This window comes from Schistocerca cancellata, chromosome 6 (assembly GCF_023864275.1).
Source record: "Schistocerca cancellata isolate TAMUIC-IGC-003103 chromosome 6, iqSchCanc2.1, whole genome shotgun sequence".
Lineage (NCBI taxonomy): Eukaryota > Metazoa > Arthropoda > Insecta > Orthoptera > Acrididae > Schistocerca > Schistocerca cancellata.
In genome coordinates, this window is record NC_064631.1 from 152,124,539 (window position 1) to 152,268,717 (window position 144,179).

At 40.2% G+C, this 144,179-nt stretch overlaps 1 protein-coding gene across 1 annotated transcript; it reads left to right on the forward strand.

Moving 5' to 3' along the window:
• The first annotated feature begins 26,330 nt into the window (after positions 1-26,330).
• Positions 26,331-112,951, forward strand: LOC126190941 (cysteine protease ATG4B). The gene is made up of 10 exons (XM_049931583.1): positions 26,331-26,444; positions 27,321-27,491; positions 51,139-51,303; positions 56,527-56,704; positions 56,782-56,861; positions 79,047-79,219; positions 86,258-86,336; positions 97,970-98,124; positions 105,319-105,490; positions 111,994-112,951. The coding sequence occupies exons 2-10, from the start codon at positions 27,374-27,376 to the stop codon at positions 112,053-112,055; spliced, it is 1,182 nt and encodes a 393-aa protein (XP_049787540.1). The 5' UTR covers positions 26,331-26,444; positions 27,321-27,373; the 3' UTR covers positions 112,056-112,951.
• Positions 112,952-144,179: the final 31,228 nt, after the last annotated feature.

Here is a 144,179-nt window from a genome sequence, read left to right on the forward strand (position 1 = left end):
TTGCAGTTGTTAAGGAAACATATTCCTTGGCAATGGACAGAAACTTGTAGTAAAGCTTTTGACGACAATCGCAATGCTCTCATTAATGCTCCATTGTTGCATCATCCACAAATGGATAAAGACTTTTACATAGCTACAGATTCAGCGGAGACAGGAGTAGGTGGTACCCTATTCCAAATGGAAGATGAGAATAATGTAGAAACTATAAAAATTATGACTTTTGCTAGCCGAACCTTATCAGGTTGCGAGCGACTGTACAGCACAACTGAGCTGGAAGTGCTAGCAATTATCTGGACACTTAAAAAGTTCCAATATTTTGTATAAGGAAAATAAATCATAATCTATTGTGACCATAAAGCAGTGACATTTTTGATGACAAGTAGAATGCTACATGGACGACTAACACATTGGGCCTTATTGCTACAAGAATATGACATAACTGTTAAGCATGTAAAAGGAAGGGATAATGTTGTCACTGATGCATTGTCAAGGTTAGCATCTACAAAAGTAGATGAGGTGGAAGAAGAACGGGTAACAGATTTCAAAGTGATGATGTTCGGAAAACTTCCGTATAGGAAAGAAGTTAACAAAATGTGTTCAAAAGTAGGACAAATGCAGAAATCAGATGAAAAATGGAAAGAAATTAGAAGTGACTTAAGAGAAGGAACTCATAGTAAAGTTAATGATCATTACCAATTATTTTATTAGGGAACTGAGAAGGATGAATGGAAAATAAGTATCCCCTCACAGTGTATTGAGACCTTATTATGGTTCACATGTATAAGATGGGGACATTTCAGAGCTCACAAATGTGTAATGAAATTGCGACAGCTATGTTTCTATCCAGGTTTATTGAAAAAATCTCAGGAGATACTCAAGAGATGCAGAATTTGTCAAAGAGCGACGCCAGTCAATTATTGTGTCAAAGGTGTATTACATCCCATAATACCAAGGAAACCACTGGGTATCGTGTCATGTGATACGTGTGGGCCATTTCCCATAGCTAAAGGAAATTTTAAATATATATTTGCCATGTATGATGTATTCACGAAATATGTGAAGCTATACACCTTGCGAACAACTAATGTAAAACCCATGGTGAGAAAGATTACAGATGATTATTTAGTGAAAGTAGGGAAACCTGAAATACTCATTTCAGATAATGCACCATATTTCCAAAGTAAAGTGTGGAAGGATACAATGAATACATGTTGGATTCCTCATGTATTCATTGCCTGCTTTAATCCGTCAGGAAACCCAATAGAAAGAGTCTTTAGAGAAATGAATAGATTTATAAGAACTTATGTACCTAATCAACACCATAGATGGGGTCGAATTAGTTGAAGATTTTGAAGAGAGGTACAATGAATTACCTCATATACCAACTGGGTATTCACTGAATGAGATCTTATTCAATAAGAAAATAATAATTGGCTTAGTAATTTACCACGTCTGCATAATGAACTAAAAGATCGCAATGAAGTTATAGAAAACGTATATTTAAAATTACAACATAAAGCAAATCTTAGAAATCGCCACTTTGCCAAAAAGCTAGGTTGAGAAGTAAAGTATAAAGTTGGTGATAGTGTTTTTCAAAAAAATCACCCCAAATCTTCGAAGATAAGGAAATTAAATCGAAAATGGTGTAATTTGTATAAAGGACCATACAGAATTATTAAGATACCACGTGAAGGAGTTTACCTGCTGAAGATAAAGGGGGTGTACCCTCATTCAGAGTTAAAGAAATATTTTAGTTGATTGAAAGTTTAGATTTAAGTATGCAAGCTAGGATAAGTCATAAAACAGGAAGACATTACAACGATGTTTATGAATTTTTCTATATAGAATTAGTAGACAATGAATTAGAGATAAATAGTTCTTGCAACAATTAAGTTTGATTTAGTTAAGTCTTCAAGAAAGATTATGAGCTACAAGTTCGTAATCATCATTCTGTTCATCGAAAGTTTATTAAGTAGTATAAATATGTGCATATTATTATGTTAATAATTGATGTTGATATTCATATGCTAACATGCCTCTACATGTTGTGTGATCAATGAGGCATCAATTTATAGAGTAAGCGAGCACAATGAAACATCTTACCGCGATCATTCGGGAGTAAGGAAATTTCTTTAAACAACATCACTTATTTTGAGGAGGGAAAAAATGAGAAATGATTACAGGTGAAAAGAATTGAATACATGAACCAATAAGACTTGAGAAAAAGGAAAAAATTAACTGGTAAAGAAAAACTCATAGAATGATGCCGATGTGTAGAATGTTGTACTTGTGCATAGACTGATAGTATACATGTGAAGTGATGATAGACTAGTCATACTTACCACAAATATTATTAACTAAATGCAGAGACAATGTGCAGAATGAGCATGATGAACTGTGATAGTAATGTGTAATCTCATGTTATGTACCGAGGAGAGAAGTGATTTAGTTGTTGCATCATATACAACAATGGTGATGCGGACATTCTTAAGACAGACTGTGCTGAGGTTTTAGTGCAGTCTACCGGGAAGGCAGCCACTGGACCAGATGAGCAAGAGTAATCGGATCGTACGCGCTGTCATATACGATCTGAGTCTGTGGCAGCTTCGCCATGGTTGATGGAGGAGAAGAAACTGGCTTCAAACCAGGCCATGTTTGCAGCTTGCATGGTCTGGTGCAGGTGCAGCATCAGTGTGGTGATGTGCTGAAAATAAAATGAAAAATGAATTATTCATAAGACATGAATCTTAAAACGAAGGTTAAAACCCAGATAGTAAATTGGCCAAAGATAAATTTACCATTGTAGCCACATCAAAAAGGAAGTTCAATGTGACTACAATGTAGCTCGGAAATGGAAAAGTTAGCTTCAGTTGCTATCTAGTCGATCTCTAGTACTATTGCGATCCTAGCATGCAAGTAAGCACTACTAGATTGTTTTAAGCTAATCAGAAGTTTGAAAGTTTTGCGATATAGACTGAAGCATTATTCAGAAGTCATACTAAAGCAAAGTCATCTTTACCGTTAGCAAGATAACGGGATACGGAGATTTGCGACAAAGTTAAATTGTGTGAGATTTGTGATGGGACTCAGCCTTTGTGATACTGAACAAGCATGAACATTCAAGGACACTGAAAAAGAAAGATTGCCAACAGAAAACCAATTATTAGTCTCGAGTAGATACCACACAAATGCCAACAGGAATAACGTAAAATTGTGCCAAGTTGTCAGAAGTTGTCATCAACAACAGGATTACTGATGCAAATGGAAGCAATTACCTGAGTGAGAAACCAATGTGCGCACTCACTGTTGGGACAATTAATTACAAGGAACAATAAAATTGAATTCAAACTTAATTCTTCATGTCACCTACATAATTGAATAGACATTATCAGGTGTATTAGTGAAAATTAATTGACTATTAGAATATTATGAAGTGAAAAGTGAATTCATGATTATTTAACAGTGAACAGTCATCGATTTGTCCCAAGATTACAACACATTCTGAACATTGCTTAAATATATGTTATTTCTGGAATTACATCATGTAGTTATTGAACATGCGATGTAGTGATGTCTTGACAACGGAATAACAATTTATGAAGTTATCCTTGGTATTCCATAATGTGGCCGTGCCTTGGGTGATGGATTGAAGATTCTAGACTTTATATTATTAATATTCAACATCCATTATCTAACAAGTCATAATAAAAAGAAGAACTACAGTTAGCCAGTTCGCGCAAGCCAAAATGTCTGTCGCATTCTCACAACAAAAGAAAACTGGTGGTCACAATTTCGGGTCAAGTGAGTTGTCGCGTCATCGAGGGGTTCAATTTCCGCATTTATTAGTGAAGAAGCAAAAACAGCTACACATTCTGACACGCTGCTCTATCGAAATATTGACATTAATCACGAAAGATGGTATCTGAAATATGACCAAACCATGCGAGGAGTTTGTGTTTTTCTGCTAGTTACAGGGTGGCATTGTCGTGATTGGTGGACGCCGTTCCACGTCATACCGACTGGGACAACCATCACCTCTGAGTCATGTCAACTCAAGGAGACCCCGACGCCACATCATTTGGCACCTACAATGCAGGGTTTGACAACGCCAAACGACACAACATGCGAAGACCGATACCACCATGACTCCAAAGTGAGGGTCGATGGTTCATGACTATGAGACATCTGCAGACGGAGTGACACAACGCGTCGGAGAACAGGAATAGAGCAGAACGTCGGTTGAGACAGCTTCAACAGTGGCTGGCAGTGATGTGAGCGAGACTGCAACAACATGCAAGCAGACTACAAACAGTAATCACTACTCAGAATAAGTTTTAATTCACCTACGGTAGATTTCGTTACTTTACCAAATTGGTAATTGTGAGAATTTCATTGTGCTGGTATCAAGTAGGTAGTAAATTTAGTATTGTGTGACAGTTGTGGTTATAGTTAGCATCGGTACTAGTAAAAAGTAGTTAACAAAATTTACATCATGTCAAGAAGAGGTACAAAGTGGCGTAGCAAATTCGAAAAAACTGTTCCGGAATTCTGTGATGAATTGAGTGAAGTATCAGATGATGCAGATCAATAGAACGATTGTCAATGTGGGAATAGAATCTTTTGCTGAGTCAGACAAAATTAACATCCCTAGTGTATCTGGCTCTGGGTTAGAAATAAGGAAATGGAATCTGAGGGAAATAATTCTGATCCTAAGGAGCAAGCAGTCAATGAATCCATGACGAATATTACACCAACAAGTCAGGAAATACAGATGTCCTTAATGCCATATTGGCAAAATTAAATATGTTGGATGATTTAAATACTAAGTTCTCTCATATGGATAGTAAGTTCGCTGAACAGCAAGTGACTTTAAAAACTAAGTTTGCTGAACAGCAAGAGACTTTAAATGTTAAGTTCGTGGAACAGCGGGCGATGTTAGAGAACAAGTTATCTGACATCAATGCTAGGTTAATGGAGCAGCAAGCATCTATTGATGCTAAATTTAGTGATCAACAACAGGCTATAGAAGCTAAATTTGTGGAAAAACAGGCTAATATAATTGTCATTTGAGAGGCCAAATTTGTCAAACAACAGGTTAAAGTTGATAATAAGATAAATCTAGAGTCAAGGTTAGCCAACCGAGAGAAGGATGAGATAAGAATTATTGATCATGTAGATAAAATCAATGAAAGTGTCACTACTTTTTCAGAACAGTTCGGGGCTGTGTCTGAAAAGGTTGATGACTTAGCTGAGAATAACAGTTGTATCACAGAAAGAATAGAGGGATTAACTGGTCGTTTGAATGATTTAGAGAAAAATTCATTAAGTCAAGTGGATACACATATGCTAGATAAAACTAGGAAAATAGAAGAAGATCTATCTGAATGGACAGAAAACAAAACAGTAGAAGTTGATGCAAAGGTGCGTTCAGCTATTGAGAGCGCCCAAAAAAAGTACAGGGACAGGTGACGTCCGATAATTCTCTGATAGAGACATTTGTAACAGAATTTTGGCAAATTAAAGACAAAATTATTGAGGAACGTGCTAAAGGCTGTAAATCAGCAGTTTGTATCACTTTTTCTTCTATCAACCATCAATAAGCAATTCCAAGGAGGAAAATGAACAAATATGTGATGATATGAAATCTGACTGAGAGTGAAAACGCCCGCGAGTGCAACATAGCACGCATGTAGGTGAACGGTGGGAAATGAACAGCCAATCAGATGAGGAGGATGATCCTTGCATTCAGAAAGGATGCATTTTGTCACTGAAAGTAGAACAATAACTATTATTGTTCTAGGAATATCACTAGTAATAGCAACTGGAACAGTGGCAATCAAATTAACAGTCATCTTCCAGAGTTCAACCAAAATAACAGTTATTCTAAGACCAGTAATGATCATTTAGATCACGGACAAAAGAAAAATCATAATTGGAACATGAATCACCAATATTCAAAAGGGAATTTTGTAGGAAATAATAACCAAGTGCCTGGAGCGGGAGGTTTTCAATGAGTTAACGTTGTAACTACCAACAGGAAAAGGAAGTATGGGGGGTGGCAATCATCAAATAATCAATGTTGTGATGATGGCAGTAGGAATAATTGCATTCCTATGGAGCCACAGAATAAATCAAATTGGGGAAATCGTCCAATGCACAATGTAAGTTGGGGAAACTCTAATAATGCAGGTACATCTTCTGGGTCCAACAGACCCATACCATTATCAGACGGAAGAGGTGTAGTTGTGGACAATCCATATCCACAAACAGGAAACAAAATTCATATAGTTGAGGTGCATGAACAGCCAAGGGACCTAAAAGATTGATGGTCAAACTAATGCCAGTCATTTTAGGCCTTCCTCGGGTGGCTGGTATTGAGGAGGGAGGCAAATGTCACAAGTTAATAAATATTCTGGAATATAGTAAGGAAACTGATATTCAGGAAGATCTCATGTTGGAACCAAAACAGGAAATGAATGAGAGTGGGTATACGTTGCAAGCAATTGTCGAAGTAAAAATTAATGACATACCGATTAATGTACTTATAGATACAGGTGCGACGGTTAGTGTGATGATGATGAGTTACTTGAATATGGTTAGTCGGCAATGAAAAATACTCACCTTACCAGTAACAGGATGCACAGTGTCAGAGGCATTTAGCACAAAAGCGCAACACATCATTAAACAGGTACAGGTGATGGTAGAACTACAAGGAGTAGCCATTGAATGCACTTTCTTCATAGTGTCTCGAATGTCAATGCCGTGTATTTGGGGGATGAATTTTTTATGCGACTATGGTGCAGTAATTGATATTAAGGAGGGTGTATGTACTTTTATAGTTACAGGCAAACCATTAAGGGTAACTTTATTAAAGAAAAAGATTATTTTGGGAAAGTATTGCCAAAATATAACAGTTAATTGTCTACCTGTGAATGCTTTGCATTTGAAGGGTACTGATTGTATTAGACAAACTGATGCTGAGATAGATGTATCAAGCATTGTAGAAAAATTACGCGAATCAGAATGTCTATCAACGGAACAGCAGGATGAATTGGGAGAAATATTGCATCACTATTTGCCTGTATTTAATAAGAAACTGGGTGTAATTAATGATTTTGAATATTGTATTCAAACATACCCCCACTTGATGTTTTATAAAACTACTTATTCAGTCTCCTGGTCCAAAAGAGAAGCTGTGACCAAAGAAATAAAATGATGATAGATTGGGGAATAATTGAGACTTCAAATTCCGAATACTCAAGTCCAAACAGCGATATTCAACTAGTTCTTGATGCTCGCAACATTAATAAGATTATCAAACCTGTAAGAACTCGCCCTGAGAACTTAGAAGAACTATTGCAGAAATTTCATGGGGTGAAAATCTTTACCTCCCTTGACCTCCGTGATTCCTACTGGCAAATTAAAATAGCAAAGGAATTAATTTTTCTGGGACGGAGTTACCAATGCCATTTGGTCTTAATATTAGCGGTGGTGTTTTCATAACTGCGTTAGATACCGTGCTTGGACCTGATTTACTAGAATGTGTCACTGTATATGTAGATGACTTACTTATCACCACAGAGATCTTGGACGAACATGTTGAATTAATGAGCCGTGTATTTAATAAATTCCTTGAGTATGAGGTCATGATTATTTTATCAAAACCCAAATTTGGTAAAAATCAAATAAAAGTCTTATGCCATATTGTGATACCAGAAGGGATTATACCGAACCCTAAAAACTTGGATGCAATAAAAAAATTATCCATATCTGCAAACTAAAAAACAATTAAAGTCATGTTTGGGTCTTGCATCTTTCTTTAGGAAGTTTGTGTTGCAACAATTATTAAATAAAGATTGTCTGTTGCAGTTGTTAAGGAAACATATTCCTTGGCAATGGACAGAAACTTGTAGTAAAGCTTTTGACGACAATCGCAATGCTCTCATTAATGCTCCATTGTTGCATCATCCACAAATGGATAAAGACTTTTACATAGCTACAGATTCAGCGGAGACAGGAGTAGGTGGTACCCTATTCCAAATGGAAGATGAGAATAATGTAGAAACTATAAAAATTATGACTTTTGCTAGCCGAACCTTATCAGGTTGCGAGCGACTGTACAGCACAACTGAGCTGGAAGTGCTAGCAATTATCTGGACACTTAAAAAGTTCCAATATTTTGTATAAGGAAAATAAATCATAATCTATTGTGACCATAAAGCAGTGACATTTTTGATGACAAGTAGAATGCTACATGGACGACTAACACATTGGGCCTTATTGCTACAAGAATATGACATAACTGTTAAGCATGTAAAAGGAAGGGATAATGTTGTCACTGATGCATTGTCAAGGTTAGCATCTACAAAAGTAGATGAGGTGGAAGAAGAACGGGTAACAGATTTCAAAGTGATGATGTTCGGAAAACTTCCGTATAGGAAAGAAGTTAACAAAATGTGTTCAAAAGTAGGACAAATGCAGAAATCAGATGAAAAATGGAAAGAAATTAGAAGTGACTTAAGAGAAGGAACTCATAGTAAAGTTAATGATCATTACCAATTATTTTATTAGGGAACTGAGAAGGATGAATGGAAAATAAGTATCCCCTCACAGTGTATTGAGACCTTATTATGGTTCACATGTGTAAGATGGGGACATTTCAGAGCTCACAAATGTGTAATGAAATTGCGACAGCTATGTTTCTATCCAGGTTTATTGAAAAAATCTCAGGAGATACTCAAGAGATGCAGAATTTGTCAAAGAGCGACACCAGTCAATTATTGTGTCAAAGGTGTATTACATCCCATAATACCAAGGAAACCACTGGGTATCGTGTCATGTGATACGTGTGGGCCATTTCCCATAGCTAAAGGAAATTTTAAATATATATTTGCCATGTATGATGTATTCACGAAATATGTGAAGCTATACACCTTGCGAACAACTAATGTAAAACCCATGGTGAGAAAGATTACAGATGATTATTTAGTGAAAGTAGGGAAACCTGAAATACTCATTTCAGATAATGCACCATATTTCCAAAGTAAAGTGTGGAAGGATACAATGAATACATGTTGGATTCCTCATGTATTCATTGCCTGCTTTAATCCGTCAGGAAACCCAATAGAAAGAGTCTTTAGAGAAATGAATAGATTTATAAGAACTTATGTACCTAATCAACACCATAGATGGGGTCGAATTAGTTGAAGATTTTGAAGAGAGGTACAATGAATTACCTCATATACCAACTGGGTATTCACTGAATGAGATCTTATTCAATAAGAAAATAATAATTGGCTTAGTAATTTACCACGTCTGCATAATGAACTAAAAGATCGCAATGAAGTTATAGAAAACGTATATTTAAAATTACAACATAAAGCAAATCTTAGAAATCGCCAATTTGCCAAAAAGCTAGGTTGAGGAGTAAAGTATAAAGTTGGTGATAGTGTTTTATCAAAAAAATCACCCCAAATCTTCAAAGATAAGGAAATTAAATCGAAAATGGTGTAATTTGTATAAAGGACCATACAGAATTATTAAGTTACCACATGAAGGAGGTTACCTGCTGAAGATAAAGGGGGTGTACCCTCATTTAGAGTTAAAGAAATATTTTAGTTGATTGAAAGTTTAGATTTAAGTATGCAAGCTAGGATAAGTCATAAAACAGGAAGACATTACAACGATGTTTATGAATTTTTCTGTATAGAATTAGTAGACAATGAATTAGAGAAAAATAATTCTTGCAACAATTAAGTTTGATTTAGTTAAGTCTTCAAGAAAGATTATGAGCTACAAGTTCGTAATCATCATTCTGTTCATCGAAAGTTTATTAAGTAGTATAAATATGTGCATATTATTATGTTAATAATTGATGTTGATATTCATATGCTAACATGCCTCTACATGTTGTGTGATCAATGAGGCATCAATTTAATAGAGTAAGCGAGCACAATGAAACATCTTACCGCGATCATTCGGGAGTAAGGAAATTTCTTTAAACAACATCACTTATTTTGAGGAGGGAAAAAATGAGAAATGATTACAGGTGAAAAGAATTGAATAAATGAACCAATAAGACTTGAGAAAAAGGAAAAAATTAACTGGTAAAGAAAAACTCATAGAATGATGCCGATGTGTAGAATGTTGTACTTGTGCATAGACTGATAGTATACATGTGAAGTGATGATAGACTAGTCATACTTACCACAAATATTATTAACTAAATGCAGAGACAATGTGCAGAATGAGCATGATGAACTGTGATAGTAATGTGTAATCTCATGTTATGTACCGAGGAGAGAAATGATTTAGTTGTTGCAGCATATACAACAATGGTGATGCGGACATTCTTAAGACAGACTGTGCTGAGGTTTTAGTGCAGTCTACTGGGAAGGCAGCCACTGGACCAGACGAGCAAGAGTAATCGGATCGTACTCGCTGTCATATACGATCTGAGTCTGTGGCAGCTTCGCCATGGTTGATGGAGGAGGAGAAACTGGCTTCAAACCAGGCCATGTTTGCAGCTTGCATGGTCTGGTGCAGGTGCAGCATCAGTGTGGTGATGTGCTGAAAATAAAATGAAAAATGAATTATTCATAAGACATGAATCTTAAAACGAAGGTTAAAACCCAGATAGTAAATTGGCCAAAGATAAATTTACCATTGTAGCCACATCAAAAAGGAAGTTCAATGTGACTACAATGTAGCTCGGAAATGGAAAAGTTAGCTTCAGTTGCTATCTAGTCGATCTCTAGTACTATTGCGATCATAGCATGCAAGTAAGCACTACTAGATTGTTTTAAGCTAGTCAGAAGATCGAAAGTTTTGCGATATAGACTGAAGCATTATTCAGAAGTCATACTAAAGCAAAGTCATCTTTACCGTTAGCAAGATAACGGGATACGGAGATTTGCGACAAAGTTAAATTGTGTGAGATTTGTGATGGGACTCAGCCTTTGTGATACTGAACAAGCATGAACATTCAAGGACACTGAAAAAGAAAGATTGCCAACAGAAAACCAATTATTAGTCTCGAGTAGATACCATACAAATGGCAACAGGAATAACGTAAAATTGTGTCAAGTTGTCAGAAGTTGTCATCAACGACAGGATTACTGATGCAAATGGAAGCAATTACCTGAGTGAGAAATCAATGTTGCTTAATTATATGTTACCTCTGGAATTACATTGTTTAGTTATTGAACATGCGATGTAGCGACGTCTTGACGACGGAATAACAATTCATCATCTTAACATCCTTGTAATTCCATAATGTGGCCGTGCCTTGGGTGGTGGATTGAAGATTCAAGGCTTTATATTATTTATATTCAACATCCATTATCTAACCGGGCATAATAAGAGAAGAACTAAAGTTAGCCAGATCATGCAAATCAAAAAGTCTGTCGCGTTCTAACAACAAAAGACAACTGTTGGGCACAATTTCGGGTCAAGTGAGTTGTTGCATCATCAAGGGGTGCAATGCCATTTTTATTAGTGAAGAAGCAAGAGCGGCTACACATTCTGATGCGCTCCTCTACCGAAATATTGACATTAATCACGAAAGATGGAATCTGAAATATAACCAAACCACGTGAGGAATTTGTGTTTTTCTACTAGTTACAGGGTGGCGTTATCATGATTAATGGATGCCATTCCACGTCATACCGACTGGGACAACCATCACCTCCGAGTCGTGTCAACGCTAAGTAGACCCCGACGCCACAGTGGCAGCTGTAGAAACTGGAGGTATTGCTGGTAGTTAGTATCTTTCCAGTCTCCCACCACCACCCAAAGCCCCACTGTCTGGCCACAGAGGAGCATTCCCCTCTAACTCAGTACCACCCAAGACTGAAGCAACTGAATTACATTCTCTGCCATGGTTTCGATTACTTCTCATTGTGCCCTTAAATGAGAAAAGTCCTGCCCACTATCCTTCCCAGCCCTCCCACAGTGGTATTCTGCCATCCACCAAACTACACAAAGTACTCATCCATCCTTACGCAATCCCTGCTCCCAATCCCCAAAGGCAGAGCTACCTGTGAAACCAGTCATGTGACCTAGGAGCTAAGCTGCAACTGCTGTGCTGCAGTCTATGTAGGCATGACAAGCAACAAGCTGTCTGTCCGCATGAATGGTCACCGACAAACTGTGGCCAAGAAACAAGTGGACCATCCTGTTGCTGAACATGCTGCCAAACGATATCCTTCATTTCAATGACTGCTTCACAGCCTGTGCCATATGGATCGTTCAACCATCATTCCACCACCACACCCAGTCTTTTTTTATTTTATTTTATTATTTTTTGTTTATTTTTCTCTATTTCTCTCCTTTTCTGCTACTTCCTCCCCCCCTTTCCACCACTTCGCTGCCCACCGCCCAACCTGCAGCACTTCACTGTCTGCCCCCTCCCCACCCCAGCCTCCTCCTTTCCCCCACCCAGTCGCCACTCCCATCATGCACTGGTGCTGCTGCTCGTAAAGTGGGTCCAGTTACCTGAGACTGCAGTCATGCGTGTAAATTGCATTTGCATGAGTGTGTGTATGTATGTGTGTCTATTGTTGACAAAGGCCATTGGCCGAAAGCTTTATGTATGAAATTCTTTTGGTTGTGCCTATCTGCATCTCAACATCTCTGCTATATGGTGAGTAGCAACTTTCCTTCTCATGATATTGTTACATTCCATCCAGGATTTTCCATTGTTTGACTAAACTAGAAAAGGAGCACTTGATGGTTCTGATCATAGTCGTGCAGGCACATGGGATGGTTATAGAAAAGGAGGGGCAGTTCCTAGAAAGTGAGGCTAGGTGGCAACCCCAACTCAAATCCAAGTTGAGGATATTTTATTCTGTATAGGAATTCCTCACGAAAGTTGAGAACTTTTCTCTGTAGTGTGTTATTTATTCACATACTTCCCTTAATTTTGTTTGTGTTTTATTAATTCTATTGCTCATACATTTTTATCAGTATTTTGTAATTTATGTACCAGTTCACTCCATGAACAAGTAATTGTGGCTCACATGGTCCTAGGGAAGCAGATAGATAGATAAACATACAACCCTGGTACATTTCCATGGGAATGACAGGTACCTCGGTGCCTGGCTAAAATGCAAACAACTTTGTGAGGGGGGGGGGGGGGAGTGGTAAATTACAAGGTGTATTGCAAGGTGCAAACCACAAACCATCATGTCCAAGTGTACCAGACAAAGTTCTCTAAATAAGAGGTTAGCTCGGCCCATGTACATAACTCTTATTAGGCCTCTAATTGTACATGCAGCTCCAGCACACTCAAGCTTAAGAACAAAACAATACAAGGATGATGATGGTGAGTCCCTACCTCTCAGCAATATAGTCTGGCTCTGCCAGCAACAGATATAAAAACCAGAATCGGACTATCACAAGAAAACTGACAGCATGTAAATCACCAACAAACTTTAAATGATAATTTAAACCAAGGGGCTGATTTTACATCTACATCTACATCCATACTCCGCAAGCCACCTGACGGTGTGTGGCGGAGGGTACCTTGAGTACCTCTATCGGTTCCTCCTTCTATTCCAGTCTCGTATTGTTCGTGGAAAGAAGGATTGTCGTTATGCCTCTATGTGGGCTCTAATCTCTCTGATTTTATCCTCATGGTCTCTTCGCGAGATATACGTAGGAGGGAGCAATATACTGCTTGACTCTTCGGTGAAGGTATGTTCTCGAAACTTTAACAAAAGCCCGTACCGAGCTACTGAGCATCTCTCCTGCAGAGTCTTCCAGTGGAGTTTATCTATCATCTCCGTAACGCTTTTGTGATTACTAAATGATCCTGTAACGAAGCGCGCTGCTCTCCGTTGGATCTTCTCTATATCTTCTATCAACCCTATCTGGTATGGATCCCACACTGCTGAGCAGTATTCAAGCAGTGGGCGAACAAGCGTACTGTAACCTACTTCCTTTGTTTTCGGATTGCATTTCCTTAGGATTCTTCCAATGAATCTCAGTCTGGCATCTGCTTTACCGACGATCAACATTATATAATCATTCCATTTTAAATCACTCCTAATGCGTACTCCCAGATAATTTATGGTATTAACTGCTTCCAGTTGCTGACCTGCTATTTTGTAGCTAAATGATAAAGGATCTATCTTTCTGTGTATTCGCAGCACATTACACTTGTCTACATTGAGATTCAATTGCCATTCCCTGCACCATGCGTCAATTCGCTGTAGATCCTCCTGCATTTCAGTACAGTTTTCCATTGTTACAACCTCTTGATACACCACAGCATCATCTGCAAAAAGCCTCAGTGAACTTCCAATGTCATCCACCAGGTCATTTATGTATATTGTGAATAGCAACGGTCCTATGACACTCCCCTGCAGCACACCTGAAATCACTCTTACTTCGGAAGACTTCTCTCCATTGAGAATGACATGTTGCGTCCTGTTATCTACGAACTCCTCAATCCAATCACACAATTGGTCTGATAGTCCATATGCTCTTACTTTGTTCATTAAACAACTGTGGGGAACTGTATCGAACACCTTGCGGAAGTCAAGAAACACGGCATCTACCTGTGAACCCGTGTCTATGGTCCTCTGAGTCTCATGGACGAATAGCGCGAGCTGGGTTTCACATGACCGTCTTTTTCGAAACCCATGCTGATTCCTAAAGAGTAGATTTCTAGTCTCCAGAAAAGTCATTATACTCGAACACAATACGTGTTCCAAAATTCTACAACTGATTGACGTTAGAGATAGAGGTCTATAGTTCTGCACATCTGTTCGACGTCCCTTCTTGAAAACGGGGATGACCTATGCCCTTTTCCAATCCTTTGGAACGCTACGCTCTTCTAGAGACCTACGGTACACCGCTGCAAGAAGGGGGGCAAGTTCCTTTGCGTACTCTGTGTAAAATCGAACTGGTATCCCACCAGGTCCAGAGGCCTTTCCTCTTTTGAGCGATTTTAAATGTTTCTCTATCCCTCTGTCATCTATTTCAATATCTACCATTTTGTCATCTGTGCGACAATCTAGAGAAGGAACTACAGTGCAGTCTTCCTCTGTGAAACAACTTTGGAAAAAGATATTTAGTATTTCGGCCTTTAGTCTGTCATCCTCTGTTTCAGTACCATTTTGGTCGCAGAGTGTCTGGACATTTTTTTTGATCCACCTACCGCTTTGACATAAGACCAAATTTCTTAGGATTTTCTGCCAAGTCAGTACATAGAACATTACTTTCGAATTCACTGAACGCCTCTCGCATAGCCCTCCTCACACTACATTTCGCTTCGCGTAATTTTTGTTTGTCTGCAAGGCTTTGGCTATGTTTATGTTTGCTGTGAAGTTCCCTTTGCTTCCGCAGCAGTTTTCTAACTCGGTTGTTGTACCACGGTGGCTCTTTTCCATCTCTTATGATCTTGCTTGGCACATACTCATCTAACGCATAATGTACGATGGTTTTGAACTTTGTCCACTGATCCTCAACACTATCTGTACTTGAGACAAAACTTTTGTGTTTAGCCAACAGGTACTCTGAAATCCGCTTTTTGTCACTTTTTCTAAACAGAAAAATCTTCCTACCTTTTTGAATATTTCTATTTACGGCTGAAATCATCGATGCTGTAACCGCTTTATGATCGCTGATTCCCTGTTCTGCATTAACTGTTTCAAATAGTTCGGGTCCGTTTGTCACCAGAAGATCTAATACGTTATCGCCGCCAGTCGGTTCTCTGTTTAACTGCTCAAGGTAGTTTTCAGATAAAGCACTTAAAAAAAATTCACTGGATTCTTTGTCCCTGCCACCCGTTATGAACGTTTTAGTCTCCCAGTCTATATCCGGCAAATTAAAATCTCCACCCAGAACTATAACATGGTGGGGAAATCTACTCGAAATATTTTCCAAATTATCCTTCAGGTGCTCAGCACAACAGCTGCTGAGCCAGGGAGCCTATAGAGACATCCAATTACCATGTCTGAGCCTGCTTTAACCGTGACCTTCACCCAAATCATTTCACATTTCGGATCTCCGTCAATTTCCTTCGATACTATTGCACTTTTTATTGCTATAAACATGCCTCCCCCTTCACTGTCCAGCCTGTCTCTGCGGTATACATTCCAATCTGAGTTTAGGATTTCATTACTGTTTACGTCTGGTTTCAGCCAACTTTCTGTCCCTAGTACTATATGGGCGTTGTGATCGTTTATTAATGAGAGCAGTTCTGGGACCTTTCTATAGATGCTCCTGCAGTTTACTATTAGCACATTAATATTGTTATTCCCTGTTGCATTTTGTCTACTCCTACCTTGCCGCGTCTCAGGAGGCGTCTTGTCGGGCCTAGGGAGGGAATTCTCTAACCTTAAAAACCCCCATGTGCACTCCACATGTACTCCGCTACCCTTGTAGCTGCTTCCGGTGTGTAGTGCACGCCTGACCTATTCAGGGGGACCCTACATTTCTCCACCCGATAGCAGAGGTCAAGAAATTTGCACCCCAGATCTCCACATAATCGTCTGAGCCTTCCACTCGGCTCCAAACCAGAGGACCGCGATCGGTTCTGGGAACGATACTACAAATAGTTAGCTCTGATTCCACCTCCTCCACATCTTGGATGAGAACCTCCGGCAAGCAGACAGAGTGAACACTGGCCTTCTTCCCCGACCTTCCCGCTATTTCCCTAAGGGGCTCCATCACCCGCCTAACATTGGAGCTCCCAATAACTAATAAACCCCTCCCCCCATGCGCCTGCTCAGACCTTGCTGAAGGAGCAGCCACATGTCCACTCACAGGCAGAGTGGGCGATGCCACACGGCCAGCCTTTACATTGACCCTCTGCCTCGTGCGCCGCGAACGCCGCTGAGCCCGCCACTCCCCTTGCGGAGAGGGTGGCCCAACCGCGCCCGGTACCCGCGAAGATGTCTCGACAGCAGGGACAGTGGGTGAAGCATGTAACACCTGGGGTGTACCTTGCGACGCACCAGACTCCCCACTGCCGCTACACTCTGAGGCAGCAGCCTCAAGACGGCTGACCGCGGCCATCAACACACTCAGCTGTTCGCGAACAGTGGCCAGCTCCTCCTGCGTCCGTACACAGCAGTCACACATCCTATCCATCCTAAGGAATCAATTTACTGAAGAGAGTTAATCAACCTTTAACTAGACTGCTAATCCACTAAAGGCAGCTGTTTATTCACTAAACTGTGGTTGCTAGCCACTTCTTGTAGAAAACAATGAAAATAGCACTACCTGTCTCTGGACTGTATTGAAAACAAACACTAGCACTACTGGCACTATGGTTGACTAAAGGGACTCTCTCTGACTGTATTCAAAACAAACACGAAATCTATGGAACACTATTAATAGCACCCGACAATTAAAGCTTCCTAAAAGCAAATACACATGGAAGAAGAAGTGACAAGTAAGAAAAATACAGTTAATACTTAAATTAAGGTAGCTCGCTGCACATCAGACATGAAGCAGACGGCAGTTACGACGACACTGACACTACTGGCACTATGGCTGACTAGAGGGACTCTCTCTGACTGTATTCAAAACAAACACGAAATCTATGGAACACTATTAATAGCACCCGACAATTAAAGCTTCCTAAAAGCAAATACACACGGAAGAAGAAGTGACAAGTAAGAAAAATACAGTTAATACTTAAATTAAGGTAGCTCGCTGCACAGCAGACGTGAAGCAGACGGCAGTTACGACGACACTGACCCTCAAGTTGTCTCCTTTATGATGACATTGTATGTTATAGGACCAAGACTGCTGTGATTGGCCCGTAAGACCCAACTGGTGCTCAGCAACAATGGCAACTTCTCCACTACTAACAATCATTGCATCCTAACATGAACTGTCACTGCTGGCAGAACAATCTGCTGAGGTCCTACCACCCATCTAGACTGTCACAGAGGTTTTTTCCCCCACAGCTTGACCTGGAACTTCTTTCCCTCCACACTATACCACTAGCCTTTAAACAGTTCTGCTTACTATACCCCAGATGCAACCATATTAACATGTGGTCATAGCCAGATGAATAGACAATATTGAAGACCTGCATCCTGTGAATTCACGTAAGCCAACTAACCCTTTTGCAGATATGACAGCAGAATTTTTTGTGAGTCTCCTTGCAAGAATAGGCAGGAAGGCTTATTCTTCTCTATCACTATTTGAACTCCTTTAGTAGAATCATCACCAACAGGGCATTATGAAATGAAAACCCAAAAGTAGCTTTTCTCTTGTTACCAGTAGTTCACCAACTCTGAACGACCATATATGCCCCCCTCACTATTTTTGCCATATGAGCCTATGACCACAGCTAAGAACTTCTTGTTTGTGCCAATAAGTGCAAGAAGAGCTATTGAAAATGTCTGATTGTAATTGTAGAATTACTGATTGGTGGTTGGGGAGTGGTGGTGGAGGGGGCACAATTTTGCATGTGTATTTCGCTTAAGCATCCAGACAGTTGGGGAAATTCCACAGGTCCCAGAACTCTTGTGTCATGTATATAGACAGTCTGTTTCGAGTGAAGTTAGCATCACTTTGTGTAACTCAGTGTCAGTTATAGCATAGTAGACTACTTTCATTATGAAATGAACAGTTGAATGACCAAGCTGGAAACTTAAGGCTATCACCTGGAACAAATCACCATCTATTGCCAAGTAGCTGGAAACATCGGTTTATCAAGAATATGTGCTATATAGAAAAATGTACTTAGTATAAACTAAAATACATGAAAGTGTTACAAAATCAAAAATGTTTTGCTAAATATTGAAGAGCATGGTAGGCAAAAATATTCATGTTTCTTTAATTAATTAACATTTTTAAAAGTCTTTGCAAGTCTTGTACTTTGAATTTGGTGTCAGAATCCTTGGTCTACACTGTAGCGTATGACAGTGTACTGTATAGCAGATACAGTTCTTCTTAAGTTACACATATACTCCTCCACACTGGGAAAATGAATACAGAAGTTTGTGGTCAGTTGAACATAATGATAGCAGATGTCAGATCGTACACATATGGTAATGACACTGTCATGTGCCATGTCTTACACGTGCAAAAATAGGCAAAATAAAACAATGAAAATATTTAATTTTTGTAATGTAGATGGTGGTAACAAGACTCACATGCAGTGCAGCCACATTGTGAGTTGCCAAATGCAACAAATGTGAATATTAACTCTTAATTGACGTACTGATATGCAGCATAGCCTGAGGTCTAGGTTAGATTGAAAGGTTTCAGCATGGCTGCAAGCTGGAAAAGCCAATGAATATGATGTCATATGAATAGTTGTAATTATTGTTATGGCATGTGTTTTATGCAGACTGTACTTTAACAAATTGTTGATTAATGGTATTGGTAGATTCAGTATTCTCAAAAGTTGCTGCAGCTATGGATACTGGTAACCAATAATTGGTCACATGCTTAAAGAGCAGTAAGAAATACCTGTGTGTTTATAGTCATTACCTCCTTACACATTCACATACACTAATAGTGTACTGGGCAAACAACTGTTACATTAAGTACACAGTCTGATCTAATGTGAAAGTATTCTTTATTGACTGCTATTGTGAAAAGGCCTTAATATGTACTGGAGAACAAGTTAACACACTTTATTTTAGTTTATTAACAGTTAACACTGAAGGAATACACTAATACAAAAAACAAAACATATGTTGTTGGATGTGCTTTATTCATGATTTTTCAAATGTAATAGCACAAAGAAAAACCCAGACTAAAGCCAAGGCAGCCTACAGAAATTTAAAATAAGATTCATAATATAAATTTCCAAAAAACAGCAGGCAGCAGAAGACTCAGCAAACACACATCAAGTACCGCACATAAAAATGTCCCAATTGAACATACCTTAACCCTTGAAATACTAATGCCTTTTTCATTATGTATATTGCCAGTGAGGAAGTACTTTATTTGCCTCACAAAAAATTAGAAAAAATGCAAATTTTGTTAATTGTTTTCACTTTTTTTCACAATTTACTTTTTAGAGATTTACTGTTGTGCAAGAAAGGTCCAGAGCACGAAAATATTTTTTAATAATTTCTTAGCAACACCAACACATTTCCAATAATGTGTACTATGAACAGGGGGAGGAGGGAGAGGGATACTCTATGACCATCACTAAAGAATAATTAAAAAATGCAAATTTTGTTAATTGTTGTTGACTTTTATTAACCACAAACACACTTCAAGTAGGGTCCAGAAAATGAAAATATTGAATATGACATTCATTCTGAAAACTTGTGTCTGTTAGGTATAAATTAAGCTTTAATTTTTGGATTAAGTTTAACTGAAAATTAAAACAATTAAGCAATCTAATATAAGATGATTACAACAATATGTACTTTCAAATGAAACTAAATCGTTCCAGAGAGCTTTTCAAGTCTCAGACTTCTATGAAGTGCATGTGCAAACTAAAGTGATAAACAAAAATTTGTACCAAGGCTGGAATTTGAGCTCATGTCTCCTGCTCACTAGGCAGAAGCACTAATCGCTATGCCAGCCTGGCACAGGTGCTTTGCACACCTGCATGGCTGGCCTATGTAGAAATTTTTGTTTGTCACTTCAGTCTGCATATACACACCATAGATATTTTCTTCAAAATTTTAAAATATAAATTAGGGCTTCATGACTAGATTGTCCACCTTCATAGCTGAGTAGTCAATGCAACAAACACTAATGTAGGGGACCAGGGTTTGATTCCCGGTACTGCCAGGGATTTTTCCTTGGTGGGAGGGCTGGACTGAAATGCACTTGGTCTTGTGATGACTATTGAGGAGCTACCTGTTTAAGAGGTAACGGATCCATGGTTGAAACATTGACAATGGCTGGGAGTGCCGCGTGCTGACCTCCTGCCCCTCCATACTGCATCTGACGATGAATGCTGAGGGTGACACAGAGGTTGGTCAACTGTTGCACGGTCTTCAGGGCCTGATTGCAGGGTTTCCTTTATGGCTGGATTACAATATTTACAAAAGGTTCTCCCTTCCCTCCACCCCATCCATTGGTATTGTGAGGGTTAAGCATATCATCAGCTTCCATCATGGTTATAATGGATGCCTAAATTTTTAAATTATTTTCATTTTTCTTGTTTTAACTCATTCAACTGATAAAAAACTGCTGATTAAACATTCTAAAACATTCAAACTCTGCACTTTTGGGTTTCATATTCTGCTCCCACGGCATGTACCTTGTTACATTTAGAAGCTTTACACTAACAGTGGTCAATCTGATTACCACTGGGAAACCAACTGAATTGTTAAGGTATCACCTCGATTCTTAAATAACAGTCAGCTTATGTTTTCTGATATCACAGCTGAGGGGACATTCATCCTAGAATGACCGAACAACATTGGTACAAGCATTGTGGAAGCTCTTTGGGACAGTGCAATGTGACTTCAATGCAAGCTGGACAGTGCAATTGACTAGATGCGCTGCACTAGTGCCCAGTTTGAGTATTCTCATGATACAAGTGTGTCAGCTTTATTGGTGGCTCACTAATGCTGTATTATCCCACTTACCACATTGGTGACCCTGCATTAACTGAAAATATGCACAAATTTGTCCTTCGACTCGATCGAACTTACTGCGTAGTGACAACACTCACCAGTGCTCAATGCTACACATGACAACAGCATCGCGCAATCCGCACCTTCTCCACGTCATGCTCCTTTCTGGCATTATGCACAATCCGGTGTCACTGTACACAATATTGGGACCCTTGTGGGTCCCCTGACTTTATGAATGGTTCGCAATAGGTGCTCCAGCCCACGACACTTCACCAAGTCACCTCCAACCTACCAGAACATCTAACACACAAACTCTCCCACCTCAGCTGTTGCTCATGGATGTCCGTTCATCCTACACAAAGCATGAAACCAATATCACTAACTGACATTAGTTGGGTTCTGAGTTTCTCCGCTCTGACTTTCAAGCCTACGACCACCCTCACACGCCAGGCCACCAACACATTCAACATTAGTGGCTCTGAGCACTATGGGACTCAACTTCTGAGGTCATCAGTCCCCTAGAACTTAGAACTACTTAAACCTATCTAACCTAAGGACAACACACACATCCATGCCCAAGGCAGGATTCGAACCTGTGACCTTAGCGGTCTCGCGGTTCCAGACTGTAGAGCCTAGAACCGCACGGTCACTCTGGCCGGCCATTCAACATTAGTGTATACGGTATAATCCATGCCCCATGCACATGCCTGACAAACTCCAGTATCCATGGACCTTCCTGGTTACCAACATGGTAGAACCAGTCAACGGAATGGACTTCCAGTCCATGCTTATTCACCACTCTGCAATGACTGCAATCTATCGCCACCTCTTCCATGCCTCCACAGCCGGCGTCCATTCCACTCCCCCCCCCCCCACCCCCACCCACCCACCCGCCCCTCCCATTCGCAACATTCTCCACAAATGCATCAAACTTTCAGATTGTGTTCTCCATACACATCAGTGATACACTGCTTGCAAACACACAGACACAACCACTCCAGACAGAAAATGACAATCTTTGGTGTCATATCACTGCCTTCGCCACAGCCCTAGCAGCTGTACACAAGCAGCACCACATGGCAGATAACAAGCAGCTGGACATGGCGCCACCTCTCGTGTGTGGGCACACCCACCTCCAGCACACACCATACCAACACAGAAAATCACTAGCTCCTGAAAGCCACCGAAGGTCAGTAAACCGCAGTGTGCAGCAACTGTTAACAGTGCTCATGGCCTCTCCATCTCACACATAGGCACATGCACTTGTGCTGTTCATGACAGTACCATGCAACACACAATAACCACAAACAGGCCCCACTAAGACATAGACAATGACAGTTAACCCCAGCGGATCTACATCTTGCCAAAGCTGCAGTTAACAGATCCCTTCAAGCAGCAACTCTTCACCCTTCAGATAGTTTCTGGACCTCCAGAATCAAGATCGTTCCCAAGAAAGATGGCTCTATCAGATTGTGTGATGATTGCAGGGTCCTCAATTCCTGAACAGCGTATGACATCTACCCCATTTGAAACTTACAGGTCCTTACACATGCCCTTGCAGGTGCTACAGTTTTTAGTGTGATGAATACCGATGACATCCAAAAGACTGCTATTATTATTGGTGTGTTTGAGTATCACTTTATGCCACACAGGCTTAAAAATGCACACAGACTTGGCCTCAGTTCACTGACAGTCTACTATTCTGCTTCCCCTTCTGCTACACATACCCATCTTCTTGTGTTCCACTGATGAGCACTCACAGCATCTAGTTCTAGTCACACTGAAGGAGGGCTTGAGTGGTGATTAAGGATGTACTTCACTGTTGCAAGACCTTCCTCACCTGGAAACGAACCACAACCTTCAGAAATTCCTCAGAATTCTCAACTTTTACTGCTAACACCTCTGACAGGCAGCTGAATTGCAGATCCTGCTAACAAATGCTTTTGAAATGCAATGAGAAACACAGGAAAATGAAATTACCTTTGACCCCAGAAATGATGGAAGTGTTTTGCCACACTAAAAATTGCCTTGTTCAAGCTGTTACATTGGCACAACCACAAATGGATGTACAAATTGACACTTACAATGGACGAGAGTGACACAGCATTTGAAGCAGTTCTACAACAGACTGTTAATGGAGTGCCACAACCACTTTGATTTTCCCCAAGTAACTCTTGGCCTCACAGTTAAAATGATCAACATTTGACTATTCCGCTGTTCATTACTGAAATGAAGACATTGAAGGTTATCACATAACAATACATACAGTTCATAAGCCATTGGTCAATGCCATTTGCAATCAACCCATAGATGCCAGCCCCCAACATTTCTGTCACTTGGATCTTAGTGACCAATACATAACTGACATCCAATATGTGCACAGAGCCTATAATATCATTACCAATTATTTCTCATGTCTTCCTACAAATGCATGGCAAAAGAACAAACAAATGATCCCATTATCACTCAGTTATTAACTGATGGAAATGCAAGCCTCCAGACTGGACAACACATTTTGCCTTCAACAACCACCACATTACTCATGTGCCATGGGGGCTCATGGACCAAGTCCATGGGTCCTACTAGACTTATGGAGTGCATATAAAGAGGACCTTTTCACTTTGCTCGCTAAACCAATATATGGAAAGCCCCTTGGTCCCCGCATATTACACACTGCCCACATTCAACAACAGTGAGTTGATGTCCCACAGTTGGTACAACACATCAAAAATTGAATACACCACACACACAGATCCCTCTGCCATCACCACATGCATCGCTTAAGTTATTTGTTCTTAGAGATCTTGACCACTGTGACCATGTGATGTTGTGTGATGACACGATATGTCCCACATTGCAACCTCCTTATTGAGGACCCTACAAAGTGCTCAAACAGGGAAACCATACCTTTGACTAATCAGAAACCCACCACTGTTTCCCTTAACCACCTCGAACTGGCATGGATACTGCTGGATGATGACAACAATGCCCGCCTTGACAACCAAACTATAACACATGCATCACAACACTTCAGCTGCCACAAGAGCTATGCAATGCTTCCGTATCTCTGCATAAGCCAACCAACCCACCCACACCTCCAACAACATGGTATAGTCATGACAGAAGACCACCGCAATACCATGCCCATTACCAAGTGTACAGCATCTGCCACAGTACTTTCTCCACTGCAAGAAATGGTCTGAGGACACCTCATGCAAATGGTGGTCATGTACACTCCCACATGCTCCACAAGAAACAATCCGGTTAGGCTCTCTACAGATGTCACACGTGACCCAGCAGTCACTCCTACCTGCATCACCGCAAACAGCAGTGCTGCCTGGAGCTCCTGCACCTGTCGACACAGACAGGTTGCCATGCCCCACAGTGCTCCACACTCTAGGCAGGGAGTTCTGTGGAGACATTTGTCCTAGAGTGACAGAATATCTTTGGCATGAGTGGTGTGGAAGCTCTGTAGTACAGCACAACGTGACTTCAGTGCGAACTGGACAATGTGACTGACTGTAGTTGGAGTCACAAATGTTGGTCGTCGACTTTAGGCTTGTTCTGTGCTCCTATGTCACGCATTCTCCAATAGCCAATGAGCATTCATTGTCCTCTGAGCGCTCTCTGTGAATGCCGTACCCAATGCAACTGATTGTAGAGAGTTATTTAGTGAATTGTTATTATATTTTTTGCGAGTTGTCATGGCTGACGGTAATGGTAAGCGACAAATTCTACACACGCAAGTTAGACATAATCTGCAAGATTCACCCTTTCATCAAACGCAAGTGTCGCTTGGAACTGGCAACAATGCAGTATCCATCCGTTTCTCCACCTGCATCAACCGCCATCGTTCATGGATCGGATTATAGATGCTCTGCACGAGTGCTCTGTTTAATAAAGAGTATTCTCCTGATCTATGTGTGACATCTCTATTGATGGCTTATTACCACCGTAATATCCCACTTCGCACACAGCAATACTTACGATTTACAAGTGTATTCACAAATCAAATCTTTTTTTATATTCATACGAAGGTGTTTCGTTACACGCATGAGATCCACTTCTAGACAGTTGGGATTTCCAAAAGGATGTCTGGTGAAGCATGTGAGGAGGGAATCCTATCCATTTTTTCAACATGTATCCATCTCTGCCAGATCCTCGACAGATGTTATTATTCAGATTTGTTTTAGCGCCAGTCCACTATTGTTAGTGTTGTAACAATATTGTAGTGATGTAGCGCTACAAACTCCATTGTCTAAGAAGAGCTACACGTCCTGGCCAGCGGCTCTATAAATCAGTCGAAGGAGTGTTACATAAATTATATTAGAACCCTGTCGTATGATGTTTCATTGCAATGCTACTAGGGCAGTGACACGGTAGGTAAGTCGAGACGTGGGAGGGCTTACGTACGCGTTGCGGTAGCCGCTTACGGTATCCTGCAACTACAATACAAAACCGGCTTTCCTCGTTCCTGGGATTGGTTTCACTTATACTTTGGATCACTAAAACTTCTTGCGATGATCACTCCTATCTCTCATGGTAAATCACAGGTCGGTTTTTGCCACTGTTATGAGTTATTAACCGTACCAAGTACGGCTTCGTGTTCATTTATTACGTTTGTGGGTTCTCAGTGTCTTCTGTTGCACTACATGCCTTCTGTCTTCTATTATTCAGATTCATGTAATTTCATGCCTTTTTCCCATTAAGATTATAATCCTGATAAAAGTGATAGCTAACACTTCTCTTTAATTTATATGTTTCGGTTACTCCCGAAATCGCGAATGTCGGGTCGATATCAATACTCAGGATCGACAATCGTCTGACGGAGGCAGTAAGCACCTTTGCTGGGATAGGATGTGCCGTGTAATGCAAAGACATAAATATATTATTGCTTTTATACTGATCGGCGAAATTGTTTACAAGGTAATACAAACCAGTGAACAAAAGAAAATAAATGTCTATGATTTCTGTTGTAACCAGTGCGATGTCGTTTCCACACGAGAACTTCAATTTAAATGGAACTCTGAAATTTGAAATTGACAGTTCGAAGACGTAAACATAAATCCGCCTCATATGACATATAGTTACATAAATGTTTCGAAAACGGGTCCGCGACATCTATTGTTAAACGTAACAAGAGACACTCTAGCGGAATCGGTTACATTGTATTAAAGGCTAGGAGGCACCAGGATTCATTGTTCAGACACAGCCTTTAGTAATAGCCTAGTTTCATGATAGCGTTGAAAGACGCTGAAAGACAGTGTTGTCCATTATTTGAATGCTTGAGGAGACGGTTTGCGTTCCATGAAATAGCAGTTTTCCGCATAAAGGTAGTTTCAGGAATCTGCAGCGTATTAAGATTTTTACGTAATTGTTAATGAAACGCAACAGGTCTAATTTCCTTTCGTGCGCGTTTTCTTTGTACATTAAATGCCAGTAGTGAACAGGGCTTACTAACATTTCACGGCAGTTCAGTACAACAATCAGCATTTACAACCGTAAAGATATTTTCAGTTGCAAATGTCAATGGTTTTTGTTTTGTGTGGTTTAACTTTAAAAGGGGCGTGACAGCTTGACCAAAGCATTTTTCATGAGATTAATTTCTCTGTTAAAGGTCCAAATACGGCTATTATTTCTTATACTGCATAGTTTTAAGATGTTTTGCCATACTTTTATACATGGAGCTATTTTCTCTGCTGCCATTTGATTACTGGAAATTTTTGACAGGCTGTACTTTAATAGAAAGAGACTTAACATTTCTTTCACTTACTGGTACCATATTTTATTTTCATGTCATAGGCTGATGATCTGGAGTGAAATAGTGACATTGTCTTACCAAAAACATACCAATCATGGATATGATGTTAGAAGCATACCTCACTCATGATGCGTCACATTTGGATCCAGATGACATACCACAGACAAAAGAAAGTGTGTGGATTCTAGGAAAAGAGTACAAACCACCTCATGGTAAAGACATAACACATAAGTACATATATTGGTAGATAAATAATTACTCTGAAGGGAAAGTGTGACTGAGAGTCAGTTTTAATAATATTTTCCAGTTATGCTAAACTGATGTAGTACTTGATTTGAGAATGAAAAAAGATCATTTGATCACAGTAGAAAACACTCTTCCTTTCAGTTTTCATTTTTGTATTAGAAAAAAGAAATTTAATGATATGCATACTATAGTTATGTGTATTTCAAAAATAGGCCTATAAGTTTGAAATTATGCCAAATAGCAGATAATGACAATAACTATTTATTCCACCTGAGGTATTTCCAGCATAAGAATTTTGAGTCCCCATCTTACCATCATGCTGATACTGGTCTGAACTTATTTCATTTATTTGTCAGTGAGTGTGTACTTTGTGGTTCTCCTCTTCCCCTTCATATCCTTTTGTTGACACAAGTGTCAGAGCGCTCTTCTGATATGTCCCCGTCCAGCTTTATTTCCTCTCACCCTCACATCATCATCCTCAGTGATTTGCCATTTCTTTTTTATGTTTCCCAACCTTTCCCTCACACCTTCCTGAGGAAGGAAGGGGAGGAAGAGATTAGTGTTTAATGTTCCGTTGACAGCTATGTGATTAGAGACTGTGCTGAAGCTGGTATTAACGAAGGATGTGGAAGGAAATCAGCCATGCCCTTTCAAAGAAACCATCCCAGCATTTGCCTGAGGATATTTAGGGACATCATGGAATACCTAAATCTGGATAGCGAGGTGGGAATTTGAGCCGCTGTCCTCCCAAAAGTGAGTCCAATGTGATAACCATTTGTTCCATCTCGCTTAGTCTGAGGAAGGATCATGTAGTTTAGAAAGCAAGGATATTGTCATGTAGTTATATATGTGTCTATTAGCCTTACTAAATATTTTGTGCCCTGGAGGTAATTACTGGCCAGCAGATGGGTCTCATAATTATAAAATTTTCTGTGTGAATTTCTCTTTTGACATAGGCCTAATATTTTCAGTCTTTCTCTTCATTGACATTTAATGAAATGAGTTGACATGTAAATCAAACTGTCGAAACCATTAACCAAAACTTGGTCCAACATTAGTGGCGAATATGACCTATCCAGTTTTGTGAAATATAGATAGGATTCGATTGCAGCTGTTACAAGATGCAAATTGTTGTGGCAGTAAACCATCAAATATTACATGTGCATTCTATAAATTACTTCCGCTCAATGACTGACACATTCCTTCAGTGAGCTAATTATTGCATACTTTCTTGCTTCTTGTTAGATCATAAATTCTCCACTTCTTCAGATATCATTGTTGTATTTTTAATTAAGAAAGAAGATGGTGAAAGAGCAAAAAGTGTGAATAATTTTTTGCATAATATTTTTCCAAACTATGAAAACTTTTTAGTTGAGAAGTTGGAGGCAAAGATTGTTGTTAACTTTCACTTAAGTGACAAAATAATGATCAGTGTGGTATGGACCAAAATTTAGTGGTTTAACTTTTCTTTTATTTCAGAAGATGCTGAGTGTTTTATTGACTTAGCCGTCTCACTGGAAAAAATATTGTGGAAAAACCTTGTACATAAAAGTGGGAGGACTGCCTCCATAGCTGAATAGTTAGCGATGCTGCCTTCAGTCTGAATGGGTTTGGGTTTGATTTCCATTGCCTCCTCGGGTTTTTTGTGGTAGGAAGATATTAAACAGAGTTAATCCGCCGTTGTGATGCCAAGTGAGAAGCTGCTTGAAGAAAGAAGTAGCACCATCACCAGGATTCGTCTGCTGGGGAGGAATTGGTGACATGCTAATCATTTCCCTCTGTCATAACATGCTCCTTGTACTGACTTGTAGGAGGCATTCAGGACAGGCCTAAAGCCTAATTCATAAGTGGTGTTTACATTGTAGAAGTTAGTGTGTTATAGTACCCTCCCTTAAAACATTGGTTGTGCTCACAGACTGATCTGTGATATAACTAGAATTCTACATAAGGCGGGAAGGTGAGATTTCCGGTGAGAGTTGTTGAGGTCAACGAATGTGAAATCAAAGTAAAGTTTATTGTAACAGATGTGCAGTGTAGCCCGTTGTGTATATTTAATGCACTTTTCACGATTACTGGAGACTGGGATACCTCCTGTCTGCTTTGACAACATGTGCACAAATACACAAACTAAGCCCACTGAAATTAGTGAGACAACTGTGGTAAAAAGGGGATTTCGGGCAGGAATAAACTAAAAATTAAATAATAAAAACGATGACACCTTTCAAGACAACACACCGTAGAAAATAATACTCAATAATGCACTTTTCACGATTACTGGAGACTGGGATACCTCCTGTCTGCTTTGACAACATGTGCACAAATACACAAACTAAGCCCACTGAAATTAGTGAGACAACTGTGGTAAAAAGGGGATTTCGGGCAGGAATAAACTAAAAATTAAATAATAAAAACGATGACACCTTTCGAGACAACACACCGTAGAAAATAATACTCAAAACTGCCAAAAATTAAAACCTGACAAAACCATACATGTTGTTGTTGTTGTGGTCTTCAGTCCTGAGACTGGTTTGATGCAGGTCTCCATGCTACCCTATCCTGTGCAAGCTTCTTCATCTCCCAGTATCTACTGCAACCTACATCCTTCTGAATCTGCTTAGTGTATTCATCTCTTGGTCTCCCTCTACGATTTTTACCCTCCACACTGCCCTCCAATGCTAAATTTGTGATCCCTTGATGCCTCAAAACATGTCCTACCAACCGATCCCTTCTTCTAGTCAAGTTGTGCCACAAACTTCTCTTCTCCCCAATCCTATTCAATACCTCCTCATTAGTTACGTGATCTACCCACCTTATCTTCAGCATTCTTCTGTAGCACCACATTTCGAAAGCTTCTATTCTCTTCTTGTCCAAACTAGTTATTGTCCATGTTTCACTTCCATACATGGCTACACTCCATACAAATACTTTCAGAAACGACTTCCTGACACTTAAATCTATACTCGATGTTAACAAATTCCTCTTCTTGAGAAACGCTTTCCTTGCCATTGCCAGTCTACATTTTATATCCTCTCTACTTCGACCATCATCGGTTATTTTACTCCCTAAATAGCAAAACTCCTTTACTACTTTAAGTGTCTCATTTCCTAATCTAATTCCCTCAGCATCACCCGACTTAATTTGACTACATTCCATTATCCTCGTTTTGCTTTTGTTGATGTTCATCTTATATCCTCCTTTCAAGACACTGTCCATTCCATTCAACTGCTCTTCCAAGTCCTTTGCTGTCTCTGACAGAATTACAATGTCATCGGCGAACCTCAAAGTTTTTACTTCTTCTCCATGAATTTTAATACCTACTCCGAATTTTTCTTTTGTTTCCTTTACTGCTTGCTCAATATACAGATTGAATAACATCGGGGAGAGGCTACAACCCTGTCTTACTCCTTTCCCTACCACTGCTTCCCTTGTATGCCCCTCGACTCTTATAACTGCCATCTGGTCTCTGTACAAACTGTAAATAGCCTTTCGCTCCCTGTATTTTACCCCTGCCACCTTCAGAATTTGAAAGAGAGTATTCCAGTTAACATTGTCAAAAGCTTTCTCTAAGTCTACAAATGCTAGAAACGTACATAACACATCTAAAATCACAGTATTCCAATCTCCAGTTAAACTATATAGCTCAGGCCTAGACAAGTATACCAATAATCCCCCCCCCACACACACACACAACCACAGAACCGGTATCCCAATCTCCAGTTCACCTATGTAGATCACCCTAAAGAGTGAAAGTGCACTTATGGTGTCTGCTGCTTTTCTGTTGCATGTTGTAGTTTGTATTTTTATGCGCAGTGAATGATGGGAAGTGAACATGATGAATGATTTTTATGTGCAGTGAATGATGGGAAATGAACACGATGAATGATGAGTCATATAGGACAATACGGTCAAACTCATAAGAAAATAGTTTTTAATAACAGTTGTAAGTAGATCAATGTTTTTTAAGTAAATCACAGAAAAAGATAAGTGAATCAATGCCTTTTTTTTTTTTTTTTTTTTTTTAGTGAAATCATGGGAGAAGGTAAATGGATCAGTATTTTAATTTAATCATGGGAGAAAGTAGGTGCATTAGTATTTATTAGTAATAGTTACATGTTCAGTATATTAATAAACATTTATCCACTTCTCTCTCTTATGATTGAAATAAAAACATTGATCCATTTACTCAGTAGTTACTTATCCACATGACAGTACAATTTAAATTTTATGATATACTCAGTTTTATATGACAGCATTATTTGCATTATATTCCTTTGTGCCATCATGACTATAGCACACTAAATGACACAATAAAATATCTCACAGATACACTGCCACCACATAATTAAACCACTAGAGCATGCCACCTCTTCACACACCGCGCCCTCTACAACAACATTTCACTTCCAGTCCAAAAGACACACACACACTTCGGCGCAATGACATCACACAACACTTCGCAGCACAGCAAACCTATGTCACTGGTCAAAGCAGACAAATGTTGTCCTACAACCAAGTATCCCACTTTTCTGTACAAAGTATTATAACTACAAGATCAAATCAGGAAAGTTGTATTAATTAGATAAAACTCCAATGATTTTACCAGGTAACTAAATTAAATGCATCTGTGTTCATAGTCAATGTAAATTTTAAAATGAAAAGGTGATTTATTATTGTTATTAGTTGAAGAATTGGAGGCCAGTTTGTTGTTTGTAAGCAATGCATGGTAGAACGGAAAGGCTAGGTTCAAATACAAAATTGTCGGTTTGGTTTACCTTCTGTTATAAAATGTGCCATAGAAAACTTCATCTTCCAGACAAAAAGTTGCTTCTGTTAGTCATTCATAATGGGAAGGATCTTACATGGTATACAGTCTCAGTAAAGGAACTTCTAAAGAAGCAGCAACTACTGCACAATAGGTGTAAAACAAAAGACAGTACTATAGATATGTTAAATGAAATATGTTTGGCAATTCAGAGGGCAATACATGAAGCCTTCAATGAGTAACATAGCAGAGTCTTATTGAAAAACCTCTCAGAAACACTGAAGAAATTATTGTCATATGTAAAGATTGTTAGTGACACCGGAGTTAGTATTGACACATCCATAAATGACACTGGAACTGAAATTGAGAGTAGCAAAGCAGAAGTGCTGAACACACTTTTCAGATATTCATATAGAGAGAGACAAAAGTATTGCCACAGTTTAGTACCGCACCACTACAAAGGCAAGTGACATAGATATTAGTGTTAGTGGAGATGAGAAAGAGCTTAAATTGCTAAAACTGAGAAAGTGTCAAAGGTCCAGTAGAGTTCCTCTTTGTTCTCTCTATATAAATTGTGACCAGGCTAACCCGTCTTTTAATCACAATATAGCATAGGTTCCTTAAACAAATTAGTTGGAAGAAAGCACTGGTCACACCTATCAACTACCAGGTTGGCAGATGAAATCCACAAAACTGCCACCCAGTATCATTGATATCCTTCTGTTATAGAATCCTAGAACATATTCTGAGCTCAAAAATAAAGAGGTATCTCAAACAGACTGACCTGCACAATGCCAACCAGCAAGGTTTAAAAAAACAACGGACATGTGAATTCCAGTAATTTTATTTTTTTTTATTTATTTTTTTTTTTTTTCATGACATACTGAAATTCATGGTTCCAGATAATCAGTTAGATGCAGTATTTATTGACTGCCTAAAATTAATTGAGTCAGCTCCACACCACCAGCTATTAACAAAACTTTGATTATTTGGGATATCAATAGAAATTAGGGATTTTAGTCCGATTAAAATTACTTGATAGTTGACATCTGTCATTTCCCACTACAGTATTGCAACATTGGCTGCTGGCTACCATTCCGTTATATGTGGCATGGAAACAGGGCAGGTCACTTCACATATGCCGTTAACGTGTAATGTGGAGCAATGTTGGCATTGCGAGATGCTCTGTCAACAGCTGATTTTAAGTGACCAGTGACAGAACTGCAGCAGACGACACTTTTTGTAGTCCTGAATTTAAATTTGTTTTAACCTAACCAAAACTTTGTGATGTGCAATTTATCTGAGAAAACGATGGCCAACAGTGTGCAGTGACTGAAGCTCAACTCTGCGAGCAAACTCAAGACAGAAAAAATTCTGTTTCAGCACTGAAAAGCAAACTGTAATTTCTCATTGTCAATGGTTACTTGAAACTATACTCACGCTGTTTACCTGAGCTCCCACACTACGAACCAATTAGCAGTCTTCGTTGGCAGTTGGTTGTAGACTATATGTATTATAGACAGATTCCAAATGAAAAAATATTGATAGAAAGACAAAAACGAGCAAATAAAAAAGTCAGTGTGATGATGAGAATACATGGCAAAGAATTACAAAAAAACACATTTAAACCAATTAACTGAATAAAAATAATAATCAAATTATTTTAATTAGATTCAGCAATAATAAAGTTTTGCTACATTTGACAAGAATCATACCTATGCTATTTTACACGTGAGGTATATGCACTAATCATTTCACTATGCCACAACACTGGTTTAAGTAGTTAGATTTTTGACTGTTCTGACCCAGTTGCAACAATCAATTGCAGCCTTCAAAAATTCAGCTTCACACAATATTGTGTGAAGCTTACCTAATGTAAGCTGATCCCTGTTACTATGGTAACAGTATACGAGGTCTGTTCAAAAAATCCACAAAATTTTTCTTCGCTTACCTTTTACTTATTGTGCATGGTCTACTTCGAAATACTCTGCTACACAATTTATCATTGCAAACCTTCGTCCTTTCAATGAGGTTTTCAATTTTGGAAATTAAAAAAAAAAAGCTGCATGTTTGGAGAGTACGGAGAATGAAGCAGCACAGTGATTCTATTTTTTGTGTAACAGTTGTGCAGCAACAGGGATGAATTTGTGGGTGCCTAATTGTGATGCAAGAGCCATGGGATGAACTTGGCGACAACACAATACATTCCAAGATGCTGTGTTGGGATTGCATGACCTGATCCAATTGAAATGTTACATTCTTCTGCAATCTCTTGGACAGTCTCAATCTTCAATTGGCATGCACAACTCGCTGGTGTTCCTGACATGAGCGTTGTCCGTAGGTGTTAAAGGGCGTTTTGAACGAGGGTCATCTTTAACTTCCGTTCGGCCACTTTTAAACCATGTGAACCATTCATAACACCAAATACAGCTTAAGCACTCATCACCATAGGCTTCTCGTATCATTTGATGTGACTCTGTAAAGATTTTCTTGAGTTTCATGTAAAATTTAATGCAGACATGTTACTCCTCTAACTCTGCCATCTCGAATTTCACAAAGTGTGTGCAAAACATTCTACTCAGTACAGTACAGAACAATAACTAACAGACATACAACAATGAAACTTCCAGCAGTTAAACATTAAATATAGGTACCTGCAGGGATGCCAACTGCATTTCACTCCAACACTCCATCGATGTTACAAATGTTCCATAATTTTTTCAACAGACTGCTTATGTAATGCTGAATCACATCTTGCATGAAAGAATCCAGTCATGTGTGATGAAATATGGAATAAAAGTGCTAGAGGCATGATTCGTCATCCAAACACATCAAGAAAGAATCCTGGATAAGGAACTTGAAGTGAATTGACCAACTGTTGTGGCAGTTTGGCAACAGTGAACAGTTTGGGTGTGATGTTGAGCATTCTGATTGGAAGAAACCAGCTACAACGTATAAAGTGTCAACTATCAAGTAATTTTAATTGAACTTCAGATTGAGAATTTTTGCAGATATGCAGTTATATATAGTGTTGCTCATTAAAATTGCAACACTGGAGTGGATTAGGAAAAAAAGAAAATATGGATTGTGCTGTACAGTATAGTATAGAAAGAATACATGATGAAATTTGTAGACGTTTTTGGTAATACAGGCAATGTGACCGTCTTGCCGTTGAGAGGGTACATCATGGATGCCTCGAAGATAGGGGGCAACCACTTTTAACAAATCAGAAATTACCAGCTATATGAACCACAGGTGGTCATATTGTTACACAGTAGCGCCCCTTACTACCATGGCAGATGCCGGGCCCATATGATGACAAATGCAGCCTGGCAAAGTATTTTTTTTTTTTTTCTGCAGGGTGTCCTATGTAGATATGCCCATCATGATGCTGTACACAGAACTGTGACGTGTCTGAAAAGATGACATGATGCCACTACAATGTCCACTTTTGCCGCAGAGTGCACATGGTCAGTGTGCCTCTGCTGTCGCACCACCCGAAAGTGCAAACACAGATTACATACTGCAATCTGTTGTGATCCAGTCATCATTCTGCTACCTGTGTCAATAATTCTTTTGCTTCAAACAAACTCATTTCCTGACTCAAAGTATGTGACATGTCTTTATGGTCCTGCCTGACCAAGCAGACCTGATCTCATTGTTATCTGGCATTAGTCGTGCGCCACTGTTGAGATCCTGGATAACAATGAGTATGGTCCTTCCGAACTGATGAATTCTGTATTCTTGTGACAGTAGGAGAAACCAGATGAGTGCGAGCAAAAGTATCATGGAATGATAAATCTTGTCTGATAGGCCACGACCCTGCAAATCTCACAAACAATCGACATTCAGATGTGATAGTGCATAAACTTTCCTTGCATCTAGAATGCAAATGGAGTTACTCATATGTACTTTTTTGCTGTTCTGCTGATACACAACCAATCATTTGTGTATCCAAGCATTACAGTACTTCAAGACAGTAGTTATAACCAACCGTGTATAATGAGATATTATAAAAATAGCTACAGTACTATTCAGTCAGATCTTGATAAGATTTCAAGGCAGTCCAAAGATTTGTGACTAGCTTAAATGTTCAGGTATGTTAATTTTTGTGATTCATGAAACACAGAAATATAGTATCCTACAACCACAAAATTAGTAAGTCGTGATTGGAATCAGTCAGCTGGTACAAATACTGGGATGTAATAATTTGTGGGGATATGATATGCAATGACCATACAGCATACAGATTCAGGCATAAGTAAAGCAGGTGGCAGAGTTTGTTTCATTGGTAGGATACTGAGAAAATGTAGTCAATCTACAAAGAAGAGTACTTGCAAAACACTTGTCTGACTCAATGTGGAGTATTGGTAGAGGGTCAGTTCATGTGAAATCACAAATTTTCGTGATTTTTATGTACAGTGCTAGTACAGGATGACAATTATTGAACTAATGAAAAAATGTAAATTAGTTACAAACTACGATGTGCACACATGTTATTCAATGTGTAAACATCACTACATATATTCAGATTTAGATTATGACATGTTCGATTTGCCTGCCATCATTGGCAATGACGTGCCGCAGATGAATAGCGAAATTCTATATGACCCGCTGAAGTGTCAGAACGGCAATGCTGTTGATGCCTTGCTGAATGGCTGTTTTCAGCAATTGTTTTAGGATTATTGCTGTACACCTTGTCTTTAATATTGCCCCATAAAAAGGAGTCGCATGTCTTCAGATCCAGAGAATATGACAGCCAATCGAGACCCACACCAGTGATCTCTGAGTGTTCCAAAGCCATAATGCTGTCCCCAAAGTGCTCCTACAGGACATTAAACACTCTCCTGCTTTGATGGGGTTAAACTCCGTCTTGCACGAACCACATTTTGTCGAAATCAGGGTCACTTTGGATAATGGGGATAAAATCATCTTCCACAACCTTCACGTACCGTTCAGTAGTCACTGTGCCATCAAGGAATATTGCACCAATTATTCTGACTGGACATTGCACACCACACAGTCACCCGTTGAGAGTGAAGAGACTTCTGGATTGTGAAATGAGGATTCTCAGTCCTCAAAATGTGCCAATTTTGCTAGTTGACAAACCCTTCCAAGTGAAAGTGGGCTTCATTGCTAAACCAAATTATACTAATTCCCATCATGCCCCGCAATAAACCGTGCAATTTGAATGTCCTAACACAAACTGTTCAGAAGTTATGACAGTTTTATTTCATATAGTTCAATAATTGTCAACCTGTAGCAGTTGTGTGCATGAAAAACCACAAAATGAAAATTTTTTTTGATCTTTTATTTTTGAGTTATTCATTTTTAGTTTCCAAATGATACAATTTTTGTCACTTTTGAAACCTGAAAATGGCCATATCTCAAAAACTAGTTGCTTTAGAGGCCTAAAATTTGTACCATTTTATTCAGTTTCTTACAAGTTTAAAAATACACTCTATTCATGAAAGTGCTAACATTTTCTCAAACAGCTACAATACAAGTTTTTCACTTTAAGTCAGCAAACTTGAGAATCCAATTTGGATCTATGGATAGTTTGATTTGAAAAGTGTGAACATCCTTTGGATTTCCTAAAATTAATTGTTTTTAAATGTACGCAGGATTGCCAGCACCATCTTTCTGAACTGGCCTGCATACAAAGAGTACTTGATACAGTCGACAAATCAAATTGCAGTGAAACAAAATTTATTTCAACCTCTTCTCATTGGAACACCTAATGAAATTTGGCACCAAGAATTGTGTAACTTGCGTGCATATTTTTTTAACACAAAAAATCCAATTTTGAAATTTTTAAGAATTTAAAAAAGTTTGCTTTGGAAAAGGTTGCTTTGAGAAAAAATTGCCATATTTTTAATTGTAAGAAACTGAATAAATTGGTCCAAATTTGTGTCCTGTAAGTCTAATAGTTTTTGATATATGGCCATTTTGTTTTCAAAATGTGATGGAAATTTCACAATTCCAGAAACTTTAAAAATTAATAATTCAAAAATGAAACACACAAAACCATAATTAATTTTGGATTTTTCCATGTTTTGACATGTGGAATAAAATTACAAAATTCGAAATCATTAAAGTACAATTTTTTAAAATATTGATATGACCTTCAAGTGTGTGGAATCCATACCAGATAGATATTTCAGGTATGTTTGGACGTATACAAATAAAGGCAGCAAGAATAGTTTGTCTGACTCATGAGTTACATGATAGAACCTTATTATTTAATAGGAAGTATCCTGCTGTGGCAATTCATTAAGACATACTGGGTGGTTATAATTAAACCTTCTCTATTTAATACATTGTAACATGTAAACTAATCACTGTATGAGCCCCAAACTTGATAGCATTAATGTCAAGTACGTGGGGGAGAGAAATAATGCAGAATCAATTCAGTTGAAACACTTTTAATGTACTGTTATGGTTTATCATGCCGTTACATACTGGTACCATTACTGCTACAAAAGGAACTCAATATGGCACCCACCAGTGCCAGAAGAGTCTGAAAGCACAGGATTGCATTCTGCACAGCAGTACAAAGCATGTCCTTAGGTACGCCGGCTACCTCTCTTGATATGCTGAGCTTCAGATCAGCACATGTGTGAATGCTTCTCTGGTAAACCCTGTCCTTCAGATAGCCCCACAACCAGAAATCACAGGGTGTGAGATCAGGTGATCGTGCCGGCCAAGCATTTGGTTAACGATCGGCTGATAATTTGATTGTTTCCAAATGTGTTTTGGAGAAGCAGGTTAACTTCACGAGCGATAAGCGGTGAGGCCCCCTCCTGCATGAAAACTGTCGTGTTCAATGCGTCTCTCTCCTGTAAAGTGGGTATGACATGCTGGCAAAGCATATCGCAGTAACGCTGGCCAGCCACACTGCATGACTTTGATCCTTGAGTGCTAATCTGTTCAAAAAAGAGTAGGCTAATGATGAATGTACCTGTGAACCCGCACCATACGGTGACATGTTTAGCATACAGAGGTACATCATGCACAGTGACTGGAGATTAAGATCCCCACACTCGGTAATTCTGTGTATTCACCTCACCCATCAGAGAAAAATGAGCTTTGTCTGTCTATAGGATGGTCCAGGGATGGCCCTTGTCAACTTCATTCCTTGTGAGAAACTGGAGAGTGAAGTCAACACACCGTTGTGCATCCTGTGTGCAAGCTGCTGTATGACACGGATCTTATACGGATACCATTTGAGAATTGTTCGAAGCACCTTCCATATAGTGGACCACGGGATGTTCAAGTGTCGTGATACTACACATGCACTGCCTGATCATCGGGAATTGTACACAGCATTGTCTGCCATAGCAACAGCGATTTCATCAACCACCTGTGGTGCAACCTGTCATAACCATCTTCCCGGAGTGATGGCCAGTTCTCCAGTTGGTTTGAATGACTTCTCATCATGCTCTGCACAGCAGGTGGAGAAAGCTGACCCTTCTGTAACCCTTTCAGCTGGTGATATTCTTGAAGTTCAGCTGCCATATTACTGTTGTTTTGATAACAGAGCTTCCTTTTGTCCAAGCGCATGTTGACACGCCACCAAGTGCACTGCAACTGGTCAGATGTGTGACTGTGAATCATGATGGCTGATCACAGTACCTGGTGGCCATTGTTGGAACTGGATGGTGGTTCTGTGACACATGAAAATCGTGCACTCTATACTTTGGACATTAATGCTACCAAGTCTGGTACTCGTATGGTAATTAGTTTCTGTGTTATAATGTATTAAATAGGGAAATTTTATTATAGCCACCCGGTATTATTCAGTATAACCATAGTCATTCATGGTAAACAGAATGAATGTAATACATAGCAGATGTTACATAGTGTTGATGATTAGGATGTAGGATCACGTGAAGGCTGCGAAACTTCTTGGTATCATGATTGATAACTAATTAACCTGAAAAGAATGCAAAACTTGCACATGTTGTATATCACTTAAAAATATTAAAAATGCAGTACCAACAGGTTTTCTTAATGGTGTACCATGCAAATCAGTTACAGGTTACAGTTTTGCGGCCACTCAGAAATCTGTGTTTCCTGGTACTCCGATAGAAGACAGTTACAATTCAACACCAAATAAGAACCAGGACCACTGCAAACCTTCCTTTATCCATCTAGGAGTAGTGACTATCCTCAGTCATTATGCCTTCAACTGCCTCAGTTATGACAGGAAAGCAAGAAAACAAACTTAAGTATGCAGCTTGAAATCCACAGTTACAATGATAGTAAAGAGAGAAATTTTAGAGACATCACAGGTTACTAATTGTCAAAATCCATGGCAGCTTCAAGTATTGGCACTGAAAATGTTTATTGTGTTGCTTCCTGAAGTACCACAGTTGCTGCAGGAAAAGTTTAAATTGAAAATTCAGACTACTCTGAGACAGCAGCCTTTGTATTGAATTCATGTTTTTTGTTTACATTTTCTATTAATGTATTTATATTTTATTTTACTTATATTCCCAGTTGTATTATTCCTAAAATACAAGATAGATGCAATCTCTAGGGTCATGAGTGGTGATTTTGAAAGTTTGGTAATAAACATGGAATTTTGTTTCAGTCACTGATTGAGGTGGTACAGTGTTTAGTACACAGGACTCGTATTTGGCAGGAACTAGCTTCCCAGTCCCTCTGACCATACAAATGTAGGTGTTTTGTAGTAACCCTAAATCAATTAAAACATATACCAGAAAGATTCCTTGGTCATATTTAATTGTCTTCCTTCTCTGTCTTCCATCCCCTTTGTCCAAGCCGAGCTTGTATTCTGTCTTGATTACCGCAATGTCAAGGTGTTGAGCTGCAATATATTGGTTTGATGCATAAGTTCATAGCGTTTTTCTGTAAGTTTAATAAACACTACAGATACACATAACAGAGACATTAGTCATCAGTAATATATTCTCCTTCACTATTTACGACAGTCTGCCAATGTTGGGGTAACTTTTCAATTCCACAACTGTAGAAATCACTTCATTTTAAGACAAAGATCTCCTCGAGCCATATTCGGGGTGCATTTTCATCCAGAAAGCATGCTGTACACAATGGTGGAATGAGCACATTTCATCACATTTGCTAGTCCTTGATACACTGACATTGATCATTGTGGGGTTAATGCATTTATATGATCGTCACCAAACCCCGAAGGTCGTCTTGAACGTGGAGGGTCACTAATGTCAAAATGATCCTCCTTAAAACCAGAAAACCACTTTCTTGCTCTGCTGTGTCCGGTGACATTATGTCTGCACAAGACGCAAATGTTTCTGGCTGCCTCTACTGCTCTCGCCCCTCTTTGAACAGAAGAATTTGTCAGAAATGCTCCGATTTTTCAAATTGGCACTCCATTTACTAGCATCTACAGCTCCACTCACTATCTCCAAATCACAATACATAAACTCAAATAGCAACAGTGAACTACAAATAAAAAATGACAGTTGATAAATAAACCCATGCAACTGGAATACCAATATGCAAAACAAAAATGCTTTGACCCTATGCACCTATCTAATATTGTGGCATAGGTTGTCAGCATATGTGAGAATTCCCATCAGATGTAAAAGTTCTTTGAACACAAATTTCAGCCTTAAGATACGTTTACACTGGGATACATGTATCGCGACATGTATGAGCGACTTGTCAATTTGACATGTCGCGATTCATCACCTCATACAAAAATTCATGGAACTTTTATGTGGGCCCTCGAGCTCATACATGTCGCGTATACATTTCGTATATCACTTTTTGGCCGTATACGCGACATGTATGAGCGACATTTGAAGAACTCGCACATGCGCAGTACTATCATTTCCTGTCGTCTTGTCACCTGCCGCTTATTTTGACGATTAGCGCATGCGTAGTACCAGGCTCTTTGGCGGCTGTTTGAGTTTTGGAGGTGCCGATTGTCGTTTGTTGTGTAGGTATTTGTGTATTGTGTCGTGTGTTGTACCCGCGTGTAATACTTTAAAATTTGCCATGACTTCTTGGTCAAAACAAAATACACTGCATTTTATAGAGGCAGTACGCAGGTATCCTTGTATATGGGATGTGAAACTAGGAGACTATAAGAACACTCAGAAAAGGTACAACGAGTGGGAGGAAATTGCTAAGGCATTTAACGTGTCAAGGAAGGAATGTGAGGACAAGTGGCATAATTTAAAAAACCAATATAGTCGCGAGTTAGCGAAAAGGAAGAGCAGCAAAGGAACTGGAAGTGCTAAAAGCAATGTGCACCACTCTACATGGTATGCTTTTGAAAGTATGCAGTTCATAAGAGACAATTACAAACCACTCTCTCATAGGGGCACACATGAAGTAGTACCAGTAAGTAAATTTGTTATATTATTTTATTAATCATATATTTGGCAACATTTTTTCGTGCTAATGCTTTACATAATGTGAATATTTACAATTTCACTGAAAAACATGATTCTCCATACTGCTATGGTTTGAAGTCCTGAATACTGCAGAAGAATAGAGCATATTATTCCTTTATGTCATCATTTAATAATGATGTGGAACTTATTTTCCATACTGCCATGGGATGGAGCCCTGAATGCTGCAGAAGTATTCAGCATATTCTCTTCTGTTGTCATTCAGCAATGAAGTTCTTCGGCCAGTTCTGGGCAGTGGCTCCAGCACAGTAGGGGTGTCCCTCCAGGACCCAGGTATTACGTTGCCATCATCTCCCTCTCTGTTGTATGTTCCTGCTGGACAATACCTTTGAGATTTTCTGTTTTGAAGAAAATTATGTAAATAAACACAGGCTGGTGCCACCACTGTAGCCTTTTCCGGACTGAGAAGCATTTGCTTCCTCAGCACTCTGTAAACAGCACTTATAATCCCAAATACATTTTCTATTACTCTTCTTGCTCTGCATGCTCTATAGTTAAAAATACGTTGCCAACTATTTTTTTCATGCAGACCTGGAAATGGGTTCAAAATATTTTCCTCTAGGCCAAAGGCTTCATCAGCGACGAAAACATATGGAACAGGCTTTCTCCTACCAGGAAGAGGAGATGATGGTGGTATATTTAGAGTTTTGGTATGTAACATTTTGTAAAATGTGGTGTCTAAGGACACCACCATCTGAAATCCTCCCCTGTGTGCCAACATCTGCATAAATTATTCTATAATTAGCATCAGCAATTGCTAGCAAAACAATGCTGAAGTGCTCTTTATAATTAAAATAAACTGTTCCACTGTTGGGTGGTACCACATTATCAATGTGCCCCCCATCTATAGCTCACAAACACCTGGGGAAATTCCATTTTTCTTCATATTCTTTGGCAATTTTCAGCCGTTCCCCTTTAGTAGCAAGAAGCTGGAAAGAAAATTGTTACTTTTTTAATTTAATTTACGGATGGACACTCAAAAAATTCTCAGTACATTAAGATACTTTGATTATAATGTATGTATAACATACAGCTCACTTTGCCTTAGAAATGTGTTATGTATTTTAAAGGTCATGGAAGCCACAGATGGAGATGGTGAAGGAGAAGGAGAAGGAAGCATTAGTTTCCCTTTTGATGTAACAGAAATGGAGGAGGTGACATTTGCCATGCCCCCACAAGACATTGTGGAAGTGGAAACCACTCCAGTCATCTCTGTGCCTCCACATGAAAGTGGATCTGCAACCGTGTCACCCTGTACCACTCCAAGTCCGAGTGGAAGTGGTAGATCAAGTGCACTGAAGAGAGCCAGGAGAGACCTGGATGAAGAGAGAGAAGGTCTTTTACAGACCTTAAGAAAAGTTGGCGACAATTTATCAGGCAGAAAAAGGGACCAGTTTACCCACTTGGGTGACTTTGTCGCCAATAAGCTCAGATTTCTGTAGGAAAATGGCCATACTAGAATTATGGCAAGACTTGAGAATGGAATATACAGATGTTTGCAGGAGGCAAACGATGAACTAATAGATGCAAATGCAACATAATTTATGGATTCTTTAAAAACATGTATAAATGTTGAAATATACATGTCATGTGCTGTCAAGTACTACTTAATAAAACTAAATACAAATTAATGTTGTTGGATATCTTTACTGTGCAGATAGTGTCCTCAGAAACTGTGATGTTGTATTACTGAGTGAAGCATGTCAGTCGTTCCAAAGAACTAAAAGCTAACCCATTTCAGCAAAATTTGAGGAATTTATGGTGCAAAATGTATGTGCCACTTGTATGTACCCTTGTCCGCTCGTTAAAAGTAATTGTCCTCGTAAAACTATGATTTCATGACAAAACATTTGCATTGTTGCGCGATTGCTAATGCCAACATCTCTCACACGATTGTCGGCTTTAGCATCCGTTGTCAACATTATCACGCGAGGCTGCTGGAATAATAGCAAAAAATTGATATATATGCCAGATGCATGAAAAAATGATAATGTATTACATACTCTGATATATATAAAACTTTTACCTTCACTTCTTGGGATAAAACTTGCACAATGGCCTCACAAACATGAAGAATAATGTTGCATATGGCCCTTTTTGATATTCTATGCAGATACATTAACGTTGGAAAGGAATCCCAAGTGGCCAAAAAACAGAGTGTTACTGCCAGCTGATCCTCTGGTGGAATTGCTTCCCGAAAGTTTGTGTTGGTTTTGGACACAAGAGGAGCCACAAGAGATAACAAACCGTGGAAATCCTCCATACTCATCCTAACATAATTTCTAAAATATGCGCCATCCTCTAGTGTTAATTCCTGAACGAGCATTGTGTAAGCTCCGTGAGTAGTGCATTTGCGAAGAAACTCTCTCTGCCACCATCTATGCTTCCTCCGCCTTTTCTTCCTATCATCTTCCAAAAGAGCAAGTATACCAGCACATAAAAATGTGAAATCTTCCAAATTGTCGTCGGAAGCCATCGCACAGTGATACAAATTAACCAGTGTAAACACACGCTCATACATGTATGAGGTAGATACTTGTCAACTCATACAAGTCGCGATACATGTCGCAAAGTCGCATATACATGTATCTCATACATGTTACGATACAAATCGCAGTGTAAACGCACCTTTATATAGTAGAGTATTTCCCTGTGAACATTCTTGTGTGACTTGACCAACTGTTCACTTGTAATGGCACTGATGTAGTGTATACCATTATAAATGTGCAGGACACTCCAAATTCCGTTAGATATCACCATAATTTGTTGAAAGCCCCAGCATCAACATACTTAGACTAGTTGTGTTGATGAGTCCCATATCCCTTTTTAACCATCATACATGGACAGTTCCCATTTGAACCCATTCTAGTGAGTACTGTGACCATTCAGTACCCATTGTTTACTGAAAGTTTTATACTGCAGGATTTCTCTTACTTTTGCCATGTAGCTCAACAAGTATGAAGCTCAGTCAGATTTTTCTAATATCTCTTCACTTTAGCGATATGTAGACAGACTCGGAGAGTTTTGGTGATATTATCTGTGTGGCAGATTGTTCCACTTTGGCTGCTGTGACTCCAAGGGTTGCAGCAAATGTGTCACATGGGAATAAATAGTAGTTCCAGTACAGGAAATAAATATGTGGTGTGGTAGTGGGATTGACTGTTCATACCTTGTTATTAAAATTTCTGTATGCTGATCTTCAAATACAACTATTACTTCTTTTTCGGAACCTGCAATTAGATTTGCGACTGTAATTGTGTGTGGTGTTGCTTAAGATGATTTTGGCTTTATTCATTGGTATTGATTTCAACTCACATTATTTGTGTCATAATGTTTTCTCTTTACAGTGTTTGTAACCATTCACTTAATATCAATTTTGGCTTCCACATGCTGACTGGTTTGTAGCAGTGACGTGCTTAGTGTGTGCCAAGCTGTGACCAAAATTTTTCATAACATCAGATCTTTTCTGCAAAATTCACACCAATCAATGAATGATAAATCCATTAAGAGCCCACATTACATATAGGCTGTCTTTTATTCCACCTCATTGGAGAGAATCGGCACCTATTGTATTCATACCATTTGTTACTGACATGCTGCACATTTCAAGTGTCCAGTCTGTAACTGATATTTGACAAGGCTAAGATAGTTAAGCAAGTTGACCAGCAAGGGATTAATTTGAAATAGTGTGACCAATAAAATGTCTTATATGTACAGAGCAACACCATTTCAGTCTACAGCAGAACCAGATAAAAAACTCTTAACTGTATGGTAGCCACCACAGCATCTAGCTTAATAATTTGTATCCCTATACATCCAGACATACAAGACACCTTTATGGAGCCACGTACAAAAAAAAAAAAAAAGCAAGTTGCAGGTTGCACATTCACTGCTGCTTGTCCACCTCATTTTACATGTAGCAAAGCAATGCAGATTGCAACATAACTATTTCTCCATTAGCAGATAGTATTTGGCCAACTTCCTCACAATTGCTTGACACTTGATCCTAAGTTTTTATGCGCAGTACCAGACCACAAGCATTATATCGTGTCATTGCTTGTGCTTTAGAACTACTGTATTATACTGTGTGCACATAGCCTAGAAATCTATGTACTTAAAGAAATTAAGGTTAAGACTGTCAATGAAATCATCTTTAGATATTTCACTACCTAGACCAGTTTAGATCCTCACACTGTCCCCCGTTGTGTCTGTGGCTTCACTTCTACGAAGACAAACTTCACAGAGGCCTTCCTACATACAGGGGATGGACAAAAACATGGAAACACCATAAGAAATGTGTGTGTGAACACAAATGCAGATGCTAGCCAAGCCTGCATGTTGCACTGTTGTATTTATCCATGAACAGCATTGCAAGTGTCATTCATGGGCAGAACAGTGTTCTGTGTAGTTGAGAGTATATTATGTTAAGAGCTCAGGGTATTTGAACATTGGCAAATTGTTGGTGATCGTATGGTGGATGCTTTCGTTACCAATGTAGCTGAAATTTTTGCTATTTCAAGAGGCAACATATCGGAAGGTTTATACCGCACACAAAACATCAACTGCTAAGTCACATTGTAGCCAAAAGTGTGTGCTCAGCCAAAAGTGTTTGCTGAATGATCATGGCAGATGGTCATTGAAGAAGATTATGACAAAAAAATAAGAGCATGACAGCTGGAGTAGTTACAGCAGGACTTAATATCACACTCACAAACCTTTCAGTGCCGAAACAACACAAAGGGAGCTCCACAAGCAGGGAATTGCAGAGCAAGCTGGAATTACAAAACCACTCATCAGTGATGCAAATGTGCTGAAGCCAGAAACCCGGACTATGGAGCAATTGAAGATTATTTTTTGGTCAGATGAGTCTTCTTTCACACTGTTTCCAGCTTCTGACTGAGTTTACATCCCAAGAGTGAAACATGATGGGGGTTCAGAGATGGTTTGGGTAGTCATATAATGGTATTTTATTGACCCCATGGTCACTGTGCAAGGTCGTATACTGCCAAGGATTATGTAACTATTTTGACCAGTCAGGTCCATCCCATGTTACAGTGTTTGTTCCTTAACCCAGATAACCCTGACGTCCTTCAAGAAGGACGGCGTTACTCACTGTTGAAATTATTTATTTTTGCGAATAAAGCATTGTTACAATGGACTGGTACGCATTGTTATATGAAGTAGGCAGAGTCAGTTGCGCGCTGCGACAGTCAGTTTGACGGTGTCGTTCATAGTGAGTGAGAAACTGTGTCTTGAAGATAGGGCCGATTTTACCATGGACGAACTGACTGACCTTGTCATCGATGGGTATGTATATTTTCTTTCATATTGCGTCAATAATTCTGAAACGTGTCATATAATGTCTTAAAGAATTAACCTATATTATTTATGGGTTTATATTACGATTGAAAGTTTTCGTCAGTTGTAATTCAATAATGTTTTCAAACGTCCTTCCAGAAGGACGTCAGGGTAATGTGTTGTCATTTTGTATTCACAGCAAACGATGTACACTGATGGAACTTTTGGACATGTTAGAATCAAAAGATGAGGAAATACCTAATGCTGGTGTGAATGTAACATTACACCCTCCTCTAAATTCAACTGATGACATAACAGATGAAGATTCTGGTGCTGAAGAAAATCCAAGTGTAGATAAATTACCAGCAAGTCAGCTCAATGCTACTGCGCTTTGTGATTTGGCCATTTTTACCAATGGTAATGCTGTGAATGCAACAAGGAAACAATCCTTCACCTCTGATGTTGTTCCAGGACCCTCCATCAGTACAAAAACAGCAACAATAACAACAACAACCACAAACAAACCAGCAAGGCTATCGAAGAATAAAGTTCTAAACCTCAAGAAATATAACTGGAAAAGTGGTGAAATTGTTAATCCAACACCTGTGTGGCCTCTAATGTTCACAGTTGGAATGAAGAAAGGGCGAACACCGCTTGAGTATTTCCAACAGTTTTTTGATAACGAACTGCTTCTAATGATGGTCACATACACAAATCAGTACGCAGCCAAGAGAAATAGACTAGGTGATTGTTCAGAAGATGAGATGTTGGTGTTTATTGCAATACTTCTGCTTAGTGGATATGTAACAGTGTCACGCAGAAAGATGTACTGGCAATCAGATAAAGACAGTCACAACGACCTCGTAACAAATGCCATGTCCAGAGATTGATTTGACTTCATCTTTTCCAATTTGCATGTATGCAACAATGACAATTTAGATAAATCAGACCTGATTTGACTTCATCTTTTCCAATTTGCATGTATGCAACAATGACAATTTAGATAAATCAGACCGTTTTGGGAAAATCCGCCCATTACTGTGTATGCTGAATGATAGATTCAAACAATTTGCGCCTCACGTGCGGCATCATTCTGTCGATGAGTCGATGGTCCCATACTTCGGAAGTCACGGGTGCAAACAATTCATAAAAGGGAAACCAATCCGATACGGATTCAAATTTTGGTGTGGAGGCACAAGTGGTGGCTATATTATTTGGCTCGAACCCTACCAAGGAGCTGGCACGTGTAGTAAGGATTATGAAACGAAAGGTATGGGGTACGGTGTGGTAATGACTTATGTTGACCAGTTACTTCCACATGTTCCATATCGAATATACTTCGATAACCTCTTCACCAGCGTTGAACTACTACATGACCTAAAAGAGAGGGGCGTGGAAGCAACAGGAACAATAAGAGGAAACAGAGTTAAGAATTGTACTCTATCACCTGTAGAAAAAATGATAAAAGAAAATAGAGGATCATATGAAGTTTGTTCTGACTCAGCATCCGGGATTTCCATTGTGCGTTGGAATGATAACAATGTTGTTACTGTAGCCACCAACTTTGACAGAGTGCAACCACTACGCTCTGTAGCAAGATTTTCCAGGGAACAAAAGAAAAGGATTAGCGTGCCTCAACCTAACTTATTACACTCCTACAATACTCATATGGGAGGCATAGATAGAGCTGACCAAAATGTATCCCTATATAGATGCTCTATAAGAGGGAAAAAGTGGTATTTCCCGATCATTGCACATTTTATAGACATTGCAGAGCAAAATGCCTGGGATCTTTACAAGCACAATGAAGAACCCATAGATCATCTGACATTTCGTCGTCAAATTGTCACTGCAATTCTTGAAAGTCACAAAAGAGTCACTACCAGCAGAGGACGTCCTAGTAAGAGGGCAAAACTAGATTCTAGATTTGATGGAAGAGAACATTATGTTGCTGAATTACCAACAGATGAGGTAACAAAAAAGAAGAAGCAGCTGAAATGTCGAAGTTGCCACAAAAAAACTACTACTATGTGCACAAAATGTGATGAACCACTTCATGTTTGTTGCTAGTGCATAAAATATGTGTATAGGTTATTTTCGTTGTTTTTTGTATTTATTAGCTGTTTTAGCCTATAATTCAAATTTATTTATGTTTATTTGGAAGTATAAAAACCGAAACAAGTAAATTGCGCGATGTCATATACTTTAAAAACATGTTCCCTTATTGTCCTGACGTCCTTCTGGAAGGACACCCATTTTTGGAAATACTAAATAAAAATAAATACTCAAAATTGTTTTTAATTTCTTCCTTACAACCCCGTGAATGAATTTAGATAAGACATAAATCAATTTTGAAAAAAAAAAAAAAAAAAAATTCAGGACTATCTGGGTTAATGGTAACGCTGTCATCTTGGAACAATTCCAAGATGACAGGGCCTCTGTTTTAAAATGCTCCTGAGAACCATATAGGACCTGTGTTTATCCATTCTGAGATGACCGGAAGCCAACAGCTTTCCTACACCACATTAGGTATGGTTATGTGTTCTTTTTATGGTGTTTTCATATTTTTGTCCACCCACTGTACCTTGCTGTACTTGCAGTTTGCATACAAATGGCACAGCCATAGCCTAGAAGTTGTTCAGGGATAAACCTACCTCTTACAGTGGACTGTCAGCTTTGTGTAACATCCCAACAGATTAAAACTACATAAATATTATGTGAAGATAGGATAGTAGAAGAGAGATACTGTGGGAATTGAAGCTGTGAAGGCATTTCCCGAGCTGTGCCTTGTTAGCTCAGTTGAGAAGAATATTGTGTACTGAAACAAGGATCTGGGTGCAAGTCTTAGTCCAGTGTACTTTATTATCTGTCACAGAGTCTCCTTTTAATAAATATCATACATTTCAAATAGGGGTTCCGATAATTCCATGAAACTTCATGTTCCATCTTTTAGACCATTTTCACCATGTCCCCTTTTGGTATGTATTCTGTGTGTGTTATTAGTATATATGTTTATTCATTAAATGATGCACATATTTTGTAAAATGCTGCATATCTGTAAGTAATAGATATGATTGTACTTTCATTTTTCATGCTGTCACATTGATGGAAATCTAAATTTTGTTTCAGACCTAAGAGTCATAAGAAAGGATATACAAACAAGACTGTGGTTCACATATAGGAGAAGTTTCATTCCAATTGGAGACACTGGACTGACAACAGATAAAGGATGGGGCTGCATGTTGCGATGTGGCCAGATGGTTCTAGCTCAGGCATTAGTTATGTTACACTTAGGTAAGATATTAGTATTGGATCCAGAACAGGACAATACAGCAGAAAAATACGTCTATTACATTTGTTCTTTTAAGATTTTGAGAAAAGTTTAATGAAGGCTGTTATAATCCTGCGCCATAGGGTATGGGTGCCCGAGGCCACCCATCAGTTTTCCCGCTTGCAGGTGCAAGTTGGGGTTGGCTTCCAGCAGGTAGTCATGTATTGTACTGGGTTTGTACCTTGTTCTGCACGTGTGGGGGCCATTTGCTTGCTCCTGATTGCTTTTGCTCAGCTGAGGCATACATCTACATCTATATTCTGCAAACCACTGTGAAGTGAATGGCATACGGTATGTCCCATTTTACCAATTATTAAGGTTTCTTCCTGTTCTGTTCATGTATGGAGTACAGAAAGAATGAGTGTTTAAATGCCACTAGATGCTTGCTAGAATTTAATCTTTCCCTCACGATCCCTATGTGAGCGAGACAGTTCATTGCAGTATATTCCTAGTCAGCATCTAAAACTGGTTCTGAAGCTTTGTAAGTTGGCTTTCTCAGGACAGTTTACATCTATCTTCAAGGATCTACCCGTTCAGCTTCCGCAGCACCTCTGTGACACTCTTGCATGGGTCACACCAACCTGTGACTATTTGTACTGCCCTTCTCTGTATATGTTCAGTATGCCCTGTTAATCCTGTTTGGTACACTTGATCAGTATTGTAGAAAGGGCCACACAGGTTATTTGTAAGCAATCTCCTTTCTGTACTAATTGCATTTCCCCAGTATCCTACTAATAAACTGAAGTTCACCAGCTGCTTTACCTGTGACTGAGCCTATTCGATCATTCCATTTCTTATCCCTAAAAAGTGTTACACCCAGATATTTGCATGAGTTGACCGATTCCTACTGTGATACATTGATATTATAGTCATAGTATACTATGTCAGTTGTTTTGTGAAGTGCACAGTTTTACCTTTCTCAACATTTAAAGCAAGTCATCAATCTTTGCACCACTTTGAGGTCTTATCAATATCTGACTGTATATTTAAGTGCCTTTTATCACACAGTACTACATTATAGATAGCTACAGAATCAGCAACAAGTCTGAGGTTAATATTAATATTGTCCTCAGGTCACTAATATACAACATGAACAGCAAGGGTCCCAACACAGTTCTTTGGAGCACACCCAAAATTATTTCGATATCTGATGATGACTCTCCAACCAAGATAACATGCTGCATCCTCCCTGCCAAAAAATCCTCAATCCAGTCACAAATTCCACTTGATACCCCATATGATCGTACTTTTGACAATAAGCGTAGATGTAGTACTGAGTCAAATGATTTTCGAAAATCAAGAAATATTGCATCTGCCTGACTACCTTGATCCAAATTTTTCAGTATATCATGTGGGAAAAGTGTGAGTAGGGTTTTGCATGATCAATGATTTCAGAATATGGTCACATAGATTACAGTCAGGCTACTTCACTGCCTGTGTATGAGCTGTTTGTCTCCTAACATTTTGTATCCTGAAGTGTGAAATGTCTCAAGAGATTTCAGTGTAGTTGGTTAGAATCTGATGTTTGTAGTTGTTGTTGTTGTTGTTGTTGTTGTTGCTCTTAATGCTGCTCTGTCCTGTGCAAACCTCTTCATCTCCAGTTAACAACTGCAACATACATCTTTCTGAATCTGCTTACTGTATTCATCTCTTGATCTCCCTCTACAATTTTTACACCACACACTTCCCTGCAGTAGTAAGTTGGTGACCCTTTGATGTCTCAGAATGCATCCTATCAACCGATCCCTTTTTTTGTTCAAGCTGCGCCACGAATTTCTTGTCTGCCCAATTCTATTCTGTACTTTCTCATTAGTTACATTATTGACCCATCTAATCTTTGGCAGTCTTCTGTAGCACCATATTTCAAAAGTTTTCATTCTCTTTTTATCCAAACTGTTTGTCATCCATGTTTCACTTCCATACATGGCTACACTGCAAACAAATGCCTCCATAAAAACTTCCTATCACTTAAATCTATATTAAATGTTAATAAATGTCTCTTCTTCAGAAATGCTTTTCTTGCCATTATCAGTCTACATTTTATATCCTCTCCACTTTGGCCACCATCAGTTATTTTGCTACCAAAATAGCAAAACTCATCTACTACTTTAAGTATCTTGTTCCCTAATCTGATTTCAATTTAATTTGACTGCATTCCATTATCCTTGTTTCACTTTTGTTCATTTTCATCTTAATCCTCCTGTAAAGGTACTGTCCATTCTGTTCAGCAGCTCTTCCAAGTCCTTTGCTGTCTCTGACAATGTCATCGGCAAACCTCAGCATTTTTATTTTGTTTCTCTGAAATTTTTGCCAAATTTTTCTTTGGTTTCCTTTAACGCTTGTTCATTGTAAGTGTTGAATAACATCGGGGATAGGCTACAACCCTGCCTTACTGCCTTTTCAACCACTGCCTCCCTTTCATGCCCCTCGACTCTGATGACTGCTGTCTGGTTTCTGTACAAGTTGTAAATACCCCTTCGCTCCCTGTATTTTATCCCTGCTACTTTCAGAATTTCAGTGAGAGTATTCCAGTCACCGTTGCCAAAATCTTTCTCTAAGTCTACAAATGCTATAAATGTAGATTGTCCTTTCCTTAACGTATCTTCTAAGATAAGTCATAGGGTCAGTATTGCATCATGTGTTCTTACATTTCTCCAAACTGATCTTCCCCGAAGTTGACTTCTATCAGTTTTTCCATTCTTCTGCAAAGAATTGTGTTAGTATTTTGCACCCATCACTTATTAAACTGGTAGTTCAGTAATTTTCACGCCTGTCAGCAATTGCCTTCTTTGGAATTGGAATTACTACATTCTTCTTGAAGTCTGAGGATATTTCACCTATCTCATACATTTTGCACACCAGATGGAAGAGTTTTGTCATGGCTGGCTCTCCCAAGTCTTATCAGTAGTTCTGACGGAATATCGTCTGCCCCTTGGGCCTTGTCTCAACTTAGATCTTTCAGAGCTTTGTCAAATTCTTACCACAGTATCGTATCTCCCATCTCATCTTCATCTATGTCCATTTCCCTTTCTATAATGTAGCTTTCAAGTTCATCTCCCTTGTATAGACTCTCTAAATATTCCTTCCACCTTTCAGTTTTTCCTTCTTTGCTTAGGACTGGTTTACCATCCGAGCTGTTGATGTTCGTACAGCTGCTTCTCCTTTCCCCAAGGGCCTCTTTAATTTTCCTATAGGCAATATCATTCTTTGCCCTAGTGAAATATGCTTCTAAATCCTTACATTTGTCCACTAGCCAATCCTACTTAGCAATTTTGCACTTCCTGTCTATATAATTTTTTAAACATTTGTATTCCCTTCCACTTGCTTCACTTTGCTGCATTTTCAAATTACCTACTATTTTTCATCAGTTAAATTCAGTATCTCCTGAGTTGTCTAAGGACTTCCAGTAGGTCTTGACTTTTTACGTATTCGATCCTCTGCTGCCTTCATTATTTTATCTCTTAAAGCTACTCATTCATCTTCTACGGTATTTCTTTCTTCTGTTCTAGCCAACCATTGCTTAATGCTCCCTCTGAAACTCTCAAAAACTTTGGTTATTGCAATTTATCCGGGTCCCATCTCTTTAATTTTCTACCTTTTTTCAATTTCTTCAGTTTTAATGTGCAGTTCATAACCAATAAATTGTGGTCAGATTCCACATTTGCCTCTAGAAATATCTTACAGTTTACAGCCTGGTTCTGAAATCTCTGTCTAACCATTATATAATCAGTCTGAAACCTTCCAGTGTCTCTAGGTCTCTTCCACGTACACAATCTTCTTTTATGTCTATTAAACCAAGTGTCAGCAATGATTAACGTATGCTCTGTGCAAATGTCTACGAGGCAGCTTCCTCTTTCATTCCTGTCTCACAGTTCACATGCACCTATTATTTTCATTCTCTTCCCTTTCCTACTATGGAATTCCATTCCCCCATCTCAATTAAATTTTCATTTCCTTCAACTATTTGAATAATTTCTTTTACCTCATCATACATTTCTCCAATCTCTTCATCATTTGCGGTGCTAGTTGGCATGTAAATTTTTATTACTGTGGTAGGCATGGGCATCATGTGTTATAGGACTATGGAACTTATTTTAAGTGCATGCATTATAAGTCTCTTGGTGAAAGAATATCCCATCTTCATAAATTAATATGGATTCCTTGGAAAGAGATCTCGTGAAACTCAGCTCAGACTCTGTTCATCCATGAGATCCAGAATACAATAGACAGTGGCTCCCAGGTGGATGCCATGTTCCTAGACCTTCACATGTCGTTCAGTACTGTTTCATACTGTCATTTCAAGGACAAAATGTAAGCTTACTGAATACTGGTCCAGATTTGTGACTGGTTTTAAGACTTCATTGCAGATAGAACTCGACATGTTGTTATCAGGCAACATGTTAGTTCCTCCCACATATATCTTGTGAAATGTCAAGATAAGAGAATCAGAGAAGTTAGAGCTCATGGGAAGCTTATCAACAGTCATTCTTAACAGTATTCAGAAATGGAACAGAGAATGGCAGAAATGATAGTATACCAGAAGCACCCCATGCTAAGGTGGCTCGTGGAGTGTAGATGCAGAAACTCTCCTGCATATGTTGAGGACTAGCACTCAAGGAAGTAAGGATGTTGGGGAAAAATGGATTAGCCACAGCCTAGGGGATTGTTACCATAATGAATTTTGCACTATGTATTGCAGTGTTTTCTGCTTTGAAACTTCCTGACAGATTAAAAGTGTAGGAAAGAAGTAGATCGGCACTGATGGAAGAGACACTGGGAGGGTAGGTCATGACTCGTGGACAGCTCAGTTGGTAAGTGCATTGTCAGTGAATGGTGAAGTTCTAGATCTGAGTCCTGGTATGGCACACAGTTTTAATCTGTCAGACAGTTTCAAAACAGCATACTCTCCACTGCAGAGTGAAAGATTCAGTCTGGACAGATCCATTTCTTTTTGATTAATGAGGTTATTGTTGCGTATCTGAGAAATACCGGCTGTGGCCATTGGTACAAAGTTTATTTTGAAAAAAACAGTTTTTGAAAAACAATTATGAACCTGTTATCATAGCATCAATTCAGTTGAAAATAGATTTATTTTAATATTTCATAAGGAAGATGATGGCAACTGTTCAAGCACATAAAGATCACTGTATTCGTTTCTTTAAAAGTCTTGTCATCACTTTTTTCAGGAAGAGACTGGCGCTGGTCAGTAGACACAAAAAACAGCACATACCTAAAAATTCTTCACATGTTTGAAGATCGTCGTGCAGCTCCCTTCTCCATACATCAGATTGCATTAATGGGTGCGTCAGAAGGGAAAGAAGTCGGACAGTGGTTTGGTCCTAACACTGTTGCACAAGTTTTAAAGTAAGATTAATGTAACTAAGGCTTTATAAATAGTGCAGCATAACTTTTGTATTGCTAACATATGTTTACCTTTCCAGGAAACTTGCTGTGTATGATGAATGGAGCTCACTTGTTATCCACATTGCCCTGGACAACACTGTAGTCATTAATGATATCAGTAAGTCAAACATGATTATTGCACATTCATATATTGGCTAATGGGTGATATCCTGTAGATACTGCTTAAAATGCTATTTAAAATCTTATATTTAGAGTTTCAAATATATATAATGTTAAACATTTATATTTTTGGAAATTTTTACATCTTTAGTGATTGACTACAACATTTTACAGTGTTTTGCAGAAACCTCTATTTCGAAAATCCTGTATATCATGTATAAAAATTGCATTACATGAATGATTTCTATCTACCTGGATTTGAGACTATTGGCTTGACTAAATGGATATATATATATATATACAGGGTTTGTATGAAAAATATTAGGAAAAGTTTCAGTGAAATAGATTTATTCGAGATATTGCTACAATGCCTAAAGTTATTCATACAGCCCAAGTGCCGACACACTTTTGTCAGCAGCTGTTCCTCGACTCAAAGGCTCCCTGGTAGGCGGATTCTGGAAGGTCATTAAGGATGCACATGCAAGTTTCTTTGATGGCACTTGGGTTCCATGGTGGTGTCCTCTGAGGGAGAATTTCACTTTTGTGAATAGGAAATAGTAGGCTGGTGCCAAGTTTGAACTGTAAGGGGCTTGGGGAATCATCGCGATGCCACCTGTTGTCAGGTAGTCGGCCACCATGGAGCAGTTTATATGCCCCAGGACAACTGGGAAATCTAGGAAAACCCTGGGAGTTTTCTAATCCACGAGAATCTGGGAAAAACATGGGAACTTTTTGCTGTTTTAATTTTCAGTTAAATTTTTGTAATTTTGGTTGGTAAAGAAATGATTCTCTAACAAAGAATTTTCCTTTATCCTACTACTCCATAATAATACTGCAGCAGTAAAACATAAATGAGAGAATAACACCAAAAGAAACTTCAGTTACAAAGGAAATGTGCCATTCACAACAGCAAAACACACTGCACAACAATCCTCTGCCAACAGCAAAATGTGTCAAAGACTATGCAATACTTCTTTAACAACAAACTATATTCAGTGAGTGCAACATCACAACTGTTTACATTTGTAACAGGTTGCGGGAAAGTATTGTGAATGTTGGTTTGAGAAGCATTACTTAGAAAGCAAATTTCTGTTTATGCAAGATGAATTACGTTACACATGAGAATGTGTGTGATGAATTTGTTAAATCATGGAGCATTTGATTCTCATTCAAAACGTAACAATTCAAGGACCAACCACTTAGAAAACGTTTGAGTCCAGAAGACCAGCCATTTGTGCCATTAAATAAAATAAAACTTCACTGGCGCATTTGCGATTAATATATCTTAAAGGGTAAAACATGCTAAAAAAGACCAAGTTTCAAAGTTAGCCTTCCATATTTATTTTAGTGCCTTCATAGATTACAAATTATGCAGTAACAATGGCAAAAAGTACAATTATCCTTCAAAAAACAGTGCAATTTGAGTTCTTGGGCAGTTTCACCTGTGATTGGTTTTTCTATGGAAAAGTCCAAGTGCTCGACAGAACATATATTCAGTCAGGTAACCCACGAAATTTTTGGTTCACTGTAATGAAGTTTATAATTGTGCATGTCGGAAATATTCAGCTGCTGCGGTTCATGCTGCCTGATCACACACTCGGGGGAAGGGGGCGGGGGGACAGAAAAAAAATTGAGTGTTGCCACACATTAAAGATCTTTCCAAAATGCAATTCTTTTTTTGTTTTTGCTGCATTATGAATCCTAAGGTGTGGGAAGTTCTACAGCAGTGCATAAAGCCTTCACCATTCAAAGACTGACAAGTTTTATATCTCCAGTGGAAAGTATATTATCACTTAATTTGGAAAAAAAGTACTTTCACAACAGGATATAGTGTATTTTCATCCAGGAAAAAGAGTATTTTTGCCTGGGAAAAGATGTATTTGTATTCAGGATATCTGGGAAAAATCCAGGATCCCCCCCTCCTCTATCTGTATATACACTCTGAATTTCCAATTCCCAGTTATGACTGGCCTACGTTGGTTGACCCTTCTCTTCACTCTTCTTACCGCTTCTAGGTAAGAAGCACTGTTCCTCCAGTACAAATTCATAGAGAACTACCCCTCTCCCATCGAAGAAAACAATGACCATGGGTTTCATTCTGGATTTGCTCATTTGAGCATTGGATGAGGTGGTGTAGCAGTGTGCCATTCGGAACTTTGCTAGTTTGTTTCTGGGTCATATTTGAATATCCAAGTTTCATCTCCTGTGATTACATTGTCCAAAAAGCTGGGATCTGCTTCAATGCACTGCAAAAGGTCTTTGTTAGCAGACACTTACCTCTGCTCTTGGTTGCCCATCAAGACCTCCAGGGCACATTTAGTGTAGATATTTTGCATTACCAAATCTTTAGTGATAATGGTTTGCACTGCCATCTTATCAATTCCAGTTGCATCTCTGACTATGTACACACATAACTAATGGTCAGAATCCAGCGCTTCATGCACATGTTGCACACTGTTGTTGGTTCTTGATGTTAAAGGCCTTCCAATGTGGGGCTTGTCTTCCACACTCTCTCGGCCATCTTTGAAGAACTTATGTCGCTTGAAAATATTAGTTGGTGACATGCTCTCATGCTTGACAACTTGACGAATCATGGCCAATGTCTCCATGTCTGATTTCCCCAGTCCAACACAAAATTCGATGGTGTGCAGCTGTTCAGTCGTTTGCTCCATTTTGCATTTGCACCAAGTCACTGAACTGCGTTCCACTAGAAACACAATCTCACCTGAATGAATGCTCCAAGTGAGTGGTGCTTGGCTCTATGTACATTTAGTTTGTTTGTACAGAAAAGTAACTTTGCATAAGAAATGAGATGATGAACTTTGCCTTCTGCAGGCCATTAATTATTTAAAATGATGTTAAATAGTAATTAATAACAGTAACAGAAACAAACGCAATCATAAATATTCATGAACATGATAAAAATTACAGAGTATCACATACTTCACTAGAAGCATGTATCACCTACTCCTTTATGTATCTGATATTTTGTATTTCATTAACCAGCTGTATAATAAACCAGTTATCTCAAGTTCCTATATTTTTTTGGAGATTTGATGACTGTCATCCTGTGCATTAGTGATAAAGAAACTTGCTACATATTCCTTATGAAAATATTTCTTGTAAACATAAAATTCTTGCTAGATAACAGGCTTCTTTCTGCAAAAAAATAATTTCGCAGTGGTATCACCAGAATGAAAGGTTGGGAAACTGAGATCTTGTTTCCTTTTTCAGACAAAATTGATAATGGCAGATTTTCAACATAACTTGAGTCTCTAGTGTCTTAGGAAAATAAATCAGTATCTTGCATGTAATCTCATTCTGTGTTGAAAATGTTTTGTTTTGATGTAGATGGGTAAAGTGATCTCATGATCAATTGAATTGAAGTCATCTACGTCGTACCTTGATGATGGCAGGAACACGTCATGACCAACTTCACAAGTCACTAAAAGGCCAGGGGAGCTATCCTGATCTATGACTACTCAACCATTGACCACAACTCATGGAGACTGATCGACGGTGGGTTCAGAGTTTCACTTTTTGCTCAGTCATGTTCCACATCTATTCAGTAGAAATGTGGTTAATGAAAGGGGGAGTGGCTACAAGTGTCCCAGTGTCTGTGGAGTTTTATCGAACGGTTCTGACACATTTCAGAAGCAATGTGATGGTGCACTGTCTGCATAAAAGTACAAGTCACTTGTGGAGTGTTGTATGCAAATAAATGAATGTATATGGTTGGACAATTTCCTGTAACATACACCCTTGAGAGATGATGCCAGACATATGGGGGAACACCATTTTATCTTGCATGCAAAAATATCTCCATCATATGCTTGAACAGTACCTCTTGGCAGGCAGGATGCATTGCCTCATGTTGTCTACCGACATACTCGTGCTCTACCTTCAGCATATACAAACCTGTATGATGACTCATCAGTTCAGGCAACCAATTTCCATCTTTTAAGAATCCAGTGGCAGTTTTCCTGCATCCATACTAATATCTTTGTCATATTATGTGTGGTGAGTAGAGGTACATATATAGGGCTGTGGCTTCTATATCTCATAGTATAGTGGTGGTTCAAAATGGTGTTGCTGTTCATCAGTTATTGTCATCCATAATAGGGGAGGATTTACTGTTTTTGGGTATGCCTATCGGCTGTGATATTTGAATGTATTGCAGTCAATGTGTTGTTGCCCATAGCATTTGACTCTGATAGTGGTTGTTCTTCCTGATTTGAAGTAACCAAAGTAAAGCATTTTAAAAGTATTTGTGGCTCATCATGATATTCACCAACAATCCTTGACATGGTTCACGTGAAAAGCAAATTGTATGCATGACTTTGAAGGTCGTGTGTCCCATGTGTTGGGTACCCACTACATGAAAAGCACACTATCTGTATGACTTTGAAGGTGGTGTGTTCCATGCCCACTATCTGGCCATGGGAAAACCACTGATCGTTTGTTTTGTACAACTTGTGCTTGATTTTCATGCTGATTGTGCAAAAGGATCTGACAATATCCCAGTCATACAACATGCCATCCAATATATTTGCTGTGGTAAAAGTAGTGTTCTCTCCAGTACTCTCTGTCTCTAAGTGCTAATCTCAGCAGCCCTGTTCGAGGTTTTTATAGATATTTGTGCATGAGTTAATTTTCAATTTTGTGTGAATCTTTTGTTAAATTAGTAAGCTTTTGTTTGCTTTAAATTTTAGTGTATCTATCTTTCCAGATCGTTTTGTTTCAATGAAATAATGTATCAAACAATCCTCAAACTTTAACAACACAAAGTGTGGTGTTTAACAAATTCTATGTGGACACAGTGTGCAGAGATAAACAACATCTATAAGATCCATTCTTTTTCCTTCAGTTATTGCTATGTATTACAGCATCAATCTGAATTATGTATATTTGTTACATATATATTTGCAACATATTGTGACTTTAACTTTTAAACTCATCTCCCAGTCATTTGCTGGTAATTCTCTATTTTTAGCCGCCTGAATATATCTCAGGGTCTAAATCAACACTTCTTCAAGTTCCTGTGTTACAGATTAAATTACATGAAGTAGTCCTCATAATCATGAGAGCTTTCACATATTTTACTACATTTTTGGTAATAGTACAGGCTAATTATAATTAAAATTAAACTTTCAAACAGCTGTAGAAATAACGCCACTGGTCAGAATGACGTCAAATTGCAACGTAATATTATTGGAGAATGGGGAAAATGTATGGCAGAAGAAAAATAAATAGTTACAAAATGTAGCAATAGATGGCAGTGTAACTATCATAATTTAATAGTGGTCGGCTACAAATGACAAATAATCACACAACAATGCCTAAGGTGTATGTTTGATGCTAAGCAAACTGTACTACTCAGTGTGCATGGGTGTACATGTGTGATACTGTTAGTTACGTAAGCCCATCCACGACGAGGTCATATCACTTCGGATGGGAAAAATCGGTTTTTTTATTGTCCTGAGGCCAAAAACCACATAAAAAGCATAAATCAAAATTAAATCGGATTATTAATTTCTGAGTGACTGGTGCAAAACATGTCCAATATGCTGTCCACAGTTTTCTGCAGCAAGTTGACATCGAGAAACAGCATGTTTCACAACTGATCAAAGTGTTTCCAGCATCACATTCAGAATGTGTTGCGCAATGCGTGCCTTCATTGCAGCTAAGTTTGCAATCGGAACACTGAACTCATCATCTTTCAGATTGCCCCACAACCAGAAGTCACATGGATTAAGATCAGGTCATTGAGACAGCCAGGCTGTAGGGAAATGGCAGCTGATAATTCTAGCAGTTCTGAAATGGCGCTTCAGCAGCTGCTTAACTGGATATGAAATGTGCAGAGGTGCGTCATCTTGCATAAAAATGATCCCATCCACACATGCACGCTGTTGGAGAGTTGACGTGGTTGTGCAAAAGACACTCATCGAGCTTACCAGTGATGGTACAGGGAACAGGACCGGAAGCATCTGTCTGTTTGAAAAAATATGACCCTATGGTAAATGATGCTGTAAACCCGCACCACACAGTGACCTTTTCAGGATGAAGTGTTACTGGTTGATTGGCCCACATTCAACAATTCTGTGAATTGACATATCCTGTCAGATGGAAGTGGGCTTCGTCTCTCCACATAATCTTCCAGGGCCAATCATTGTCCACTTTCATGCAAGCAAGAAATTCTAAAGCAAAGGTCTCTCTTGCTGGCAGGTCAACAGGAAGCAACTCGTGCAGATGGGTAATTTTGAATGGATAGCAAAGAAGGATGTTTCGCATGATTTTACGCGCCACGCTCATGGGTATGTCCATTGTTTGGGCAATTCTCTGTGCACTACATGTTTGCACACCACCACTCGTCTCCTCCTGCATTGCTGTGGCCACTGCTTCCACTGATGTCGAATCAGTTCGTTTCCTCCCTCTACCAGGTTGGCACACCAAAAGACCCCGTCATTTCGAATTTCCAAATCATTTTCTCCAGACCCCACAGCAGTCATCGGACCAATGCCGTTTTTCAAACCATTCAGTGTCTGGAACTGCAGAGCGACATGTGCACAATCATCATTCTTGTAATTCAGCTTTACAAGCAGAGCATGATTCTGCATTGAGGCAGTCATGGTGAACGTTGCAAACATGAAAGGAGGAAAAGCAGTGTATCCCCTGTGTTTATACCAACTTCAATGGGTCGTGCATATGACAGGTGTTTTCATTTACGTATTCTGACACATACAGTGCCATCTATTGATCAATTTTCACACTATTTTTTCGCTTCTCCTATATATTTTCCCCCTTCTCCAATAATATTCCGCTGCAATTTGACATCATTGTGACCAGTGGTGTTATTTCTACAGTGTTTTGAAAGCTTAATTTCGATTACAATCGCCCTGTACATCTCATAGAATTCTGTATGACAATGTGTATACTGAGAATTCAATAAAATCATGTGGCAGACATAATGCAATGTATGCTCAATGAAAAATCCGCAGAGCATCTTTCTACAGTGTCCCTTTCGAATGACACTGTTCCATGTTGAATTAATGATCTTAAAGACTATAGCAAACAATAACTAGTTGGTCACTTTCAACACAGCAAATTTGTCTTGCAAATGGTTGAGTTGACTGATGTTGCTGGACTACTGGACAGCCACATAGATATTCACTCAAAGAAGACTTGCTTATTGTGCATCACAGCCAATCAACGCTATTGGAAAAGAAATTTTTATCATTATTAGCAATTTTTTTTTTAAATATACCATTGTGACTTGAATGATTATATCAACATTTGTACAAATAGGACCAAGGCAGTGAGTGGTGAAACAACAGGAGCAGTATCACTAATAAAAAGTAAAGTGCCTAACTGCAATTGCAGCCATTGTATCCTGCATAGACGAGCACTCATGATAAAGTTGATGGTGCAAAATCTAAAATTAGTTCTTGATGAAGCAGTAAAAATAATCAATTATGTTAAATCGCACCGTCTGCAGTGCTGACTATTTTCAATGTTATGTGTAGATTACAGGAGCAGCCATGACACTCTACTGCTCCAAACAGATGTTAAATGGTTATCGTGGGGTAAGACGTTATTTGAACTAAGAGCTGAATTATTATAAGCTTTTATGACTGACTCTTCTTTTAAATTAAAAGATCATGTGAGTGAAGTAACTTGGTTGTTCAGGTTAGCTTTTTGAGGAGATACATTTGGGAAAAATTAATGAATTAAATCTATCTTTACAAGGAAAACAGAACATTTTTCAGTACTAATAAGAAAAAAACCACCTTAAAAACAAATAGAATTTTTTATTATTTGTGTTGCCAAGAGAAAACTAGAAAGCTTTTTAATACTGAATGTGTTTGTTCGTGAGGAAGCAGGATTACCAAATGAAATACAATGATGGAAAAAAAATCACTGCACCAAAAAAATAATTAATGGAGAGAAATGAAATTACAGGAACATATTTGTCTAGGTAACCTATTTAAGATCACAGCTTAATGTAAGTGTGAGATAAACCACCGCAAATGTGAAATGCTGGTACATTAATAACTGGTGTAATAGCCAGAATGTTGAATGCAAGCATGGAAACATGAGTGCATTGTGTTGTTCAGGTGCCGATTGTCAGTTTGTGTGACGGAGTTCCATGCCTGTTGCATTTGATCGGTCAATACGGGGATGGTTAATGCTGTTTGTGGATGACGTAGGTGTTGTCTGATGGTGTCCCATATGTGCTCGATTGGAGACAGGATCTGGTGATTGAGCAGGCTGTGGCAACATGTCGACACTCTGTAGAGCAGTTGGGTTACAACAGTGGTATGTGGGTGAGCATTATTGTTTTGGAAACACTACCTGGAATGCTGTTCATGAATGCCAGCACAACATATCGAACCACCAGATTGATGTACAATTTTGCAATCAGGGTGTGTGGGGTAACCATGAGAGTGATCATGTGTTTAGTAACCATGAGTGTGTTCCTATTGCCAAGACAAAATCGCACCCCAGACCATAAAGCCAGGTAAAGGTCTAATGTGTCTAGCTTGCCGATAGGTTGGTTGCAGGCCCTCAACTGGCCTCCTCCTAACCAACACATGGCCATCACTGGCACCGAGGCAAAACCAGTTACCATTAGAAAACACAACAGACCTCCACCCAGCCCTCCAATGAGCTCTCGCTTGACACCACTGAAGTTGAAAATGGTGGTTGTTTGGGGTCAGTAGAATTGCATACTACCGAGCGTCTGGCTCAGAGCTGTATTTGAAGGCACTATTTGTGACAGTTTGTTGTGTCATTGTGGCGCTAATTGTTGCTCAAATTGCTGCTACAGGTGCAGTATGATGCACCAGAGCCATATACTGAAGGCTCTGGTCTTCCCTCTCAGTAGCGCCATGTGGCCGTCTGGAGCCCAGTCATTCGTAGCTGCACGTTCTCATGACTACCGGTGCCAGCAGTTGTGTGCAGTGGCTGATTCCAGCCAAGTCTTTCTGCAATATCACAGAAGGACCACCGTGCATCCCATAGCCCTATACACGACCTCATTCAACATCAGTGAGGTTTTGATAATGGCATCTTTATTTAACCCAGATAGTCCTGAATTATTTGTTTTTCAAAAATTGATATATATCTTATCTACATTTATTCACAAGGTTGTAAGGAAGAAAGTAAAAACATTTTTGAGTATTTATTTTTATTTAGTATTTCCAAAAATGGGCGTCCTTCCAGAAGGACGTCAGGACAATAAGGGAACATGTTTTTAAAGTATATGACATTGCACAATTAACTTGTTTTGGTTTTTATACTTTCAAATAAACATAAATAAATTTCAATTATGGGCTAAAACAGCTAATAAATACAAAAAACAAAGAAAATAACCTATACACATATTTTATGCAATAGTAGGATAAGACAAAAAGCAACAAACATGAAGTGGTTCGTCACATTTTACGCACATAGTAGTAGTTTTTTGTGGCAACTTCGACATTTCAGCTGCTTCTTCTTTTTTGTTATCTCGTCCGTTGGTAATTCAGCAACATAATGTTCTCTTCCATCAAATCTAGAATCTAGTTTTGCCATATTACTAGGACATCCTCTGCTGGTAGTGACTCTTTTGATACTTTCAAGAATTGCAGTGGCAATTCGACGACGAAATGTCAGATGATCTATTATTTGTTGTGCTTGTAAAGATCCCAGGAATTTTGCTCTGCAATATATATAAAATGTGCAATGATCGGGAAATACTACTTTTTCCCTCTTATAGAGCATCTATATTGGGATTCATTTTGGTCAGTTCGATCTATGTCTCCCATATGAGTATTGTAGGAGTGTAGTAAGTTAGGTTGAAGTACGCTAATCCTTTTCTTTTGTTCCCTGGAAAATATTGGTACAGAGCATAGTGGTTGCACTCTGTCAAAGTTGGTGGCTACAGTAACAACATTGTTGTTATTCCAGCGTACAATGGAAATCCCGGATGCAGAGTCAGAACAAATTTAATATGATCCTCTATTTTCTTTTATCATTTTATCTACGAATGATAGAGTACAATTTTTAACTCTGTTTCCTCTTATTGTTCCTGTTGCTTCCACGCCCCTCTCTTTTAGGTCACGTAGCACAGTAGCATTGAGCTGACTTGCTGGTAATTTATCTACACTTGGATTTTCTTCAGCACCCTAATCTTCATCTGTTACGTCATCGGTTGTATTTATAGGAGGGTGTAATGTTACATTCACACCAGTATTAGGTATTTCCTCATCTTTTGATTCTAACATGTCCAAAAGTTCCATAAGTGTACATCGTTTTCTGTGAATGCAAAATGACAACATATTATCCTGACGTCCTTCTGGAAGGATGGTTGAAAACATTATTGAATTACAACTGACGAAAACTTTCAATCGTAATATGAGCCCATAAATAATATAGGTTAATTCTTTAAGATATTATATGACAAGTTCCAGAATTATTGACGCAATATGAAAGAAAATATACATACCCATCGATGACAAAGTCAGTCAGTTCGTCCATGGTAAAATCGGCCCTATTTTCAAGACACAGTTCCTCACTCACTATGAACGACAGCGTCAAACTGACTGTCGCAGCGCGCAACTGACTCTGCCTACTTCATATAACAATGCGTCACAGTCCGTTGCAACAATGCGTTATTCGCAAAAATAAATAATTTCAACAGTGAGTTATGTCGTCCTTCCAGAAGGACGTCAGGGTTATCTGGGTTAAAGGTATTCTTGACTAACATCAACTCAATATGTCCAATCTCAAAGGTAACTAATGCTCACAACCATTACAATGTGTATTCAAAGCAAACCTGATTTGCATCCTCATAGTGGTACTACTAGTACCACTCTTATGCAATTGGTGTGCAATTTGAATAGACATCATCTTTCAGATGCAGTAACATGCATACCAACTTTTGTTTATGTCACGCAATGCCTTCTTGGTGTTGCGATGTTTTTTCTGTCAATGTATTTGAAGAATTAGTCAATGTCTCCATAATATGTATGCATATTTTGAGATGTATTTTCCTGAAGAGCAGCATACAAAACTGAAAATGAATTTATGGCTTCAGAATCCTTTTGTGCCAAATTTGCAGAAGCCAGACAATACTTCAAACAGAACCAGTGAATACTTTTTAGAAATGACATCAGATTCAAGCATGAATCATTGTTCAAAACAATGTCACTTGATGAGTTTTAGTGCAGTGTTCATGATGAATTTCCACAATTTTCCTCTCAGGCTCGTTTATTGTATTATTGTGTGTTGTTTTGTACATTGTTGTAGAAGTCAGTAGTGTATAATGCGCTTAATTTTGGATGGTTTTCATTAAATGATTATAGTTAAAGAAAGAACATAAAACCAGGTTTTGCTTATTTCAGGGTTCCATAAAGTATTTCGAAAGGGTTCTGTGCCAAAAAAGTTTGAGACCCACTGCTGTACAGAACAACAGTTTGGCAAACACAGATGAGTGTCAGGGCTATTCTGGACTCAGATTTATGTGCTGCTTCGAGATAGAGGCTTAATCCATGTGACACGATTTTTCAAAACAGCATGCTCCAAATAGGGTGTAAAAGCAGTCTGGCCTAGTGGCTCTGTGTTATTTCGGTTAGGTTCTTGCACTTCACTGTTGTGCTGCAGTAGGTACTAAAGAATCAAGTTAGGGTGAATTTTTTTAATATTTTGCCAGTTGTTTTGGGTGTTTACTGTTTGAATGCCTAGCCCATTTATTATGTTGCACCATTAGATTTTAGTCGGGAATTCTGGGTCATTAATCTTGTTACTATGGTCTGATGGAGGCTTTCAATGACTAGAATCTTATATCATGTGTTGAGAGTTTTTTCATTGAAAACTAGCACACAAATAAAACCAGACATCACAACCACCTCATTCTCTCAATGGAGAGAAGTCTTCCAAAGTAAAAGTGATTTCAGGTGTGCCGCAGGGGAGTGTCGTAGGACTGTTGCTCTTCACAATATATACACTACTGCCCATTAAAATTGCTACACCAAGAAGAAATGTAGATGATAAACGGGTATTCATTGGACAAATATATTATACTAGAACTGACATGTGATTACATTTTCACGCAGTTAGGGTGCATAGATCCTGCGAAATCAGTACCCAGAACAACCACCTCTGGCCATAATAACGGCCGTGATACACCTGGGCATTGAGTCAAACAGAGCTTGGATGGTGTGTACAGGTACAGCTGCCCATGCAGCTTCAACACAATACCACAGTTCATCACGAGTAGTGACTGGCGTATTGTGACGAGCCAGTTGCTCGGCCACCATTGACCAGACGTTTTCAATTGGTGAGAGATCTGGAGAATGTGCTGACCAGGGCAGCAGTCGAACATTTTCTGTATGCAGAAAGGCCCGTACAGGACCTGCAACATGGGGTCGTGCATTATCCTGCTGAAATGTAGGGTTTTGCAGGGATCGAATGAAGGGTAGATCCACGGGTCGTAACACATCTGAAATGTAATGTCTGCTGTTCAAAGTGCCGTCAATGCGAACAAGAGGTGACCGAGACGTGTAACCAGTGGCACCCCATAACATCATGCCGGGTGATATGCCAGTATGGCGATGACGAATACACGCTTCCAATGTGCGTTCACCGTGATGTCGCCAAACACGGATGCGACCATCGTGATGCTGTAAACAGAACCTGGATTCATCCGAAAAAATTACGTTTTGCCATTCGTGCACCCAGGTTCATCGTTGAGTACGCCATTGCAGGCGCTCCTGTCTGTGATGCAGCGTCAAGGGTAACCGCAGCCATGGTCTCCGAGCTGATAGTCCATGCTGCTGCAAACGTCATCGAACTGTTCATGCAGATGGTTATTGTCTAGTCCATGCTGCTGCAAACATCATCGAACTGTTCATGCAGATGGTTATTGTCTTGCAAACGTCCCCATCTGTTGACTCAGGGATTGAGACGTGGCTGCACAATCCGTTACAGCCATGTGGATAAGATGCCCGTCATCTCGACTGCTAGTGATATGAGGCCATTGGGATCCAGCACGGCGTTCTGTATTACCCTCCTGAACCCACCGATTCCATATTCTGCTAACAGTCGTTGGACCTCGACCAACGCGAGTAGCAATGTCATGATACGATAAACCGTAATCGCGATAGGCTACAATCCGACCTTTATCAAAGTCGGAAACATGATGGTACGCATTTCTCCTCCTTACACAAGGCATCACAACAACTTTGCACGAGGCAACACCGGTCAACTGCTGTTTATGTATGAGATATCGGTTGGAAACTTTCCTCATGTCAGCACGTTGCATGTGTCGCCACCAGTGCCAACCTTGTGTGAATGCTCGGAAAAGCTAATCATTTGCATATCACAGCATCTTCTTCCTGTCGGTTAAATTTCGCATCTGTAGCACGTCATCTTTGTGGTGTAGCAATTTTAATGGCAAATAGTGTATAAATGACCTCGTGGGTAACATCGGAAGTTCACTGATTCTTTTTGCGGATGATGCCTTGGTATATCGAGAGGTTGTAACAATAGAAAATTGTACTGAAATGCAGGAGGGTCTGCAGCGAGTTGACGCATGGTGCAGGGAATGACAATTGAATCTCAATGTAGACAATTGTAATGTGCTGCGAATACATAGAAAGAAAGATCCCTTATCATTTAGCTACAATATAGCAGGTCAGCAACTGGAAGCACTTAATTCCATAAATTACCTGGGTGTAGGCATTAGGAGTGATTTAAAATGGAATGACTATATAAAATTAATCGCCAGTAAAGCAGATGCCAGACTGAGATTCATTGGAAGAATCCTAAGGAAATGCAGTCCGAAAACAAAGGAAGTAGGTTACAGTACACTTGTTCGCCCACTGCTTGAATACTGCCCACCGGTGTGGGATCCGCACCAGATAGGGTTGTTAGAATAAATAGAGAAGTTCCAACGGAAGGCAGCGCGCTTCGTTACAGGATCATTTAGTAGTCCCGAAAGCATTAAGGAGATGATAGATAAACTCCAGTGGAAGACTCTGCAAGAGAGACGGAGGTAGCTCGGTACGGGCTTTTGTGGAAGTTTAGAGAACATACTTTTATATCTTCAAATTTAACATATATTTCGGACAACAACACATATAAGTCACTGAGTAAGTTGACCTGTGTACAAGTCGGCATTCGATTAAACACTGAGTGTCAGTCTAGCGGCCGCTGCTCGGCTGGCCGCTTAGGTGGCGCAGCTGCTGCGTGGCTGGCAGACAGCGCTGCACGTAGAGGATGTGCGTAATTGCGCGGCGGCACTTTGAATAATCAGCGAGTCACAACACTTTTCCCCCCTTTGAAATTGTTGCACTGGTCTTGATGGAGGTGTCCTGGAGATGGCTAACGTCCATAGGCGTTGTTCGACTCGCCGTAAAGTCTCGAGGAGGAGGCTTCCCGTACGGACGGAAGTGTCCCCGATGATAACGGGTTGAGATGACAGGAGACGTAGGGGTTGAATCTGCTGGGGCCCCCTGCACCAATCTGCCCGTTGCGGCAAGTCCAGTTGATATGACAGGAGACATGGGCGATGTGTCGGCGTCCGTTGGAGGAGGAGGCGAGTAGATGTACTCTGACAGAGGATGGTCCTCCGGTTCCTGCATGGGCACGTCTCCTGGTGGCGTCCGTTCTGGTGCTGGCATCGCGATGACGGTGAGAGGGCTGCGTTGTGAGTATTGAGAGATGCCAAGATCCCGAGCATCAGGTAGAGCCAAAGGTGGTGTGGCGGCATTCGGAACAGGCGTTGCTGGCACCCGAGGCCGAAGCTGGTCCGAATGACGCACTGCAACGCCCGTGTCCATCTGGATGTCATACAGGCGTCTGCCATGGTGTCGTAAGATGCGGCCCGGGCTCCATTTTGGCCGCCTGCCATATCCCCGCACCCAGACGAGGTCGTCGGCGGTGAACCGGCCAAGTGAAGGCACCCGCGGCCGTGAGGTGGGAGGCCGCAGAAGATGAAGTAGCGTGCGGGGCTGTCGGCCATGTAAGAGCTCAGCCGGGCTGTGATCGCCCATGGGGGTGAAACGGTAAGACGCCAGGAACTGGAGAAGCGCGTCATCAGCAGCAGAAGAAGTCAGAAGTTTCCGCATCTGAGCCTTAAATGTGCGGACCAGTTGTTCAGCCTCACCGTTGGATTGTGGATGGAACGGCGGGGCCGTGACATGCATAACGCCGTGACGAGCACAAAAATCCGCAAAGTCGGAAGAGGCAAATTGCGGACCATTATCAGTAACAAGAGTAGAGGGGAGGCCTTCCAAAGAAAAAATGTGGGCCAGAGCACTGGTGGTTGCCGCGGTGGTAGGCGACGTGCAACGGACAATGAAAGGAAAGTTAGAATAGGCGTCAATTACGAGGAGCCAATAAGTACCTAAAAAGGGTCCCGCAAAGTCAGCATGAATGCGCTCCCAGGGCTTCTCAGGCGAAGGCCACGGTGACAAAGATGACTTCGGGGCAGCGGCCTGTGACGCACAAGGGCCGCAGGCAGCGACCATGTGTGCGATGTCAGAGTCGATGCCAGGCCAGTACACATGACGGCGTGCCAGAAATTTTGTGCGAGACACACCCCAGTGCCCCTGGTGAAGGAGGCGCAAGACCGAAGCACGCAAAGACGCAGGTACCACAACACGCGGCGAAGCATTGTCAGTGGAGAGGAGGATAACACCATCCCTAGCCGTGAGGCGGTAGCGCAAAGTGTAGTAGTTCCGCAACGGATCAGAAGTCTTAGCGGACGGGCGATCTGGCCAACCCTTCTGAATACAGCGTAAAACTCGGGAGAGGGTAGGGTCAGAACCCGTAGCAGCCGCCAGCCTGTCCCCAGTGATGGGGAACCCGTCCACAACCCGCTGCTCGGCAACATCCAGGTGGAAACACAAAAGTTCGTCCCTATCGAATGCCTGATCAGGACCCATGGGAAGGCGAGACAAAGCATCAGCATTCGCATGTTGAGCCGTTGGCCGGAAGTGAATCTCATAATTGAAACGGGACAAGTAAAGAGCCCAACGCTGGAGGCGGTGTGCAGCCTTGTCGGGAAGTGATGTTGATGGATGAAACAAGGAAACAAGCGGTTTGTGATCCGTAACAAGATGAAATTTTGAGCCATAGAGAAAAACACCAAACTTATGAAGAGCATAAATGATGGCCAAAGCTTCTTTCTCAATTTGAGAATACTTTTGTTGGGCATCCGTGAGCGTTTTGGAGGCATAAGCGATGGGTTGTTCCGAACCGTCAGAAAAATGGTGCGCAAGGACTGCACCGACCCCGTATTGAGAGGCGTCTGTGGCAAGAACAAGATGTTGGCCAGGTCGATAAGTAGCCAGGCACGGGGCCTGTTTCAGCATAGCCTTTAATTTCCGGAAAGCCGTGTCACATGACGCAGACCAGTGAAAAGGCACGTTTTTATGCAACAGGCGATGCAACGGCTGAGCCACCGACGCCGCAGACGGTAAAAACTTGTGATAGTATGCTATTTTCCCCAAGAAAGCCTGCAGTTCCTTAACAGATGTAGGGCGAGGAAGGGCATCGATCGCAGCAACAGTGTGTTGAAGCGGACAAATACCATCCCGAGAGAGTTGAAACCCCAAGTACGTGATAGATGCCTGAAAAAATTGTGATTTCTGAAGATTACACTTAAGACCGGCAGTCTGTAAGACATTAAAAAGTGCGCGGGGATTTTGAAGATGTTCTTCAGTGGTGGAGCCAGTGACAACAATGTCGTCCATGTAATTGATACACCCCGGGACAGGGAGCAATAATTGTTCCAAGAATCGCTGAAAGAGAGCAGGGGCGCTAGCAACCCCGAATGGCAAGCGTTGGTATTGATAGAGGCCGAAAGGCGTGTTAAGGACCAGAAACTGCCGGGAAGCAGCGTCGAGAGGAAGTTGATGATAAGCTTCCGACAGGTCAATTTTAGAAAAATACTGTCCTCCAGCGAGTTTAGTGAACAGTTCTTCAGGACGGGGCATAGGGTAAGTGTCGATGAGGCATTGAGCATTTACAGTGGCTTTGAAATCGCCACAGAGACGAATATCACCATTGGGCTTAGCAACTACAACGACAGGAGAGGACCACTCACTGGAAGTGACAGGAAGCAAGACCCCTGAAGCAGTGAGACGATCCAACTCCCGTTTTACCCGATCATGAAGGGCCACAGGAATGGGCCGGGCCCGAAAAAACTTAGGCCGAGCAGTGGGTTTGAGCGTGATATGAGCTTCAAAGTCGTTTGCACGGCCTAACCCAGGAGAAAAAAGGGACGAAAATGTCGTCGACAAGGAATCCAGTTGAGCATAAGGAATAGCGTCAGAGACAATATTGACAGAGTCATCTATGGAGAACCCAAAAACGCGAAAGGCATCGAAACCAAAAAGATTTTCTGCGGTGCTCTGGTCGACCACAAATATGGGAACAGTGCGAACGACGGATTTGTAAGATACCTCAGCATTAAACTGTCCCAAGAGAGAAATCTTCTGTTTATTGTACGTCCGTAATTGCCGAGTGACAGGGGACAGGAGTGGAGAACCCAGCTGAAGATACGTCTGAGAATTAATTATAGTGGCAGCAGAACTGGTATCCACTTGCATGCGAACATCTCGACCAAGGATTTGGACAGTGAGGAATAACTTCCCTGAAAGGGAAGAAGTGCAATTGACAGACAACACAGAATCAGAATCAGCGTCATGTTCATGAACATCATGTATGCGGTCGGATTTACAAACGGAAGACACGTGACCTTTCTTTTTGCAAGTGTGACACACAGCCCAACGTTGGGGACAATCCTCGCGTGAATGTTTCGTAAAACACCGCGGACATGAAGGAAGTTGCCGGGGATTTTGCTGCAGTTTCTTAGTGGGTTGTTTACGGCTAGGCCGAGGCTGCGCGTGGGAGCGCACTGCGGCCACGTCGGCCGGTGGGGACGCGCCGCACGCGTCGTCAACAGCGCACAGAGGTTGTATTTCCCCGACGTCACCCCACGCTTCTATTTGCGCCCCAGCGGCGCGAGAAATTTCAAAAGACTGCGCAATGGAGAGAACTTCATCTAGAGTCGGATTCGCCAACTGAAGGACACGTTGCCAAACTTCTTTGTCGGGCGCCGACCGGATAATAGCATCCCGTACCATGGAATCGGCATAGGATTCTTTGTGAACGTCAGTAACAAATTGACACTTTCGACTGAGGCTGTGAAGTTCAGCAGCCCAAGCGCGATAGGACTGATTTGGTTGTTTTTGACAACGATAAAAGGCAACACGAGAGGCTACCACATGCGTTTGCTTCTGAAAATAGACAGACAGAAGGGAGCACATTTCAGCAAAGGACAAAGATGCAGGATCCTTCAAAGGAGCCAATTGCGACAACAACCGCTACATTTGAGGTGAAATCCAGGAAAGGAACAGAGACTTACATGGTTGTTCGTCCGTGACATGAAATGCCAAGAAGTGCTGTCGAAGACGTTTTTCATAATCAGACCAGTCTTCCGCCGTCTCGTCGTAAGGTGGAAAAGGAGGTACAGCCAACGACGAGAAACGCCCCGCATTTGATGCTGCGACGAAATCGCGAATCGCCGCTGTTAGAAGCGTTTGCTGATTGCGAATCGCCGTCGTTAGAAGCATTTTCTGTTCAAGGAGATTTTGCAAGAGCTGCTCGACAGTAGCCATGGAACCCTGTGAGTCAACGGTGAAAAGGAAAAATCCCATCCTCGTCGCCAATTTTTATATCTTCAAATTTAACACATATTTCGGACAACAACACATATAAGTCACTGAGTAAGTTGACCTGTGTACAAGTCGGCATTCGATTAAACACTGAGTCTCAGTCTAGCGGCCGCTGCTCGGCTGGCCGCTTAGGTGGCGCAGCTGCTGCGTGGCTGGCAGACAGCGCCGCACGTAGAGGACATGCGTAATTGTGCGGCGGCACTTTGAATAATCGGCGAGTCACAACACATACCTTCACCGAGAAGTCAAGCAGTATATTGCTCCCTCCTACGTATATCTCGCGAAGAGACCGTGAGGATAAAATCTAAGAGAGATTAGAGCCCACACAGAGGGATACCGACAATCTTTCTTTCCACGAACAGTAAGAGACTGGAATTGAAGGGAGAACCGATAGAGGTACTCAACGTACCCTCCACCACACACCATTTAGGTGGCTTGCAGAGTATGGATGTAGATGTAGATGTAGATCACATGGGTCCAAGGAAGCGAGCAGTGATAATATTGGTTCCACTCCATTTTTACTGTCTGATGCAGCAACTGGTTATGAATATTTTTCAGTGTAAACAGTCTCAGTTGCAAAACTGTTTTTATTAATAGTAATTTATTATTATTAATAATAATTAATTATTATTAATAATAATTAATTATTATTAATAATAATTATGTTTTTGCCCTTGCAAGGCACCATCAAATTATGTAACCATATAATAATACAAGCTTCATCTATCAATTGCCGCTGAAGAGCATTAACTGAATATGAAACTTATGGATATAATATACGGTCATCAAATATGGTCGTAGAGTAATGCAAGCTCAGCATGGTGGTGCTGAGACTGCTCAGCATCACCTTGGTGCTTACCATATGCAAGGTCCTTTACATATCTAATAAGACATTTTACAGCTGTATATTATGTCCAGACACTTCTTATTCTCAGTTAATGCTCTTCAGTGCCAATTGATGACTGAAGCTTATCTTATTACACGTTTACATAATTTGATGATGTCTTACATGGGCAAAATGCATAATTGTAATTAATAAAAAGGTTTTGCAACTTAGACTGTTTTCATTCACAAAAGTGACCAGTAATGTTTAGGTACATTCATGTCCAAGGGTGCACAGGCTTAGGCCATGGAGACAATTTAACTCATTGAGGTAACAGTTGTTCTGGGTCTATGTGAAAGAAAAGTATGAGCTTGTCAGTGTCTTATACCTTGCCTGGCTGATGTACATGTTGCCAGACAAGGCTCTTCCTGCGGTTTTTGTGCAGCAAAATGAGGGTATATGACTGCAGGGCTTGGGAATGATCATCATTAAGGCTGAGAATCAATACCTTGTGCACTAGAGTGAGCTTGCACCTTTACACCTAGAATGTCTGCACCAAAGTTTTGCTTTATGTCTTGTGGTGCTCTTTTTGACCAACCTCTTTTTACAATTTATATATGTAGACTGAAGTGAGTAATGAAAATTTGTACCAAGGTCAGGATTTGAACCTGGATCTCCTGCTAAGTAGGCAGATGTGATAGTCACTATGCCACTCTGGCACAGTGACTTGCATAACTGCATGGACTACACTAGGACATCTCCCTCCTCAATTCCATGTTCCCAGTCGTGTCTCAACCCACGTGGTATTTCCCCTAAAGTCAAACGGTTTCGCAGAGGTTCTCCAACTGTATTGGAATAGTATCTCAGCATCAAATGAAATGGGGGAGTGTACCTGAAACCCAGGCCCAGGTGCTTGAATCAAATGCAACTGTGTGGCTCCAGAGATCTTTTCAAGTCTCAGGCAGCTATTATGTATATATGCAGAATGAAGCAATGAAAGAAAATTTGTACCAAGCAGGAGACCCGGGTTTAAATCCCAGCCATTGTGCAATATTTGTTATCCAGCATGTCCAGAGCAATTAAATAGGCAGTATTTTGAATGAGGAAACCAAAATGAGATAAAGTGTCTAGCCCAAAAATATTAGAAACTGATCGCTGTGTAGCATTAAGGATGTTTGATGACAAAATTGAAATATCGACCTTAGTTGCATTCAGGCACTGAAGTGAATTCAGTGGTGACAAGTGAAAATTTTTGCCAGGTTGGGACTCAAATCCAGAGCCCCATTTTACCCGAGTGGTTGCCATAACCTCTTCGCCTATTCGAGTACGCTTCACGTCCAACCCAATTGCCCAGCTTGTCTCATACTACATATGTTGTGTTCCCTGTCCATTACACTCATTGCGCACAGCCTCATGCTGAATCCCACAAGAGGTCAAACGAAGATTACAAAAATGGCTCTGAGCACTATGGGACTTAACTTCTGAGGTCATCAGTCCCCTAGAACTTAGAACTACTTAAACCTAACTAACCTAAGGACATCACACACATCCATGCCCAAGGTAGGATTCGAACCTGCAACCGTAGCGGTCGCGCAGTTCCAGACTGTAGCGCCTAGAACCGCTCGGCCACCCCGGCCGACCGAAGATTACATCTGCATTGAACGATCATTAATTGCACCGATGAGATGAATATATTTATATGTGTGGTGTCTGTTCTTTTGGACTTGGTCTTTCTTGTACAGTTGATCTTGGACATGTCCAAAAGAACAGGCAGCACACGTATAAGGATGTTAATTATTTTTTAAAGACTGATTTGTACATGACTATTTTCATAAACATATTTTTAGTGCCTATGCTCCAGACTGAACGCTGAAAGGCATAATCAGTCTTAAATGATGATGATGATGATGGTGGTGGTGATATTTTTAATCACAATAGTCTGTTTGCTATAAGAAGCCAGTGTTGCACACAAGATGACAGAAGATCCTAATTGATATCTTTCTGGGTGGATCAGCATAAAGACTACTCTTGTATCCACTTGGAAGGATATTGGATGATGGTTTATCATGAGAGTTATGAAAATTTTGCTGAGTTTACCTGCCACAATAAAACAATGTTGCTAATGATTTTATATTTTTCAAGATTGTAGAAATTTACAGGCCTGATTTAAGTTGCTGCTACAGCGTGCAGTAGTGATGTGGCCTATGCATGTGCCACTAATAACAAGAAGTAAAATGAAATGAATATTCATGTTGCTTGGTCAAATAAATACTTTGAACAAGAGGAAGTATTTGGAGGATCCATGGGAAGAATATTGTTGACTGGCCATTTTTTGTTCTTTCTGACAACAATGTTCTGGATGATGCTAGTGGAGGGATATTGTGTGCTCTGCAAGACCAATGCTGGCAGGATTATGAGTATGAGGTTAGACTAATTACAGTGTGCGTAGAAGCATTCAAGCAACCATTCTTCCTGTGCTGTATTTTTGTAGGGAGCAGGGAATACTTGTAAGAACAACTTTTTTTCATAATGTAGCATAAATTTGTCAGCAGCTCACATAGCATCTTAATTATGTGTGGACCTTCCTTTTGCTGTCAGTTCCTGATTTAATTTTTGTTTCATTTGTTTACCACAGGACGATTATGCTGCAATAAAGATCCAAGTGAAGAATTCATCAATGTACGACCCCGCAGTGGTAAAGGTGCTGGTTCATGCAGGTCATCATATGTGTGGAAACCTCTGCTGCTTGTTATCCCACTTAGACTGGGCTTAAGTGAAATAAACCCAGTATATGTTGAAAGCCTTAAAGTGAGTAATAGTTCCACTGGCAAATATGTTGTTGTAATGTTTTTCAAAAGAGAGCTCACTTTTAGTGTCTTTTTATTTCATTGAATGAATACTGTTTTCTGATAAATAATGAGGGAGAATCTATCTACATTAAATTCAATTTTTGGAATGACAGTTTACCACTCAATTGCATATGTAAGTTGTGAGGTACAACAGTGTGGAGGATAATGTGGATCAGGTAAAGAACTGTTACTTTCACAGAAGTTTCTGCTATGGATTAAAATTATTGGAAAAAGAAGCTAATTATAGTCTCACATAATTTAGATTGCTTTTACATTGTTAGAGATAATCTCTGTCAGAGTGAGAAACAGATGATAAAAATTATTTTTTACTCCACTTTTAACTGAATTGACTGATGTTTCATAACTTAAATCTACTGCCAGTTGGCTGATAATCTTGGCAGTAGACCACAGTTTTCTGCTCATACCTTTGAACTTTCTTGTTACATCTCTTTTACAACTGATTATCAGTCTCAAAAATTCATATACACATACATAAATCAGAAGAGCACAGTAGTTACCTGAAATAGATGTGGTACACTGTTCTTCATGCAGAGACATTGTCAAAAGGAAAAATGGCTTCCACGTACCTCAAGAAAGTGTGTTAAAATTTTTACTGCTCATAATGTAAAAAATGACATGGAGGGCAACAATTTTAGCTCTCTCTGACAGTCTGCTGATGATTCCATTACAAGTAGAGAGCACATTCTGTTAGAAATTGTTGCCAAGGGCAGAAAGAGTTGAAGTTCGTTAGTATCAGCACATAGCCAAAAACTGTTAAGTGACCCTGTACTCATGAAATGTAATGTGCATGCAGAGGTGAAAAGACCCTGGCTGGAATCAGTCACAGTTATCAAGTATGTAGGAGTATCTTTCTGGAACAATTTATGAGTGAATGATGAGTTAAATCTAGCTGTGAGAAATACAGACAACTTGCTGAGTTTTATTGGAAAAATCCCAAGTACATGTGATCCACCCTCAAATGGCTTTTACAAAATTCTTGTTCTTTCAGGTCTTGAGTATTGTTCATTTGTTTGGAATATTTGCCAAAGCTGGGTTAATGATAGAGAGCATGGGGGGGGGGGGGGGGGCAGGACTTTCACCTTACCACAGGCAATGTTTACTTACCATGTGAATGTTATGGAAATGTTCAACTAGCTCTGACAGGGTATGCAACAAAAAAGGTGCTCTGCATCCCACAGAGCCTCATTCTCAAAATTTCAAGAGACCATATTATAATATGAATCAAAAAATGTATAACTTCCTCCAACTTATATATCATGTAACAATCACTAGGATACAATTACAAGAATTTATGTCTATACAGAGAAGTACAGACAATTGTCCTTCCTGGATGCCATCTGGAAATTAAATTGGAAAAGGAGAAAATGATTCTGGTATACTATTTACCCAATATCCCACATCATATAATGACTTGAAGAAGAAAAATGCATATATAGAAACATAACCAAAGTAACCAAAAGAGTATGTGTGTGTCACCTGAAAACAGAGAATGTGTTCTAATTTTATAATGATAATACTGGGAGAAAAGAGTAACTAAGCAGGATTTGATCATTCAAAATTTCTAATACTTTTTTTGTAAATAAAACTGCCTTTTCCTGCTGCCACTTAATTTATTTATCCTAGACGCGTTCCACCTTTTTCTGGTTCTAAGGCATCATCAGTGGGATCTATAACTATATAGTACTGTTAATTTTAGATTATTAAACAGTTCATGTCACAATTTTTTATGTAAAAAGTAATTACTTATGATTTGCTGATCTTCGTTTCCAATCATCTGATCTGGAGGTCGCAGTACCACTTTATTACTGACATATAAGCACAACTTTGTGTTCTGACCTTCCTCACACTGTCCACCATGTTTCTCCTTTTTTTGGTGTACTATAGTTCTTTTGCCACTCAATATAACTATTTTGTTGGACACTGTTTTCCACAACATAAATATTGCAACTCTATTACGTGTTTCCTCTGCTTTGGAATATTTACCTACTTGATGCCAAACTAACAAAGTATATGTTCAAGACTATGATATTTATACTTTGTGTGTGTATGAGAGAGAGGGGGGGGGGGGGTGTTTTTTTTTTGGGGGGGGGGGGGTTGGTGGATTGAATTGTATGATGTTGTACTAGCTGTTAGCGAGTGGTTGAAAGCTTTGCTGAGAGATGATTTGACTTTTTGTTTCAGTATTCTGTGGAGGTGTTCATGGATAAATGAATGTAAAGATGTTGGGGGGTATTATTATTATATTGATCCTCTTTGGGAGTGTTATTCTATTATTTTATCTGTTAGTGTAAATAATTAATTGCTTGGCATGTGTACTTAATCATTCAACAGGGTTTTCCTTTCTGCTTTGGTTTTCTATATATGGTAATTATCTTACAGGGTTAGGAGGTGTTTTTTATTGTTGATTCTAATTACTTTCATATCACCTCCACTAGTGGTTGGTTTGAGGTCATGTTCTCACACAAATTCTACCCAAGATTAGTGAACCTTACTGACACACAGTCAAACAGTAAAGGAAGACAGCTGTTGGAGAAAGGATTAAAATACAATATAAATTCAGGAATAGATGAAGATTTCTTAGAAAATCTAGTTATAGAAGCAGAAAGTGTTTTGACAAGGAAGATAGGAATGAAAATAGCAGTGTCAACATTGGACTAAATAGAGAACTAGTAAAAAAAGAAATCGAGAATATAATAAGCAGTATAAAAACACAACAACAAAAGTACAGAATCTAGAACACTCAGAAAACTTAGGAGAAAATTTCAAAATGAAAATGTAATCATTACAAAAACAGGCAAGGGGAACACAGTAGTACTGATAGACAAAGAACAATACATTGAAAAAATACAAGAATTCTTTTCACAAAACCCAGCAAACAGATTCCAGACAAAAGTAAAAAACACTCTTAAAAATACTGACATCATACTGGATAACACAGAGAAAAGAAACTTGTTACAGATCAGTCCCACTGCAACTGTCCTCAAAGCCAACCAAAAATCCACAACCCGAATGTTCCTGTGAGGCCATACTGGATTTCAGAAAATCCTCCACTTACAAGCTTGCGGGATACATGTTAAAATTAATGTCTGAAATTTCAAAGTACAAGAAGACAGAACCATTAAAAACACTACACAGCTAATACAACAAATAAAAGAGATAAAAATACCAGACACAGCAACACTCCTCTCATTTGATATAAAAAGCATGTATTCCAACATACCAGCACCAGAAACAATAGAAATCATAGATAAGAACCTGAAACCTTATAGTCAACTCCCCGATGAACAGATTAAGGAAATATGCACATTAATGAAGCTCATAATAGAACAAAAGTACTTCCAATTCAATAATTAATTTTATTTACAAGAAGATGGATTACCAATGGGGTCCCCAGTTTCAGGAGCCTTTGCAAATACTTTTGTAAACCATATTGAACAGATCATTTTCACAAAAATAGTAGCAAAGGAATACAACATATTACATTGGTTCAGTTATACAGATGACATCCTTTGGTTAATAGATGAACCACAAACAAAAATTGAAAAACTGCATAATGACATCAACAAGATACATAAAAATATAAAATTCACAATTCAGAGAGAACAGAACAACCAAATTAACTTTCTGGATATAACAATCAAAAAACAAAACAATAAGCATATGTTTGAAAGTTACCGTAAACCCACAGCAACGGACATTATCATTCCCCAATCCTCAAACCACCCACACACAAAAGCAAGCAGCACTTCGACATATATTCCATAGACTTAACACAGTGCCACTCACCAAAGAAAGCTACCAAAAAGTACTGGGCATAATAATGCAGACAGCACAAAATAATGGTTATGATAATAATATAGTCACAAAGCTAAACGACAAAATTAAAAGTAAAATAAAAGCACAAAGCACCAAACCATAGACAACACCGCAAAAGAACCAAACACGGACACGCAGTCCCATAACAACAACACAAGATTATCAGAAAAAGATGAAAGAAAAACACAAGATGGTACACAGTGACATACAAACACAAACTCACCTATAAAATCACCAACATTTTTGAAAGATAGAGAATAAACATAGCATACACAACAGACAATTCTATACAAAAATACACCCCAAAATTGACAAAAAACAGAGACATATACCAGAAGGCAGGTATATATCAACTACAGTGTAACACTTGTGAAGACAGACACATAAGACAAACAGGTAGAACATTTGATGTCATATATAAAGAACACACGAGAGCCTGGAAATATGGGACAAACCACTCTTTATTTGCAGAGCACCTAAGAGAACATGACCACAAACCAACCACTAAGATGACAGGAAAATAATTAGAATCAACAATAAAAAAACACCTCGTAACCCTGCAAGAAAATTACCACATACAGAAAACCAAAACAAAGGAAAACCCTGTTGAATGATCAAGTACACATGCCAAGCAATTCATTATTTACACTAATAGATAAAATAATAGAATAACACTCCCAAAGAGGATCAATATAATAATACTATCCAATATAATAATAATAATAATAATACCACCCAACATCTTTACACTCATTTATCCATGAACCCCTCCACAGAATACTGGAACAAAAAGTCAAATCAGCTGTCACCAAGGCTTTCATCCACTCGCTAACAGCTAGTACAACATCCAAACAACTCTTCATCTCTCTCTCTCTCTCTCTCTCTCTCTCTCTCTCTTTTGGGTATAAATATCACGAATAGAAGTTAGTCTTGAACGTATACTTCATTAGGTTGGCAACAATTAGTCAAACATGCCAAGGCGGAGGAAACACGTAATGGAGTTGCAATATTTATGTTCTGAAAAGTAGTGAACAACAAAATAGTTATACTGAGTGGCAAAAGAACAATAGTACGCCAGAAAAAGAAGGAGAAACGTGGTGAACAGTGCGAAGCAGGTCAGTTCACAAAGTTGTGCTTATATGTCAGTAATAAAGTGGTAGTGCGATCACCAGACCAGATAAGAGGAAACGGAGATCAGCAAATCGTAAGTACAGGGTTATTACAAATGATTGAAGCGATTTCACAGCTCTACAATAACTTTATTATTTGAGATATTTTCACAATGCTTTGCACACACATACAAAAACTCAAAAAGTTTTTTTAGGCATTCACAAATGTTCGATATGTGCCCCTTTAGTGATTCGGCAGACATCAAGAAGATAATAAAGTTCCTCCCACACTCGGCGCAGCATGTCCCCATCAATGAGTTCGAATGCATCGTTGATGCGAGCTCACAGTTCTGGCACGTTTCTTGGTAGAGGAGGTTTAAACACTGAATCTTTCACATAACCCCACAGAAAGAAATCGCATGGGGTTAAGTCGGGAGAGCGTGGAGGCCATGACATTAATTGCTGATCTTGATCTCCACCACGACCGATCCATCGGTTTTCCAATCTCCTGTTTAAGAAATGCCGAACATCATGATGGAAGTGCGGTGGAGCACCATCCTGTTGAAAGATGAAGTCGGCGCTGTCGGTCTCCAGTTGTGGCATGAGCCAGATACACGTGCCCTGTAACGTTTTTTTCACAGAAGAAAAAGGGGGCGTAAACTTTAAACCATGAGATTGCACAAAACACGTTAACTTTTGGTGAATTGCGAATTTGCTGCACGAATGCGTGAGGATTCTCTACCGCCCAGATTCGCACATTGTGTCTGTTCACTTCACCATTAAGAAAAAATGTTGCTTCGTCACTGAAAACAAGTTTCGCACTGAACGCATCCTCTTCCATGAGCTGTTGCAACCGCGCCGAAAATTCAAAGCGTTTTACTTTGTCGTCGGGTGTTAGGGCTTGTAGCAATTGTAAACGGTAAGGCTTCTGCTTTAGCCTTTTCCGTAAGATTTTCCAAACCGTCGGCTGTGGTACGTTTAGCTCCCTGCTTGCTTCATTGGTCGACTTCCGCGGGATACTCGTGAAACTTGCCCGCACGCGTTCAACCGTTTCTTCGCTCACTGCAGACCGACCCGTTGATTTCCCCTTACAGAGGCGTCCAGAAGCTTTAAACTGCGCATACTATCGCCGAATGCAGTTAGCAGTTGGTGGATCTTTGTTGAACTTCGTCCTGAAGTGTCATTGCACTGTTATGACTGACTGATGTGAGTGCATTTCAAGCACGACATACGCTTTCTCGGCTCCTGTCGCCATTTTGTCTCACTGCGCTCTCGAGCGCTCTGGCGGCAGAAACCTGAAGTGCGGCTTCAGCCGAACAAAACTTTATGAGTTTTTCTACGTATCTGTAGTGTGTTGTGACCATATGTCAATGAATGGAGCTACAGTGAATTTATGAAATCGCTTCAATCATTTGTAATAGCCCTGTAATTACTTTTTCACATAAAAAATTGTGACATGAACTGTTTAATAATCTAAAACTAACAATACTGTATCATTAACAGATCCCACTGATGATGCCTTAGAACAAGAAAAAGGCGAAACGCGTCTGGGATAAATAAATTAATCAGCAGCAGGAAAAGGCAGTTTTATTTACAAAACAAATATTTCTATTCTTGCTGCAGAGGATGGCCCTGCAAACAAACTTGTACAAAATTTCTGTTTGACAGACTGAATCATTTGTTCATAGTGAGCCACAGAAACATTATAGTTGTAGCAGTGTTATTGTTTGTTATGTTTGAAGCCATGGTCAATGTTTCTCAAGTAAAATTTTCTATAGAAATTGAGATCATCTTGGCAAATTTCTTCTAGATTTATTTTTAATCACCAAAATTTGTGTTTGCAGTTATTTATAAAAATGCACCTTTGAAGATGGTGAACTCTCTCTTCTTTAGTTTAATACTTTCTTTAGTTGAGAACTCACATGTAAACAGTTAACGGCACTTTTTAAAAAATTGCAAATATTATGTTTTGAAATAATCAGTTGTAGTGAGAGATAGTTTCGTATCTCTGGAGACATTAATTTGAGTTGCAATTTATTTTCATTTCATAGCTCTGTTTTACCTTCAGCCAGACGTTGGGTGTCATTGGTGGGAAACCAAATCATGCATTGTACTTCATAGGCTTTGTTGGTAAGTTTGCTAAGTGTTTCTATTACTTATAAGGTACAGCTCTTTAAATACACCTTAAGTGTTCATAGTTCATTAATTTAATCCACACATTTCCCCATTCATTATATAGTTAATAAAATACCATTGTAATAAATGTACAGTGGAATGTCGCATAGCGAGAGTAATTCATTCCAGACTCTTATTCATAGTGCAGAACACTCGTTGAGCAAAACCATTTGCCCCATATAAATGAATGTAAAATACGCTAATGCATTCCATGCAGAAAAAGTACTAAACGTTTTATCTTATTCATTCCATTTATTCAAAGAAAATTATACATGCAGTATTATGTATAGTGTTATTCACAATATATAACTAATTGTTTCAATATCATTGTTATCCACTTGTAGTTCAGTGCTCTTGGCCAAAGACACAATCTAGTTGACTACAGGCTCCACATGTACTGCCTCAAATGCCTCTGTGTCATTCAACAATGCACTCCAGCCAAAATTTCTTCCAAGCAGAAGTGAGAGTTTTCTTCATAACCCCTTACCACACATTTTTGATCATCTTGACGAAGGCTATGATGTTGAAGCGATATTTTCAAAACTCCCCGATAGTGACATTGGTAGCTTCAGTCAACTCTAAGCAATGCTCAAGAGTGCTTTAGTGTAGAAATAATCTGCTGGTCCACAGGATAGAGTATGGAGTGGTGTTGGGAGGCAGAAATTGGATCTTGATGAGTTGAAATTCCTCAAGGAGATGGTCTTGTAGGTTTGAAGAATGAGCGTTTTCCGTACCAAGCAAGATATGGAGTGGCAGATTCATCTCAAGCAAATATCTTTACACCGAAGGACCAAGCACTTCATTGATGCAATCACAAAAAAGATCATGTGTCACCCAAGCCTTGTTGTTGGACCTCCACATCACATTTAATCTGCTCTTCTGGACTTTACACTTCTTGAAGGCTCATGAAGTTCCTGAATGGTAAACAAGCAGCAGTTTGATTTTCAAATCACCGCATGCATTGGCACAGAATAGCAGTGTGATATGGTCTTTCATTGGCTTGTGACTGGACAATGCATTCTCCTCTGCTGTTATAGAGGTACACTTTGGCATCTTTTTCTGGAATAGTCCTGTCTCATCACAATTAAAACCCTGTTGCAGTAGGCAACCCTCAGAATCTATGAGCCTCTTGAAGTTGCAGATGAAGTTCTTTGCTGCCTTTTTGTTGGAGCTGGCTGCTTTGCCATGCCTTGTAACACTATGGATGCCAGTTCTTTTCTTAAACTTCTCAAGCCACCCGTGGCTTCCCTGAAACACTTCTTCAGCTGCTGATGATCATGGCATTGTCTTAACAGGGGTGGTGGAAATCATTCTCGTCTTCTCACAAATGATGTTCTCATTAATAGTCTTCCCGTACAATTGCTTTTCATTTATCCATATAAGGAGCAACCTTTCGACATCGTACAGGATATGAAACCGTTGTTTAGACACTTGTGTCACTCCCTTTTAGCATCTATCTCCTTCATCTTGTCCTTGTTCCGGAGGATAGTGCAAATAGTTGATGATGTAGGCAGATTGAATGTGTGTGCTAAATCAGCAACGCTCACACCACATTTACATTTTTCAGTGATTTTACATTTAATTTCTAAGTTTGTTTTCTTTCTCTTGTGGTTGTCTTCTTGTGGCTTTATCTTCGGGGACATTTCTACGAAGGTTATTCAAATTTGCCCACAAAAAACACTGTGTGAACACAAGTTTAGAAGAATGTGTGATCACAAGGCGCACTAAGATGGTATCAGAAAGAGTGCTAAACCCAGACTTCAGTATGTACTAGAGACATTCGTCATATGCTGTTACTGACAATGAAAGATGTTGTTTCCCCCTGCCATGCGCGAACAGCTGGTGACATCACAATATTCGCCATCACTTGTTATGTGAAACATTGCTTGTTAAGCGAGTTTTTTTTTTTTTTTTTTTTTTTTTTTTTCTCATTATGCGAATTGTGCTTTGCGGGAGGTGCTTGTTAAGCAAGGTTCCTCTGTATTTGTAAATGCTCTTGGTTTAATTTCATAGGAGTCACTGCTGTAGGTGATTTATTCATATCACCTCATGTTTTCCACAACATGCTTTTACTAATGAACACAAATGTAACAAATACTGTTCAGTTTTGTTTACTTTTTAGAAATTGAAACTGAACTAAGGATATTTTAAAGCAAAATTCTTCAAAAGCTGTAAAAATTGCATTGCCCAGTAATTTCTGAGCACAACAATGAAGTGCTTTGAACAGATATACTAGGATTTGGAATTTTCTAGCACAACACAAAAATCTTGCATTGGAAAAATCGGAACTTCTTAAAACTGCTATACATGGCAAAAAGAAAGAAAGAAAGAGATAAATTATGCTTAATGGTGTAGCAGTGACTGGATAGCATTTTGTATCTCCTCTACTACCCAGTTCAGTGCAAGCCAGGGTTTTCTAGAAGAAACTGTTGATGGCATCTTGTTTACCTGCTGCTGCATATGCAAGTACCTTACACAAAATGTTGGGTAAATGTGAAAGTTAAAGATAGAGCATTCTCATGTTTGCATAAGATTCTTAGATAGTCAGACAAGATTGTGCTGGACACTGCCCTGCTTGAACAATACTCTGACAGCACTTCAGGAAGAGTACTGCCTCTGTCGGTACAAGGTATTTAAAATTGATAGGCTGTACTATCTATATGTACCATGTGTATTCATAAATAGTATACAGTCTGCGTCAGATCATGACATTAATGTTGTTTAATATTAATGAATTTTTCTAGACATCCTGCACCATTAAGTAATTGAACCCATATTTCACCATCTCGTCAGTCATTACAAGTGACAACCAGTTGTAATCAGCTTGCAGTTATGAATCTTTGTAGTGATGCTACTGATGGAGGTGCCAAGATCGAGGATAAATAATTATTATGAAAGAAAACAACAAATGGTTCTTGATGAAGTCACTGAGCAACATGATGGCGTCTCCTGTATACTTGATAGACTTAAATAGTTGAATATAGATAGCTTGAATAGTACAAAGGTTGCTACCATGAAACTATATGAACAGAACGATGTCTCACTGAGAAAAATCTGCATCTGACATCTGATCTCCAAATTTCTGTGTCTGACATCTAATCTACAATTTTTTGTATATGGCATTTAATCTCGTAATTTCATATCCACAATCTTGCTTCTCCATTGTTTAGCAGTTTGCACTCCATGCCTCTAATCATAGATATTTTGGATGCTAAATCTAATACAGGCAATGAATAATGCACTATTTTCTTCTTCAACATAAATCACAGATAATTAGTTTATCCTCGAAGGCTTAGCTGAATTGCTTTCACCAAACGAAATGTACAAGCATTAGAGAAAGGTCATTAATTTAAATCACGGTCCTGTGATCCTGATTTAGATTGAATGTTACTTATTTTCTGTATTTCCAGCATTTGCTCAAATGGCTGGTTGAACAAGGGAATGGGCATTGCCTTACTGCTCCACATTGTCATCTTCAGTGACGTTGTTAGTGTAACTGTATTAAACTTGAAACAAACCAAAGAAACTGAAAACTGTTTGCCAAATGAACAATGTGTATTCTTTTTTACTTAGGTCACTCATTATTCTAGTATAAATAACATTTAGTTTATTCAGTAATTCTTGATTGAAGTGCTATAGAGTACTTTTTTGTAATGTAATTAGTTTTATAGGAAATAATTATCAGCAAGATTTCATTAGAAATCCAGGAAATCCGCAGTAAATGTCTTCCTTGTTGATTCTCCTTGTCAGCTGAGAGGTGACATTGATAAATTTTACTAACACTTAGATTTCTGCATAAAATCTCGATATCCCTTAGTAAATAGTTCAGCATTTATTTTGCTTACAGGTCTCATACTGACTAATTGTTCATGTGCTTGGAGGGTAATGCTTGTAGAGCCTGTAGCAGTAGCATTTTGCAAAGGTATGCATGCTGCCTGTGTTATTCTAAACACTGAGACCATATGGAATACTGCCAGTCCTTGTTGGAAATGAGTTGGTAAGCTGAATCCCAAGATGAGAGTTGGTCACTGCCACCATTTCTCTATAACCATAAATTCTGAACATGCTTGTGTAACTCCCATTGAACATGATGGTGAACTGTTGTATGGCTCAGGGAGGGCGAATGGTTGAGGCTTTTTCCTTGCAATGTCCCAGATCCTTCACTACTGCTACACCTCAAGGCAGCAGTCTGAAGATAGCTGGACAGGGCCAAAAGTGTCTTCAGTTGTTTGCGAACTGTGGTCAGCTCCTCCTTCATCCATACTCAGCATGCACTCATCATATCCAGCCTAGTACTACTAACTTAAGAGTTAACTGTAAAAGCATAAATAGAAAGCTAAATATGTAACTTTCTAACTTGCTACCCTCCCGATGTGTTACCAACAGAGGCTGGCACCTTACAGAGCTGTGTAGCTGGTCATTCAAAAGAAATGACCACTGTGCTATAGACTGTGCAAATCTACCCGTTACTGTTGGTGAAACACCTCTTAAATATAAGAAACAAGCATGGAATTTCAGAATTATACTATGGAGGGAAAAAACACACAGAAACAGCTAAATACTTAATTTGTTGCTCTGTTTTCATGTCACATGTGCAGCTGGAAACAACTAGGATGTGGCCATCCTGATTTAGGTTTTCCGTGATTTCCCTAAATCGCTCCAGGCGAATGCCAGGATGGTTCCTTCCAAGGGCATGGCCACTTCCTTCCCCATCCTTCCCTGATCCGATGAGACCGATGACCTCACTGTCTGGTCTCCTTCCCCAAACAACCCAACCCAACAACTAGGATGAAACGAAAAGTAGCTGGCTGTTCAAAACAAAAAAATGGCAACTATGCTACAGATTGCACAAATATATACTTCACAGTTACTAAAATAGAGATTACACCTCTTAAATACAAAAAACATGCAAAGAATTTAAGAATTGAACTGTAAAAAGAAACATAAAACGCTAAATACATAATTTGGTGTTCTGCCGGCATGTCACAGGCAGCAGTTGAGGTATGTAGCCAGGGTCAACACTTCCTCAGATGGTGTTGTTGAAAGGCCATATGGTGTTGCTAAAATAAATTTTCCTCACCTGTGACTGGAATATCCTGACTAACTGCTCTGCCTTTGAACTTGATGCCAGTTCAAAGAGGGCAGCAGTTCCATTCCTTCTACAATTACTATATAAAGCAAATGAGGAGAACTATGGGACATTACCTAACAGCAGGGTCTGTGGCACACCTTATGTGGCAAATATGGTCACTAAGGTTTGGATCATAATGGCTATTGATTGTATCTGGGTCACACATGGGAAATTTAAGAGTGCGAAAGTGCGTACGCTACTAAAAGCCATGTGGTACCCTTGGACAGTCCAGCAAAGTCCGTTTACATGTTCTCTCTCTCTCTCTCTCTCTCTCTCTCTCTCTCTCTCTCTCTTTATGGCTTGCATTTTCCCACATGCCTGACACTTATGTTCTATCTCAGTGAGTCTGATGCAGCATGTGGAGGGTCTTGACTGGAGTACAGTGGCAGTGATGATCTGGCATTCCAACTCGAAGTTGGCCAGCAGCAAGACACCGTCTGAAGCATTGAGGTGATATTGGAGTGAAAAATACATCTTGAAAGCTGGGTCTGTGTCCTTGAATAAGCACTCTGGCCACCCATGCTGAACCAACAACCAAACCCTCCAGAGTAGCTGATACTAAGCTGCAGCATGTGCTACTTCACGGGCAGTAATAGGGAATGACCACAGTGTTTGGCACATATTGTCAGAGTCCTTATCCAGGCCCACAGGCATGCGAGACTGAGTATGAGCATTTGAGTGCAGTGTAGTTTTGCCCTAATGCCCACCATTGCAGCTGCTGTGCCATTTTCTCCAGCACATTCGATCACAGGCTAAACAATATCAGTGTCTCATGGTCAGATATCAGGTGGAATTTTGTACTGTGCAGGAAAATAAGAACCTTTTTAACACTGCCGTTTATTGTAAGGGTATTGTTTTCCGAACTGTGACTAATTTAACTGTGCTGCTGCTAGCATTTTGGAAACAAGAGCAAATGCTTGCTCACTGCCCTCAGCATTTGTATGTCTGGCACCTATCTCGGGCTCAAAAGTAGCATGAGAGGTAGTGGATTTCAGGCAATTTGTTAACTGAAGAAATGTTTTCTGGGACACTTCTGACCATAGAAACTTGGCCCCTTTTTTTGCAAAGCGGGTTTAATAGGTGCACTATTTGGGTTGCCTTCAGAATGAACTTGGCATTAGAGTTAATTTTATCCATGAAAGACTGAAGCTCCTTGGGGCAGAAACGTTAAGTATTGCATTGGCATGCTAGCTTGTGGGTTTCAGTTGTATTTAAAATGTGGCCATAGGTACTTAATGCTAGGTTGGAAGAAACTGCATTTTCCAGCCAACAGTGTAGGCTACATGATTTCAGTCTTTCGAATAGGGTTTGTAGATTTACTAGGTATTGTTCCCATGTTGCTTTTGTTATAATAATGCCCTCCAGGCAGTTTGCACACTGAGAAATGCCTAGGATGAGCTGCTCTAAATATCAGTGAAATATACTGAGGGTACCAGCCACACCAAATGGAATCCTATTGTACTGATATAACCTAAAAGGGATGTTAAACATCAGTGCCTCCCTTGTGTCTGTTCCCACTGACAACTGTAAATAGGTGTCCGCAAAGTCAGTTTTAGAGAAGAATTTGATTTCCCACTTATGTCAGAAGAGTTCTTCTAGATGGGCTACAAATCAGTATTGTATTTGATGTTTTTAGTTCCCTTAAAATCACCATAAGTATGTAGAGAACAATTTGGTTTATTAATGACAACTATTGGGGTTGTCCATCAACTAGCAGAAATGGGTGAGATGAGCTCAGGGTCTTCCAAACATCATGCTCCTTTTTAACTACACGACGTATTGCAAACAGTATTGGGTGGGCATGACAAAAACAGTGTTTTTCCACTCTCGCTTAAAAGGATATGTATGCTAAAAAATCCTTACTGCAGCCAAGTGGTACCACAAACTTCCTTTGACCATTCCTCCTTGGACATCCTGTATTTTGCTGCTGATGACAGCTGGCCTGTTAGTGGAATATTTTGATAGCTATAATTTACTACTCACCTCGGTGGCATGTGTAGTGGTCTTGAGCACAGGTTTCGATATGTCTCCAAGTTGAATAGGAATATGGCAACACGTGCATTGACCTAAAGCTCTGTCTCGGTGTTGTTGATGACTAAGGTGATCATCACTATGGCTGTCATGGATACTGGTGTGTTAGCACTGATATGGGCATTGGCCAACTGTGGGTGAGCTGCTTGATAGTCCATACAGATGCTTAGCTACATCCCTTTTTTTTCTGGCAGGCATGACACAATGTGTCATGCATGATACAGGCATTGAGCTTAGTGTGCCTGCAATGGCACTCAAGGCATTGAACTTACTGTGCCTCCAACAGCACTCTGGACATGATTTCTGGGGCAATAAGCCATTGGATTTGTTGACAGCAACAATGTGTAGGGGCAGTTTCTCCAATGCCATACAGGCTGGGTGAGATTGATGTGTCAACCTCACTGTCTTGCGTGTCTGTTAGCAATGGGTGCACTCTTTTGTAACTACTGATCTAATTGCTTTATTGCCTGTTATTGCTGTTCTGGCAAGTGGTGGTGAAAAGTTGTTAGGTGCATGCCAATTACAGTATTGATTTAACTGTCATTTGTGCTACTTCTAGCTCATCTTCAAATGCTTTCTGTGCCACATATGCTATTCCCAATGCCTGACAATTTTTTATGAATATGGTTACAGCTTGAGTCTGATGATCCCAATGCCTTAATTCTAATCTCCGTGTCAGGAGCCAGTCTGATGAGTAAGTCTCTGATCAGTGAGTCGGCAGATGATGCTGTACAAGATTTGCATGAAAATCTCACTTTTTTCACAACACACAGTTCTTTAAGTGGAAGACTACTGGGTTCAACCAGCAGTTGCAGCTTGTGTACTACATGATATAACCTACTGCTTGTGGACAATAATAAGGCACTTTGACATTCAGAATCTGAAATATTACTTGCCATACAACGGAGAAGGGAACAATGCAGATAGATTTCGCAGGTTACATTTGTGTCCTCAAAGCATACAAGCACTGTGAGTGGAGATGCTGAGAGCGGTGTTGTCTTCTGTTTGATAAGCAGTTGTAGCAATTCACTGTGCTGCTGGTGGTGTTGGTGTTACTGTCATTGTAGTTGTTGCTTTTTATGTTACTGTTGCAATTGCTGCTGGTTTCAAAAGTCTGTAAATTGTTGATCCAACATTTTGATGTACCCATTATATTGTGAGTAAGGACCTCATTATTTTTAATAGAACACAAGAACAGACACTTAAAAATTCGGGTTTCTGAGCATGATCAGCAGAGCTTCAAACACTGAGTGTGTGAACATCGGACTCACAGGCCAACTGTGTCTCTGAGTTACCAGTACACTGTATGGAGAACCAGTAAGCAAAGCCAGAATTGTTGTATGCCAGGCACAGAGCTCGAAGAGTAAACAACAAGAAAAACTAAGTGAATAGCCAAGTACATGAAACTGTGCTGATATGACACATAACGATTAGCTTAACACCGAGCATACTGACTTTAGTGCAGTGTGCAACCTACTTTATACCGTGGTCTCTGGCAGAGAGCATCATAAAAGCAGCCACTTCGTGGTCTTCCTTGCTGTACAGGCATCAACCCTAGATCACTGCAGCTCACAGACATTATCAGCATCGACTGTGTTGCACCATGGCATTGCAAACCAATGTTCACATAATTTTACTGAAGCTAATATTAAAACTTCCCAAAATTACATATGGTTCCTGAAGAGAAGTAGCAGTCTGTATGACTGACTGATCAGGCCTTTTAACATGGCCATGCTATGTTAGTATAGTCACACAATTGAAAGCAAGGGGAAACTACAACTGTTGTATTCTTCAAGAGCAAATACTTCTACTGCATGGTTTAATGATAATGACATCCTCTTAGATAAAATATTCCAGAGGTAAAATAGTCATATCTTGAGCCAGGAACTCCTTAGGGGTGTATCATCATGAGGGTAAAATGTATCTGGTGTTCTGCGAGTTAGTGGATGGAACATTAGATTCCTTATTTTTCTTGATAGGTTCAAAAATTTTAATAATCTCATGACCCTGTACTTCACATGGAATGATGAGTTTTGTGAACAGATGGCTTGCACGGCTATGAGGACCCTGTTAAGCCCAGTGATAGCAAATTTCTTTGTGGGAAAACAAAGAACAAGCATTAGTACCTAACAACAAAAAACTGACTATATGGTTTCATTATGTGGATGATATGCTTATGCTGTGGAGACATGGCAGAGAGGAATTGGGTCATTTTTATAAACATCTCAATGAGATTAATCCATAGATTTAGTTCACTACAGATGGTAGATGACATTTCCTTGGTATGCTAATCTTCAAGAAAGAAGATATTAAAGTTCCTGGCAGATTAAAAGTGTATTCCACATCAAGACTTGAACTCAGGACCTTTTGCAGACAAGTTCTCTACTGACTGAGCTACCCAAGCATGACTCATGAACCGTCCTCACAGCTTTACTTCTGCCAGTACCTTGTTTCCTACTTTCCAAACTTCACACATGCTCTCCTGTGAAACTTGCAAGACTAGCACTCCTGGAAGAAAGTTTTGTTGGAGAGCTTCTGCGAAGTTTCGAAGGTAGGAGACAAGGTACTGGCAGAAGTATAGCTGTGAGGATGGGTTGTAAGTCGTGCTTGGGTAGCTCAGTTGGTAGAGCACTGGCTCGCAAAAGGCACAGGTGGTGAGTTGGAGTGTCAGTCTGGCACACAGTTTTAATCTGCTAGGAGGTTTTATATCGGTGCACACCCTGTTGCCGAGTGAAAATTTTATTCAAGATGTTAGCTTGGACCACACGGTATACTAAAATCCCATACACATTGGCAGCGACCTACAATAGAGTTCAAATCACTAAGTAAGGTGTTATAAATACATAAGTAGATAGAGCAAGGAACATTTGTGAACTGGAACAGCTCAATATGGAGTGGAATATCTCACTATTGCATTGCTGAAGAATGGATTATCATCCACTGAGGTAAAAGAGCATTAAGATAGCCACAAAAAGATCATAATGATGTACAGGAATCTACAGAATCCAAGTGTTTCCTGCTGTTCATAAGAAACGTTCCTGACTGTGTAGGAAAGAAGGTGATGAAATGCTATATCGCTGTATTGTTCAGACCCATCTGGAAGATGCAGGATCACCCATGTAGTTGTGGAGACACATACTGGGGGACTGGGGGTACTACTTAAAAAGATGGGGGGGGGGGGGGGGGGTTCAAAAAGTGGCACAAAGGCAACTATAGAAGGGGAGCAATTGACAGATCAACTGATGCAGAACTAGAATTTGCTCTGCAATCAGGAGCCCAGTGGATTTGATTTGATATGACCTGGGTACTGACACAGTTGGATACTATGTAGGCTGTACAGTGAGGCTATAGAATTACTAATCATCTTAGTAATTTTAATCAGAAGGAGGAGAGTCTGAAACTAAATGGTATCTGAATTGTGATGCTGAAGAAGATTTGTTCTCATCTTCCAACATAGGGTGTAGCTGTAGCACACAACAGCAACCAACGACAATCAACTGCACTCAAGTTTTCAAAGCAAATGACATCATGCCTCTGCACGGGAGCATGCGGAAACGGAATTTTACTTCAGTCAATAGTGAGCTAGTATGTGTGTCAAAACTTCTAAAAAGCTGCAGTCCCCCTTGAAGATGTCCTTGTGTAGAGTATTTATGACAGGTTAGAACAGTATGTCAGTCTGTGATATAAACTAAGACATCTGGCTATCGTGGTCAGTGCTCTTCAGATCAAGGCATCTGGTCGTAGCTCACCGGCTGACTCTTAGCTTTTCTGTATTATCCTGTACCCCATTCATGTTAGTAATCCAGATTAAATAGAACTTTCTTGCAGCTTGAAGTGGGTCAAGGAAGTATATTGGCAGATTTGAAGCTGTAGGGTAGTCTGCAAGTAAACCTGGAAGGCTCAGTTGGAATTGGTTTACCTGAGTGGAAGGCAGCTCTCTGGAGTGGAGTTCTAGCCGTGTACACAAATTAATCTGTAATGCATAAAAAATGTTAGATTTAGAAATAGAATTCCAATGAGGAGAAGTATATGTAAAAAATCGTAAGTTAAAGACTCTAAAGCAGATCATTATTTTAAAATTAAGACACTGGAAGGAAAAGTATCTAGGAGTAGAAGGGGTAAAAATTTTTGTGTGATATACGAAGCTACATTTAGAATGGTATATGATTCGTGCAAGTGTATAAATGTGTACAAATGTCAGTATGTATGCACAAATGCAACTGTTTGGAAGGGTCAAGAGCAGAAATTCGGGTACTGTATGTTCATTGCTTTACTGTTTCATGATAAGCATCTAAAACAATTTTCATCTCCTAAAATTGCTTTCATACAAATTATTTTGCAATACTGTATAAAATAGTACATTTAAGAACATAGGTATTAGTACTAATATTTTTGTCTCGTATTTTTCACCTACTTAAATATATAGGTGATGAAGTAATTTACCTGGATCCTCATACAACACAGATGGCAGGTCTTGTAGAAGACAAGGAACAAGAACACGAAAAAGAAATGGATGCATCGTATCACTGTCAGTATGCAAGCAGAAGCCATATCTTGCATATGGATCCATCTGTAGCAGCTGTAAGTAGAAAAAAAATCTTTGATAAAATTGAGAAGAAATTGTGGGATCAGAAATAGAATGGAGGTTGTAGATTAGAACTTGATCAGCCCATCCTAAGAAATTCCAATTTCTTTAACACTATATTAGTCTGTAGGTTGGTAGGTGTTTGATGGTGTGCAGGTTAGGGATAAACACACACACACACACACACACACACACACACACACACACACATATATATATATATATATATATATATATATATATATATATATATATATATATGGTTATAATAGAAGGAAACATTCCACGAAGGAAAAATATATTTAAAAACAAAGATGATGTGACTTACCAAATGAAAGTGCTGGCAGGTCGACAGACACACAAACAAACACAAACATACACACAAAATCCAAGCTTTCGCAACCAACGGTTGCCTCATTTGTCACATTGCCAACCACCGACGTGAGCAACTTCAGCCGGGTTGAAATGCCTTTCATTAATTTCTTACTTATGTGCCATTCAATGAGTGGCCCACTTTCGAAATCTCTGAGCTCACGCGACCAACACATTCTGCTGGTACTGGTTCTCTACTGACAGCGCAAAGCTCCCTGCCTTCTTTTGTATTGCGAGTGTCGTTTCCCATGACACCTCGTAGTCAATACCGCATTGCACATGGATGTCCTGACACTTTGGCGTTTACAAATGTCTGCTTGTGTCTGTGTATGTGTGGATGGATATGTGTGTGTGTGCGAGTGTATACCTGTCCTTTTCTCCCCCTAAGGTAAGTCTTTCCGCTCCCGGGATTGGAATGACTCCTTACCCTCTCCCTTAAAACCCATATCCTTTTGTCTTTCCTTCTCCTTCCTGACGAGGCAACCGTTGGTTGCGAAAGCTTGGATTTTGTGTGTATGTTTGTGTTTGTTTGTGTGTCTGTCGACCTGCCAGCACTTTCATTTGGTAAGTCACATCATCTTTGTTTTTAAATATATATATATATATATATATATATATATATATAGGGGGAAAAAAGGACGGGTACACACTCGCACACACACACATATCCATCCACACATATACAGACACAAGCAGACATCAAATGTGTGCGAGTGTGTACCCGTCCGTTTTTCCCCCTAAGGTAAGTCTTTCCGCTCCCGGGACTGGAATGACTCCTTACCCTCTCCCTTAAAACCCACATCCTTTCGTCTTTCCCTCTCCTTCCCTCTTTCCTGATGAGGCAACAGTTTGTTGCGAAAGCTTGAATTTTGTGTGTATGTTTGTGTTCGTTTGTGTGTCTGTCGACCTGCCAGCACTTTCATTTGGTAAGTCACATCATCTTTGTTTTTAGATATATTTTTCCTTCGTGGAATGTTTCCTTCTATTATATATATATATATATATATATATATATATATATATATATATATATATATATATATATATATATATAATAGAGGGAAACATTCCACGTGGGAAAAATATTTAAAAAGAAAGATGATGAGACTTACCAAACAAAAGCGCTGGCAGGTCGATAGACACACAAACAAACACAAACATACACACAAAAATCTAGCTTTCGCAACCAACGGTTGCCTCGTCAGGAAAGAGGGAAGGAGAAGGAAAGACAAAAGGATATGGGTTTTAAGGGAGAGGGTAAGGAGTCATTCCAATCCCGGGAGCGGAAAGACTTACCTTAGGGGGAAAAAAGGACAGGTATACACTCGCACACACACACACATATCCATCCGCATATACACAGACACAAGCAGACAGTTGTAAAGGCAAAGAGTTTGGGCCAAACTCTTTGCCTTTACAAATGTCTGCTTGTGTCTGTGTATATGCGGATGGATATGTGTGTGTGTGCGAGTGTATACCTGTCCTTTTTTCCCCCTAAGGTAAGTCTTTCCGCTCCCAGGATTGGAATGACTCCTTACCCTCTCCCTTAAAACCCAAACTCTTTGCCTTTACAAATGTCTGCTTGTGTCTGTGTATATGCGGATGGATATGTGTGTGTGTGTGCGAGTGTATACCTGTCCTTTTTTCCCCCTAAGGTAAGTCTTTCCGCTCCCGGGATTGGAATGACTCCTTACCCTCTCCCTTAAAACCCATATCCTTTTGTCTTTCCTTCTCCTTCCCTCTTTCCTGACGAGGCAACCGTTGGTTGCGAAAGCTAGATTTTTGTGTGTATGTTTGTGTTTGTTTGTGTGTCTATTGACCTGCCAGCGCTTTTGTTTGGTAAGTCTCATCATCTTTCTTTTTAAATGTATTTTTCCCACGTGGAATGTTTCCCTCTATTATATTCATATATATATACACACACACATGTCAACAAAATTTTTGTATCACCCCTTTATTTCAAAATTCATGGCACAGAGTTCAACAACTGGCTCTGAGGCATGTGTGTATATATTCATTTGTAATGTGTCCTGATCACCAAATCGAAAAACATACACTTATGTAACAGCAAAATCATGTGTGTCCTATTGGGCCTAGCTGCCCTACCTCCTCGTCCCTGCTCGCTCCCACAAACAGCGCTTTACCATCCCCCACCCCTACCCTGCTATCACTCCCACTCACCACCCCAGCCTTCTCCTTACCCCCACCATACAGTTGCCTCTTCCATCATGCGCTGTTGCTTGCAGCCTGGCTTCAGCAACCAAGACTGTGGCCATGTGTGTGTGTGTGTGTGTGTGTGTGTGTGTGTGTGTTTATCATCAACAAAGGCCTTGTTGGCCAAAGGCTCACTTTCCGACAGTCTTTTCACTGTGCCTATCTGTGATTCAGCATCTCTGCTATATGGTGAGTAGCAAGTACCCTTTTCATAGTATTTTTACATTCCATCCTGGATTTTCCACTATAGATATAGTGTTGATCCATGTGCGGCATTGTGCATAGTGACTGTAAATATTATTTACTAAAATGAGTGAAAATGTACCTGATGCCTAATCATTTAGCGACTCAACATTAACTTTTTAATTACTTATGCAGTGCATTAACCTGTTAACATGTTTGTTTCCTTTATAAGCTGTAAGCTGCTTCTCTAGGGGGAGGAGGTGGGGTTTGTCTCAGCAGCCAGTGTGCTATGAGCCTATTGTGAGTTTCTATTCCTAGTATCCTCTGTCCAGGGGCCAAATAAAAGTATGCAGTCAGTACAACACTGGAAGCAAAAAAGGACCATTACTATCCATTATTAATGCTCTCTGTGGATAAGAAAGGATTTCAGTATGCAACAACAAAAATCTTTGATCATTTGCACAATAACATAAAATGTCTGGCAGGTTGCAAAGGAAATTTTATATCTAACCTAAAATCATTTCTCTGAAACAACTCCTTATATTTCATGGAACAATTTCTATTTAAACTCTGTAAGCCTGTAAATAATGTTGTAATCTTTTTTTAAGTGTAGCTGCTTGAATAGGATTAAAAAACAGTTTTTATTAACATTATCACTAATTGTGTATACATATCCTTAAACTGACTTGTTCCACATCATTTTGATAAAAGAAGGGTTCAAATGATCTGTGGATCATATAACCAACTAACTAATTAACTTGACTTACTAGTGAAATGCTTCAATCCATTCAAGCACAGCATTCTACCATGGCAACTGGGTGTATGTTTACAAACAACGTCAGGGGGGTGACCCTCTGATCGGTGCAGGAACAATCACAATAGCAACACATCTGCATAGCATATTGGGGTGATGCAACACTTTTTTGTTGATGTGTGTAGATCAACTGAAGATGGACAGGGGGGGGGGGGGGGGGGGGACTGATCCAGAATCTCTCAAAAACTTATGATTGATTTGACAGGTTAATCACCAGTAAGGAATTGCTTTTGGTAATTATTTCTACATAATGGGAAGTCATTTCTTGTAGTACATGGATAAATAAAGTGCCAAATGACTATATAGATTCCCATTAAAATGGTTGGTAATTATAGAGGCATGTGGAATGATAACAGCAGAAATACAGGACAATGTGGAAATGTAAGGACATGGAAGTAATGAAGGCAAAACTAAATAGCCAATATAAATATAGTAATGCTAATTTTTTTTAGTAAAAGTGGAATTGGTGAGAATATTTATAATTTTAGATACAGCCCACCTTCTAAATTACTGTTAAAGCAATTGTGCACACACAGGAATAAATGGTCCATCATTAGAGGGCAGCAAATATGAACTACAATTGATGCAGATTTTAGTTTTTGAAAGCAGAGATTTCTTCTCCTAGAGAAAAGAGGAAAGTGCTTGAGAAAATATTCTTTTCAGTCCTGTCTTTTCCAAAAAGAACAACTCAGTTTGACTGCTGCTGTTCGTTCCTAAATCTCGTACTGCTTTGTAAGAAGAAGATATTTTTGTTATCTTCCTGATTGTACTTTCTTCTAAAAGTACTTTCTTTGTGAAAAGTAGACTTGCATGAAGATTGTGGGGTGTAGACAAAAAGCAGTGTATATTATTCTTGTACTTTTCTCCTCCCTTTGTTCCTCCCACTGACTAAAGTACATAGAAAAAGTAATCCTTTTTATGTCATGTGTCCTAACTGCCCCTAATAATTTCCTATAAAAATCTTTTATTTATTTATTACTTTCATTATACAGCTCTCTCTCTCTCTCTCTCTCTCTCTCTCTCTCTCTCTCTCTCTCTCTGTGTGTGTGTGTGTGTGTGTGTGTGTGTGTGTGAGAGAGAGAGAGAGAGAGAGAGATTGAGATTGAGATTGATTGATTCAGGTAACCATGTAGTTCAGACTTGAGACTGTTCAACTTCTTGTTGAATATAAATTTCAGGACACTGAGATCATACTCTGAATACCATATTCACAAGTGAAACTGCTAGCAATCACAAATTCAATCACTTGATTAACTGAAACAACATATCAGGGAAGTATCCCTGAGTGCAGAATTTACTAATTGACACTGGTGCAGACATTTCTATGTTTAAATGAACTTACAGCAAAATTATTAATTTACAGTATATCACGAACTATGCTTGCATATAAGAGTACATCACACCTCATGGCATTATTCCTACTGGCAGATGGAAAGCAGTTAAGTAATGTGTCTGCATTGAAGGAGCTGGGAGCTGTCATACCATACTGTGCAGATTTTGACTTACCGAATCATATGTGGATCAGAGTCTAGCTGACATGGATGTTGTAATCAAGCAACTCCTAACCACTCCAGTGTCTGTGCCCAAAAGAAAAAATGATGGAAAAGAAAAAACGAACTTACCAGTAAGGTAGCAGCCATTGCCCCATGTAAAAGTAAAATCAGCTAGAGCATGTTGCAACACTTCACAAGGAATGCTAAAAGAATCCTCTTTGATTTCATACATTTAATATTAATTCACTGACTGATCAATACAAGTAATTTCAGTTGCTCATCTTTAAGGTGTTTATTGATATGCCATGTCTTATGAAACTGAAAATCCTCCTGGCGATTTCTATGTTTGCTGTTGTTCCTTAGTTGCTTTTATATTATTGTTGTTGTTGTGTTGTTGTCAGCAGCAGCACCATTGTCGTCATCATCATCATCATCATCATCATCACATCATCCTTCTATAGATGACGTCTCTTCTGTGCAACTAAATGTAACTACATGTTTGTTTTTATGCCACATGTAGTTCATCTCCGTTTACAAAGAATCCTCAGTGGCGGTCTGTAATACATGTTTGTTGTAAATGTGCCGTACACTGAAGAGCCAAAGAAACTGGTACACCTGCCTAATACCGTGTAGGGCTTCCCACGACCACGCAGAAGTGCTGCAGCATGACGTGGCATGGATTTGACTGATGGCTGAAGTAGTGCTGGAGGGAACTGACACTGTGAATCCTGCAGGGCTGGGCGTACATTCGTAGGAGTACAAGGGGGTGGGGATCTCTTCTGAACAGCATGTTGCAGGGCATTCCAGATATGCTGAATAATGTTCATATCTGGGGAGTTTGGTAGCCAGCATAAGTGTTAAAACTCAGAAGAGTGTTTCTGAAGCCAATCTGTAGCAATTCTGGATGCGTGGGATGTCACAGTGTCCTGCTGGAATTGGCCAAGTCCATTGAAATGCGCAATGGACATGAATGGACGCAGGTTATCTGACAGGATGCTGATGTACGTGTCAGCTGTCAGAATCATATCTAGATGTATCAGGGGTCCCATATCACTCCAACTGCACACACCCCACACCATTACAGAGCCTCCACCAGCTTGAACAGTGCCCTGCTGAAATGCAGGGTCCGTGGAGTCATGTGGTTGTCTCTGTACCTGTACACATCCATCCGCACAATACAATCTGAAATAAGACTCATCTGACCAGGCAACATGTTTCTAGTCAACAGTCCAATGTTGGTGTTGATGAGCCCAGGTGAGGCATAAAGCTTTGTGTCTTACAGTCATCAAGGGTAGACGAGTGGGCCTTCAGTTCCGAAAGCCCATATCAATGGTGTTTCATTGAATGGTTTGCATGCTGACATTTTTTGATGGCCTAGCATTGAAATCTGCAGCAATTTGAGGAAGGGTTGCATTTCTGTCGCATCTTCATCGCTATCTTGGAGATGCTGTGTTCCATCGCTCTTGCACTGACTATAACACCACGTTCAGACTCACTTAAATCTTGATAACTTGCCATTGTAGCAGCAGTAACCAATCTAACAACTCTACCAGACACTTGTTGTCATATATAGGCATTGCCGACCGCAGCGCCTTATTCTGTCTGTTTACGTATCTCTGTATTTGAATGTGCGTGCCTATACCAATTTCTTTGGCACTCCAGTGTAAATACGTTAAATAATATTTCTATATATGTAACTATATTACAGGTTTTTCATTATTATCTTAATAAGGTAACAACAAAAATTGCAATATATTAATGTATTTGAAAACTTATATCATAAATTTATTATATACGTACAACAAACACACTTCATAAATAAAAGGAAATGACACACATATGGCATAAAAACAAAGAGCTTTGTGTTTAGCTGCATAGCTGGAACACATCACCAGGAGGAAGAAGAAGAAGAAGATGATGATGATGATAATAATATTAATAGAAGCACAATAAAAACTTGAAAGTAATAGCAGTTGCAGTAAGTTCCTTTTCTCAAGGCTTGATAAACAAAATTAATTTATTGTTAAACTCTCAGAATATAAAGTGTTCCATTGTCCACAACTATCTGTAGTGAACTGTAACTAATTTGCCGTGTTTTTTATATTTTTCCTCAGTGCTTCTTATGTGCCACTGAAGAAGAGTTTGAATCACTTTGCAAACAAATCAAAAAGAAACTTATACAAAATGAAAAGCAACCCTTATTTGAACTGTGTGATGAGAGACCAAATCATTGGTCCCCACTTGATGACTCAGCAGAAGAAGCACTGGGAGCTATGGCCTGTTATGGTATGTATGATAAACACTGAACTATTTTGCATAATTCAACAAAATCTTGTGTGGAATAATATGGAATGTGCCTTGCAACGAGGACCAAATAACGGCAAACAGTCATCTCAAACTTCCATGTCCAACCCCTTCAATTATTTGTTCTGCTTGTTCTAATCTTTGTTTGCTCATGCTTCGCTTGCGTACATATATGTGACATATAATGAACATGTCCCTTCCTCCCCCTCTCGTGGTCCATTACCTCCACCGTGTCTTTGCCCAACACCTCCTCATCTTCCTATTTGTCCATCTCCTCCTCACCCCACTCTTTGTCCATCTCCTCCTCTACCCCTCTCCGCCAATCTTCTCCTTCCCCTGCTTATCCCTCCTCTCCCTGTTCATCTCCTCCTCCTCCTCCTCCTCCTCATCATCATCATCATCGTCATTTCTCAACCCATCTCCTCTTTCCTCCCCTCTTTCTGCCAGTTGCCTGCTCCCCCCTCTCTCTCTCCCTCCCTCCTCTTTCTGCCCGTTACCTTCTCCCCCTATCTCCCGTTTCATTACATCACCCCCTCTCTTTCTGTCCATCTCCTTCCTCTCTCTTCCTACTTCAACACAATACACCTATCATTCAGGGCAGCCTATATGGCAGGGACTGCTCCATTGTGTGGGAGACCATCAGGAGAATTTCTGGCAGAGGAGGGAGGTGCCCCATGGCTTCTGTAATAAATAACGGCACTCTCCACACAGATCCCCAAGACATAGCCCAGACTATGGCAGCATATTTTGCCACGGTTACTGCAACAACCAGTCAGTCTGGGTTTCCAGTGTCATAGAGCGGTTGCTAAGAGGTGTAGTCTGGACTTCCAGTCCACCTCTCATGAAGTTTACAACTGCCCATTTTCTATGTGGGAGCTGGATTCTGCATTGTCTGCAGCTCGTGACACATCCCCTGGTCACGACAGGATCCATTACAGTATGCTACGGCACCTCACCAGGCGCAACAAAGAAATCCTCCTCGCACTTTTTAAAGCCATTTGGACGCTAGATCACTTTCCTGACTTGTGGCATGAGGCAGTTTTAATTCCTTTTTTAAAACCTGGGAAAGACTGCATGAGCCCAAGTAGCTACAGTAGTGTTGCCCTCACTAGTTGCATGGGAAAGACCTAGGAGCGGATGGTCAACCGCCGCCTTGTCTGGATGTTAGAATCCCGGCAACTCCTTAGTCGCTTTCACTGTGGGTTCAGGAGGTTTCGTACCTTCGATATTCTTGCCCTCCTGGAGTCGGCTATACAACAAGCTTTCCTACGCCGTCATCACCTTCTAGGTGTATTTTTTGACATCGAGAAGGCCTATGATACTACTTGGAGGCGTCTCATCGTGGAGCAGCTTCACGAATGGGGTTTTCGTGGTTGTCTTCCTCGTTTTATTCAGTCTTTCCTCTCGCCACGATATTTTAGATACCGAATTGGTGATGTCTTGTCTGACCGCTTTGAACAGGAGAACGGTGTCCCTCAGGGTAGCATTTTAAGTGTGACTGTCTTCGCCATATTTGTTAATAGCATTACCTCCATAGTGAAAAGTCATATCCAGTGTACCTTGTGTGTGAATGATTTCTCTTTGTTTTCCTCTTCTTCAAGGCTTGCAACGACAACGCGTCAGTTGCAACTTACTCTTAGACATTCGGATGACTAGACGCAGAAGAGTGGTTTAAGTTTTCCACCGAGAAGTCCGTATGTGTTCTTTTTCACCATTCTCATTCGATTTTAACCTTTCCTGAATTGAGGATGAGGAACACTAGCCTTACTTTTAAAGACACAGTGAGATTTCTGGGGCTCATTTTTGACTCGAAGCTTACATGGTTACCTCATCTTAAAGACCTGAAACGACGGTCACTTAAGGCTTTAAGTATTTTAAAATGTCTTAGCCACAGTATGGCTACGTACAGTGCACCAGGCATATAAAACTTTGTGCGCACCATACACCCCTGCGTACCATACCATTGTTCAGCCTCCTTTGGCACGGCTATTTCATAACCAGCAACGTGCGACGTAGCCCTATGGGATTCACGCACAGAATTGCCTCTCTGCGATGTCTATGGCTGGTCTTCATGATTTAGTCACAGTTGGAGCAGATTTCCACCTTGGCTCCTCCGGAGACCCAGACTTATTTTAGATTTGACTAATTTTAAGAAAGATAGCACACCAGATTTTACATTCCAATCTCTGTTTTTTAACATTTTAGATCTGCATCATGGTTTCACCGTCATTTACACTGATGGCTCCAAACAGGAGAATTTCCTTGGCTGACCTGTAGTGTTCCCTGATCATGTTACCCGGATTCGTCTCCCTGATGAATATACCGTTTTCGCAGCGGAGCTCCACGCAATCCTGAAGGCACTGGAGCAGATGAATCGCGTTCATGGCAATCGATTTCTTCTCTTCTCCGATTCTCTTAGTGCCTTACAATCACTGCAGAATCTGTACCCAACTGAGGAGATGGTCCAGCTGATATAGGACCAACTGTACTTGCTCCAACGGCGGGGTAAGGAGGTGTCCTTCTGCTGGGTGACTGGTCATGTAGGAATATGTGGCAATGAACAGGCCGATTGGGCTGCCAAGGAGGCCTGCAGAGAGCAGGATGTGGTCCAGTGTCCTATTCCCTTGCAGTCTGTCGTCTATGCAATCCACAGGAAGTGCATGGAGTTGTGGGAGGAAGAATGGCTGGCAGTGACGGCCAATAAACGGTGGTTGGTGAAGTCAACAACTCAGCTATGGCATTCCTCCTGCTGGTTGCTCAGGTGGGAAGAAGTGACCCTCACACGTCTTCGGATCGGGCACTGTCCTCTCACACATAGTTTTTTATTACGGCGGGAGGATACTCCGTTTTGTGATGCTTGTGGTATGCACATCTCTGTCCGGCACATTTTAACAGACTGCATTTTATACCGTGATGCAAGGGCAGAAGCACAAGTTGATGGAGATCTGCCTTGTGTTTTAGCTAACGATGAGATTTGTGTGTCTGGGGTTTAAAAGTTTTGTGATGTGTCTGGACTCTGGCCTAAAATTTTAGGCGGGAGGTTTTAGTGTATTGCCGAGTGGCTGACGCCTCCCTTTTTTCCTTGCGGTCAGCCAGCCACTTCCATCTGCTATATTGTTTTACCTCCCTCTACCACTTTCTTCCTGTGTGGTCCATGTTTTACTGCTGATGACATGCTTCGTCCCACGCTTCGGTGTGGGTAGCACATACTTTTTAAGGCTTGTTACCTGTGTTTTATGTTCTGTTTTATCTTACTGTTCAGAGTATTTTGTTGACACCTGTCTCACTATGTTACTGAGCAGGTGCTGAAGACCTTGCTGTTGTGCACCCAAAAAACCCTCTTCTACTACTACTACTACTACTACTACTGAGAAAACTGTTTGCTCATACCCTGCTCCTATTGGAGCTAGGAGATTATAAACCACACATTGCTGATTCTCGTGGGGCAAGTAGTATGGAGGTTGAAATCGGTCCAGGGGTTTGGCTGGAGACCCCCCCACCTCCACACACACACACACACACACACACACACACACACACACACAGAGAGACTTGCAGCCCCTCACCCTTCCCCTCCCCCCTCCATTCCCCATCTCACCCCCCCCCCCCCTCCCTCTCTGTGTGTAGGGGTATTAAGACAAGTCAGTAGTATGATATGATCCATTGATATGGCCCACTGGATTACAAGTCTTCTCTCCTTGAATCAGTGTGTAAGGCTGAAAACGACCTAACTGATGCGGGGAAGACAGAATGGTACCATTGGGCTAGTGCTGGGCAAGATCCCAGCTGGCACCTTCAGCTGGACAACAGACTGGAACTGTCACCTGTTCGAATCTTTACATGTAGGAACTCCTGTCTGGGTGTGACCCTTGGGACATATCCCAGGTTGGATCCAATGGTCAGTTTCGTTGCAACAAGGCCATCATTGGTTCTGGTGACAATGGCATGAGAATTGCTCTACAGACATCAGAATCAGCTTAGGTTGCAATATCCTGGCCAGAAATCTCCACCATCAGAAGGCCTAGTGCAGCAAGCAGCCACCACCCAACCATGATCTCTATCATCTTACCAGAGAAGACATCTCCTTCTTGCCCATGGACTTTGACCCCATTGGAGTCATCACTGTTGCCAACACCTCAACCTGAGCAGCCAGCTCCAGCTTCTTCACTTCCTCTTCCGGACCATAGCTGCATCCCTCTTCAGGGGTGTCACATGGGTTGCCTGCCCTGAGGTGCTAGAGCAGCCTAAAGATGCCACTGGCCGGAATGTGTGTTGAAGTCTGTGACAGGTACATTTTTAACATTTTCAACAAACGTGCATTGGCCACGCTGAGGGTATTGCTGAACTGGGTGCTCTTAGAGAACCCTTTACCATTTTATTCGTGCACGTGTCAATGTTGCACCCCTCTATGATCTTGTCACACGAGGACTGCAAAAGCATAAACACCTTTTGCTGTTTCAGATCACGTTCAAATGTCGAATGGTTTTGAAAACCCATAGTGATTTCACCCTATATACCACTGCAAAAATTGCTGTTGCACTGCACTCCAAATGGGTCAGTTCACAATCAGTGGAGCTGCAGCCCTACAATGCCATTGCGTCATCTCATCGGGGATGGAGGTGGTCAGCAGTCTCGAATGTTGTCAAGGACTCATCCTGTTGCTCTTGTCATTTTTGACATCAAGATGTGTGGGAATCAATGCCCTAAGGGAAGGGGTGGTTTCATTGGTATCCTTGTGCAACCTCCTGCGGGCTTTTCATGTTGATTCTCAGCAGTAGTGTGTCTGAGATGTTTTCCTCCCCCACCTGTAAGAAAACTGCTTGGCTTCAACTCTGGTTGTCACAGTTCTGACCTCCATTGCAGAGGCATCAAAAGAAGGGGTGACACATGGGTAAGATGGGGGGTGTGACAACCTTTACATCATGTGACACATCCACAGCATCACTGGGTAGAACTGTGGTGAAATCAATGATAATTTGATATCATTAACTTTCGAGCTGTGATCTTTTGTTTTGCACATGTCAGTACCTTGCTGTTTGTAGCATCGCCGTACATGAGCGTCATGTCACACGTCACCAAACTTTTGCAGCATTACAGAGAAAGGTTGTAGATATCTTGAAACCAAATTTAAAACTTGTGCATTGTAGTGGGAGAGAACAATAGGGTTTCGAAATGTGATACTTTTTTTGCACAGTGGCCTACATTGTTTACCATAAAATCATTGCAACTCATATTATAAGCAGCTTTAAATGGACCATAGAAGCAACATGCTGAGGGTGAAAGAAACAGAGCATCATTTTTCTTCTGTCCAATTTGTCAGTTTAGGAGATATTATAATTTTTTAATGAAAAGATTTCAGGAAACAGCCTTATCAGAAACATGAACTATGCATCAGTTGACATGTTTTGAGCAATATTTTACAAATATCCTGTTAATAAGTCACAAGTCAAAAATACTTACTCCACCAACACTATTGCATGCAAAGTGGCATCAAAAAATTACTTGGAATGTGCTCCAAAACAGACTTTTAGCTATGAGTTATGAATAGAAGGATGAACATCTGGATTTAACACACAGGACTAGCCACTAGAAGTCTGATATATGCACAACCACTCAATTTATTTTCGCTTTTTGAATTGTGAAATACATCATATTACCCTCTTTGTCATCGTACCAAACTTTCCACTACACTTATTCTCTGTTCCTCCATAAAGCAACAGAAATCTACATCAACAAATGTAAGATAACATGCAGTTCAAGATGTCTCCTTTTTCAGGATTCTCCTGATAATTTTCTATTTGTTTCAAAATGCCTAAGGAAATTTAATTTTACATGTTTTACAAAGATTTTACACTCATTAAAATAATAAGTAACTATTATCTAATGAATTTTTAATGTATTATATAAGATGTGGTCTGACCTGAGTACTAAAGATATGAAAGTTTTAAATCTCACACACAATGTTTTGATCATTTTACATTGTTTTGTGGGACCCCCCTTCAACTCAAAAGTGTTTCTCCTGTATCCACAAAAAACTGGGAGTATTTTGCCGTTACTTAAGGAGATCTAGTGGTGTACAAAAGAGAAGTCCTGTAATATAGTAACACTACTGGCTCTTAACAGAATGCAGTGATGTACCAATATTTGTTTATGAGACATAGTTTTCACCACAACAATTCACAAGTATTACTTCCAAATTGCTAATCACATTTCCATATCCTCATTTGTCTCAACAAAATTGCAGACAAAGATTGGCATGACAACTTACGTATTATTGTCTGTTATCCAGTTGGTGAGATTTTTTTTTTTATATTTTTGCCCAAAATTTGGCAATCCCCTCTATGTCTTAGTGCTGGCTCTGTGTTAGTATATTATAATTTATAGATTTGGGTATATGGCATAGTACCATGAATGAGGTTAATATTAGAATTTAAATTATTTGTATTGAGTGTAAGATTTATGTAAATATATTTTCTTCTTTACAGCATACGATGATTGTGGAAGGCAGTTTGATGACTCTGATAATGAATTTGAGTTACTGGGGTAAACGGGACTGTTACCTGCACAATTAAATACGTTTTATACACTTAAAATTCTAGTGCTTATGTACTCTCCAGACTATTAATGTGTCGTTGTTTTGAACATGCAGAGTACAAGAAGCCAAGGTTATACATCACAGGTACCTTAAGCAGCTGACTGCATTGTCAATTGTTGTATCTAAATTATTTTTGACATTTTCAAACTGTTGCTTATTTTATGTGTTATGGTCTGCTTGTGAGATATTTGTTGCCTTTTTTACATGTATATAAGATGTTTGTTATACAGTAATGTTGTTTTATATACTCTTATGAAATCAGTTAGATTTCATGGATGTAGTGTGTAGTTTTTATGAGGAGGAGGAGGAGGAGGAGAAGAAGGAGTTGCTGCAGTTTTTATAGCCTCATTCTGTACTAAAACTGAATGCAGTTTTTTACACAAATGGTTCAGTTTTTCAGATAGCTGTCAGAATTTGAGAGAGAAATAAGTTGTATTACTAAGGGAAAGATAGTTGTTATGGTAACATAGCAATCTGTTTTTGTTTCAAGCTGGAATTTCACTGTGAAACGTATGTATTAGTGGTGGTTACCCTCATTATCACCCAGTTTCACAAATAAATCATCACTGAATCAGTCAGAAATAGTAGTAGCTGCAGATTGCAGGTCTTTTAAATAATTGTGGTGTAAATATGATATATGTTTCAAAGTTCCTCTAGTCATTTTTGTTTTCTCTTATTTTGCTTTCTTGAATATGAGCATTAGAGTTTAAAGTTAAAATTCTACTACACAGATGTGAGAGATTTTGTGTACTTGCAAGTATCATTTGGATATATGTGGCCAAAATCATTAAATGTCTATACATTATGACTTCCCCAATCTTCCTCAATAAACTTTTATGAAAACAGAATTTGGTGAATATCTTTAAACTAAGTAAAAAGGGTTTCACTTGTAAGTAATATATATTTGGTAAATCAAGTGGTGTTCTTGTGTTTCTCCATTTCCATGACATATCTGTAACATTTTCCAGGTAAATATTTTGTAAAACTATATTAAAAAAAACTGAATCATTTAAAATGTTGAGGAAAACATTTGAGATATAGCCTATTGTTGGAAGAAAGATGACACTATTTTATTAGTATATATAGTATATATATAATTACATTCTTGTCTGTGCCCCCTTCCCATTTTTGCATATTATTAACTAGGAATGTTCAAAAAGGAACAAAGAGTTCAAACACCCAGAAATGTAAGAGAGAGAAAAAAAAGCATATGTAATTATTACAGTTTCATGTATTATGAATCTTTTACTTACATAAGACTGTCAAATTCCATTCCTTTTTCCTCATTTCACATTTTGGTTTGATGAATTGCCAGTAATCAAGAAACTACAATGATGATAACTTTAAATCACTTCTCTTTAAAGGCAGTGTGTACATGGAGAGACAGTCACAGGCTGTTTGCAGATACCACTCGTATATCTAATTCAGAAAAATACTAAGAAGTGAAGCAATAAGCTTGTGATGGAAAGGTCTGCAATGAAAAAATAGAAAATGACAAATATTTTTCCTACCATTTGAGCATAATTTTCCATCTTTTCATGTGCCTTGCAGTCATCCTTAACAAAATGCAGACTGTTTGATGTCTGGGTGTCTCTGCTTATGTTTTGATTGTGAAGATTTCCTGGCGGTTACTGACTTGTTGATCATGTTATCCCTTTAAAAATCCTAAATGATTCATAGCATTCCTGTATGAAAATTTGGCTTCTTGGTATAATATTCTGTATTGTAGACAGGCAGTTCCTGTTTCAGTATTGGCTCTGTTAATGTTATGTAGTATGTGATATAAAACTTGTAGCTATTAACCAAAATACACTACTGAAGCAGCTTTGTGCAGTGTTGAATATATTTTCTTGTTCTACTGTAGCTTGTTCTAAAGCATAGTATCTGACTGGAAAGATGCAGCAGAGAAAGTGTGTCACAGTGTGTACCTGTAAAGTGCACAAATTTCCACATAATTTAGGAGGAAAAGTGTAAAATTTCGTAACTTGTCTCAGTAAGAGCACTGATGACAATGGTTGATTGGTTCTTTTAAATTGCTAAATAATATGAATGTAACATCAGCTCTATGTAAAGAATAATTTTGCTTATTTCTGGTTATAAAGTAGTTCTGTAATGTTTCACTGAAATAGTTATATAGTGTTTCATTGAAATGGATGAACTGGAATGTCATACAGTCATAGAACTCTTTGATTTGAACAGTTTATCAGTGATGGAAATTAATCCCAAGTTAGTGAAGGAGTATAATGAGTCTTTGTGTTTATTCTCAACACTTGTGAAATATATAGCAAGATAGAAACATGGCCAAACTTTTCTTGGAATTGATACATGTGAAAGACATTTCAGAAATGCACTCCCCGATGAAAATGGTGAGAAAATACACATTATCATATTAAGCAGTCAGGTATTAAAGGTGTATAAAATAGTTGACACCATTGGTTTATGGGAAGGAAGGTTATGGTACGTTTTACATGAGAAATTAATTGTGCGAAACTTGTGTGCAGCATGTGTTTAATCCTGACCAAAATCAAATACAAAAACCAATTTCTCCACAGTGTTTGGACCAGTTTATTATTATTATTATTATTATTATTATTAATACTGACACACACAATCACACAGGATGAGATGTGCTGTGGTTAAGGTACTGGACTTACATTAGGAAAAAGCAAGGTTCAAATCTCATCCAGATTTTGTGCTGTATCCTGTTACTAGTGCGTGTGCCAAAAGTAGTGTCGCTGTGCATGTGTACTTAGATCAACCACCAACTGTATCAGTGCAGGAAGGCCATTAAATGCCGCCTGCAGGAAGCATGCACACAGAATGGTCTTGGCTGCACCGTCAAATGGTGACTCGCGCTTATATATTCACGGAGCAATGCTAACTGACTCTCACTATGTTCTTTTAGTTTGTTCTGCTCACATCACTTGTTCTGTGTATCGCTTATGTTTCACCTTCTGTATGATTCTCTTGTCTTGTTATTTGTGGAGTCACGAGAGGCTTTTTTCTTGTCCAGGATGGACACATTTTAGGCATTTGGATTTTCTATCACCAACACAGTTGAGCTGATCAGGTACCGCATTCTCAATTGAAAACACAAGGTGAGGAGTTTTTGGCCTTGTTTACAGAAGGTATAGCATATACTACAAATTTTTCTGCCCATATTTCTTTGAAATTCATGGCTCGGCTTCATTTTTGTCATGTGTATCCTATTCCTGTCACTCTCCACTGGTTGTAGTTTGGAAGCCACTGGGGAAACTTCGCCTCTGTGGCAACTCCAGTTCTACTGTCAGCATGCAGTAGATCATGGATATGTATCCCCTCCCACATGAGGAGGAACTGTTGACAAAAATATACGGTGGCTGGTACTTCCCTAAAATTGATTTGTCTGAAGTGTATCTACAGGTTACTGCAGATGGAGGGACTCAGCAAGTTCTGATTTTGAATGCTCCTTTTGCGTCTCTATCAGGATTTGTGGCTTTCTTTTAGTGTGGCTATGCCATTTTCTGATTATTTTTAGAGCAATTGACTATGCCTCTTCTGGTTTGCATTAATTAGTTAGATGATATTGTTGTCATGGGCTCCTCCACGGCCAACCACTTGAAAGATTTGCACACTTTGTTTTCTGTTTTACAGTCCACAGGCTTATTGTGTAACCTTGCAAAATCTGTTTTTTCAACCTTCTATGGTTTATTTGGGGTTCAAGGTCTCTCAGGATGGGGTTCGCCTTCTGTCAGACCACATCTCCACTGTTAGTCTATGCCATGCTCCTTGTCCACAAAGGAGCTTTAGGCCTTTCTAGGCAAGATAGTTTACTGCCATAAATTTGTGCCAGAAGTGGCCACATTGGCCCACCTGTTGCAAGCCTTGTTATACAAGAATGTACCTTTTCGCTGGAGCCTGGATTGCAAACTTGCTTATAAGATGTTGAAATACAAACTACCATTGGCCCCTTGTTTAGCTACATTCTCTCCAGACCAGCACATAGTTTTGGCAATTAATCCCTCACAGTACAGCCTTGGTGCGGTCCTGGCGCACTGATATGCCAACGGGTCAAAACAACCAGTTGCTTTTGCCTCTAAATCTCTCACTTCAACCCGTTTTACTCTCAGGTGGGAAAAGAGGCTCTTGCCATAGTCTGTGCTCTCCAGAAATTTCATGTTACACTTCCTTGTCTGACAAGGCAGCACACCACCTACAATGCTGGGCACTGTTCTTGTCTTGCTAAAATTACAAAATACATTTTTGACCTATGTCTAAACATTCCAATGCGGATGCCTTGTCCTGCCTTCCTGTGGGTTCTGATCCTGCCTTTGATCTTGAAGCAATACTCTGCTTCCATATTCATACTAAAATGCAGGCTGGGTTTCCCAATTACAAGCTTGTACATAGCCACTGCCATTGTCGCCAACCCTGTTCTCCTCCAGGTGATTCTGTTTGTTCAGTAGATAAACTGCCAAGTTGGGCTTCAGACTCCTGCACAACTATTTTTCTTTACAGTATCGCCTCTCTGTTTTTGATGGTGTTTTGTTGTTGACGATGGAAGGTCGCGTTATGGCGCGAGTCCTACACCTTCTCCACCAGGGCCATTGGGAAGTTTTGCGCACTAAACTGTTAGCTAGGAGACATGTTTTTTGGCCTGGAATTGATGGCAAAATTATCCGTTTTGTTGTAGGTTGTGAGCAGTGTGCTCGACAACAGGCAGCTCTTAGGGATTCTCCATCCCCCTGGCCCACTCCACACGGCCCACTCCACACCAGCCATGAGAATGCATTCAGGTACTCTTTGTGGGGATGCCGTCTTCATGACATCGTTACTGCCGACAAACTTGTGGTGCACTACGTTGATCACTTGCACTCCTGCTCACCACTGGAAGGTACCTGTCTACCAGTGTGGCCTCCAGTGCTGTAGCCCACCCCACCACCCTCTACTTTGAGTGTGCCATCACTTGCTATGGAGGCACAACCATCCCACTGGCTGCCTTCTATACATGCAGCTCCTTGGGATTTCAGCTTCCTGGCCCCGGTGTTAGTCCATCCCCAGTCTGGAGTCCGTTGCTGCAGCCTGCTGTTCCACACATTGGGATGTGACATGTTCATCTTCTGTACTGTGGTTCCTCATGGAAGGATCATCTACGTTGTCTACCCAGTTGCCAAATTGACTTTACTTTGGTTCCATAGGGGACTAACCGCCATCTTTGACTGAAACTGGAAAAAAACTTGCAACCAGAAGATGAAATTTCATGTTACTTAGCAAGAGGTTACTCTGAAAATGAGAATCCAGCTCAGTTGCAGACATTGTGGAGAGTGTGTGAAAAAAAAGTTTTCAATGTTCTTCAGATTAGCTTGATCTGTGCTATTAATCTCTGAAACAAGTGCACCTGGTGAAAGCAATTTTAGCTGGGCAAGGATGACTGTCAACGGAAACTATCATTGATCAGTCCACAAAATGTTAATGAGTTGTTGATTCTGCACAACTTCTGTATGTTAAGGTTTAGTCTGCAAAAGAGTGCTGTATTTGGATGATACAGTTCTTCTTTTCCTACAAAAATTAGTGGTGCCTTAATTTTCAGACAGTGCAAATCAAACGTATGTTGGTGGAACTAAAGGCATTGCTTTCTTTTAGAAGGGAGTCCCTTATAATCACTGTTATTGTAGTAGTGAATAGACTCATAATAGTAATCACATAACACAAAATGTAAATGAGTCATTCTCTCCCCCATGTACCTTAAGATGTTTCAAACAGATGCAAGATGCACCGCAGCAGAGACAGAGAGCTGCAGCAGTAACGCGAGCAGTGTGCACAGCGCAGGGGGTAGTAAGTCGGCAGGCTGGCCTGTCAGCTCGCTGGCTCCGGCCTGGCGGTCTGGACTCAGCTCACCAGCCCAGTGGGGGAGGTGGGCTGGCCCACGGGCAGGCTGAAACCAACACCATGCATGACTCTAGTCACGAGCAGTGAGCATTTGTACTTAAATCATTCACCAACTGTACCAGTGTGGGCCAGCCAAGAGACTGCTTGTAGAAAGCGAGCACACGTCACAGTCTCCACTGCGCAATCTACCAATGTGTAATGCCTATATATGCACAAAGCAGCACTGACTCACTCTCACTATGGCTCACATCAGTTGTTGGCATCACTTGTTTTGCATGTTCTGTATGTTTTTTTGTTACGTGTGGAGTCACAAGAGGCTTATTTTCGTTATTGTCCAGAGGTTTATGAATAAAGCCGTATTCGTATTACTTGGGTTTGTTTCGTGTATTACTTGGCTACTTTGGTTTCCTGTGGATTCTCCTTTCTTATTTTATTGGAGCTTGTGTTCTGTCTTTTGTAACATTGCTGTCATTGAAACATTAAATGCTAATCTTGTTTTTTGCAGCCACAAAGGGTGATTGCGCTCTCTCTCTCCCCCCCTCCCCCTCTCTCCCTCCCTCCTTCCCCCTCTCTCCCTCCCACCTTCCCCCTCTCTCCCTCCCTCCCGCGCCCCCCCCCCCCTCTCTCTCTCTCTCTCTCTCTCTCTCTCTCTCTCTCTCTCTCTCTCTCACTCCCCACCCCCCTCTCTCTCTCCCTCCCTCCCCACCCACCCCTTTTCCCTCACACCTCACCCTCCACACCACAAGTAGTTGCGTTAACTATTATGTTGTCTGACAATGTCTATGCCTCCAAGCCTGATTCAAATATTTATGTTTAATGTTTCCTCCTATTATTCCGAATAATGTTTCTCGCTAATACTGAATACTAATAGGCTACATAGCTAGAGTTAAATATGAGAATTTTAGAAATTTCTGTAATGACATAGTTTCCCTGAAAACGTGTAATACTAGCTAACTTTGAACATGCAGAGAGATAACATGTGAAATCTTGCGAGGAGAAAGTATATGCTGCCCCTGAAAAATAAAAAAGAAGTGGTTGTGTTAAGATTTCAGCATACACCGGAGAACCAGTTGGCAGGCCTATTTTTACAGTTTTCATGTGTGTCACAAAACAGTATGGTGGATGCTGTTTTACGGCAATCATACTTTTTTTCTAATGCCAAAAAAGATCCCAATCTAACAGCAATTAGCTGGGCGAAACTACAAATAAGGGTTACGGAATCAACATTTTGGGTATTTCCAGTGTTTCTATATGTTTTTTTTTTTTTATCCATTATATAGCTTTGTGGCGCCTTAAAGGAAAACTTTTCAGTTTTTTTAGGTGTATACAAAAATGAGCCACAGCTTTTTGATCTTTCGTATCTCCTGATTTTTGGTTTTTGAAGGTTGGCAGGTATGCTTGTATGAGTTGGGGAACAAATTTTGGTTGATGGACCACAACTTCTGGGGTTGCTAGCACTGAAAACGGTGATCCCATACTTGTGCGCAAAGTGAACAATCACTAGGGATGGAAGGCAGAGTTATCAACTATTGGGTCATTGCGACATATGAGTTTAAGTGTAGAGGCCATCAATCACTTTTGGGGGGTAATTTGGAAAGTCGCCACAATGCCACCAGGCTCTTCTAGTTTCCTTGTGTTGTGGCTGTTCTTTATTTAAAATCATTCAATGTTATGCTATCGACTGTAAGAATATGATTTACAAGGTGCAAGGTATAGTTTCCTGTGAGAGGCCGTGCATCAGTCCGTGTTAACGTCTGTGCAGAGCAGGAATTCTAGCTAGTCAGAGGTCTATGGCACGCTAAAGTACTAGGACTGTGCTTAATATCAACGAGTGTGAGGTGAATTCTATAATATTATATTAAAAATATTTTTGGTCTTCTAATACGCAAGTCTGGAGATGTCTGTATAAAAGGGAGCAGGCTATGATCAGAAAGACTGACGCGTTTCTGCCAACGGGAAAAGGCTCTCGAATTAGCTGAACTGTTCTGACGGCAACTTGGGTCGACTGAGGATGCATTGATGTAAAATGGCTATTTTGTACCATATAGGAAAATGAATTTTATCTTTATTACAAGGACAAGGTGCGAGTCGGAATATTGTTATCATTGGTCTGTGTTTAAGTATATAATATTAAATGTCCTATCCTCGGTGAGAGGGGTGTGTAGATAGGTAAAAGTATTTGCTTATTTGACTACATGTATGCGTAATTTAGTATGTTTAATTGTTCACCGACTATGACTATCTGTGGGAAAGGAATTATTATGTTCTATTGAGCTGGGTTGTATGTGGGGGGCGTAAATGCTTCTACAAAATTATTATAACGGGGTGGGTGGCATATAAATAGAAAAAGTTCTGTGAAAGTGTGTGTTGAAGGACTGAGTGAGTGGATGACATGACTCATCTATGACTGTATCATTAGGACATGTACATAAATGTCGGATAATCTAAATTGAGGTCTTTTTTTTCTTTCTAATCATATGTATGACTTCTGCTTGGAATTATGTTTGTCTATTTGTTCTAAATGCATACTAATATATGCTTAGAAAGGGAGAATGTTTTTTTTTTTTTTATTATTAAGTGAGTTTTGGCAGGAGTGAATAGGCTTTTATATATGAGAGTGTTTAAGATTTGTGAGTGGAAATTGTCAGCGCAGCGTGAATGACATCGGGTTCACTGGCTGGGGGAGAGACAGTGTTTACATATCCAGTTGGAGATGTAGGGGAGGATAGAGATCTGCGCTATTCAGGAATGCATTTGTGCAGTGTATGTGGTTAGACAATAGCTGGAGAGCAGGTATAGAGAGAGCCCACTTCGGCATGCTGGTCCTGGGACTGAGTGGATGGCTGTTTAGATGGACAGATATGTGGCTTTGAAATGCCGCTGACGGCACTTGCATTTCCGGCGAATGGTCAAGACAAGGTCCTGTTGTAGTAAATGAGGTCGTTCCGTTTCTAAACAGGCTGCAGAAGGTAATGGATATGTCTTTCTCGGACTTAAATTGCAGATATCAGATGCGAAAGGATCTGGAAATGGGATCAGCTGAGCGATGTGTAGGGTGTGACTAAAGCCAAGTTGGAATTTTACTGTAGCATGCAGGTTCGGGAAAGGTGACACGTTTCGCACTGGGTGCAGCCATCTTGAATAATGGTAATTGCGTAATCAACTGACGTGATGACAGAGTGCTCTGGTGGTTGTGATAGGAGCTAAACACAGTTGAACTTGGAGCCATTTTTGTTAGGTAAACAAATTATATGATCTTCCGCAAAAATTTTAACTCCCTACCAAAATCGGACTTCTTGAATGAGGCCCTCTGCTGGTGGCTATGTGTACTAACCCAGTTGGACTCCGGACCTCATGGCAAACACACGTGCATGATATGAATAGTAATAAATGATCATAAATGATAATAAATAATAATAAATAACTGGAGCAGCTGTCCGAATACAGAGACCTGTTGGATTGTATCGATCTGTAGAGTTAACTTTTGATGTCCTCTAGACGACTGAATAGCAAAGTAATAGTATGTGTTGGGCGGCTTTGGTGCATCAAGTCAGAATTTGAGAAGATGATTGATTTGGGTTGGAGTATTATTCAATGGGATGTAGATTGTTCGGTTGACTACTTCTGCACATTTGCTTCCTTTATTTAGTTGAGTGAAGATTGATTGTGGTGTGTTGGATACACGCTTGTCTGTTCTCTAGATCTGGGACAGACCTTAGTTGATGTGCAAATTATAGCCAAGATCTCGAATATGTTACATGACTGACACCGGTATTCGAGAGTGGAAATATCATTTTGCGTATGTTTGTTACTAGTTAGTCAGTGGTTTACAGCATGCTGCACATAGATGAAGTTTGGCATTTGTAGAGAATTAATTTGAAGTCTATATCTTGGGAATTATGATGAACTAGTGATCGGTAGCGTGTAGCCTAGTGCATGATATTGAGAAGTACAGCTAAAATTGTGTAATATTATGGAGAAAGTACATGTGTTCTTGCAGTCTATGAGTCTGAGGTTGTTTGTAGAAAAGCGAACAGACAAGTAAGTTATGTGATGAGTAGAGAGAAAGTCGTAAGGATGGTAGAGATATTTCCAGAGTAACAGGGGTCAGTCAAGTGAGTGTATTTCCGATACTTTGCTCATTTTCGAATGCAAATCAATTGAGACCACGATCGTAACATTTAACTGTAAGTATAATGACATCAACGACTTCGGTATTCGAGAGTGCGAATATCATTTCTTGGTCTGTTTGTTTCTAGTTACTCAGTGGTTTACAGGATGCTGTACTTCAAAAAATTTTGGTGTGTTCTTGTAGTCTATGAGTCTGGAGATGTTTGTAGAAAAAAAGCGAGAAGGCAAGGAAGAAGAGAAAGTAATGCATTTGTGTTGAGGGGAAGCAATCGCCGAAATTGCAGAACAATTCTGAGAGGGACTTCTGTCTGTTGATGTAGAAGGGCAGATTACTGCTGAGTGTCATGTGTGTAGAAAAAAAGAGCAGGTTCACAGCGCTTCCTTAGGAATGGAGAGCATTGTAAAGTTACTGTGGCTTACATTGTGTAGGGTTTGTATATAATGGATTGTAAAGTTAGTATTGCTTATGTTATGGGATGAGTAGAGAGGATGATTGTGTGTGTGTGTGTGTGTGTGTGTGTGTGTAAATTGAGGGGTCTGTGGAGGTAATTTAGCAATCTCTGTAAAAGTAAGCACAGAAAGCCTCAGAAAGAAAAGCAGGATGGTACTTCGATAACAGGTCCTTAGGAAATTAGGCCTGTAAATTCGATAAGAAGGAATAAGAATGATTAATCGGTTGTTCTGGGATATAGGAGGGTTGAGAACATTTGCGTATGTTGAGAGCTGGAAGTGTAGGAGGTTAGGAGTGCATTCAGTATTATTTTCATGAACAAGTTTGTTAGGGTAAGATTTTGAATTACCAAATAAGCTGAGAAAACACGAAAGCGAGCGTTAACTATTTCGGGGGGGGGGGGGGGGGGGGCACTATACAATTTCAGAGAGGTTGATTTTTTTTTTTTTTTTTTTTTTTTTTTTTCCCCTCACAGTATGATGACCGTTTTAGATTGTGAGGGGAGGGCAGCACTGGGAGTGTGCGGACGGTGTGTGTGTGTGTGTGTGTGTGTGTGTGTGTGTGTGTGTGTGCGTGAACTCGCTCTCGGCTTTTCTGACAACGGATGTGAAGGTGGAGAGTCATTGCAAATAGGCTGGCAAGCAATGGAATGCGGCGTTAACATGTGTGTTGGACCGCACTGAGTTAGGAAGGTGACAGACGACGCCCGCGGCCTGGCTTGGATAGTCATGTTCGGCGTCTAGGTGATATGAATTTCTCAGGTGTTATGCGTGAATGTGGCTGTCATCAAGTCATGTTTGAAGGGTCGAACAGATACCTTTGAGCAAATTGAGAGCTGTCGGTTATGTGACTAAGTGTGGGACAGATTCATTGCGCGCATCTGTTGAGTTATTTTGCTATGCATTATTTGGACAGATTACGAGTACTGATGGTGTTTACAGTTATGTGTACTGCATTATTTAGGAGCAGTTTGATATTGTACACTGAAATTAGGAGCTGTTTGCGTGTCTGCCGACTGTGCAACATGACACCAGGTACATCAGGGCGAGTGTTTTATGTACGAGAGTGATAGATATACTCAACGCCTAAATAAAATGTACGTTAAGTATTTGTGGGACCATATCGCATATGAGAGAGTTCAAGTTAGTTATTATTTTTTTTACTTGGAGGCTTTGTTAGATCGAATTGCTGAGGCAAGTAGCTATGAGAGCGCGAGGGATGTGATTGCAGCATATCTCCGTCTCTCAGCGGTTAACTACAGGTGGGGCGAGTGATGTTCTCGGCTTAGGTACTTGGGGTGTGCTCTGGCCATGTCCTAGACCCTGTGGATTGAACAACAGTATTCGGGTGATAGTTTAGCTTGAATATTTACAGAGGAGTATGTCCGACGCGAGTATAAAGGTCCAGGCTGTGACGTGGGTGGTCTCGCGCTCGTGGTGTGTGAGAGAGGCAAAGCCGACGATTTTGAATCATCACAGGTGACTTAGGTTAGTGGCTTCATTTGCCACAATTTTCTTGTGTTGGTAGCGAAACATGAACTGACCATCAGAATTCAAACTTGGCTTATTTTTATAGACAAAATGTGATATAGGTTAATGTAGGTTAGTACACGTTAGTAAACGGCAGTACACATTAGTACATGTTAGCCAACAAACATGGGTTGGTAAGGGGATGTGGTGGTCGGTAGGGACTTCTGGCGAAAATTGATTCCAGGTCTAGGTGGACGTGACACTTTTCCGCATCAGAGAGGTTAATTAACTGATCAATTTAATTAAGTAGTCATGCGAACTTTGTTACATTAACTTGCGGAGGAACTAAGCTTTTAGCGTGTCATGTGATAGAACTTTCCAAACATCTCGGGCAGTTGTGTGAGGTAGGTATCGGCAGATTCGAACCTGTTCAGAAAAATAAATTTGGTGTGGAACGTGTCCTTTGTCCAGCACGTGGTCAACAGGTTCCATCCTATCCAGCGTTAAGTGCTTGCGGGTGCAACAGGATGTTTACGGAGCACTCTCTGGAGCAGTGGCTAGCGCGGGTTGGGACGCCGGTTGGCGCCTACCTGCCGCCTGGGGCTTCGGAGAGAGTCCCACACATCAGCCGAACAGGGTAGGCCGTGCGTATGTCAGCCGCGCTCTGCAGTTCGTTGTGTGAGGATCGCGAAGTCAGTTGGGACACACCTGCATGACCGTAATGCCTGAAATAAAGAGTCCTTTTCCGCACCATGTGACTTTGCGTAGTACAAGTGATGAGATTTTAATAATGTATGTCCAGGTGCTGATTTAGAAATACGTGGCCAGATTCGACTGTCCAGCAAAGCAGGTTGCGATTGGCCTATCGAGGGGTGTGACGCCAGGGCAGACTCCACTTTCGAGCAAACCTCTTTGGCGGCAAACATGTGGCGGGGCATTGCTTGTCCCACAAAACCGCATGGTGGATCGCGAACCGACCGACCGATGTTTACACCAGCTGAGTGGCGCCTGTGACGTCAGCGGTGGTTTGCTCGCTGGACCGGGTGCGCACATGGGCTACTGCTGACCGGTGGGGCCGGGGGGGGGGGGGGGGGAAGGCCCCTCTGCTGGCGACAACGTGAACTAAACGATTTGGGCTCTGAAGTTCGTGGTGTGACCATCTCGAAGAAGTGCACTAAGTAGGTTGGGGCAGACCTGCATGACCGTAATGCTTGAAATAAAGAGTACTTTTCACTATTTGTGGCTTAGGTTAGTACAAGTGATGTGATTTTAATAATTTAGCAGTGAAAACATAGGTGACCACGAAAATTCAAACTTGGTGGACATGGCCCAATTGGCTATCTTACCGCCTTCTTAAATGACGTCACGGCGACGTCCTCGGGTGGCTGAGATACGAACTATCACACACTGGGGCTCCAGACCTCATAGCGAGCACGGTGGATGCTGCTGCGATCTCGAAGATGTGTACTAAGTATGTTGGAGAACAAGTGATGACCGTACTGTTTGATATAAAGACTTGAGTCCATTTCCCACGAATGCACAGGAGGTGATTCAGATTAGTGAAAGTGCAGTTTATTATTATTATTTGACACGATTTTGATAGCTTACGAGTGAATCAATAAGTGACCGCAAAAAAATTCAAACTTAGTAGGATGAGGAGGCCTATTTCGTATGAATTTGAACTTGTGAGCGATTTTTTGTTGTGGTTGTAACGGAAATGGCTTTCTTGCCGGCAAAATAAGGTGTATTGAATAAATAATAATAATAAATGATAATAAATTAACATAAATAATAATAAATGAACGTAAATAATAATAAATGAACATAAATAATAATAAATGATTATAAATTAACATAAATGATAATAAATGAACACAAATAATAATAAATAATAATGAGAAGCTTGCCATTATCCTGTTGGAATTCAAACTTCCCTCCATTTTTCCTTCTGGAGAGTTAGGTTTGTGGACATAGCCCAATTGACCTATGTTCCCGCCAAAATTCAAAAATTCCCGCCATTTTTTCTGGAGGGTTAGGTTAGTGGACATAGCACAGTTGGCCTATTTTCCTGCGCAAAGCTGCCATCTTCGATGATGTCATGCGCTGTTGCCAAGTCTACATGCCGCCATCTTGGATGACGTCATCGCCGCCATCTTGAATAAATTTGGCAACAATGCAGCATGGCCTCGCACTCTCTTAGTCCCACTACTATTAAGGGCCTTTATGTTCTTTTGTTGTGCTGAAAAATCTCTCCCATTAGACTCTTTTAAATCACAAAGAGTGATTCTTCTTCAGAGAATGGTAGTTCAGTTAAGCACTGATTCAATTTATGTGCTAGATCATTACTGTCATGTTTCAGTTCTTGTGAGGGCAAAAGTATGTTGAATTTTAAATGATAAATATTTTCTTCAGCAAAACATTCTCTCATCTCAGTCGTAACATAGTCCAGTGTTCAAACAAAAAGAGTTCTGTGCTAATATGTCATAGTATCATCATTATGGTCGCAGTTTTCCCTGTGTATTTGTCTGCCTTTAAGACAAGAAACCCTCATCTCCACGTCTAACTCTTCCATAATTGCCTTCCCGTCTTCAATAATATGAGCAAAGTGGCTATCAGCATTAGCTCTCATGCCATCGTACAGCTTGAGCGTCGAATCTCATTTTGCTTTTGCCATCACGACGTCCAAGCTAGGGTCTTGTAAGATTTTGCCGACTGGATATGTTATGTTCATAATGCTACTCAGTGTAAACAGAGTAATAATAAACTCGCAACTAGAGAGGGCTCGAAGGAGAACATTGGTTTGGCAGCCATTGTTTCTATCCCTCCAACACTGTATTTCTTTAAGAACTTTGCAAACTGTTCCAAGATCAACAGCGAATTGAATAACAGCATCATGTCGCTCAACCCATCTTGTTTGACCATGTGACTGCAGCGAGTGTTTTAGGTGACTCTTCAATGTTGTGAACCGCTTGCTGACGCTGTAAAGAACAATAGCACTTCTTCAGTAGTACCAAGTGAGTTTCTCACACTTGTAACTTGGCAACTGTGAGAGACAGTGAGGATGAGCTGATGACTTCGACACGGTGCTACTTGCACGTTGATAGTTTTCTTTTTTTATTGTAACCAGAGCTCCTTTCAGTCCTGACATATTAACTGAACAACCATCACAGCCTATGTCCACACAGCTCTCCAGTGAGAGGGAAAGGATTTCCATTTCCCTTAGAATCGTAGTACCTAATACTCCACCAGTAACGCTACACTCTTTATCTTGACTCTCTTGAGGTGCATCGTCAATGTTTCCACCACAATCATTGTCGTTATGGATGTCAACGAAACCCAAAAATCTTCCGTGCAATTTGCCGTCATCGTCAACATATCTTGCAACCAAACTCAGTTGGACGATGTGCGCTATGTCCGTAGTCTCATCGAAAATTATCCTGTAATAACGAGAATCTGTGATTTCCTCAAGTATTCTCGATAACATCACTATTTCACAGCATGAAATAAGTTCGTTACACATTGTTTTACGTATGTGAGTGACGTTCGCTTTGGTGGTCTCAAGGTGATGTTTTAGTTGCAAGTCTCCAGTGTCAATTATAATCTTAGAAGAGCTCTAAAGTTTCCCTCTTTTCTCGCTATACTTTCACAATAATTTTTGTTTTCTAATAGACTCCCGCCAACTCTATGCCCCCCTCCCCCAGAGGAATATTTTGCTTTCCATGAAATATGATTGTTTTTATTATAGGTACAAGACAGTCTCTGTTTTCCCTAATGCTTTCCATTTTCTGTCTTGACAATTGATTTATGACCTCAAGATCGCGGTTGTCTCGTGTCGCCAAAAATAATTTTGCATCTGTTGACGCTTCAACATGGAACTTGAGCTGAGAGTGAGTCTCAAGGTCACCATCTTTACCAGTAAGTTTGGCAAACTTTGTTAGTGTTTCAGCCACAAGTTTCTTCGCGATAATGGATTTCTTTCCTCCAACCATTTTATTATTCACAAAAATTGAACAGTTAATGCAAAGAAGTCCCTTTTTAACTATGAGAAAACCTCCATTGATACTGTTCAAAGTGATTATCGTGCACTTGTCTGCATTCAACCCGCCCCCTCTTGTTGCGCTCGGAAGAAGGAAAGATATAACCTTTTTCAGGTTTCCTTGGAGTGTGTTTCATATCATCACTAATATTTCCTGACGCTAATATATCCAAATAATTGCCAATATCCGTGGGATTAAAGAAAGCAGTCGATGAATTTTGTTGGGGAAGTTCCAACGAAGTGCTGGGCTGTGCCTGTACATCTGGTGATGTTTATGCGGTTGAATGGTGATAGGAATCTACAGACGTTTCTACTTTTCCTTTTCTCATTACATAACAATTCACTTTATTATATCGTTACGACGTAGGTAAATTGGATGCCAATTATTCTCGAATAAACACTTTATTCGCACTGTAAAATGCAACACTATTACACTTAGCACTAAATCACACACTCCCGCGTATTTCTAATATCACTAAGCACAACACTGAAGTCCATGGTAATAGCCAATAATCGCAGTTGTTCACTTTTTATCACTTCCAAGTCATCGCAACGATTGTAGCTTTCAAACTGACTACCTAGCAGCGACTCTGCTTTCCTTGTATATGTGGCTCGGTTGTTTCGATAACATTCACTGCCAGAATGTTCGCTTCCATATTTCTGCGGAGTGTAATCAAATACCTACGGTGAAAGCGACAAGCCAGTACGTACCTTATGATTTATAATATAAGGGCGAGTTTCCAATGATGACGTCATCCAGCAATTTATATGTGTGGAACTTTTATTGTCGATTCTATTCTTTTTTAGTACATTCGATAGAGGGCCTATATAGTAACAATGCGTTTTTAAGAATCTTCTCGAAATTCAATATTACTGGAGATATACGCATCAATAGTTTCTCATACCTAACTCGTATTACGAGTTAGGTATGGGAAACTATTGCTACGTTATTAGTAAAAATATTGTTACGAGTCTCGTAACGAGAGTTTAGTGAGAAATGACTTTGAACTACTACTATTAATACTTCACAATCAACTGATCACTCTCACTCTTGACTAATCTTTACACTTACACTTGATGCAACTAGGACCTTTTATTTATTCACTCTTCAGTCTTAATATTTCTGCTTCTGAATGTAAAATTGCTCCCTATTCGGCTAATAGTCCGTATTTATAACGCAACATATTGAAGGTTCTCTGTACGAGAAAACAGTCGAGTATTCGCTACTGTTCTCGAACAAATGCCAGACAGAATAACGTGTCGAGATCACTAGAATGACAGCGACTTTTCTCGTAGGCATGTGTTAGCTGTGTATATGCCAGACAGAAACGTATAAAATACGATGACGCACGCGGACGCGCGTGCTACATAGGAAAGTACAAATACTCGATTCAGTCGAGTCGACTGACGAAAGAAACGAATGGATAGCGTGCGGGCTGACTGGCGGTGGCGGCGCGGGTGGCCCCCGCGCGCGCCCCCCAAATGAATCCACCACTGCATACAACAAGTGAAACGGTGTGAACTGGAAGAGTACCTTACGTTTAAACTGACTACAATGAACAAATCATTCTGTGGGAAACACCTGCTGACGGAGGAATGTAATGCTTGATTGTTAGCCACAACAATGAGTAGAAAAGGCGCGTAGAGACGCTGGGAAACAATAAATCGCGTAACTCTTAATTTACACATGCGCAGTAGTCATGTGTTGACAATGGGATCAGTATCATAGCCCCTGATTCCCTAGACTCCGATGCAGACATAATTTTCTGAGACGTACTCCAGTGGCCATAGTTGTGTCACAATGGGTATAGAACTGAATTACACTATATTAAAAATAGTTTCAGAAAGACTTTATTTTTGCAGTTTATCTATAACAACAGAATTATGGATGACAGTTTCCAAATTACCTTCTAATGTTTAGCGCTGTCCCCTGTGCAGATGCACCGTCTGCACATGCATCGCATTTGTGGCGTAATCACACGTGGAAAAAATTGGAGCCCTTTGGACGGCTAAGGAAAAAAAAGCCCTTGTTGGTTTCGGTATTCTGATGACATTTTTTGGTCTCGTGAAAAAAAAATGAACTTTCAAAAGTATGCAAACTTTGTGAATGATATTAATCCTAATATAAAGTTCACAATGGAAAAAGAAAAGTGTCAGATTTTATTTTTGGATGCACAGGGACTTATAAAAATCGGCGGAGGTTTCAGGCACCAAGTTTACAGAACTCCCACTCACACCAAGAGATACCTTCATTAAAATGACAATCACCATGTCAAGCTGATAAGAGAATTATCGGTAATCAAGATTTCGGTGGGACGGGCTGATGTAATTTTATCAACCACAGTACTTGGTGACTGTTTGGGACACTTAAGAAGAAATGTTACTGGAAGACTGATAGAAGTAGGGCACTATAGAATCTGAGAAGAATACCTGCAGGAACTGAGGGGGAAACGGGCAAATAACCTCTCCCATCGTTCCCTTCCGCCGCGCGTGTGCGGACCGTCTGGGAGATTTGCCGTCGGAGAAACATTGCTTTGCCCGATACACTTCATTGTCAGCCATGTTGTGATTCATTGTGCGCAGTTAATGGCCCTGCTGTTTCTTTTGTTTGTTATTTAAAGCGCTAGTGCCAACGAGGGAAATTTAGTGAAAATGCATCCAAACCTCACATGCTACATACCTGCCAGCACTCCCGATTTAGGAGACAGACTCCTGGTTTTCCACTTTTCTTCCGCCTCCCGATTATCCAATTATTTTTCCCGATTTTTAGGTAATTATATTCAAATATTAGACATTTGTTTTGAAAACCCACCATTTCAGTTTTTTTGACCATTATTCGTTTTTAGTTGATATTCTTATCGAAGTATATCCCTGCACCGCTGAAAGGCTTTATTTTTGTGTAAGCTGCTATTTCACGTGTATCTTATTTGTAATAATTTGATTCGGTGTTGTGTTTTTCACTATGGCAAACAAATGTAACTCTCTTCTCGAAGCAATATTCGGAACATTTTAGTGCATTATCGTGTCAAGGAGAGGTCCATTGTCTGAATTTTGTACTTTTTTCCCACGTGACATTTATGTATCAAATAGTGGATAAAGCAGTGTTTCAAACCACGTGGATACGAAAAATTACCGAGAAAATTTTTAGACAACATAGTTGTGTGGAGATAACAGCGATTAATGTACTTATAATCAATTATTCAAAATGACAGTCACAATCGCATTATTTATTTTGCCGCCAACCGGTTTCAACCTACCGTCCACAGGCAGGCTGACGACTCCAGCGAGAGACCAAATGGTGTAAATTGCCCTGAAGATGGCACCATCGCGGGTTGAAACCGGTTGGCGGCAAAATAAATAATGCGATTGTGACTGTCATTTTGAATAACTGATTACACCGAGAAAATGTAGAGTATATGAATAACAATAATGTAGCTTTGTTACATCATAGGGAAAGACTCAAATCAGTTGTCTAGGGGTTGTACAGAAAATATTTGCAGTTTTTTATCATTCTTATCTCCCGATTTTTAAAAGTAAATCTCCTGATTTTTGGTTTTTGAAGGTTGACAGGCATGCATCCACATTAAAAGCAGTGAACGGACGAAAAATATGCCATTGACGATGTATTAACTGAATTAAAAGGGAACGTGAATCGCGACGAAAAAACACATCTCAGTAGTTACGTGCACAGTCAGGGCTGGTTCGAGAACGTTTTTCCACACAAGCGACTAATCATTTGGCACCCCTCACCTCCCTCCTTTTCCCTTTTACACTTTTTCCCCATGTCAGTTTTCGCCACTAGTTGTGATACGCACCGCATACATATCTTGCACTTGGGCGCCCCTGTCACCTTGGCGTCCCAAGCAGCCGCTACTATTTGTTGTACGAACAATATAAAAATCTTTGGCAAAGTCATACAGAAGTGGCGTGGCGCGGACATTAGGCGGCCGCGACTTCTGAACTTGGTGCGGACGGACGTGAGTGTCGATGTCACAAAGACGCGGAACGGTCGTGCTACAAGTGGATCAGACCATGTCTTCTCAGGCGAAAATATTGATGCGCTGGTTCTTTTGTAACCCGGAAATGTTGAGCAGCGAAGAAGATATTGGGTACAACCGTTATGACTGAAAAAAGGGAAGAATATGGCACATTCGACGTAATGAAAGAAGTGAACACATAGGCCTATACCGAACGTTTCCAGCATTTTTACAGAATGTCTCAGATGTGTTTCTGTATTGCGTTAAACAAGGTGAAGAACAGCATTCAGAGAAACGCAACGCAACTGGATGTTTTGATCATAATTCACATTCTTCATACGATTTTCATTTGAACTTAAGTCTAAATATTGCTAATTTTGTGAGAGATGTTCGAAATATTAAGACATTTTTCCAAAATTTGGTCATCCATAAATATGCCCTTTTAGAGAGGAATAAAATATACCTTCAGCCAGAAAACTGGATCCAAGTCATTGGTAAAGCAGAGGACAACGGATTCCTTCTGTGCAAGTTGGAACCAGAGGATTTCAGGGATCTTAGCGCACTAGACCAAGGGCTGACAGGAACTCATCCAAAATAACTGAGTATGACTGGCTACACATTTCATCTGACAACCGTACTACACTAAGGGGAAGGAAAAGTTGTAACATCCAGCACCGTGGATTTGTCGAAGCATTTCAAAGAGACCGAAAGGTACTGGGAAAAGAAATCTTCCGCTAGATAACATTACAGTTTTCCTTATCTTGTGTGATAAAATTCTGCCACTGAAAAGTGCCAAGACGAAAGCCTTACTTGACATGTAATAGTATATCCCAGCCGACTTCTACTTGAAAGTATATAATGAATAGTGTATTTGCACGTCTGCCTGGCAAAACCCACTGACTGAGGATTGAAAATGTTAACACTGACTGTATTTTTTGTGTAATTGCAACATGAATAGCGCTAAATCATCCACATCTTCTACTGCTGCTTGTGCAGATTTGTATTCAAGTAAACATTGTGTGTTTTAATCAGTGATGTCGTACTTTCTAAAAGCAAGGTTTTTATTTCTGCAATAAATACGGGTAAAATAGAAAAACCAGAGTTTTTCAACAACGTAGTTTTGTAACTGCACAGATCGAACATTGTTTATGCAGGAAAATAAAACAGATAGTGCTGCTTTTTCTTCGAAGATAACATAAGTAATTGTGTTGTAACTGGTATGTTGTTGTAGTCTTCAGTCCTGAGAATGGATTGATGCAGCTCTCCATGCTACTGTATCCTGTGCAAGCTTCTTCATCTCCCAGTACCTACTGCAGCCTACATCCTTCTGAATCTGCTTAGTGTATTCATCTCTTGGTCACCCTCTTCGATTTTTATCCTCCACGCTGCCCTCCAATACTAAATTGGTGATCCCTCGATGTCTCAGAACATGTCCTACCAACCGATCCCTTCTTCTTGTCAATTGTGCCACAAGCTCCTCTTCTCCCCAATTCTATTCAATACCTCCTCATTAGTTATGTGATCTACCCATCTAATCTTCAGTATTCTTCTGTAACACCACATTTCGAAAGCTTCTATTCTCTTCTTGTCTTAACTATTTATCGTCCATGTTTCACTTCCATACATGGCTACACTCCATACAAATACTTTCAGAAACGACTTCCTGACATTTAAATCTGTACTTGATGTTAACAAATTTTTCTTCTTCAGAAACGCTTTCCTTGCCGTTGCCAGTCTACATTTTATATCCTCTCTACTTCGACCATCATCAGTTATTTTGCTCCCCAAATAGCAAAACTCCTTTACTACTTTAAGTGTCTCATTTCCTAATCTAATTCCCTCAGCATCACCCGACATAATTCGACTACATACCATTATCCTTGTTTTGCTTTTGTTGATGTTCATCTTACACACTCCCTAACTGGTATAAAAATATGCAAAACAGCGTTGTAGCTCATATTCATTGCCTGCATCAATGAAGCCCAAAGGTATAAGGGTAACATAGGTAAGCATTAAACACCCAGAACACAGTTAGTTATTCATAGCAAAATTCCCTTTTTCATTCAGTGCTAGCTGGAACACAGAGCACTTCTTGTATAACATGCGAACGAACACAGTTATTGAATGTTTTGTGGATGAAAGTATTAACGTAGAGAAGAAAAATTTACGTATACAGTATAAAGCTAACTTTGCTGCTGGTTTTACGATGTCTACCAATAGTTTTTAATTAAAACACTCTTAATTCAATATTAACTTAAAATGTGATTGTAACTGACTTTATAAACCACGTAAGAAAGAGAAACACAAACCACAAATCCCCATAGTACGTGGCCATAACGTCGAGTGTTCTGCGTCATAGCTCGTGGCGACCATACGTCAAAATATATCACTTGGGACTGTTAATGTGGTATTGCTCTCCTTCCATGGTTAAAAACATTTTCTACATATTAGCTAGATTTCGTACGCAGCAGCCTATGTCCTAAAGCCCACCAAGCATACAATGAGATGGCAAAAATCATGGGATACCTCCCACTATCATGTCGGACCACTTCCTGCCCGGCGTAGTGCAGCAAATCGACGAGGCATGGACTCTTAACAAGTCTTTGGACGCCCCAGCAGAAATACTGAGCCATCCTGCCTCTGTAACCGTCCATAATCGCGAAAGTGTTGCCAGTTCAGGATTCTGTGCACGAACTGAACTTTCGATTGTGTCCCATAAATGTTAGATGGGACTCATATTGGGCAGTCTGGGTGGCCAAACCACTTACTCGAATTGTGCAGAATGCTCTTCAAACTAATCGCGAACATACAATGAAGGCTTTCACGACCGGATGGTACTGTTGTTGATAATTCTTCCGGGTTGTATGGTCGTGGTCCATGGAATACTTCTATTCCTAACGTTTCGTCCAATACTACGTTGGACATCCTCAGAGGTAGTGGAAAAAGACCAGGCTATTTTGTTTCTCGATGTGTTAGTCATGAGACAGACCGATGACAGTCTAAAACATAAAGTGTTTCGGAAGAGCACACATACTGATAGATACTTACATAAGAACTCCAATCATCATCCACAACAAAAAAGAGGTGTAATCAAAAGTTTAGTGGACAGGGCAAAACGGATTTGTACGCCGGAACATCTGGATACGGAACTGAATCATCTGAAAAAGGCCTTCGAAAAGAATGGGTACTCAAACAAAGAAATTAATAGAGTTTTAAGACCTAATTACAGCAGGCCAAAGGACAAGGATGGTACACAACAATGGAAGAACACAGTGTCTTTACCTTTCATTAGTAAGGTTACAGATCGAATCGGCAATATTTTGCTGAAACATAAAGTGAAACCGGTATTCAAACCTACCAGAAAAATAGGACAAGTACTTCGTTCTGTTAAAGATAGAAGGCCACCATTATCATCTAGCGGTGTGTATAAAATTCCGTGTACCTGTGGCAAGGTCTATATTGGTACTACGAAAAGAAGTGTGAATACGAGGAGACCATTTGCAACTGTTCGCGATTATTGTAAAGGAGCATAAAAGCCTTTGCTGGGTAAAATAGATAAATCGGCTGTTGCGGAACATGCACTTCAGTCCGGTGACCATGTAGTTAACTTATCTGAAACTACAGTTTTAAGTGCTACCACGAACTATTATCCACGACTGTATAGGGAGGCTATTGAAATTTATAAACATGAAGATAATTTTAATAGAAAAGAAGAGGCCTTGAAATTAAGCGATATATGGACAGTGGCGTTACAGAATCGATAAGTGATTTTTATCTATGATGGAGGGTTGGGTTGGGTTGTTTGGGGAAGGAGACCAGACAGTGAGATCATCGGTCTCATCGGATTAGGGGAGGATGGGGAAGGAAGTCGGCCGTGCCCTTTCAAAGGAACCATCCCGGCATTTGCATGGAGCGATTTAGGGAAATCACGGAAAACCTAAATCAGGATGGCCGGACGCGGGATTGAACCGTCGTCCTCCCGAATGCGAGTCCAGTGTTGAACCACTGCGCCACCTCGCTCGGTCTATGATGTGCTATTATCGATAGTTATATTTTATCTTCGACTAGTTTTCTCTCTGCTACTATGTGCAAGCTAGACCACGCCCACTTTCCTCGGTATTTAGGCCACTCTCCGACGCCCGACTCGTCAGTCGGCAGGACTCAACAGGACCAGCCATACCTCTGAGGATGTCCAACGTAGTATTGGACGAAACGTTAGGAATAGAAGTATTCCATGGACCACGACCATAAAACCCGGAAGAATTATCAACAATAATCGCGAACAGTTGCAAATGGTCTCCTAGTTGGCGAACACAGCCATTTCCAGTCAATGATCAGTTCAGCTGGACCAGAGGACCCAGTTATGTAAACAGCCCATTAACGGCAAGTTTCGCCACACTGTCCTAACAGTAACGTACGTCGTATGCCCCACATTGATTTCTGCGGTTATTTTACGCAGTGTTGCTCGTCTGTTAGCAATGACAGTTCTACGCGAACCCCGCTGCTCACTCTTGATGCTGTGGATCTCCGAACATTGAATTCCAAGTTTGTTAGTTTTGTGGGGAAAATTTTACATTCCTGAACATTTGAAGCTAGCTGTCAGTCTTTTCACCACCGTGAAATTTCATCAAAATTTGACTATTGTGCGCTGGTTTCAGGAGATACGTGACTGTAGATAACTGTGACATCTGCTAAGAGTGTTGTTGTGGTCTTCAGTCCAGAGATTGATTTGATGCAGCTCTCCATGCTACTCTATCCTGTGCAAGCTTCTTCTTCCCCCAGTACCTACTGCAACCTATATCCTTCTAAGAGCATGAAATTTGTATTAATGATGAGGAAGCCACAAGGCCGGCCGCGGTGGTCTCGCGGTTCTAGGCGCTCAGTCCGGAATCGCGCGACTGGTACGGTCGCAGGTTCGAATCCTGCCTCGGGCATGGATGTGTGTGATGTCCTTAGGTTAGTTAGGTTTAAGTAGTTCTAAGTTCTAGGGGACTGATGACCACAGATGTTAAGTCCCATAGTGCTCAGAGCCATTTTTTTGGAAGCCACAACTGTGGTGAAACATATTTGGGTAGTGAATAATATTGTGTACTTACAAAACGCGGACCCATTCTTAACTCAGTATTATTTTCTGCAAGCCGAGAAACTGAGCTCAAAATTCCAATATGATAGTTCCAACGCCGTGCCAGGAGTTTCCCTCGAAGCTCCACAATAAATACAGGAAAACAACACTGCAAAAACACCAAATCATACTAAATATAAGATTTAACAAAATACCTTCATCTAACAATTTTATTCCTAACTATGCCACGGTTAATGTAAAAAACACGTCTCTAATGCACAGTACACAAAAAGAAAAGCAGAATTTGCGTGGCTTAGAAAGGAAATATTTATTTATTTATTTGTTTATTCATCCTTAGATTGCTGTTTAGAGTGATATTGGTAAGTCAGTAGAGATTTGCAGTTACAGCAACAGGGAAAATTAGAGTTTGAGCACATGCATTATTATTGTACATTAAACTTATACATGTTAAGGAAAATAATTTATGAAAAAATAGGCAAAACAAAAATTTTAGTATTAATTTAATTTAGTACATATAGGCGACCAATTTCAGTTTCCACTGCAATAATGAGACATAAGAAAAATTTTGAAGTTTACTTTTCATTAACACAGTGTATGTAGTACAGTTCTCAAGAAATTATTTTTGTACTGCAAATTCTCTCTAATTCTTTCGTACAGGTCTCAAAATATTCCTTAATACTATACAAACTTGCTGTTCTAATGCACTCAAATAGATGACTGTTCAAAAGCGCACTACACAAAACCCACTTACAACTAGGCAATCACATTAAACAATTTCCAATACTTTGTGACATTACTGAAGAGGTGAAATCTCACATAGAAACAGCAATAGAAAAGAAGATCAAGAAACAAGACCTGAAACTAAAGAAACTGTTATACACAAACCCTCATAATAGGAACGACAAACATCAGAATACAGAACTTACAATCTACGAAAGAGCTGCTAATTTAACAGAAGTTCTCAACACAGGAATAAGAGTTACCCCAAAAGGTGCCAGATATATCCTAATACACATGTCATTCAAAGGACAACAGAAAACATCAGTACAGAAATAGAATATATAATAAAATAGTAAGAAAAGTCTAAACAAAGAACTAATACCAGAAGAAATCAGACAGATTATCAGTGGCAACAAGCAACTGAACAAACAATCAAAATAGCTGAAAGACAAATAAGACAGACAATCATTATCCCACAAATACAAGAAGTCTCAACCTTATTGAAAGTAATCACAGGACAAAATTATTTCAAATTTACAGATGAATTTTACATCCAAGAGGAAGGACTCTCCACGTTATCACCCATAAGTGACCTGCCGTAATCAGCTTGCAAACAAAATCGTTGACCCACTGACGATGCAACAACTATGGTGAAAAATATTTGGGTATTACAGTAAGACGATAATTGTGTACACGAAAAAGGCGGACAAATCGTTAACGCATTACTGTTAATATAATCCACATCATCATTAGTATACAACATGAACAAAAAGGGTCACTGTCCAAGATAACAAGCTGCATTATAGGACCAAGAAATCCTCAATCGAGTCACAAATTTAGTATGATACCCCATATGATTGTATTTTACGCAATAAGCTTATTGTGGTACTGCGTCAGATGCTTCTCGGAAGTCAATAAATACTGCATCTACCTGACTGCTTTGATCCGTGGATTCCAGGATGTGACGTGAAAAAGTGCCTGTTGGGTTTCATATGATTGATGTTTATGGAATGCATCCTGGTTGGCACGTAGGAGGTCATTCTGTTCGAGATACCAGATAATGTTCTATAACAAATGGATGTGAAGGATACTGAACGACAGTTTTGTGGGTTACTTCTCCCAGGCTTCTTGTAAACTTGCGTGACCCATGTTTTCTTTCGACTATATGGCAGCGTTTTATTCGAGGGGCCTATAGTTAATATGGTTAAAGGACAAACTCTATCAGTATAGAATCTTATAGGGATTCCATTGGAACCTGGCACATTGTTCAGTTTTAACGATTTCAGCCGTTTCTCAGCACCACTGATAGTAATGTCTACACTTTCTGATCAAAAGTATCCTGACAGCGCATTCTGATGCATAATTGACCACCAGATGTCACCCGACACTATAAAAGGAAATGGCGAGTATTATGTTGTCTGTAGAAATGCAGTAACAGCAGAATTGATCTGTTGGGAGTGTCCAGTGGCTTCAGACGTGGACTAGTCGTTGGATGTCACCTGAGTAGCAAATCCATCACGGACATTTCACCCCTTCTAAAGCTTGCGACGTCGACTTTGGTAAGGTGATTGTGAAGTGGAAATGCGGCCAAACACATGTACTGAAGAAGAGGGACCGTCGAACATTGCAGAGGGTGGTTGTAAAAATCGCATAACAACAGCGGAGGGAACCACTCGCGAGTTCCAGAGCCTACCAGCAGTTCAGCTAACACAGTGTTTGCACATAGAGAGGTCAAAATAGAGAAGTATACTGATCGAGCAGCTTCTCATCAGCCATGCATTTCTGTAGTCAGTGCTAAGTGGCACTTGATGGGATGGAAGAAGCATCGTCACTGGACAATGGAAGACTGGAAATGAGTGATTTGGAGTGATGAGTCACGCTGTACCCTGTGACAATCCGATGGAAGTCTTAGAGTTTGACGAATGCTCGGAGAACACTACATGCCATTATGTGTAGTGCCAACAATGAAGCACAGAAGAAGTGGTGTTACGGTATGGGGATGTTTTTCATGGTTGGTGTGTCATATCATTATTGGGCTTAAGAAAACGCTAAATGCATAAGAATGTGAACAGATTTTACAGCATTGTGAACTGCATACAGCAGAAGAGAACAGTTGGAGATGCTGATTGTTCGTATCAGAACAACTATGCATCCTGTCATAAAGCAGCATATATGAGGTAATGGTATGTGGACAATGTCGTTGCTAAAATGGACTGGTCTGCCCAGTGTCCCGACCTGAACTCAATGGAACATAATCTGGATGAGTTAGCACATCGAACTCGCTCCAGACCTCAGTGCCCAACAACACTATCTTCACTGTTTAGGCTCTTGAGAAGAATGGGCTATCATTTCTCCACAGACTTTGAGACACCTCATTGGAAGGATCACCAGAAGAGTTCAAGCTGTCATGAAGGGAAAGGATGGACACACCGCACTTTAATGTCCACTAACAAGTATCCAGATACTTTCGGCCAGATAGTGTACTTTACTCATCATTGCAGTAGTACGAGAATTGAACTGGCGCAATATCCTTGGATTTTCCTTTCTAAAGAAATGTTTGAAAAACACTTCAGTATTTCTGCTTTTGCTTTGCTACCTTCAGTTTCAGTTCCTGTCTCGTCCATGAGTGTTTGGACTAAGGTGAAACCATGTTCCTAGCTGTGTGGTATGTGACTTGCAAACGAGTGCCCACTACTCTACTTTCTGCCCTGTCCTTTCTAAGTACTCGGTACAGGAATAACCGATGTTGCTTATAGTGTTCTCCACACCTTACAAAACATCACACAGTAAGGCCCACCTGTCCTCTCAGATAGCGCCGAGTGTAGAAACGCGCTTGTCTAAGGATGAGCTGGCCTCTTGATGTTCAAGACATTTGTGGCATCTCTGACGTGAAGCGACACTTCTTTGATTATGCTCTTTGGTTTTATCACGAGTCTTTGTGTTCTCGCACCATATACGACATCCATTTCTGTGTTCTCTCTGTTCAGTGCCGAAATAAATGTTCATTCTGCCTCTAAAAGTGTGTTATTACGGTTCTACGCCACGTAATACCCTCACATTCAACAGTTTTTATCATTTACAGGTTGACAAACTGCTTATTGGCTTCTGTCTCGGGTTCTTCGGCCGACGTTCATCTAATGATTTTACCGACGTTTCGCCAGCACGAGTGTCTGGCATTGTCAAAGCTTCACCCTCTTTGCCGGTGGTGAACTGGAGCCGAGCTCGCGGCCGCAGACTGTATGTACCTGGCGCGCCAACGTCAGAGGGCTTCTCCGCGGTCATTTCCGGTGCGGTTCTCCTCTTGCTACCTGCGATGGTCGTTCGCTGCAGTACGGGAAGCCAGGATCCGTGTACCTTGTTGAAACTGTTCGCGTGTTTTTGTATTTCTACAGCCTCTCTGAACAAGCGCGTGTGATAGTGCTTCTCTACAGCCAGAACTCCCGTGTCGGCGAATCAGTCTCACTCAGTGCGTGCTCTGCCACGACCGATTTCTCCACCTGCCCCAGTCTGCAATGTCGCTTATGCTCTTGGATCCTGGTGTTAACTGATCGTCCTGTCATTCCTACATAAACTTTTCCACGTGTGCATGGTATACGGTATATTCCCGACGTTGCAAGTGAGTCCCTATTCTCCTTCGCCAATCTAAGATACTCTTTGATCTTCCTTATCGGTTTGAAAATCGTCTTTACGCACTGTTTGCGCAACATACGGCCGATTCTGTCACTCTGGGAATGTATGGCAGAAAGGCCATACCCGACATTTCTTTCTCTGATTCCTTACTCCACCAAGTGTTTGGCTCTGTTACACTTCTAATATAATTTGTGGAGTACCCATTACCCCTCAGAACATTTTCCAGGTGTTGCATTTCTCGTCTGAGGTGCTGCGGCTCACATATTCCTCCTGCTCTCATTACGAGCTTATTAAGCATGCTTCTTTTCTGGCTCAGGTGGTGGTTTGATACTTTGTGCAGGTATTGGTCCGTGTGTGTCGGTTTTCGATACAAGCTGTGTCCCAGGTTTTCGCCGTCCCTTGTGACCAGCACATCTTGAAATGACAGTTTCTTGTCCTTTTCTACTTCCATGGTAAATGTTATGTTGGCATGAGGCTGTTCAAGTGTCTTAGGAAGTCACCGAGCTGTTCTTCACCATGGCTCCACACCACGGAATTATCATCGACGTACCTGTACCACAGCTTAGGTTTGCATGTCGCCAAGTCCAGTGCCTGTGCTTCGAATTGTTCCATGAAGAAGTTGGCCACCACTGGACTAAGAGGACTATCCAAGGCGACGCCTTCCAGCTGTTCGTAGAAATCTACATTCCACGTGAAATAGCTCTTGGTGAGACATGCATGGAAGAGGTTTTTGATGTCTTGCGGTAAAATGGAACCAATGTGCTCCAGAGCGTCACTGAGTGGCACTTTCGTTTGTTCATTGAACAATTCGAAGCACAGGCACTGAACTTGGCGACTTGCATACCTAAGGTGTGGTACAGGTACGTCGATGACGTATTCGTGGTGTGGAGCCATGGTGAAGAACAGCTCAGTGACTTCCTAAGACACTTGAACAGCCTCCATGCCAACATAACATTTACCATGGAAGGAGAAAAGGACAAGAAACAGCCATTTCTAGATGTGATGGTCACAAGGGACAGTGAAAACCTGGGACACAGCGTATATCGAAAACTGGCACACACGGACCGATACCTGCACAAACTATCAAACTGAAAGGAGATTATTTCTTAATGAAGTAAAAATCCACGCAGTGGACACCAAGTGAGAATGCTCCTCCTTGCTAACACAATACAGGGTGGAAGCACAGTCCTCCATAAACAGCTTGTTATCTTCCTTGTTGCGTCCATTTAGCCGGCCGGTGTGGCCGTGCAGTTCTACGCGCGTCAGTCTGGAACTGTGTGACCGCTACGGTCGCAGGTTCGAATCGTGCCTCAGGCATGGATGTGTGTGATGTCCTTAGGTTAGTTTGGTTTAAGTAGTTCTAAGTTCTAGGGGACTGATGACCTCAGAAGTTAAGTCCCATAGTGCTCAGAGCCATTTGAACCATTTTTTCGTCCATTTCAAAGTTTGCAAAGAACAGCCATAAACTCGCATTGACAAAACATGTTTTGAAACAGAGTCTGGACGTCTGGGCACCAGTTTCCCTGTCCCATGGACACTTGCAGAACGTTTACTTTTGTTTTGTCGGCTTGCTCGCTGACAAGGCCTACAATGCGCTGTCGGCGACTTTTTGGCGCTAGGCCGTATACCTGGACATCAGCCCTCTCGGTAGCGCCAAGCTAATGTGTTTTTCACAATGCGACCAATGCACGTGCCTGTCTGGAAATGTCTCTTCATCGTTCCCCAGAAAAACGTGCTTGGTCAGCCCACCAACGCCGTGCTTTTACTACATTCGCTTAAGTCGGCACCCTGTTCCTTTGAACGCAGGTAAAGCTTACCATATTTCTTTCCCTGGAGCACACAGACAAGGCCATAAACTGCTGCCTACCATTTCATCACAATGTATGAAGTCAAATCACCGTAGATAGTATCCCCCACACCGAATCAGAAGTGAGAGTGCGCTGCAATCTCTCAACACCACCACATGAGCCAGGAAAGAGGCATGCTTAATAAGCTCGTAATGAGAGCAGGAGGAATATGTGAGCCGCAGCACCTCAGACGAGAAATGCAACACCTGGGAAATGTTCTGAGGAGTAATGGGTACTCTACAAATTATATTAGAAGTGTAACAGAGCCAAACACTCGGTGGAGTAAGGAATCAGAGAAAGAAATGTCTGGTACAGCCTTTCTGCCATACATTCCCAGAGTGACGGACAGAATCGGCCGTATGTTTCGCAAACATGGCGTAAAGACGATTTTCAAACCGATAAGGAAGATCAAAGAGTGTCTTAGATCGGCGAAGGAGAAAAGGGACTCACTTGCAACGTCGGGAATGTATCGTATACCATGCACACGCGGAAAAGTTCATGTCGGAATGACTGGACGATCAGTTAACACCAGGATCCAAGAGCATAAGCGACATTGCAGGTTGGGGCAGGTGGAGAAATCGGTCGTGGCAGAGCACACACTGAATGAGACCGATCACATAATAAAATTCGCCGACACGGGAGTTCTTGCTGTAGAGAAGCACTATCACACGCGCTTGTTCAGAGAGGCTGTAGAAATACAAAAACGCGCGAACAGTTTCAACAAGGTAAACGGATCCTGGCTTCCCGTACTGCAGCGAACGACCATCGCAGGTAGCAAGAGGAGAACCGCACCGGAAATGACCGCGGAGAAGCCCTCTGACGTTGGCGCGCCAGGTACATACAGTCTGCGGCCGAGAGCTCGGC

Excerpts from the sequence above, each read along its gene's own strand:
- LOC126190941 (XM_049931583.1), top strand. The coding sequence starts at position 27,374 with ATGGATATGATGTTAGAAGCATACCTCACTCATGATGCGTCACATTTG. Across the intron at positions 27,492-51,138 it reads AGAGTACAAACCACCTCATG|ACCTAAGAGTCATAAGAAAG; the intron begins GTAAAGACATAA and ends ATTTTGTTTCAG. Across the intron at positions 98,125-105,318 it reads TGGATCCATCTGTAGCAGCT|TGCTTCTTATGTGCCACTGA; the intron begins GTAAGTAGAAAA and ends ATTTTTCCTCAG.